We start from the raw sequence: 143,093 nt of genomic DNA on the forward strand, positions 1-143,093 counted from the left end.
TGAGTCTTTTAAAGATTCTTTAGAATGTGTTTAGGATACAGATTCCTCAAAGGAAAAAAAACCATAAATTTCCTGGGGTTGTGTTCGTTTCCTTCAAAGAAATAAGGAGTGCTTAGAAGAAAAGCAAGGCAGGTTGCAGAGTGGTGTCGGGTTTGCGCGCCAGAGGGAGCTGCATCCACACGGAATGGCAAGTCACGGTGTGTGCTAGGAATGTAGAGCAGGGATCTTGTACTTGGTAATGGGATGTTTATAAATAAAGAGGATTTGAGCCTGGAAGTGATTTTATTTTCTGCATGGTTTCCTCCCCCCCCCCTTAATTTCTTCTTACCATTTAAAAGTGTACATTTTGTTTTGTTTTGTTTTGTTTTGCAAGAATGATAAAATAATTTCAAAGGTAGAGATCAAGCACACTGATTGAATAATCTGGTTTATTGTGTTCATACAATGTAGTAGAATTAGCTGTGACTACTCTGTTGTTATTGTCCTGGGAAAGATATTTTGACTGTGCTACTTAGACTTCTCGTAACTATGAAAAACACTCACATTTTAGGTTGAAATGTGCCTTGCCTTGTCCCTAAAGAAAACTGGAATTTGAGGGAATGTTTGAAAGGAAAGAATATGCCTAAGAACAAGAGAAATGTTAAAATCATATTCTTCACATTAAAAACCATCCACTTAACAGTTTTTTTATGAGCTGTCGTTTTATTTCTTTATTTTTTACAAATAGTGGGGGTCTATTATCATAATAACACTTTCTTTTTTTTTTAAAAAAAAGCCATTGATTTATAGTTCCAGTCCTTCAGTAGAATTCAAGAACAAACTCACTGACTCTAACTAAGGTAGATTTACCTGGGTGATGGGGCTCCATAAATCCACCTGCAGGACTTTACATAAAAGTGAAATGGGTGTCCATGACAAGATATAGGTAGCAGTGCACTGTAGGGAACCCCTGTGGCAGGAGGTAAGGACTGGATACAGACAGCTCCACAACAGACACAGGACACAGGTAAGCCCATCAGCCAAGCTAGTGAGAAACAGCCTTGTGAACACCAAGGTCAGAGAAGAATAAGAAGGAGGAGGTGTTCCAGGCACCAGAGCAGAGATTCCAAGATTCCCCTGCAGTATGTGGAGAGGACCATGCTGGAGCAGGTATTTCCATTCTATCTGTGAAGAGGCCCACAGTGGAGCAGATATTTTACTGCAGCCCATCCACCCCTTGCCAGAGAAGGTGAATATTTCCTGAAGGACCTGTAGTTCGTGGAGAGGAGCTATGCAGGAACAAGTTCTCCTGACAGGAAACATGGCATATGGAGGACTCCCACTGGAACAGTTCATGAAGGACTGCAGCCTGTGGAAGGACTCATACTGGAGCTGGAGAAAAATGTGAGGAGCAAGGAGAGGCAGAAAGGAACTGTTAAGAACTCACCACAACCCACCATTTCCATCCTCCTGGCTCTGCTTATGGGTGATGGAGAAGAGATGAGTTGCAAATGAAGGAATGAATTTGAGCCTGGAAACAAGGTGGTGAGAGGAAGGTGGTGTTTTAATTTTTGTCCTTGTTTCTCACCATCCAAATCTATTTTAATTGGCATTGAACTAAATTAATTTTCCCCAAGTTGAGTCTGTTTTTCCCAAGACAGTAAGGGGTAAGGTATCACCCTATTTTTATCTTATCTGTGAGCTTTTTAGCTTGTTCTCTATTCCCATTCTGTTGAGAGGTGATAATGTGAGAGTGGATGGGTAGAGGTCTGACGACCAGCCGAGGTCAACCCATACAAAAAGATATAATTTTTAACTGGGTGATCTAGGAACTTTTTAAATTCAAAGGATGAACTATTTGGTTCCAAGGATGATATATCAAGAAAAATTGGAGGTTTTAATCTCTGGCATTTATAGTCTCCTGTATTCCAAATGGAAAGGAATGGTGTAGCTTTTCATGGTATAATTCAGAGGAGAAACTTCATCAGAATAAGAGAAGACATCCTGCATCTTCTTTTTTGACATAAAAATTTACTAGAACTCAGGAGGAGTCCTAAAGGGACTTCTTCAGTTAATCCTGTTCTGGAAGACACTATGTAGTAAACCTAAGCCATGACGAGTCTTAAAGAAGTGAAATTTTCAGCAAGACTGTTGTATACTTAAAAATATTTGATACATTTGCATGGGGAAAAAGAGACAAACTCAAGACCCCGTCAAGAGTAAACACAGAGAACAACTAACTGAATACGCAGGCGTCCCATATTTTTCGGTGTCATTAACTTTTGGATACAGCAGCCTTTAGGCTCATGAATGTTTTATTCGTTCTTTCATAGATCTTCCTGAGAGATAACCAACTGGATACTGGACAAACAAACAAAAGGAGTAATCAGACTCCACTGACCTGTTTACCTTGATTGTGAAGGATGAAAAACAGCAGCTGCTTTCTGTGGAACCAGGCTTCTGGTGGCACTTGCTTCTTTCCTTTTGGATGATATTGGCATAAAGATATCAAGATATCGAACTGATAATGTTGTGAGTTTATACATGCCAGACTGTGTTCCACCACTTTTGAAGCAGGTATGTTATTTGAATAACTTTGCCTTATTTTTCAGCACAAATCCAAATGGACTATGGGTATTGTAAGAAAAAAAAGTCATATTATTACAACCCCTGTGTAAGATATTTAATCCTGGATAATATAAAATTTACGCAAAACCAGCTGAAGTTAACTGGGGTCCCATCCTCTTAGGAGATGTGGAATTATTACCAGAATTTGGATTGTCTTTTAATATGTTTCATTGTCGTTCAAGGAAGGAAACAACATTTTCTTGACTTTGTTCTACTGGAACAAAAATACATAGCTTGAAAACAGGATTCTGACGTAATTTCAGCCATCAGGACTGTATCTAGCAGTAAAATTGTGATTGTTGCATCCTCTTTAATAAGGAGAGTATAACTTTTTCTAGGATAGTATTATCTCATTGCAGTTTTAGTATTTTATAGGACTGCTTTAAATGAATAAGAAATAATTTTGAGTAGCTAGACCTTAAAGGTGATTAATCACTAGAAAACTGAACAGGCTAGTGAGTTTAAAGTTCCATAGCTGATTAGGTTATTAAAATTATTTTATGACAAAGTACAAATTACATAACATTTTAGTTCTTCAGAATTAAATCCATTGTAACTTTAATTTTGGTTTATGCTTCAGAGTTGCCATGTAGCTGATCAACACTATGTAACAGATTTTTAACTAATGCTGTCTATCTGTGACTTCACATGGTTGCCCATCATTATCTGGTGCATTAACAGGGTTGATGTGCTTTGCTTGATTCCAGTGTGATCAAGATAGATCCCAGGATTATGTTAAATATGCTCAAAGCATACCATTATTAACAAATAACATGGTAACTACTGCAGGTGGTAAAGTAATATCTAGACGCTCATATGCAATTTCATTCTTAATTATTAACATAAAAACTGAAGTTCAGTCCATTTAGTTGATGGATTGTGTACAACACTTAAAAGTAGAGAGGAATTTTTTTTCAGCAGATCACAGGATCCTAAATTGTGTGCTAGATGATCAGAAAAAAAAATCAAAGTAAATATGCATAAATTTAGGTCTTTTAGTAAATCAATTACTATGTGCCAGAATTACTCAGTAGATTATATTTCTCTGTGTACTTACATGGTATTTGATTTTCTTTTCCATATTGAACAAAGCTGAAGAACTTAAAAGTGTTACATGGCTGGTTCTGAACCAAAATGTGGCGTAGTAAATAATATATGAATAATGGCATGATAGTGTTTCTTGGTCAGCATTGAGAAGAGTGTAATAGCAGAGAGGGTAGTCTTATCTAACAAAACCGGTTCTCAAAATTTTTTCTTATGGCTGGGGTTACAACTCACTTTTAGGCTTTTTCTGTGATCACTTTTCAACATTTGGAGATGGGTGCAATGTTCAAAGAAATAAAGTTGTGATGAGGGTTTTGTTGTGGCAAGTCTACCATTAAAGATTTGCAGCTTTCTCTCATGAATCGTAGGTATCTTCATCTTGTGTTTTAAATTATGGTTTATATAGAATCATTTGGGTTGGAAGAGTCCTTCAAGATTATCTGGTTACAAATCCCCTGCCATGGGCAGGGGCACCTTCCATAGACCAGGTTGCTCAGAGCCTCATCCAGTCTGGCTTTGAACACTTCCAGGGATGGGGTATCCACAGCTTCTCTGGGCAACCTGTTCCAGTGACTCACCACCCTCACAGTTAAGAATTTCTTCTTAATATCTTAACTTAGCCTCTTTCTGTTTATAGCCATTCCCCCTTTGACCTTGTCAAAGGTCCCTGTTCAGCTCTCTTGTAGGCCCTCTAGGTACTGGAAGGCTGCTAGAAGGAGTTTCTGCTGCATGAGTTTCTTTGTGTCACCGCCTAGCAATAGCTAGGCCTGGGTTAAAAGTATTTGGTTCTTCAAATACAAGAGAATGAACTGTGAACTGCAGGAAGGTAGTCGAATCCACTCAGTGGAGAATCGCTGGTTTGTCTGCTTCTCTTCTGTGCTGAAAGAAGGAACAAAAGATAGACCTGAAGTGGACTAAACCTGTCGGTCTGTGCGTAGCCTTTGCTTGAACTATACTGTAAAGGTACCTTGTTAAATCTGTCACAAGCTCATGAATTCAGCCCAAAATCTTGTATCTCAAATAAGATAGGACCCTGATTGATGTCAGTATTTCACATGCAGAATGTTGTGATAAAGTTACTTTTATAATGCGAAGGTCAATTCTTGGTATCTAGTCTCATTACCCAGGTCCAGATTCATTCCACCTGTCCTCAGACTTGTGAGTTAGGAATGCAGTCATAGTGAGCACACTATAGAGTTAATAGAGAGAGACATAAACAATCACAGATAAAACTAGGTGGGAATATAATGTTCGGTTATTAATGCTGAAGCAAATTTAGGCAATCAATTCAGTGACAGCAACATCAAACCTTTAGTATGAACAGTGGTACTAAAACAAAAGCTTCTGTTCTTTGGCTTTTCCATTTTCTCATATTTTTCTAATTGTAAAATATCTTGAAGGACAGAGGATAATTAAGAGGAGATTTTAATCTAGATTCATTTTCATGTATTTTTAGCCGGTTACTGCTTCATAAAAAGCTATTAAAATGAATGATAAGAAATACTATCCATATATACTTGCAGTCCCTGGTGTTTTAAATTATATTTTACATTGGCAGCTTTGGTAATGCACTGCCAACATGGCTGAACAAAGGCAACGTGCTTTGTCAACATCAGGTGAAGCATTATATGAAATCCTGGCACTAGAAAAAGGAGCAACACATGATGAGATTAAGAAGTCCTACAGGTATGTAAAGTGTGCTTTGCAACAGGTCTAAAAATGCTTATGTGTCTGGCATGATTATACCAGGTAACTTTTTGAATTACCTGTGCTGTAGACATTCATTGCAACAATCTTTTCTTTCTTTTTTACCTGTGAGCCTGAAAAGAATCCATGATGATGCAATGTGAATCTATTGATTTCATCCCACAAACAATCTGTGCTTTATCTGAAATGTTTTAATCTAACTGCATGAGAGGTCAGACTGTTAGGATAAACTAACACAGGCTGTGCTTGTGAAGCACAGTCTTCGAATATTGCACCCAGTTCTTGTTTTATAACAGCTTTTTCCTGAAGTATGTTGAAACGTAAAGCCAATGCAAAAAAGTGCTATAATGATAATTTGAGAAGTAGAGTCAGAGATATAAAGAGTTCGATTCATTTATCTTGTCAGAAAAAAAAAAGAAGACCAACAGATTATTTGATTATAGCGTGCAATATCCTTGAAAGGGAAAATTGCTAAGTGTAAGAGGGTTCTTCACTTTATGAAGGCAGGCATAACCAAAACCAATGCTTGGAATTTGAAAATTATTTGAGCTGAAAAAGGTACATGGTTTTAATTGTGAGTGTAACCAACTACTGAAAAATATGGCACAGAAAACAGTAGTTTCTCTATTGAAAAAGAAGAGAGGACATGAAGACAAATTTTACCCAAAGACAAGTTACCAAAATGGTGAAAAATATTTTAGTGGTGAAATGTAACAAGACCTAGAAGTAAGACCAGAAGATTTTATGGGTCATTTTGCTCCTAAATCTGTTTGGCTGCTGTTGAAAGAGAAAGAACTTTAAATGTCATGAGTGAAATAAATTGTATTGGCAGTGAAATATATCAGACATGTACTTTCAGGTTTAAGAAATATTGTAAAGCTTTTATTACAGCATCATTCTGGGTGTTGTTGGTTGCACTGTATTGCCAGTTAAACTTTAATGTGGCTTGCTTTTCCTATGAAATGTAAGAATATATTTGAACTCAGAAAGGGGTTATGAAATAGGTCTACTTGTGTCATTGCTTAGCTTGAATTTTGCCAGAACTCTGTCCTCCATGTTTTTGAACAAATTCATTTCTCCCCTTTCTGTTCCTTTCTGCCCGTGGAGGCAGAAGTAGTGACTGTCCAAACTTTTCACACAATGGAAGGAAAACTGTTGACATCCCATTGTTCTGTTCTCTTGCTTAATCATACCACTGGGGAAAAAGCTTACTACATTATCAAATTCACTCATGACTTGCACCTTCTGTGTCCTTGTAGTATAGCCTGGCTGCAGAAACTATACTTTGTAACAAACCTCATGTCTTCCTGTTGCTTTTACATCTAATTTTCTGTAAAGTAGGCCTTCTTTGATCCCCAATGGAGAGAGTTGTCATGGAAGAAAGTAGAAAGAAATTAACTTTATTTAGTGCTGAACATGAATACAGATGATTTACATAGTGATCTGTGGCAAAACTGACAGTGGTGCTTTCTCCATCTCTATTAGTAATTAGAGAAAAAAAAAGGCTGCTTCTGACTAAAGTGGAAATGTCAGAGGGATTCACTTTTAATGGAGTAGCTGTAAATATTTGCAAGATAAAATGATGAGTCAGTCTCATAGATTTGCTTTAATTATCTTTTAATTTATGCTAATCCAAAAATCTGCTACTGAACTGGTATTCTTTAGTACAAGGTATAAAACCAGCAATACCTGATTCTGAGTTTCCTGCCATTATTAATTAAGTCACTATTAATCATACTACTACAGCCCGGGGCAAAATTTACTTTTTAATAAACATGACAGATGTACCTCTCTGTGCTTTTATTTGGAGTTTGACACAATCTAATTTATCAAAGAGTAAAGCTAATAGGTTTCTAATCAGCAGAATTTCAAAGGAGGTCTGTTTATCTTCAATACCATACAAAAATAATCTTTAGAATCTTTTTTTGGCATAATAACCTGAACTGTACTTTGACTTCTGCTTTCCAGTCTGACAGTGAAGTAATATGCATAAAGATACTGGATTTCTTTTCTTCAGAAGTTTCAAAAGATCCTGTTTTATAGACTATTTGCAAAAAAAATCATAGAGTGATTTGGGTTGGAAGGGACCTTAAATATCATCTAGTTCCATTCCTCTGTCCTGGGCAGGGACACCTTTCACTATACCAGGTTGCTCAGAGCCTCATCCAGTCTGGCTTTGAACACTTCCAGGGACGGGGCATCCACAGCTTCTCTGGGCAACCTGTTCCAGTGTCTCACCACCCTCACAGTTAAGAATTTCTTCCTAATATCTAATCTAAACTTAGCCTCTTTCAGTCTATAGCCATTCCCCCTTGTCCTATCACTGCATACCCTTGTCAAAGGTCCCTCTTCAGCTCTCTTGTAGGCCCTCTAGGTACTGGAAGATCCCAGTTAGGTCACCCTGAAAGCTTCTCTTTTACAGGCTGAATAATACTGCTTCTCTTAGCCTTTCCTCATAGGAGAGGAGCTCCATTCCTCTAATTAACTTGGTGTCCCTCCTCTGGACTTGCTCCAACAGGTTGATACCTCTGTGACAGAGTATAATGGTGATTAAGAAATTTATTAGGAAATATGTGAAGTACTCTGAATGGCATTTAATTACTGCCAAACAAGGAGGGATAATGTTTTGCCTATGCCAATGACCTATGCTACTCCTGATGCAGTCTTTGGGTACAACAGAGGCTCCCCACAGACCCAAGAGGACAAAGGACACCTATGAGTCCAGGTAATGGGAATTAAAAACTTTGGAGAATGCGGGCATCGATCCCGCTGCCTCTCACATGCTAAGCGAGTGCTCTACCACTTGAGCTAATTCCCCATCCTTCAGCTCTGCCTGAGGGCCTCTCCCCTCCCATGCAGCTACCCCTGATTAAGGATGCCCTGCACCCAAAGCCTGGGCCTCCCACTGGCGTTGCTCTCACACCACCCCACCCCCCTCACTTTCCCGCAGGAGGTGCAGACAACTCTGGTGGTCAGGACCAACATCTCCAGCCCAGGGTTCACTCCAAACTGCTTGTCCAGTTGTATTCCTAAACTGAGGCAAGAGCTCAAGGCTGGGCAACCATTGAAGAGGAGCCACCTGGGCAGGGCCAAAAACACAGCAGTGCCACAGGATCTGGGCCAGAGCTAAAAGGACACTCCTTCGAGCCGGAGTTGAACCAGCGACCTAAGGATGGCCGTGGAAGGGAGCCTACAGTCCTCCGCTCTACCAGCTGAGCTATCGAAGGAAGCACAGGGCCATGACCACTGCCTCACCCATCACACACTCATCCAGCACTTCCACAGCCATGGCACAGCATCATGCCTCTCTTACAACATCCTGCTTCAAACTGCCACACCTCCAACATCACAACACCTTGATCAATCCCTTTAGCCCATCAATCATGCAAGCCACAAACAGAACCACTCCCTGGTTCCTTGGACATCAGCGATAGCTGGACTCTCCTCACTACCACGCAGAGCTTACCCATATCCTTCTGCAACTTCTCTTCATTCCCTTTCACTCTGCTGTCTTCTGCCCTCTGCTCAAGCATCAAACTAAGCAAAACTGTTCCATAACCTACACCTAAGCAATAGAAGGTCATGTGCAAGTCCTCTGAATCTCTCTTTCTCCAAGCTGAATATGCTCACTCTCCTCAGCCCATCCTTAAAGAGAAATCTCCATTCTTTGGGATCCTTGGTGGCCCTCCACTGAGGTTGCTCCATTTCATGGATTTGTTTTCTGTACTGGGTTTGATATTTGAGAACTGTCAAGCAAAGACAGAGAAAATCAGTTCTTCTGTCAAACTGCCCGTAGTGCTTTTGATACAGCCCCGGATGTTCTTGTCTTTTGTAAATCTGGGCACACCATAAATCTCCCCACAGCCCCCAGTGGACAGAGGGATCCCACCAAAGGGTCCTGTGTCCAGGCCATGGGAATGAAAAGCATTGGAGAATGCGGGCATCGATCCCGCTGCCTCTCACATGCTAAGCGAGCGCTCTACCACTTGAGCTAATTCCCCACCCTGCAGCTCTACCTGAGAGCCTCACCCCTCAGAGACACTCACCACTGATTCAGGAGGCCCTGCACCCACATTGGCATTGCTCTCAGACCACCACCAGCTCATCCACTCACTTTTCTGTTTGAGGTGCCCCTTACAACCTTAGTGCTCAGAAGCACCATCCCCATCTTACAGTTCACCCCAAAATTTCCTTGGTTGGTCATCTTCCTAAACTCAGGCAAGAGCTCACAGCTGAGTAGCCTTTGAAGGTAATTCACCTGGAAAGAGCCAAAAAGGCAGCAGCACAGCAGGATCTGGGCCAAAAGGACCCTCCAAAAGGACACTCCTTCAAGCCAGAGTTGAACCAGCAACCTAAGGATGGCTGTGCAAGGGAGCCTACAGTCCTCCACTGTACCAGCTGAGCTATCAAAGGAAACACAGGGCCATGCTCACTAACTCACCCATCACACACTCATCCAGCACTTCCCTCGCCACTGCACACCATCTTGCTTCTATTCTAACATCCTGCTTCAAACTTCAAGCAGCCCCAGCTCCAAAATCACAACACCTTACTCAATCCCTTTTGCATGTCAAATCATACAAACCACAAACAGAAAGCTCCACAAGCTCCTTGGATATCATCTACAGCTGAACTCTCCTCACAGCCAAATAGAGCTTATCTATATCCTGCTACAACTTCCCTCCATTCCCTTTCACTGTGCAGTCTTTTGCCCTCTGGTCAAGTACCACATGAAAGGAGAGTCATTGCTTTATTCCTACAAACTGGAAGGTCATGTGTAAGCCCTCCAAACCTCTCTTTCCCCAGGGTGAACATTCCCATTGTCCTTGACCCATCCACCTAGAGGAATCCCTCCATTCCTTGAGATTTTTGGTGGTCCTCTTCTGAAGTTGCTCCATTTCATTAATGTCTTTCCAGTACACAGGATCTCAAAACTGGACACATTAATTGAGATGACATTTTCCATCTATCAAGGAAAGTGGGAAAAAACAAGGTTCCCTGTTAGATTGGCCATGCTGCTATTAATGCAGAATTGGATGTTCTCCTACTCTTTGTACTGTGGGTAGGCTGCAAGCACTCAAGGCCCCAAGAGGACACAGGACCCCTGGAAAAGGACCTTGTGTCTAGGCAATGGGACACATGAAAATGGAGCACTGGAGAATGCGGGCATCAATCCCACTCCCTCTTGCATGCTAAGCGAGCACTCTACCACTTGAGCTAATTCCCCATCCCACAACTCTGCCTGAGGGTCCTCTCCCCTCCCAGACACCTACCCCTGATTCGGGATGCCCTGCACCCAAAGCCTGGGCATTCCATCATCCTACTCTCATACCACAAACAACATTCCTTCTATATGTGACCCCAAATAAAATCAGTGGTCAAGACCACAACTCCCTGACCAGAGTTCTCCCCCAAAATATCTTGTCTGGTTGTCTTCACGACTAAAGATCAGAGCTCAGCAGTGGAGAGCTCTTGAAAAGAGGCCACTTTGGCAGGGCCAGAAGTCAGCGGTGCCGCAGGACCTAGGCCAGAGCCAAAAGGACATTCCTTCGAGCCGGAATTGAACTAGCAATCTAAGGATGGCCTACAGTCCTCCGCTCTACCAGGTGAGCTATCGAAGGAAGCACAGGGCCATGACCACTACCTCACCCATCACACACTCATCCAGCACTTCCACAGCCACAGCATGGCTTTAGGCACAGCATCATGCCTCTGTTACAACATCCTGCTTCAAACAGACTCAGCTCCAACATCACAACACCTTGCTCAATCCCTTTAGCCCATCAAATCATGCAAAACCCACAAAAAAGAAACACTCCACAAGCTTCTTGGACATCATCTTCTACAGCTAGACTCTCCTCACGGCCGAACAGATCTTACCCATATCCTGCTGCGACTTTCCTTTATTCCCTTTCACTGTGCTGTCTTTAGCTCTCCAGTCAAGAACCAGACAAATATACAGACACTCCTCTACTCGTGTATGCTGGAGGGTGGTGAACAAGACCTCTGATTCTCTCTTTCTCCAAGTTGAACTTTCTCACTCTCCTCAGCCCATCCTCAAAGAGGAATCTCTCCATTCCTTGAGATACTTGGTGGCCCTCCACTGAAGTTCCTCCACTTCATTGGTGTCTTTTACAGTACTGGGGATGCAATTTGGAAAAGGCCACAAGTTGCACCAGAAGAGGTTTAGATTAGGAAAAAATTTTCATGGAAACAGTTGTAAAGTATTGCAACAGTCTGCCCAGGGAATTGGTGGAGTCACCGTCCCTGCAAGTGTTAAAAAATATGTCACTATGGCACTTGAAGACATGATTTAATGATGAATCAGGTGGTAGTGCTGGGTTGATGGTAGGACTTGATTATCTTAAAGGTCATTTTCAACCTTAGCTATTCTATGATTCTGTGATCTGTCAAGCAAAGAGAGAGAAAGTCAGTTCCATTGTTGAACTGCTGTAGTGCTCTTGACACAGCCCTGGGTGTCCTTGCCCTCTGTAAATCCAGGGCACATCATAAATCTCCCACATCTCTTAGGGGACATGGGACTCCCACCAAAGGGCCCTGTGTCCAGGCAAGAGGAAGGAAAAGTTTTGGAGAATGTAGGCACCGATCCCACTGCCTCTCTCATGCTAAGCGAGCGCTCTACCACTTGAGCTAATTCCCCATCCCTCAGCTCTGCCTGAGGGCCTCTCCCTTCACAGGCACCCACCCTGATTCAGGATGCCCTGCACCCAAAGCCTAGGCCTCCCATTTGCATTGCTCTCACACCATCACCTCCCCACTCACTTTCCTGCTGGAGGTGGCCATGAAAAACACTAGTGATCAGGACCACCATCGTCCAGCCCAGGGTTCAACCAAGTCTGCCTTGACTGTTTCTCTTCCCAAAGTCAGGCAAGAGCTCAAGGCTGGGCAGCCCTTTGAAAGAGAGCCACTGGGGCAGGGCCAAAAACTCAACAGTGCCACAGGATCTGGGCCAGAGCCAAAAGGACACTCCTTCGAGCCGGAGTTGAACCAGCGACCTAAGGATGGCCGTGGAAGGGAGCCTACAGTCCTCCGCTCTACCAGCTGAGCTATCGAAGGAAGCACAGGGCCATGACCACTGCCTCACCCATCACACACTCATCCAGCACTTCCACAGCCATGGCACAGCATCATGCCTCTCTTACAACATCCTGCTTCAGACAGACTCAACTCCAACATCACAACACCTTGATCAATCCCTTTAGCCCATCAATCATGCAAGCCACAAACAGAACCACTCCCTGGTTCCTTGGACATCAGCGATAGCTGGACTCTCCTCACTACCACACAGAGCTTACCCATATCCTTCTGCAACTTCCCTTCATTCCCTTTCACTCTGCTGTCTTCTGCCCTCTGCTCAAGCATCAGACAAAGGATAGCATTTCCTTTACTCTGTAATCTCCTACAAGCATGAAGAACATGTGTAAGCCTTCAGATTACTTCTATAGTCTGAACATTCTTACTGTTCTTGGCTCTTCCACAAAGACAAATTCCTCTATTCCTTGAGATTCTTTGTAGCCCTTCACTAACATTTTTCCATTCACTAATGTTTTTCCTGTACATGCGATCACTTGCTCTCAAGTGTCCTGGTGGCCTGGTCACTGCACTTGGTTCATGTGTGCCTTCTACGCAGAGGCACAAAGTTGGGCACTGTCATGTCTTTACTTCACAGGTAGTTAAACATCACATAGTTGCTCCCTCCCTACCTCCCCTGCAGTGGGATGAGGAAGAAAACTGGGGAAAAATAAAAGAGGTAAAATTCATGGATTGAGTAACCACCTCATTTGTGAGTTCTTCCTTTTCCTCCTCCACTTTCAGCAGCTTCCTCTCTTCCTCCTTTTGTTCTTGTAATGGCCCTGCTTTGGAGTACTCTGCATTGTCCACTTCTTCCTCCTGTTCACTCCTAGAAGAAGCTCCTTCATCCCTTATTAAAAGACTTGACTTCTACTTCCAATACTTCTTCTTGTGTGTAGGGGCAACTGTTATTAGTACAGGTTGGTTCTTCGGTTCACATGCAGTGTCTGTCACTGGGACTGGGATAGCCAAAGTGCCTGTCATTTTGTTGTCAGATACAAAGACCTTCTCTTCTCCTTGACGTTACTGAATAGTGCTGAACAGGGCTTGCTAGGCCTGAGCCAGGCCCCAGCACATTGCAGCCATTTGTTTCTCTCTGGAATTACCAGGGCAATAGCATCCTTTTCCCAAATATTTTACTAGTTTTTCAGGATTCTGCACTTGTTCAGGAGTGAAATTCCAAAATGTTAGAGATGCCCTCTGTCTTAGGCACTTGTCCACACACATCCTGCCACTCAGAACTGTTCAGCCTCAGGGCAGATATCTGACTGGTATTCTTAAATAGTTGTTTGAGCCTAAACAAGGCCTGAAATACAATCAGGAGATCTAACAACAGGAACATACCGGTTTGAACATCCTGACAATATTCAGTTCTCAAGAGCTATTGTAATTAGCCTGAAGGATAAGGGGAAGATGGAGGAAGGTGTCTGCCCCATAGGTTGGCTCTCCGGGGCGGAAAGGTAAAGGATGTAATTAGGAATAGTTTCCAATAGATGGCTCTAGAAGTACAGAGAAAACAGCAATACTTGATTACAAATACCAGATTAGTTTCACAACTATTGATTTTATCATATCATAAGCCAGTGTTACAAAGTACGACATGATAACCTTAACCCAGTCCCCAGAGGTGATAAACAGCAAAACAGGGAACATATACGGCAAGTAAGATGAACATATAAGGCAACTCTGAGAACAGACTTAACACCTCTGAAAGCAAATAAATCAACATTGGGACCAACTACTATTAAACTAAATGATGAATGCTTACAACAAATTTGTTTTAACATACTCTGGTCAGATTTGTCATTATCTAAACCCTTTGAGCCCCATGCTGGGCACCAAAAAGAGCTGTCATGGTTTAACCCAGCAGGCCGTTGAACACCACACAGTCAGTCAAACGCTCCATCCTGCATGAGAGATGGAGAGAACTGGAAGCAAAAGGAAAATTTGTGGGTTGAGAAAAACAGGACAGAAAAGGAAGGGGAAATGTCAATAATAATAACAGAATTAGAACATACAAAACAAGTGATGTACAACATAATCTTTCTACATTTGCTGAATGATGCCTAGACAGCCATTTTCCAAGCAGTGGCCCCCAGCCATCTTTCCCTCGAGTTTATATGTTGAACATGATATGACATGGTATGGAATGTTCACCTGTCTCAGCTGTGCCTCCTAGCTTCTTGTGCCCCCAGTCTCCTCACTGGTGATGTGGTGTCAGAAGCTGAAAAGTCCTTGACTTAGCGTAAACTTTGCTTAGCAACAACTATAACATCAGTGTGTTTTCAATATTATTCACACTCTAAATCCAAAACATAGGTATTAGGAAGAAAATTAACTCTCTCCCAGACAAAATGTATTTATAACAGGTATACTACTCTAAATGCCATCTATCAGATAATGAGGAAAGTCACAGAATACTTTCCCTCAATCCAGAGGCCTTGATGCTGTCAGAGAAGCCTGGGATGCTGTCATCTACTATGCTGCCTAGGTTTGATGCAAGCTTCCCACAGCCTCCAGAGGACAAGGAAACCTCACCGAAGGACCCTGTGTCTAGGCAAGGGGAAGGAAAAGTGTTGGAGAATGCGGGCATCGATCCCGCTGCCTCTCACATGCTAAGCGAGCGCTCTACCATTTGAGCTAATTCCCCACCCTGCAGCTCTACCTCAGGTTATCTCCTCTCCCAGGTACCCACCTTTGATTTGGGATGCCCTGCACCCAAAGCCTGGGCCTGCTATTGGCATTGCTCTCACACTACCACCCACTTGCCCTTGACTTTCTTGCTGAAGATGCCCCCTTACAAGACAAATCTTAGGACCACTATCCCCTGCCCAGGGCTCACCCTGGGCAGCCTTTGCTGGTTGTTTTCTCTTGCAAAAGGAATGTCCCAAAGCTTGGACAGACATTTGAAGGGGATGCACTGGATAGGGCCAAAAGTCAGCGGTGCAGCAGTGTCTGGGGCCAGAGCCAAAAGACACTCCTTCGAGCCGGAGTTGAACCAGCGACCTAAGGATGGCCGTGGAAGGGAGCCTACAGTCCTCCGCTCTACCAGGTGAGCTATCGAAGGAAGCACAGGGCTATACCCACTGCCTCGCCCATCACACACTCATCCAGCACTTCCACAGCCATGGCACAGCATCATGCCTCTGTTACAACATCCTGCTTCAAACAGACTCAACTCCAACATCACAACACCTTGCTCAATCCCTTTAGCCCATCCTATCATGCAAACCACAAACAGAACCATTCCAGAAGTTCCTTGGATTTCATCTTCTACAGCTGGACTCTCCTCAAACAGAGCTTACCTATATCTGGTTGCATCTTCCCTTCATTCCCTTTCACTCTGCTGTCTTTTGCCCTCTGGTCAAGCATCAAACAAATATATAGCCTTTCCTCTATTCCATAACCTTCTGCAAGCCTGAAGGTCATACAGAATGTCATACAGTCATACTTTGAATCTCCTTTTCTCCAGCCTGATCATACCCACTTTCCTCAGTCCATCCACACAGAGAAATCATCCATGCCTTGAGATTCTTGGTGGCCCTCCACTGAGATTGCTGAATTTCATTGATCTTCCCTCTACAGAAAATTCCTGGTGGCCCTCTAGAGGGCCATTTCTAGAGGGCCACATCTATTTCATTGATGTCTTTTCTGCATAAGGGATCTCAAAATTGGACACAGTACTTGAGATGACATTTGATGCCTTCAAGCAAAGAGGGAGAAACCTCTGTTAAACTGCCTATGAAACTCTTACTGCAGACCTGGATGGTCTCCTACTCTTTGTATTCTGCGTATACTGCGAGCATCCACAGCCCCTGGCAAAAGGCCTTGTATGCAGGCAAGGGGAATTAAAAGCGTAGGAGAATGCAGGCATTGATCCTGCTGCCTCTCACATGCTGAGCAAGCGCTCTACCACTTGACCTAATTACCCACTCTGCAAGGCTCTGCCTGAAGTCCTCTCCCCTCACAGACACCCACTCTGACTCAAGACACCTTGCACCCAAAGCTGGGCCCCCAAATGACCTCACTCTCACACCACCAATTCACCCACTCACTTTATTGCTGGAGGTGATCCCTTAAAGTCCCAGTGCTCAGGTTCTACCATCCCCTGCCCAGTGTTAACCGAAAACTGCTTCATCTCCCCCATCAAGTGAAACAGTTCAATGCTGGGCTAACCTTGAACAGGAGCAACCTGGGCAGGGCCAACAGGCAGCCGTGCCACAGGATCTGGGCCAGAGCCAAAAGGACACTCCTTCGAGCCGGAGTTGAACCAGCGACCTAAGGATGGCCGTGGAAGGGAGCCTACAGTCCTCCGCTCTACCAGCTGAGCTATCGAAGGAAACATGTGACCTGGACACCTCAAACACTCATCACACACTCATCCAACCATTCAGCTCTCACACCACTCCCACGTGTCTTCATGACTCTCTTTTGCAGGAAATAAGAAAGACTTGCCTTGGATCACATCGTCTGTCAGGCCTACAGCTCCTCACCAGGACAGGCCCAGCCATGGAGGCTCTCTCCAAGTGAGCATCCAGAACAGATGGCGTTATCATCACGGCAAGACAGGGACAGCTGCAAGCAAGGAAGTCACTGCACAGGTCAGAGTGATGATCATGTCCAGTGACTGACAGTCAGGTCCAGATTGACAAGCCAGGGCTTAGGTCAATGTAGGAGATTCATCTGCACATCAGATCTGGATCCAAGGTCTCTCTGGCTTGATATTGCTATGGCTGTGGCCATAACTGAGCTAGAAAGAGCACGGAAAGAGAGTGAAGGCCCAGAGGTGAACATAAAGAGAGCTCCTCTGATAATGGGTGGAGGTGAAGACCCCATGTGAGGCAGGTCAGGGCCATTCAGACCTATTCAGGTACTTGATGCCTGGATGAGATATAATGGTTACCATGCAAGAGAACTGGCAGTCCTCCACTCCACCAGCAGAGATTATTGGTGGACCATCAGGGTCCACTCCCTGCTCTCCATCCGTGATTGTGTTCTCAAAGCATTCAGCTTGAGTGAGTCCTCAGGGCATCTCGATGTATACCTTCTCCTCCAAGCAGCCCCAGATTAGGGGTCTCAGTGTCTTGCTCAAGACTTCAACCACTCAGATCATGCCAACCTCCAAGCATGGAGACTGCACAGGACTCCTGGACAATCTTCTTCTCCTACCTGGCTGACCTGAGGTCAGCTACTGAGAGGGTCATCCTGGACCACTTGTTCTGGGATAGCCATAAAATGTCAGGTCCCTAGAGAGCAGTCCTGGACTGCTCACTCTGACACAATCAGTGTTCAGGATACCCTTGGGCTAAATTAAGGCAAAACAACTCCAAATGATCAATTACAAAGTTTCATTTATGGCAGCATCAATTTAAACTTTTCTAAACAGCCCATGGCAGAACAGTGTTTTAAACTTTTCTGAATTGAACTTCTCTGAACAGCACCTGGCAGCAGCAATTTAAACTAGTAAGGAGAGGAAGAGAAGAAGAAGGAAAGATAGGAAGATAGAGATAGAGGAAAAGGTCCGGACCACCACCCAGACTTCCAGCGCTGTCTCTGGTTTGGTTCCTTTGGATGGTGGGTGCACACCCTGCCCCTCTCAGTTGCACTATTATTGACTGGTCCTCTCTCATACACATTTTGTTATTCTCAAGCTTTTCAGAAGGGGGTTAGGGGAGTCTCATGGTTTTGATCCCCCTCCCCCCTGCCAGAGAGACAAGTGAAATATTGTCTAAAACTTGGTTTTGGAGATAGTTATCCAAGATAAGGAAGCTGGTCCCAGAAAAGTGCTATCCTGCATCACAAGATGCTAACTACACCTTATCTTGTTAGCATGGAAACACTCCTTTTCTCTTCTGCCAAGTGTCTGAGATATTAGCTTTTTTAGTTTTTCAGTTTCTCACAGGAGAGAAAAAAAATGGGACCTGTCCTGCTTCAACTGTGGCCTGTTGTGTTTTATTCCTCCACCAATAACCACAGTAAAAGGCCTAATTCTTGAATCAATAACTTCTTGATAGGCATTCTGATAAGTGCTTGCTTATCTCCCCCACAGTCCTTTCTTATTCAGGATCTGCACAAGGCCACATTCAATGGCCTCTCCTCAAAGGGCAGGTGCTAACAAGTGTCCTGGTGGTCTTATTCTAAGGCTGTTGCACTTGGTCAATGTCTTATTCATGGGGGCCCAAAGATGGGCACAATGTTCTGGATCCCATTGATCATACTCAGAAGAAAGTGGGAGAATCTGTTCCTTCCAGTCACAGCCCATGGTGCCATGACCATAGTCCTGGATGCTGTTCTCCTCTTTGCAGTGCATGACAAGGTCTCACTGCCTCCATATGACATGGGCCCCTGCCAAAAATCCCTGTGTCCAGGCAAGCGGACTGAAAAGCACTGGAGAATGCGGGCATCGATCCCGCTGCCTCTCGCATGCTAAGCGAGCGCTCTACCACTTGAGCTAATTCCCCACCCTGTAGATTCTCTCTGAGGGCCTCTCCCCTCTCAGACATCCGTCTCTGACTCAGGCTGCCCTACTCCTGAGGCCTGGATGTTCTGTTGACCTCACTCTTACACCACCATCGACTCACTCATTTTCCTGCTGGATGTGACCCCAGACAATTCCAGGACTCAGAACCACCATCTCTCACCAAGGGCTCAACCAAAAATGCCATGGTTGGTCAACTTCCCAAACTGAGGCAAGAGATCAAGGCTGGACTGCCCTCTGAACAGGGCCAAAAACACAGCGGTGCCGCAGGATCTGGGCCAGAGCCAAAAGGACACTCCTTCAAGCCGGAGTTGAACCAGCGACCTAAGGATGGCCGTGGAAGGGAGCCTACAGTCCTCCGCTCTACCAGCTGAGCTATCGAAGGAAGCACAGGGCCATGACCACTGCCTCACCCATCACACACTCACCCAACCATTCAGCTCTCATACCACTTCACACATACCTGCATGACACTGCCCAGAAGGAAAAAAAGAAAGACTTGCCTTAGACCCATGCTGCCCAGAACATCTGAGGTGCACAACACCAAATCAAGACAGACCCAGCCATGGTGGCTCACTCCAGATGAGAGGTCAGAGAAGGCAGCACTGTCACAGCCAGGAAGGGACAACTGCAAACAAGGAAGTCACTGTAGAGGTCAGCGTGATGGTCAAGTCCAGTGAGTGCCAGGCAGGTCCAGACTGACAAGCGAGGGCTGAGGTCAAGCCACAACATCCATCTGCACATCCACATATGCATCAAGGGTCTTTGTGACTGAATATATTCAAAGCTATGGCCACAACTCAGCTAGAGACCAAGACTCCTGTGGTGTAGCATGGAAAAAGAGCTGAATGTAAGTAGAGCTCCTAGATTAGGGCACAAAGCCACAGATATATGTGAGAGTAGCCATGGCAGGGATGGGGTGTCTACAAGTTCTCTGGGAAATCTGTTCCAGTATCTTACTACCCTCATCATAAATAATTTCTTTTTATGTAATCTAAATCTACCCTCTTTTGTTTAAAACCTTTTCCTCTTGTTCCCTCACTACAAGGCCTGCTAAAAAGCCTCTCCGTCTTTCTCATAAGCCCTTTTTATCAATTGAAAGGCTGCTATAAGGTGTCCCTGAAGAGAAGGTCTCTCTTCTCTTCTCCAGACTGAACAACCCCATCTCTCTCAGCCTATCTTCACAGGGCAATGTTCCATCCCCTCAGTCAATCTCGTGGCCCTGTTCTGGACCAGCTCTAATAGGTCCACATCTTTCCCCATGTGCTGGGGAACCAACCCATGGCTGGACACAGAATTCCAGGTGTGGTCTTACAAGAGTGGAATACAGGAGCAGAATCACCTTCCTCAGCCTGCTGGCCATGCTTCTTTTGATGCAGCCCAGGATATGGTTTACTTTCTGGACTGCAAGGGTACAATGTCAGCTCATGTCCAGTTTTTCATTCACCAGCACCCGCTACTTCTCCACAGAGCTGCTCTCAATCCATTTCTCCCCCAATGTGTATTGATTCTGCCCTCACCCAGGTGCAGGACCTTGCACTTGGCCTTGTTTAACTTAATGAAGTTCACATGGACCCACTCCTCAACTCTTTTAAGGTCCCTCTGGATGGAACCTCTGCCTTCAAGCATATGAACTCTATCACTCCCCTTGTCATCTGTAAACTTGCTGAGAATGCACTCAATCCTGCTCTCTATATCCTTGACAAAGATATTAAATAGTATTGGTCCCAATACAGACCCTCAAGGGACAACACTTGATACTGGTTTCACCTGGACATTGAGCAGTTGACTACAGCTGGATGTGGCCATCCAGCCCATTCCTTATTCATTGAACAGTCCATTCATCAAAACCTTATGTCCCCAATTTAGTGACAAGGATGTTGTGTAGAATAACATCAAAGGCCTTACAGAAGGTAGACGACATCCGTAGCTCATCCCTTGGCCACTGATGCAATCGGTCCATTGTAGAAGGCCTAGACTAGATTAGGACTGACTACATTAGTCAGTCATAATTTGCCCTTGATGAAGGCATGTTGGTTGTCTCTAAACACCTCCCTGTCTTCACATGTCTTGACATATCTTCCAGAAGGATCTGTTCTGTGACCTGAGCAAGGTGAATCTCACTGCTTGGTGGTTCCCAGAGTCACCTTTTTTACCATATTTAAAAATTAGGTTTATATTTTGCTTTTCTCAATCATTGAGGACTTCACTTGAGGATGCATAAAGATGAGCATGGATATTGATCAAATCCCAAGTAAAGAAGAAGATTAAAGTACCCAAAACCACAGCCCTTTCTGCTCCTGATACAGCCCTGGGTGCTGTTGTTTTCTGTGCAGCCCAGGTGCAAATAGCTCCCAACAGCACCAGAGGGACCCCTGCCAAAGGGCCCTGTGTCCAGGCAAGGGGAAGGAAAAGCATTGGAGAATGTGGACATTGATCCCGCTGCCTCTCACATGCTAAGCGAGCGCTCTACCACTTGAGCTAATTCCCCACCCTGCAGCTCTGCCTGAGGGCCTCTCCCCTTGCAGGCACCCACCCCTGACTCAAGATGTCTTGCATCCAAAGCCTGGGCTTCTCTTAGCCTCATTCTCACACCACCACCAACTCAACCAATAAGGTTCCTACTGGTAGTGATCCCAGACAACACCAGTGCTCAAACCCACAATTTACTGGGTTCTGGTTCATCCAGAAATGTCTTGTCTGATCATCTTCCCAAACTGAGGTAAGAGCTCATGTTGGACAGCCCTTTGAAGGGAAGGCATCTGGATAGGGCCGAAAACACAGCAGTGCCACAGGATCTGGGCCAGAGCCAAAAGGACACTCCTTCGAGCCGGAGTTGAACCAGCGACCTAAGGATGGCCGTGTAAGGGAGCCTACAGTCCTCCGCTCTACCAGCTGAGCTATCGAAGGAAGCACAGGGCCATGACCACTGCCTCACCCATCACACACTCATCCAGCACTTGCACAGCCATGGCACAGCATCATGCCTCTCTTACAACATCCTGCTTCAGACAGACTCAACTCCAACATCACAACACCTTGCTCAATCCCTTTAGCCCATCAATCATGCAAGCCACAAACAGAACCACTCCCTGGTTCCTTGGACATCAGCGATAGCTGGACTCTCCTCACTACCACACAGAGCTTACCCATATCCTTCTGCAACTTCCCTTCATTCCCTTTCACTCTGCTGTCTTCTGCCCTCTGCTCAAGCATCAAACTAAGCAAAACTGTTCCATAACCTACACCTAAGCAATAGAAGGTCATGTGCAAGTCCTCTGAATCTCTCTTTCTCCAAGCTGAATATGCTCACTCTCCTCAGCCCATCCTTAAAGAGAAATCTCCATTCTTTGGGATCCTTGGTGGCCCTCCACTGAGGTTGCTCCATTTCATGGATTTGTTTTCTGTACTGGGCTTGATATTTGAGAACTGTCAAGCAAAGACATTTCTTCTGTCAAACTGCCCGTAGTGCTTTTGATACAGCCCCGGATGTTCTTGTCTTTTGTAAATCTGGGCACACCATAAATCTCCCCACAGCCCCCAGTGGACAGAGGGATCCCACCAAAGGGCCCTGTGTCCAGGCCATGGGAATGAAAAGCATTGGAGAATGCGGGCATCGATCCCGCTGCCTCTCACATGCTAAGCGAGCGCTCTACCACTTGAGCTAATTCCCCACCCTGCAGCTCTGCCTGAGAGCCCCACCCCTCAGAGACACTCACCACTGATTCAGGATGCCCCAAAAGCACTGCAGTGTCTGTGCCAGAGCCAAAAGGACACTCCTTTGAGCTAAACTAGGAACCTAATGATGGCAATGTCAAGGAACCTGAAGTCACCCACTCTACCAGCTGAGCTGGTGAAGGAAGCATGGAACCTGTTGCTGACATTCTCTTATACTCCATAACATTGAAACATTTTACCTTATACAACATACTTTCCTGTCTTCAAAATATTGCTACCTCCACCCAGATGTACCCTCATCAGACCTACCCCTTTATCAGAGTCTGGTCTGATATCACCAGGCTGATCTCTCAGCCTAAGTGTCCCTCTGACAGAGATCTTAAGCTTATTTCACTGACTTCATTTCCATGAGTGCCCTATCCATCTTGTCCAATAGCTGTTTTTCTGCTTGTTGTCATTTTTATCTCCCAAACACATCACATTGCTTGCTGCTGTGGAGGGCTGCAGCGGGCAGTGATCCTAAGGTGGTGAAGGAGAATGCCATTCACCATGAGAAAAATATGAATGGACATAAATCCATGGTTTTGGCGTAGGAAGTAGCCAGCAAACTCCTGTGTTCATTTACTTTCCATTATTTTGTATTCTTCTATTTTTTTCATAATGAATGCTGCTTATCACGTAACTAGGAATATAATTTTTCCAGGGACCCACAGGGAAATTTCTTTAGCTGATACTCTATGTCACATAGTTCTTGTCCTTACTTTTATTGTTTCTTCAGTTGTACCTAACAGAATCGTTTTTCTCACTCATACGAATTGCAGTACCAGTATCTAGATCTCTTTCCTGTTACTAAATCATCACCAGTTAGTATATGTTATCTCAGTGTGCAGAGAGTTGGTTTGGTAATGTACTATTTGTAGTCAAGACAGTTTTCCCAAATCAACATAAGAACGTATGACATCTTTTGTTAATTTTTGAAAGTAATCCTGTTAGTAGTCTGAAAACATTCTAAGCAAAGTGAGTGTGCAACTTAGGTTTTTCATCTTTTCAAAGCTACGTTCTGTTCAAATTCTTATTTTTTATGAGATTGTTTGAGACATGGGGAGGACAGATGTCTTTGGGTCTGTGGAAAAAGAAAGAAAGGCTGGCAATTGCTTATCAAATGCCTGCAACACACATGGGTTTTGAAAGTAATATCTCTTCCTTCCTTTTTTTGGTCCTAATTCTAATTGCTGGGGTTTGTTTTCAGCTAAGAAAAACAGGGTAAATTGCATAATTTGCTTAAATACTTGGATGGCACATAATGTCATTAGTTATGCATGATTTAGCTTGCTTTTCCAGTTCTTATGTTTCATGTTTTATTATGTTTAGGGCACATGTTAAACATGACCAAAAATTTAAGTTTAAGGTACAATATGAATGGTATATTAAATATGATTGAATGTGATCCCCTTCATGCTATTAGAGACATGTTTAAGGAGTTATTTATAACCTATGGTTCTATGACTTGAGTTCAGCAGAACTGAAGAGATTGTTGGCAGAGGCTGTTCCCAGGCTCTTATCAGTCTTGATATCGGCAGAATGTCTTCCAGGTGGGAACTGTCATCAGGAGCAAAGCAGTTACATTTTACTGAAGGAATATCCTGTACTGGGAGTTCAGAGGAAAATCAAGTAGGACGCCACTCTGAGGTTAAATTTGTTAGAGGAAGTGTAAGCACACTCCCTTCGCACCACAAGTATTTTTGCTCGTAGCAGTCGTGGCTGGCTCCTGAAACACTCAGAGATAATATTTACAAAATGCATCATAGCTTGACTTGTGATTGAATCAGTTTAAAATACTACTAAATGACTTTTGAGGCCACTAGAGGTCAGCACTAGTCATTAAATTAATGTCACGGAAAAATCTTATTTCCGATTCTTCAAAGTGAGTGGTGATTTCTGAAAAGAAACACTTCTGTTTATGCTTGTTTTGCAAGTGTGCGTCAGCTCACACTGCCAGCGCTTCAATATGGCTGGAAGCAAACTCTTCCTCCTCTATGCTGTGCTTCCTCAGCACTGTGAGCCAACAGTCACACACGGTACCTTTCAAACTATACCTGTCTTTGGATGCCATAGCGCTGAGTACAGTCAGGGGAAAAAGGCAGTATCCAGCCCTGTCCTAGCAAAGGCTTCCCACCAGCATGAACAGCCCAAACTAGTTGACACTATACTCTCATGAGACCTCACATGGAATCGTAGAATCATAGAATCAACCAGGTTGGAAAAGAGCTCCGAGACCAACAAGTCCAGCCCTTGATCCAACACCACTGTGGTTACTAGATCATGGCACTAAGCGCCACATCCAGTTTCATCTTTAAAAACCTTCAGGGACGGTGAATCCACCACCTCCCTGGAGTACTGCATTTTGCTCTGGGGACCCCAACATAAGAACATGAACCTGCTGGAGCAAGTCCAGAGGAAGGACATGAAGATGACCAGAGGGCTGGAGTACCTCTCCTATGGAGACAGAGTGAGAGAGTCAGCCTGAAGAAGAGAAGGCTCTGGGGAGACCTTAGAGCACCTTTCAGTACCTAAAGCAAGACAGCTGGAAAGGGACTTTTCACAAGGGCATGTAGTGATAGGACAAGGGCTAATGGCTTTAAATTAAAAGAGAGTATGTTCAGATTAGATATTAGGAAGACATTCTATACTGTGAGGGTGGTGAGGAACTGAAACAGGTTCCCCAGAGAATTTGTGGATGCTCCATCTCTGGAAGTGTTCAAAGCCAGGCTGGATGGGGCTTTAAGCAACATGATCTAGTGGAAGATGTCCCTGCTCATCATGGGGGGTCTGGAACTAGGTGATATTTAAGGTCCCTTCCAACCCTGACCATTCTATGATCCTATGACAGTCATCTTCCACTGCTTTAAGGACCGACTCAGAAGTGCAGCAGTGGGAAATTAGGCCTGAAGACAGGCACTAGAAACCAGGGTTAACTCATTATGCTTTTCCACCTTGTGCTTCAGAAAGATGCTTTCCTTCTATTGCAACTCCTAACTGTGTTTTCCATCATCACCGTCTGGGCTTCTACAAACACAGACACTGTTTACAAAATTTTAATATAGTTATTATAAATGGGCAATTTAATACAGAATTTTCTTTGCCATAAAGAAAATAATGTTGCCTGGATAAACAGTGTAATCATCATGTTTTTAAACAACCTTTAAAAAATCTTTATCTTTGTTGAAACCTGCTAAATTATGCAAATGAGTTGGCAATCATAATGCAACAAATGCCTGTGAATTATTATCATGCTGCAATCTGTGCTTTCAGCATGTATCACCATCTCCTTTAACACAGTAGCTGACTAGGTATCAATACACAAAGTTCATTCTCAGTGTAATAGAAACACCTCTTTTATCAAAACTTTCATGTTCAACCCCTTTGTGTCACTTTTCTTCCACTGAGTACATCAGAGCTGGAAAAAAGAAGCCTGAACACACTGTTCAGAATTGTTATATCTATATTAAAATATTTTTGATAGGGTTTTGTGTCTGTATATATGCACATATACAGAAGACTTATTTTCCCTCTGTTTTTTTGTTTATTTGTTTTTCATGTTTAAGAAAACTGGCTCTGAAATACCATCCTGACAAGAATCCAGACAATCCAGAGGCTGCAGAAAAATTTAAAGAGATCAACAATGCTCACGCAACCCTGACTGATCTGTCCAAGAGAAATATATATGACAAATATGGATCGTTAGGGCTCTATGTGGCGGAACAGTTTGGTGAGGAAAATGTCAACACCTACTTCATGCTCTCAAGCTGGTGGGCAAAGGTAATCTGTTATTTTCTGTTGGAAATCAAATGTTACAATGCACATGGACAATTACATACACAAGGACCCATTGAAAAACATGGTTTCTCTACAGGCTTAACAAATAATAGGATCAGACTCTAAACTGCTACTAAAAATTTAAAAAAGCAACATTATCTGGAAAATCGACAGAGGCAGAATGTAATGTAAGCTTAGACTAGTGCTAATATAGAAAGTCGTTTTTTACTTGGTGAATAGTTACAGTACATGTTTTGTAACACTTTTAAACATTCATTAGATTTGAATCTAGTGCTCCAGGATAATTTTGACTTTCTTTTCAGTAATGACTAAAAAAAAATGACTCATTATCCAAAAACAAGAAGTCTCACTTATGTGATAACCAGTTAATAAATTATTACCCTACAAATTTAACTGTTTTATTTGCTATATACAGCACACAACATAAGTAAGCAATAATAACACTGTGTTTATGGTATCATGTATGTGTCCTGGTGAGAGAAAGGAACTGGAAGAAAAGCTTGGAAGAATGGAATGGAGGAAGAGAGTAGGAAAGGAAGAGAATGATATATCAAAACCTTGCATATTGCTCAAGGTAAAACAAGGCTGTTCTAGTTATAAAGGAGTTGGGTTCACACGGTCTCTTATCTTACTGGTGTCCTCTGATGTTTGTATATGTCAAATTCAAGTGCTTCTGCAAATATTGAAATATTACAGATATGGAACAAACAGAATTGCAAATGTGCAAAATCCATGCTGTCCCCACCTGTTTGCAGCAGCAGAAGCATAGGAAACAAAAGACTGTAATGGAATACATAGGAAAATGATCTGTACTGTTTGAAGCAAGCACACTATGAGACCTTTTATCTGCAAACTGTGGAACACGGATTCTTGTGTTCAGCACGGATCAGGCCAATGCTGCACTGCTCTGCAGTCCCCTTTCAAACTGGGAAGTCACCTGGGCACTTTGTGGGCCCGAGAAGCCATAATTTGTCTGCTGAATCAGTATGAGATGGACACTGCTCAAATGCAGTGAATGAAACCTTTAAATTAAACTTGCAAAGGCTCAGTTGCCCCCTCAGAGACAGGCTGGAGGCTGCCTGCTTGCAGCTGTTGTAGCTGACCCCTGCTGCAGGCTGGACATCCCACTATAGATGCTGAATGGATCATTCCCTCTTTTTTGCTGTCCACCATCTCTTGCAGCCCTTTTGTCATGTTTTAGGTGCCAGGAAGCAGTGCCTTAGTGCTGAGAGAGCAGCAGCGTTGAGTCCTTTAACAGTCTTTGTAAACAAGATTTTCTTCACTGTTTGCTGCTCTTTTTTTAGCTTTTATTTGCTCTTCTACTTACTGATCTTTAATGGAGATGTTATGAAGGATAAAATCCTCTGGGGTTAGAGAATCAGAAACAGAAATAACAACTGTGACTTTGACTTATATGGAGAGCAGTGGAGAGTACAGAGAGAAGTTAATAAGTCCCTAACAGCTAAAGGAGGAATGTGAGTATTGCTTCAAGCAAGCTGTATCCCAGAAGTGAGACAAGATGTGCTGAATAGCAAAAGTAATCAGTGCTTCCCGGGTTTTATGAATTTTGTACAAAAAATCCAAAATATGTATATAGACTCATTTGAGGATTTGAGGATTGTCACTCTCTCTCAACCCAAAATCTTGCCACTTTCAAAGCAACCAAATCGCGCTTTTTTTGAATTATAATACTATTTGAGTCTGATGCATCATCTACAGATAACCGCTGAACCCCTAATTTTCTCCATTCTGGTAGTAGACAATAGGGACCACAGCCTTCACTTGTTATCTCCCTCTTCAACTGCAAACATTCCCCTTCCCCAGAGTGCTCATACTCATAAAATCTGACAATTGTGAAGGGGTTTATCATTAGCAGTTAGGAAACCCAATGGAAAGGAGAAATGCAAAATGAAGATTAGTTTTTTTCAGAGTGCCAGACTTCTTAGCAGGCATATTAAACTGGAAACATACAGACATGGGTAAGGGGAAATTGAACTACTTCTTCACTGGCAGGCACAGGGCTTGTTCATTTAACTATTTTAGCAAAAACCAATTCTCCCTCTACCATGAAGACAGTTTATTAATCACATCAATGAAATGATTCTTGATTTACCACCTGTGATAATATAGGCACAAGAAATCTTGAAACACTAAAGTTATCATTAATAAATTCAAGGGGTTTTCCCCCTCTGTATACTTTTTTATGCCTTTTTTTTATTCTATACATAGTGGTGATTTATTCTCCATTATGGCATAAATGATAAGCAGTCAGACAACTTATTTTAGGGATTATGGCATTTAGAACGGTTTTAGGTGTCTATTGGAAGGAAAATATTTTAAAACAGAAAGTCAGTATCCTTTTCATTTAAAACCACTCTAGATACATGCCTATAAATATTAGGCATATAAATAGTCTTATTACCTTCAAAGATGCTCCAGTCGGCCCCCACTAATGTTGCCTGAGACATGCATACATAACAATGTTATTTACATAGCTCCACTGTCAAAGTTTGACAATATCCTGACATCTGTGCTTATTTTCTCCCTGAGCAGCATGTTGTCTTATGAATATAATGAATAGTCATTAAAGAGCAGACTGTATAACCATAATGCTAAAGCCTGGCTATACCTTCAACCCATATATACCTGGTGGCCACAAAGCTCTGTTGCTTTTACATACACATTTACAGAATCATAGAATGGTTTGGTTTGGAAGAGACCTTAAAGATCAAGCAGTTCCAAGCCCCTGCCATGGGTGGGGACACCTTCCACTAGAGCAGATTGCTCAGAGCCCCATCCAACCTGGCCTTGAACACTTCCAGGGATGGGGTACTCACAATTTCTCTGGGCAATTGTTCTGGTATCTCACCATCCTCACAGTAAAGAATTTCTTCCTAATATCTAATCTAAGCATATTCTCCTTCTGTTTATTTCTATACATTAGCTTTGATTCGCTTTTCAGAAATGTCACTGGATTTCCTTTGGTCTTATACCACTATGTCCAAGAAGAGATGTGGAGTTTTCTCCTGTGTCACAGACATCTCATTGCAGGCCTGGATCCATCCCAGGTCAGGAGCCAGGCTGCTGTCATGTCCTCATGGAGCACAGAGTGGCAATGCCAGCCTAAAGGCTCCTCTCCTGAAGGTCCCCCATCCTATTGCTGTGATGCAGCACACACACAAGCAACTTGCGAGCTGTGCTGTGAACCTGGGCAGTGACCTGGTCTGGAGGAAGAAAAGCTCTGTAAATTATTTTTTTCTGGCTCTTGACTCTGAGTGAGATCTCTGGTCTTGGCCCCAGGCCATTGTGTTGGCTCTGCTGAAGCCTCTTGCTTTGTGCCACAGGGAAAAGAGTGAGTAAAGGGCCAAGTGGGTGGGAACTTCTTGCTGCCTGAGTCCGCAGATCGAGAAACCATAGACCGAGGAGTATAATTTAGGAGATATCACCTGTGTGGTCCTGTACAGGCTAATGTGGAGAAAGAGAGACACCCCCAATGGGCAATTCAAATCCTCATGTGGCTGAATTACCCTCTGGAGGAGTTTTCAACTTCCCTTTGACTATGTGGGGAGCCCACAGGGGCTAATTTGAATGCCTTAGTTCAGTGCCTGAAGTTATGTGGGATGCATCTGGGTCTTTCCTTCTTTTTCTCTCAGCTTTGTTATTGACAAGAATCTGACAGTAAATAAGTGTTTGCAAAAATGATCTTGGGCAAATGAGTCATTTTAAAGATGGAAATGAGTCATTTTAAGGTGGGTGGGGTTTTGCATACTGCCTGGAGGGCTTTTCTGAGGGCCATCAGCTGAAGACAGATTTTCAAAAGCTGAGCATGTGGGGGGCCTGTTGGTTGGTGTCTTCTTTGTGGATGTGGTCCTGAGTGACAAGTAGGAGCTTGGTGGTGAGGAGGGCTTTGGGATATCTGGCCCTTGCTCAGGCACTGGGCCAGCAGCTGGACTCCTGAGTGCCAAGTACTTGGGAACCAAAGTTCCTCTGATGATCTGCCTTTATTTGTAAGAGGCTGCCACAATTTTGAGCAAGGTCACTCCTAACAGGTTTTTCATCCCACTGTGTTTAACCCAGGGCCTGTTTGCAGTCTGTGGCTTGCTGACGGGCTGCTACCTCTGCTGCTGTCTCTGCTGCTGCTTCAATTGCTGCTGTGGAAAGTGTAAACCCAAGGCACCCGAGGGGGAACAGCAGGAGTTTTGTGTGTCTCCAGAAGATTTGGAAGAGCAAATTAAGAACGACATGGAAAGAGGTGTGTATTGTAGGGGCTTACTGTGTGGCAAGGCTGTTCAAAACAATCTTTAAAGCCTGCAGTCCAGATGTTCTGCTCGCAGTGCTGAGGCTGCTTCCAGACTTCAGTGGAGATGTGCCAATTCACTCTAGCTAAGACCATGACCCAGTGAACTTCCCAAGTTACATATTAATGCAAAAATAAAATTATGGCACTAACAGCTAAATATCTCCTGTATCTCTTATGAGACGCTTAAACATTAAAAGTCTCAGGACTTATCATAAGAGGTGATGTTCACCCTGTAGCCCCCATGCCCACATTGCTTCATATCCTAGATCCTGTACTCACACATTAGGCTCTGCTGGAGTGCTGCTTGTCATATCTGATTGGCCTGAATAAGCTGTTGTTTGGGTTCTATTTATGTAAAATTTATCCCTGCCTATGATGGACTAACTGTACCCATTCAAGAAGAACCTTCAAGAAAAAATGCAATGTTTCCAGCAGTGTAGTTGCACAGTAACCCAAAAGTTTGCATAGAAGCTGCTGTGGTCCTGCCCCTCTCCCATCCAGCCCTCAAGCTGCTCATTCTCTTCTGCACCGGCAGTAGCAATTCTGCTACTTCACCAGGCCCCAGATCTCAGATAAAATCCAGGTGAGAACTAATCCTCTCAAAAATGTATGTAGTTCCTGGCCCATTTAATTCCCAGCTGTGCTCCACGGTGGGACAGGTCAAGCACCAACTCAGGAGCAAGAGTACCCAGACAGGAACATGGGCCTGGGGAAGAGGGAAGATCTTCACAGTAGGTTACCCTCTTTTCTTGATTTTGCTGCATTCCCTCAGCTATATGTTCAGGTTTTGGCTATACCAAGGAATGATGGTGATTTTCTGATTGGCACTAGTGTGGGTTGCATACTTTGAAAAAACAGCCCTGTCCTAATCTGCTGGAGAGAGGCAGAGTTTTGCCTTCATCTTTAGGGGTAGCAGAAACATCTCGAACTGGTTAGCTGTGCACAGGGTGAGACATACAATGATTCTTGCTCCAGCAATATGAAGCCAAGGTACCAGGGGAGGACCTAGGACACTTTTCAGTTGCAAATTTTTATAAACTTAGGATATCAGGATTATGCTTTTTTATGAGGAAGGACCTAAGCAGTCAGCTCACTCTTTCTCTCTTCCATTGTTTTAGAAGATCTTCTACAGTTATATTCTTACATTTATTATGCTTAAATTAGCACTGCCAGATTGCAAATGTCATGTTCCCTTAGCAGGAAAACATTTTTCCCCCCCAACTTTTCACACAAATTTACCCTTCCATAAATATGTAACAAAACACTTGTAGTAGTTGAAACAAATGCTATTTTTATAACTGTTATGCCAATGCGTGGTGGTGTTTTTAAGTTGCTTTTGCCTAGAGGCATATCAAGGTAAATACAGGCAGCTTAAAAATTGATCATACTTGATCAGTCTCTGGAAAGGCAATAAAAACTATTAGTGAAAACTTTATAATCACAATGCATTATTTGAAACAAATCTAATAAACTCTATGTCTTGCAGCACCTGAAAAGTACAAATCTAAAACTGGTCTTCCTCTTCATGAGCCTGTGATACCAAAGTCAACTTTGAAGTATGAAGATGGAAGATGTTTAAATTCTGCCTTTCTTTTTGTTTCTAATTTGGCAGGTATTTTACTCTCTCAAAATCCAGCACAAAATTCCTCCGTGGCAGAAAAAAAATTGCTGCCTCCTTCTGGCACAAGTACCAGGAGGTATTGGTATTCTTTAACTTTAGGCCACCTTGACATCCCTTTACTTCCACCGTCTCACTGAGATACCAACTTAAAAAATAATTTAAAATGTTTAGTGAAGTATCAGTCTGAAAAATTAACACAATGAGGAATTATGGTTTTTAAAGTATTTAAAAACAATATTAAATATATATGTATATATATTTAATATTATATATTTCTTCAGAAAGAACAAAACTAGGTCTTTTCTTTTTCTCTTGACTTCTCTTCTCTTCTCTTCTCTTCTCTTCTCTTCTCTTCTTTTCTCTTCTCTTCTCTTCTCTTCTCTTCTCTTCTCTTCTCTTCTCTCTTCTCTTCTCTTCTCTTCTCTTCTCTTCTCTTCTCTTCTCTTCTCTTCTCTTCTCTTCTCTTCTCTTCTCTTCTCTTCTCTTCTTTTCTCTTCTCTTCTCTTCTCTTTTCTCTTCTCTTCTCTTCTCTTCTCTTCTTTTTCTCTTCTCTTCTCTTCTCTTCTCTTCTCTTCTCTTCTCTTCTCTCTTCTCTTCTCTTCTCTTCTCTTCTCTTCTCTTCTCTTCTCTTCTCTTCTCTTCTCTTCTCTTCTCTTCTCTTCTCTTCTCTTCTCTTCTCTCTTGCTACATTTTCCTCCCAATCAAAATCAGCGTTCCTCAGTAAAGTAGAATTCTCTTTATTTCAAAATTATTAGAAGAGAGCAATGTATCAGTAATAAAAATGAAAACTTTATGACAAGGGTAAGATGAGCATCTTTTCTACAGCTGAAGGGAAAACAGATACTGCATTTAGAAAAAACTGAATGACAACCAGATCAAACTGTACTTCCTCCCTTCCTTCTCCCCCAGCTTTAGGGATGCTGGCCAGAAAGATGCACCTGATTTTTAGAATGGAAAGGATTATGCTTTTTCACCAGATATTTTCAAATGCTGGTCCATAGAAATTAATACTCATGCCTTCCTTTAGGTAAATAATAGAAATACTCCTGCATGTAATTCAGAGACAAACTGTAATCACTCCTGCAGCAGATTTCATTTTGGAAGAGGAGATCCTATTAGGATCCAAATTCTTTGCATGCCCTCTGCCCACAGACTGAGCATTCTTGCCAGTAATTAATTTCCTTGCTTCCTGCTGTCCCCAGCATCTATATTATTGCTAACCAGAACTTTTTTGCTAAGGTCAAAATGCTCCAGCTAAGATTTTCAAGCTACGCTTCTCAAGCTAAGGCCACACTTAAAGTTATCCACATATTTTGCAGTCACTCATTGCTTTTCCGAGGACAAAACATCACCATTTCTGATGCTAAAACCCTCAGAGAGCGAGTCCCCAGCAGCTGTTGCTGTGGGAGTCGAGATTTAGACTTCATCTATTGAATCGACGCAACGATAATAATTTTCAGTCCCTCACATTTGTCATTAACAAAATTGAGGTTTTTAACAGTTGACTTCATTCCTCAAATTAACATACCATAAAACATAATTATTAGTGGAAAAAAAAAAAAAAGATGTGTGGCCAAAAATCAGTGATCCATTCCCTAAAATGTAAAAGCAAAGTGAGTTGTCACTGAAATCAACACAATCATGTCAAAGGCATCAGTTCTATTGAAATGCTATTTGTCTAGAGAGAATTTCTAGGGGAATTCATACTCCTCTAGATGAAGGTTTTAGTCAAATATTTTAATCAAATACATATATAGTTTTAGTGCTCAGCTAGTACAATATTTCCCTTGAGAGATTCATTTTAGAGCATACATTTCCATAGGTAGCATGACCATCAGAACTAAAGAAAATTAGGGGTTTGCAAGCCCTGGCACATACTTAGCTTGCAATGATTTCTTCTCCCAACTATTGATTTGTACTAGAAAACTGTGGCCTAATGTACAATGGAAGACCAACAATTAAATGTTATATTTGTATTATTATATTTTAAACATGAAATTTTTTAGGGTTTCAAATCAAACATGACATTAGAAAGGTACAAGGTAGGGTAATCTGTGGTGTCATGCCATGATGTTAAGGATGGCCTGTGAAAATACACTGGCAGAGGGAAGTACCACTTGCTCATCTGCTGCACGGACACATGCAATAGTTCATCACTCTCCCACACACACGGGGCAGGTTGACAGATTTTGCTTCCACTGAAGTTGATGGCAAAATTTTTGTTAACTTTTTGTGGTCCCAGAGGAGGTGGCATTGGAATTTGAATTGCCTTTGTACTTCAGACTGTAATGAGGCACTCAAAGCAGTTTGGCAGGTTTGTTCTCTCCTTTTTGGTTATCCTTGTAAGAACAATGCAAGGCATTTTACAGAAGATGAATTCTGGGAGAGAGAAAAAAAAGAAAAAGAATAAAAGAACCTGAATAACAAAATACTTTCCCAACTCAGAAGCAGTAAGTTTTTATCACCTCATTGTCTCCTCCGCACTCCATATGATACAAATGTAGGCGAACAGTGAGCAGAAGCTATCTATAGAAAGCAGTTTAAACTGTGAATTCTTCCTCACCTCCATTCTGCAGCTTGCCATTAGCAGACTATATCTGTACAGTTTATTACCCCTGTTCTGATTAAAAAAACCCATCATAAATCTTAGAAAGGTGTAAGCAACAAAATGCTTGGTGAGAGTGTCAGCTCAGAATTGTCTGCAGATCAGCGGGAGGCAACACGACAAATTTGCACTGGGTCCTGTTCTCCTGTTGCACACCTGGGTATCACAGCAAAATGTACTGCTAGTCTTTGCCCTCCATCAGTGATCTTCCAGCAAATGAACAACTTGGAGGCAGCAGAGGGTGGGAGGGAGTGCTGCTTAGAAAACCAGAAAATACACAGCAACTTAAAAATGGATTGGAACTGCCAAACTAATACGAGCCTGAGCTGAGCTCGAAGCATTAATTACTCATATACTTTTAGAAGTTATGAAACACGTCTGTCTTTGACCTTGTGTCTAAATATGGAATTGCCCATACAGAGAAGCTGCCTGGCATTTAATCATTCTTGCCTTTCACCTTGACAGAGTCAAAGTTGTTCTACCCCCACTGAGGGGAAGCCGTATGGCATGCAATTAGATTCCTACTCTGGGTTTAAGTTACTCCTGTACGTTACATCTTTTGCCCATGATTCATCCCGTCAACTGTCATGTAAACAGGAGGAAATGTCAGATGAGGGTTTTTTCTGAACATTCGGTCATTTGGAAAAAAAAGTTATAATTTTTATTCAATTACTGTGAAGGCTCTGTTAGTATCAAGATATAGATAGTCTAGAATTTTTCATGTGAAACACTTCACTAAGATGGCTGAACCTTTAAAAGTCAGTCTCTGAGACCTGAGCCCCTTCCTCCCTACCAAAAAAATGTGGGTTGGAAAGGAGCCCAGGAGAAGGGCAACCAAACCTTGTTTATTATCAGAGGGAACACAACAGCCATCAAGGAACTACGTAAAGACTTCACTTCCCTCCACTCAACTTTCTCCACTCTACAACAAATGCATTTTTATAGATATATTGGAAAAGCAAACACAAAACTGTACAGAATGAGAAAGTACACAGTAGTAAGGATTTAGATAGTGATAATATGAGATTTTGGTAGTTCCAAACTCATTAAAATAGTAATTCCCAGAGTCCTGTTGTATATCTATTATATAAGACTTCAAATTCAATTTAACATTTTTATTTAACTAGCTGGCTTTCAGGATATATGTGATTTCTTCCCTCTCAAGTGTATTACTGCTCATGCATTTTTTCCCTTTTAACTCTCTTCTTTCTTTACTGTTAACTTCAAGACTCATTTCTGTCCCATTCTCACAAGCACTGCCAAGGTTAGTGTTTGCTGACTCACAACAGTGCTCATTATATTCAGACATTTGCAGGAACAAGCACTTGCTATTGGAACAGGCAGGAACCTTGAGCCTGCAATGTCTGCAAAGCACCAGGTACGGCAAATGTCCAGTTTAACAGCAGCAGCAATAGTCACCCAGAAACCTGCCGTTATATGAGGACAAGGAGTTAGAGCATCTGTAGACTCGGTGTGGGCATTGCCACCTCTTCAGTACCCACCCAGCTGTCCATGAAACCAAGACTAAGCTGTAACCAGAACCGCGGATGAAATGCTGCAGTGCTAACAAGAAATCTGACTTTGTAGCAAGTGGAGGGTTCTTACATTTTTATTTGTCCTCCTCCCCAATTTAGATGGAGAAACTCCTATCGTGCTTCAGCCAACTAACGTAACGGAGAAGACGCAACTAATTGGGGACAGCCATCGGAGCTATCGCACAGACTCCTAGAGCAGGAGAGCATGACCTGTTGGTGCTGCTCACTGAGTCTCACAGCAAGAAAAAACACGCGATAAGTTCTGCAGCCTGTGTTTGTAGTTGTCTTTAAGCTAATCAAGAGTAAACTGAGAGTTATTTCCTATCAAGGCAGAATCTTCCTCTAGGCCACTTCCAATAGGCTGATAACCTGCACTGTGCATGGAGATATCTATGGCCAGTACAGAGCTCTACAGACCAGCATGCTGGTCTCTCATGGCATCAAACTGCCAGGCTTAACATGGTCTTTCCCTCTAGTAATATTCCCTTTGGTATAGTTGCTCTTCTCCCTGCCCTTAGCTATAGTTTCACCTCCCAGACACAGTATCTTTCCAGACACACTGGCTCCACCTCTCCCTGTTCCAGGAACTTTCCTTGCATGCAGCAGTTTTGCTGGATGTGAAACATTCCTGTGAGGGAGCCCAGGAAGTGCTCTTTAGCAGACCTCAGGGGGAAAGTTGGTGGCAAGACAGACAGGACTCTCCTTCCCAGAGGGAAAGTGCTCTTTGGAAAGCAGCTACTGGCTTGCTGGGACCCAGCTCTGGTAATTATAAACCTGAGCCAGGACAAAGTGCTTGGGAACTCTTCTGCTGGTGGTAACTGTTCAGGTCACTCCAAATCCAGGAGCTTCATTGAGAAGCACACACTGGCTCTGTGTCTTCCCCTGCACAAGCTGAAAACCCATGAGACAGTGGGCAAATGCCACACGGAGAGGAAGGCTGGTCCTGGGCTGCCCCAGACCTTCTCTCCTCTTCTCACAGTCCTGTGGCAAAGGTCCCCCATTTGCTTCCCAGCCAACAGCTTTCTGCCAGCTGGCTTATTCCCCATACCTGAGCCCCAGTGTTTTCTGGCCCCACTGCCCTGCTGGCACTAGGCTGGGAGCCATCACACCAGTGCAGGCACTGGGGCTGTGGGGAGCAGTGAGGACTTGGCAGGGAAGGCAAGCAGCAAAGGAGTGAGTGTTCTCCTCACTAGCTCATCGGGGCAAGACTGAATCCTCTCCTCTCCCCTAGGCCCAGGGGCTTTAAGAGCACATGACATGATTTTAAATTAAGAGTTAGAGATGAGGTGTACGTTCAAGTGTACCACTCCACAAGTCAGTGGAGATATATGTGGGTATAGCTAAATCAAGCACAAAGAAATTAGGCCACTGATTTGTAAGAGCTAAAGGAATATCTCTTAGATCTTAAATTTAGCACTTCACTGATTTGACATAGTAGTTTAAGTCCAAGATTTCTCCTTATTGATCATGTTACATCAGTCATTGTCAGTTCTGTGCATATATTATTTTTGTGTGCTGTGGTCTAAAGGGGGCCGCATGTTCCACTAAATTATACAAACCAAGGAATATATAACTAGTCAAAAGTGTTATTCCCGTGCTTAGAATTGGATCCCACAGTTGTGAAACATTATTATCTTCCTTCTATTCTCACCTTCCACAGCAAATGTCATCCAGCTGCAGCTAAACATATGGGAAAAGAGTGTTTTTTGTAGCACCAGTTGTAATTCCAAAGTCAAGAAATACTACTTTCAACATTTCTTTAAATGTCCCATAACACATGGACATTTTAAAGGCCATTACTTCCAGTTCAGGTTATATATCTGTTCTCTGAGTGCATGCACTGGGGCCAGCCAATGCTCACATTCCCCTCAGAAATGGCCCCGGTTTTCTTCTTCACAAAAGAGGGAAGGTCTTGGCATGGCTGAGGCTGCGCACAGGCCCTCGCTTCCCTCCTACCCATGGGCTACTCTTGGTCCTCACTTGCACATTGCAAATGATTTTGGGGACCACTCATTGGTACATAAATCCAGATCACGCTCCTGCAACCTGCACCCACTCGGCACAAACACATCTTTTGGCTTTCTTCACTATTACCCTTTGCAGGGTGTTTGCTCTGGTATAAGACCTTATCCCTGAATGAAGGAGTAGGGAGACCATGTAGTATATAACAAATCTGCAAGCAAAGACATTTCCTAAGTTTCACTGTCTGGGAAAGAAATTCACCATGAAAATGTCCAAATGTTACATAGTGACTGTTTCCAGCAGAGAGTTAAAAGAGGCATTGGGAGAAAAATCTGGTGTAAAGCTACATCAAACTATATGTGGAATCCTTTCCAATGTGAAATCTGTCCTCCTGCTCCCATGAAAGTAATTGGAAATTGCACCTTTGATTTCAACAACAGCTACAGAGCAGGCATAAAGCCAAGGAGGAAAGAGTAAATCCCGTAATAACAAAAGCAACTGGAGAATTTTTTCACATGCAATATCTTCAATGTCCCTCAGGAGCCCACTCTATGGGCCAGAGCCAAAGTTCACTGAAATCAAGGAAATGATCTCCATGGGCTTGAGATGTACCACAAGTCATGTGGTTCTTATTTACACTTTTTAAATGAGAGATTTTTCTTGGGAAAGATTTATGATTTGATCTCACAGTGCGATGCAAAGGTGGACAAGCTGCTGCATGTTTGCAAATCCTTTTTACAGACATAGAGATTTGTACAGAAGAGCCACAATGCATTATCTCAGCTAGCAAAAAAACTCAGAATTAATCAGTGACCAAACCTCTGAGTGGGTTGTCCAGGACCTGCAGCTTAAAGATCTGAGCATCTGAACCCATGGCTTAATATCAAACAGCAAACTTAGTTTTTAGAGGGCCTTTGCCTCTCTCATTGATGTGAAGATCAGCTGTTCTGAGGACATGTAGAGAAAGGGTAAATCAGAATTTCAGGACTTAGCTTTTCAGTGAGATTTTGTTTGCTTTTCAGAAAAATTCCTAACATGAATATATGCTTACATGATCTGTTTCTGCGTACAGTTCAACTGCACACCCAATAATCTTCTCGAAATGTACAGATCCTCAAATTTTTGCTCTGTTTTGCTACATTTATTTATATGTAAAGAACCATGTATTCAAATCTACCTTGGCTGTCAACCACTCTGACTAATAAAGGTTGTATGTATGAATTTATGTAGCACTCCCTTTACCTTTCCACATTAACAACTTCATTCCGGTAACAGCAAGAGAAGCTGTTGAGACAGCTGTCCAAAATTATGGCTTTGCAAGTGGCAACTCAGGGTTTCCCCGAAGAGGAACTAAGTCCTGGATTGCAGCAGATGTGCCTACCTATGCAAAGCAGCCAGAGCTATACCTGCACATTACAAGTCCTTTATCCAATGCAGAAAACTTGACTACATAAAAAAAAAAATCATCAGTGTGACAAAGTGATGTAATACAGCAGTTTTACAGGTATCAGAGCCTCTATGAAATAATTTCCCCAGTGAAGGGTGTGTGCAGAGAGTGAAACCATGATGCTGCTGAGGACAACAGCAGAAGTCCAGAGACATCCAGCATGTCACTCAGGGGTTTTGCACCAGTCCAAGAGCCAGCACAGAGTGCTAGATAAGTGCTACAAGGCAGGAGTATTTCTCACTAGGATGGTATCCAGCCTCTGTGACCACAGAAGCCCAAGCATTCGAAAAATGGACAAGGGGCAACTGTTTTGGCTGGATGTATTCTCAAATATCCATCCCTTTTTGTGTTTAGATATTAACACATACCCAGATTCACTCAAAATACCAAACAGAAGAGGCATGATAGAAGATTTAGGCATACTACCATGTAACCAGTTATTTATGTAGTTTGTGCATTTTTCTCCCCACAAGTTTGTGAGATAAGGCACTCTGTTTAATCTGAAAAGCTTCAAATATAATTGTATGTATTTAATTTCATTACCTACCTTCCATTAGAATGAATACTGGTATTATTTCAGTCAAAAAGAGTTACATCTCTGCCTCTTTTTAGAATAAAATCTAAAAGAAATCTAAAGAAAAATTAAGAAGTATACAAAACTGAGTACAGTTAAAATTATTGATTTATTTTTCTGTGTTATCATTCCTGTAGAAAAGATGATGTTCATTGTGCTGTTACAAAGCAGGGTGAAAGACCATAGCAACCCCCTTCCTTCCCTCCACAAACTAAAGTCAGCTCAGTCATCACATCCGGCTTCTCCTTTTGCTTTGAGAGATGAACAGGTACAGAGTTTCTTACAAGAGGACTCGGTCCTTTGTGCCAGTGTCACCTGTCTCAGGGTTGGGAAGGCAGTAATAATGGTAGCAGACACCTACAAGATAATAGAAAGACACTAGTAAAGACACACAATTTCCCACTAAGTGGGAGAGTTAATACATGCTAATCGTAGAATGGTTTGGGTTGGAAAGGACCTTAAAGATCATCTAGTTCCAACCCCACTTCCATGGGCAGGGATGCACCCACCAGGTTGCTCAGAGCCCCGTCCAGCCCAGCCCTGAACACTTCACTGGGCTGAATCTGGAAACGTTGTGGCAGTATGCAAATATATAGATACAGCCCTATTCTGTAAAAGTGGAGTCTAAACATTCGGAGGAGAGGAGGCTTGGAAAAATGACCCTCAGCATTTCAACATCCTAATTAACTGTGATGAGATAAAGGGATCTCAACAGGTATCCTCCTGCACGGGCTTGCTTTGTCGTTAAGTTGAAGTATGAACAACGTACACCCTGTTTTCCTTTAGAAATTCACGGGGTGTTGGCAGTCCCACATCAGGCGCGGCACTCGCAGTTCCCGCAGGAACAGCCGCTCCTGAGAGTCAGCGAGAGGCTCGGTTTGCAATGAGGCCGGATCCCTTCGAGAGAAACAGCCGTATCTGCAAAACGTCAAAGAGATGTGTAAACGCACTTCGAAAAACAGGGGGGGGGAAGGGGAAAAAAAAAAAAACAACGTCTCCTTCGAGCCGGAATCGAACCAGCGACCTAAGGATTCCCGCGGGGCGAACACCTCTACAGTCCTCCGCTCTACCAGCTGAGCTATCGAAGGGACCTGCCACTCACCCCGCCGCCACACTCTAAGAGCGTAGCCCGGATCGCTCCGCGCATGCGCGGGCTGCACGGCTCTCAGGCGGGCCTTAGCCGGGCCGGACCTGGGTGGGAGCGGCCCCTGTTTCAGGCCGGGCCTATGCCAGGCGGGGCCTGTGTCGGGCCTGGGGCGCTGCAGGGGCGCTGCAGGAGCGCCCTGGGGCCCGGCTGGGGGGTCCCTCCGGTATTGAGCTATAGAGGTCTGTGGAGAAAACCCTACTCCTGTGCGGGGCCAGTGGCGCAATGGATAACGCGTCTGACTACGGATCAGAAGATTGTAGGTTCGACTCCTGCCTGGCTCGCAGTTGTTTTTTTCTACTCTCCGGTCACCGCCCCAAGTACCACGCAGGGGGGGGAAGCTTTTTCATCTGATCTCAGCATGCTGACCATTTTTATCTTTCACTCTCTCAATCTTCTTTTCTCTTCTCCTCATCTCATCTCACCATCCTGACTTCATCAGGAATTGTAGTGGTAGGACAAAGAGTAATGGGTATCAATTGAAAGAGGGGAAATTTAGGTTAGATATTGGGAGAAAATTCTTCACTTTGAGGCTGGTAAGGCACTGGTACAGGTTGCCCAGAGAGGTTGTGGATGTCTCGACCCTACCAGTGTTCAAGGCCAGGTTGGATAAGGCCTTGAGCAACTTCATCTAGTCCCAGCCTGGCATGGGGGTTGGGACCGGATGATCTTTAGGGTCCCTTCCAACCCCTTAACATTCTATGATTCTCTGATTTAACCCCATCTGTCCACCCAGCATGTCATTGGAGCGTTGCATCTCCCAAAGCAAAACACCATTGTAGGCTTAAACTTTTCAAACCATTCAAAGATACAGCTTGTCAAATGCTTTAACTGTGCCAGCAACTCAACTTGATTAACACACCAACACATTACATGGGGGAAAATCATTTGGGCCCAAACAGAGGAGCAGTGTGCTCGGCATTGGCCCGACACGCTATGGTCAGTCTTACAAACCACAGCCAAGAAAACAAACAGTCTCTGAAGGCAGCTGCAATGCTGCTGTGATGAAGACTAATGGATAATGGTGATTATCCACTAGCCTTGAGAAGGGCAAGAGCACTCTCGTTGTGCAGTTGAATGAAAAGTGTATGATTTTTGCAACAAAACAAACATTTTTGGTGTCTATAAAGACTATGCACGGTATAAAGAACAGCTTGCATTGTATAAAGCATTGTATGAAGAGCAGAAAGGAGAAGCGAGGAAGGCATCCGCCATGTTTAGATTTGAGAGTAGCCATAGTCATTGACTCATAGAATGGTTTGGCTGAAGGGACCTTTAAAGGCCATCAAGTCCAAACCCCTGCAATGAGCAGGGACTCTTCAACTCAATCAGGTTGCCCAACCCGACCCTGAATGTTTTCAGGGATGGGGCATCTACAACCTCTCTGGGCAACCTGTTCCAGTATTTCACCAATCCCATTGTAAAAAACTGCTTCCCTATATCCAACCTAAGCCTACCTCTTCCAGTTTAAAGCCATTGCTCTTTGTCCTATTACTGCACGGCCTTGTAAAAAGTCCCTCTCCAGCTCTTTTTGCAGGCCCCCTTTAGGTACTGGAAGGTGCTCTAAGGTCTCCCTGGAGCCTTGTTTTCTCCAGGCTGAACAATTCCAACTCTCTCACCCTGTCTTCATAGGAGAGATGCTCCAGCCTTCTCATCATCTTCATGTCCCTCCTCTGGACTCTCTCCAATAGGCCCACGTCTTTCCTGTGCTGATAACCCCAGAGCTGGACACATCAGTCTGTGGATTGAGCACTAGTTTCCTATAAAAAGTGAATGAATAAATAACTGAGTTACAAATAAGTAACTGAGGCAGCTCAATAGTGATCTTAGCATTTGGAATCGGTGTGCCGTACACTGCCGCGAAGGGCGCTGGTGACGGTCACGATGTAAGGGGGCACCAAAAGGGATGCGAGCCAGGCAGGAGTCGAACCTACAATCTTCTGATCCGTAGTCAGACGCGTTATCCATTGCGCCACTGGCCCCCGCACGTGGCAGTGGCCCCGGCTGTCGCCCCCTCATGGAGCCCCCGTCCCGCCGCTCGGCCCCTGCTCGACGGCGGAGCAGGGCGCATGCGCGGGGCTCCGGGCGGGGCGGGGCGGGGCGGCTCCTTGTGCGGCCGCTGGGGGGCGGGCAGCAGGTCCCTTCGATAGCTCAGCTGGTAGAGCGGAGGACTGTAGAGGTTCGCCCCGCGGGAATCCTTAGGTCGCTGGTTCGATTCCGGCTCGAAGGAGACGCCAAACTTTTTCCTTCCCCACTTGGGAATTTTTTGGTCCCTCGGTAAGGAACAGGAGGGCGGCTACGCTACCTCTCAGGCGGACGCTCCTAGAGCCGTTTCGACCATGTATGGTACGAAAGCAAGTCACATCTTTTTTTTTTCTTGGAGGGGGAAACAAACAAAAAAAAATTACTGCAGAGGTGGCAGCCCCGCGGTAAACATTGAAATCCTTGTTGCAGCAATGCTTTGGGAAGTGCTTAGTTTTTTCTCATCATAATATTCATTATTATCATTATTGTTATTATTATTATATTTAATTATACTAAAAGATATTATAATTTAATAAGATTTAATTCATTATATTTTATAATAACCACAGCATTTTTAAGGGAAGGGACCTCTGGAGATCATCTAGTCCAACCTCCCTGCCAAGGCAGGGGTACCTAGAGCAGGTTACACAAGAACGCATCCAGGTGGGTTTTGAATATCTCCAGAGAGGGAGACTCCACCACCTCCCTGGGCAGCCTGTTCCAGAGCTCCGCCACCCTCAATGTAGAGAATTTCTTCCTTGTGTTGAGCTGGAACTTCTTATGTTTTAGTTTATGTTCATTGCTCCTTGTCCTGTCAGTGGGCACCACTGAAAAGGGTCTTGCACCATCGTCATGGCACCCGCCTTTGAGATATTTATATGCATTAATGAGAACCCCTCTCAATCTAATAATGTATACTTGACATCCTCCTATGTGAAGCCAAAAAAATTAAGCATTTTTATCTCAATCTTAGCTATTTTTGTTAGATCATCTTTTCCAAGGTAGTCCTTAGTATGCTAGTTCAGCTCTGGACAGTCTCTCCGCATTTCGCATGTTGCTTTCCATGCTGCCAAATAATCCTTACTGATTGTGCTTTCTATGATGCCAGACAATCGTTACGAATGAGGGCTGTGAACATTCTGGCTGATAGGAGTGGAAGAAAGTGCTCCACAGTCTCTTGACTTAGCGCAACAGACACGATGTTTGGTCCTTTGGTTGTGCCATAAAGGAAGTTGTTCTAGGAGAACATGGAGCAGAGGGAGAGGGGCCATAGAGGTCCTTTATACAGAAGGGGGTTAGTGCAGACAGGAGTGGGCTTGCTTAGGATATAGTTAATAAGAAAGCCAGCGCTCATACTCTGCTTTCCCCCCCTGTTTTCTATTGTTTCCTTTTTCCTTCAAGTCTTCTTTTCCATTACAGGCACTACATAGGGTGCAGAAAAACATGCTTGGCAACAGCTCCTTGCTTGGAGAAAGTAAACATGTCTGAAAGCATCCAAATCTGTCTGCATAGCAGGGGAAGAATGGAAGTGAAGTTTTCTCCTTCAACAGAACGATGACTGAGTCTTGTCTCCTTGTGAGAGCGTTTCTCTGGGGTAGATTTCATATATGAGAGCAAAGAAGACCCACTCCCTGTGGGAATATAATGCAAGTAAGATTATCAGCAGGGAAACAGATTTATGAAACTCAGCAGGAGTCAGACCTGCAAGCTGCTCATCTGTAGTTACATGCTTTGTCCCTAGCTCCAGACACCTCTATATTAATTAGTATGGTTTTGTGTGTGTGTATGGACACACACATAGACACCAACAACAATCTTTTCTCCTTTCTCTTCCAGCACGGTGCAGTGCATCCCTCTCAGAAACTGGTTCAGGAGAAATCCAGGCATGAAAAACCTGCCCATCAGAGAATAGAGGCACCAAGGTGAGCAAACATTAAGGAAAGACATTTTCTTAGGTGTCTGTTGTCCATACATATTTGCGCTCACCAGCCATCAAACCTAAATCGAAAATCTAGAAGTACATCCCTGTGCCACTCCCCAGTGTGGGTCAGGGCACAGACTCCATTCAGGGCCAAAGATTTACTTTTTTCATAAAATTCTCCCCTTCCTATATAAACATCTCTGAACTCCTTTGTTCCTTTTCACTGATTCAGTGGAAACTCTTCTCCTAAATGATAGCTCACAAAATAAAAACATGCTCAGGGTTTCTTCTGGAGAACGGACCATCTCCTTTCCCCCTCCAGCTCCATCTCTAGGACATTTTTTTCCCCTACCCACCCAGAAAGTATTGACACACATGCATTTCTGTGTAGCAGTGTATGTCCCATAAGGGAGAATGAAATCCAGGAAAGAAAAATAACAAAAACAAAAATGAAAACCCTCACAAAATGTAGACACTGATCTCAGGACTTACTTTATGCTAAGCAACTACTGTGCCTCTTGAGGAACAGCCTGTTACATTCATGTGACCGCTTAGTTCAGCTTCCCACTCTTCTAGAACATGCTCATGGATCTAAAAGTACTAAACACTTTTTACTCCAGTAACATCCTATTCAGTGCTTAGATGATTGTGTAGCTTGCGAAATATGTCATTTATGAGCAAGTTATTAGTGACGGTGACCTGCAAGTACTTAATTATTTTCATATCTGGTCTCCAGTGAGGGCAAATAATGAACTGTGTGTGTACACCCTATTCAATCATTTGTATCACTTAATAATGAATTATGCCAGAGATTACAAAAACCCCATTCATATGCTGAGCAGGATATGGAGGTACCAATACAACTTCTTCATTTTAAACCAAGCTTTCCTACTTTTTTCCTCCATCCATGCACAGTGGAGTGGGACTCTCAGGGCAAACCAGCATTAGGAGATGGGGTGGGACTCTCAGGACAAACCAGGATTAGGAATACGAGGTTTGGACAGCTGACAGCAGGCAAGGAGTGAAAAACTAGCAGCAGCGAGCCAGGCAGGAGTCGAACCTACAATCTTCTGATCCGTAGTCAGACGCGTTATCCATTGCGCCACTGGCCCCCAGATGTTGAAATTTCTCAATGAGAGTGGTCCTTGGTCTCTAGCCCAGGGCTCCTGCCTGGCCCCAAAGGGAAGACCCTGATTTCCAGCATCACCAAAATGCAGAGGTTGCACAGTGAAAATCCCAATTTCTGTGTCCAAGCTCCATATCTGATGTCGCTCCACTGCGATTAAGACTTTTGCAAGTGCAAGCTGAGAACAAGTCACATTGTGTCACCTGCTGCAATATCTGTGCTGAAAGGAAAAAAAGAAAAACATCGTATCATCCAGTTCCCAAATTCTGGCAGTTGTCTCATGCCAGACACAATACAGACACAGACAGTTGCTCATGGACTCTGTCATGCCCCTGCCTCTAGCAGCCATTTGGGCCAGCAGAGCCTGCCGATTCCCATGGTGTCTGGAGGAGGAATCCCACCTGGTGGGAGGAGATGGGATCTGCCACTTCTATGGTCCTGTGGCAATGAGCCTTGTAGCCTTCATCCCATGCTTGGTCCTGCCTCCTTGGAAGGATCCCAGAGCAGACAGACAGGGCCTGCAGGGCTGGAACAGGCTGTGTGGTGCAGTGCAGAGCTGATCTGTTCAGAGGGAAAAGGGCAACTCTGAAGGCAGCAAGATAGCATCAGCACCTCGTCTTCCAGGGAACCCCCACGCCACTGTCACACCAATACCTCTCCCATTACAACGTGCCTGACTCAGTCTGCACGTTGGTTCCTGCCCCAGACTCCGAATTACTCTTGGTCTAGGCCCCATAATTTTTTCCTGCAGCTCAGCTGCCAGAGACAATGCTCTTTTGGACTGCCAGAACAGTCTTTGTCTTTGAATTCATACAAAGCATCACACTGGTACTTCACAAAGGAGACCAGTGTCCCCATGACTGTGGTCTTGGTCACTTGATAGGCTCCCCAAAGGCCACAAGATCCCAGAGCTTGTTTTACAGTTTTTACTCATCAATCACATGCAAACTAAGTTTTGCTTTTCCAGGAACAGCCAGGGATTTATAACATTCTTGATGCAATCTCAGGATTTCTTGGTGACGCTTGCTGCCTGCTTTTCTGAGCCCTTTGATTACCTTACAGCAGTCAAATATGTTGACCCAACATTGATAATAACTTGTGTGTCAGTGAGCTGCAAGCTTCTTTCCAGTGGTATCCTTTGATTGCTGTTTGATTTCTGGTATGACACTTGTCTATTCAGGCTTTCATAAGCAGGTCTGTACCAGAGAGAGACAGGACACTGGAAACAAACTCTGCATATTTAGCCCTAGTTTCATTAGGCAAATGAAAACCAAAACAAAGCAGTTAAGCAGTGCTGAACATTAGGTAGCATGGAAAAACATGAATAGCTCTTTTTTCATTCCTTAGAAGCAGGATGGGATTCATGCAACCTGCTGCCAGGGAAAATGCCGGGAGCTGTTGGAGACAGACATTAATCACTGTAACCCTATTTGAACATGCATTGCTACTGTGCTTCCCTCAGCAGTGGTGATTTTGCCTGACTATACGTGATAAGTGATGGCTTTTGGCTTGATTTGCTTGTGAGTGCTTCTTCCAGTCATGGACTATCCTGTGGGGTACTGAAGATATTATGTTTTGGATAACAATCAAGATGTTGAGGATGAAGTTTGAAAGGAGGATGAGCCAGTTTAGCATCTCCTTGCTACAAAGTAAAGAGGTCCCACTTCTCCTCCCCTCTTCTCCACTGCCCTCAACTACACAACTTGCCTCGTCCTTGCTCTGGCAGTCGATGGTCACTGCAGGCACCTGAGTTAACTTGATAATCCAGTAAAAAAGCGGGTAATTTTCCAAGGGTCAACCAGGTGAATCAGCTCAGGTGGTGTGCAAATGAGGGGACCAGACTTTGCAGCCAGGGCCAACACAAGGGGAGGTGAGAGGCCCAGGCTGCCCCATCCTGCTGGCCAGGCCAGCTCAGCCTCCTACAGGTGCTTGCCCAGCTGCAGCCTGGAGGAGGAGTGTTGTGCTGAGATGATGAAGCAGAAGACATGGAGTGGGAGCCAGGTGTGAGAAGCGGGGAAGGTATCCAGTAGATGTGAGGTAGAGCCACTGTCTGCCTCCAGACAGCTCACTTCAGACCTGTTATTTCCATCATGTCTTCATTCTCATTCTTGCTCGCTTTAGTTTTTGCAGGTGCAAGTAGGGTGGGTAGTGAATATGAGGCCAAATTCCTCCTGATTGCCTCAGGCTGGTGCAGAGGGGTAAGCACTGAGGGAAGCAGCTCCTTCATAAGCAGCGACTTACAAATAGTTCTTCTTTTGCAGATGGGTTCTGGGTTTTTTTCCCTGAGTTAGTAATGAAAAACCACAAAGTGAATGAAAGGAGGTAAGCATGTCCATGTTGTATGCTGGTGGGCATACAACAACAGGAAGAATGTAATTGCAAACAGGAGTTCACAGGGGTGGAGGTGGTGCCTTTTTCTAGTTGGGCATCTTGGACTTGCACCTATTCCTCCTGTTGGCAGCCAGAGAGATGATCAGGCAGGACAGAGGGCTGCCATGTATTAGCTTAGAGGTCCCAGGGATGTTACCCCTACTGCAATGATGGGATGTTGTTAGAAAAGAGTAGTCTCAGATTTCCATGCACTTCTAACAGAATGCTCTGAGCAAACAAGGCCACTCTGTTTTGCCTAATGGAGCACGTACAGCATTCAAACATAGCTGTGCTGTGGTGCCTGGCAATTTGGAAAGTAGAACCCAGTGAGATGGGTCCTGCTTGAACCAAGGAGAGATCTGCAGCCAAGACTAATAATTTGAGACAAAGCCTTGGTCAAACATCAAACCATCCTAATGCCTGGAGGAAGCTGGAACCAGAGCTGGAAAATCAGGCTAGTGGCCCAGGGAGGGAATGAATACAGTTCAAAGCTAGAAATGAGAAGGGGTAATACATCTCTAAGAGATGCTTTTTCCTTCTCCTGATTATTGGCTGTCCAGGAGGGGGCGGGGGGCTTTAGCTGAAGGAAGGCATATTGCTTTGCATATTTGCACACAATTCTTTGGACGTTATGGAGAACAAGCTGGCAATCCAGAGTGCTTCTAAGGTGCCCCAAGCTCTACGTGGAGTTTTACCACATCCTTTGGCAAGTAACAAGTCATTAGTATCCAATTACACTGAAATCATACTTAATAGAAGACAGGTTAAGACAAAAAGCAAATAAAAACATATACTCACAGTTGCCAAGACAGATAAACATATAAAAGAGGTAGGTGGGGAAATGAGAGAAAACCAGGCTTCAGTTACTGGCTTTGAAGATTAAATCAGCAAGGCTATTCCCTCATATCCAGGCATTTTGCCACAGGCTCTCCTGACACAGTGAGGAGCAAAGAGCCTATCTTACTCCACACCTTACACCTCAGGCTGTGTTGACCAAGAAGTTTTTCCTTGTGGGGGAACAAAGGACCTCTCATGTCCTCCTAAAATTTTTCTCCTAAAGCTTCAAATTCTTCCAATCATAGGAGGTTCACCACCTTAGTATGGAGCTCCTCCTACTTCTTCCTTATTCAGGAGACAGGATGGCCTTTCCTCTTGGCAAAAATAAGAATGATTTCATTCCTTTAGCATTACCTGGCCAGCTAACAATACCTTGGCTCAAGTGCTAAGCCAGAGTGCTGTCGTGGGAAAGGCGCTGGTTCCGTTTGTGATGTCTCAATGCCATCATTTTCTTTTTCTCTTTTTTTTAATTTTTTTTTTCTGTAAAAATGTAAACATCTCTTCTTTGCCCTCCCTGCTATCATTATTCTGCTGGGCATACAAAAAAGTGTGTGTTCCTAGTCAGGTTTGGTTTGGAGGGGATATGTTGTTTCAAGCTAGTGCTGGGAATAGAATGAAGGGGAGCCAGTTCCTGCCTGCTCAAGCAGAGGCTGCTCCTTCCTTGGTTAATGGGACTTGTCTTTTCAGGGGGAGGGTAAGACAGTCTACTCCATTCATGAAAGAGGATAAAGGAGATGAAGGTTGTGGGAAGGAGGAGAAGCAGGTTTCTGCGGTGCAGTGAAGTAGCAGAGGAGGTGGAGGTATTGTGCTGAGCTCAAGAAATCACTTTTAAAGGACTTGTTCAATGCAGAGGACATCCTGAGACTTACCGCCGTACATGCACACGCAGCCTCCTTTTTTACCCTGTTGTGTCTTTTTTGCTTTGCATCTTCCTGTTACCTCTGCAAATGTCCTCCTGCCAGTTTTACAAAGTGGCCTCACGTAGGGACCTCACAGAGATGCCCATTATCTGGCTGGCAGCACAGTTTCCTGCCTAAGCTGGGAGGAAATGGTCCAGTGTCCTTCTTCCCTCCTGCGTGGCTTCTACAGCATTTAGGACTGAGGGAGGAGTGGGGTCAACACCAGGCCAGGGCTGGAGAGCAGAGGCACTGATCCCACTGCCTCCCACATGCTGGAGAGTCATGCTTCCCTCAGAAAACTGTAAACCATTGAATCACATGGAATCAATTAGGTTGGAAAAGACCTCTGAGATCATCAAGTCCAGCCTATGACTGAACACCACCATGTCAACTAAACCATGGCACTAAGTGCCACATCCAGTCTTGCCTTAAACACCTCCAGGGAAGGTGACTTCACCACCTCCCTGGACAGTCCATTCCAATGTCTAGTCACCCTTTCTGTGAAAAAATTCTTTCTAATATCCAACCTAAACCTCCCCTGGTGCACCTTAAGACTATGTCCTCCTGTATTGTCACTAGCTGACTGGGAGAAGAGACCACCCCCACCTGGCTACAACCTCCTTTCAGACAATTGTAGAGAGTGGTAAGGTCATTCCTGAACCTCCTCTTCTCCAGGCTAAACAACTCCAGCTCCCTCAGCTACCCTTCACAAGATATGCTCCAGACCTTTCAACAGCTTCGTTGCCCTTCTCTGGACAACATGAGGGACAGGATGAAAATGAGAACACCAAGATGAAAAAGGTGGAGCTTCCTGCTCTACACATGGGCCTCTTCAGATTCTCTATTTTTAAATTTCCAGCTTGGTGTAACTTGTGAGGTCAGGTATAAAGAGCATTTCACCTGGGAACACATTAAGAAGTCACCAGAGGAAGGATGAGAGAGTTGTCACCTTCTTCCTGCCTGACTAGGTGACACCTGGTTCATTAAAGAAACATACTTCTCTGAAAGTGAAGGATAGGTGACTTCAGTTCTGGGAATGAGCACCCCTTTTGAACACATTCCAGGAACCCAAGGAATTGGCTATGAGACCTGACATATCAGGAGCACCCTAATGAATGCAACATGAGATATGACATGCAGAGGAAGCGTCTAAGGAAGCATTGCACCTTCTCAGGGTGATCACCTCCACACCTGGTGATGTGTGAGAGATCTTGCCAGTTCAGATGAGCAAAGATAGAAGCCTGTGTAGTTTTTGTAAGTGTTCTGTAAATATGATCTATTTTGGATGGATATTAATGGATTTTTCATGGCTAAATTATTTTATTTGAATTTTTTACTTCATGTCTTCTGGTTTAAGTGGGATTTCAGTGCTACTGATTGCCCACTTACATTGCTTGCTGAAGTTCACAATGAACTATTGTGGCCACCTAGCTCATGTCAGGCTCCTTGGCATGTTTTCTCTGGAGTACTAAAATTAGTGATAACCATGCCTGTCCCATTTTGGCTGCAGGAATGTGGTCCCTGGTGAGTACCTCTGGTGGAGGTCAGGGATAGGAGAGGCATCCTCTGCTGGCAGAAGTTACTGTGGGCACTGGTGTGGAATAAAAGATTGGCTCCGGGCTTGACTCTGGAGGTTCCTCAATGTGTCTGTCAGGGGTCCAATAAGAAGTTCAGTGATGAGCAGGAATCTTCCTCCCCACACCAAAATCCCCTATTATTTGAACTGGAATTACAACCAGTGACTAAGGACTACTCTGAAAGCACCACAGCCCTCCACTCTGAGCTATCAAAAGATGGGAGATATGGTCCTGAGAGAAACTCCCGTCAGGATCCCACAGCAGTCCCAGACCTGGCAGCATAATGGCAAGTAGCAAATACATCACTCTCAGATATAGGGAACCAAAGCCTAAAAGGCATCTTGCATACAGATTTCTGCACAAAACAATGCTGCTGCTAAGCTGTTAGCTCGCTGTGAAGTGCTTCATAGCAATGATTATGGATGGAAATAGCAACAAGGCCATACTAGGTGGGTAACTGGAAGAGATGTGATTTCTAGTCTGCTCTTAAATAAATCTATTATCACCCCTCTCATGTTTGCATTACAATCTTTTAGATTATCAGAAGCAGCAGAAACATGCTGTGTACTGCTCCAGCTTGTCACCTCTCAAGGATTCCCTGAAGTAGTATTGTCTGCACACCTGCAACAGGATAGAGGTGAGGGGGAGCTGACCCCATGACATCATAAAAAGAGCAGCACAAGTGACTCAAGGAAAAAAAATTTGCAATAAGTACATCAAACAGAGGCTCTGTCCTTACACCACCTCTCCTTGTTTGTAGGCTTCATTATCAGTGCTGTGATAGTGGAAATGCACATCAGCTCTGGCACTGATCCAGTGCTCCGCTTTACCACCATATCCTAGCCCTCCCTGTGCCCTGCACATGCCCATCTTCTCCCCTAGTTGCCTTCTCCTGATCCAAAGGGTGGCAGTGGCAGGGGATATGGGGTCAGCAGTGCTCTGTTTTCACAGCTTCTTGAACATAGTGGTGGGACAAGGGAGTGGGGTCAGCAATGCTCTGTTTTCACAGCTTCTTGAACATAGTGGTGGGACAAGGGAGTGTGTTCAGCTCACAGCAGCACACCTTCCTTTGCATACAATCCTGGAGCAGCCTCCTTCAATGCTAATGATTCGGGTCACAAGAGTCACCCTCCGGGCTGAAGACAGGCTGTGCTTGGCTGGGTGAGGAGGAGGTAAGGGGAGAATTTGGGGTGGGGAGGAAGACAGCCAGCCCAAAACTCTTTGTCTTCTCCCTAGATCATAGTATCAGACTATTATGATGCAGCTTATTCCCCAACCCTGACTGCAGAGGGTAAAACTGCATAGTGAGGGATCTCCATGCTCAGGCAAAACACAAATCTTACTGCAAAGCTGCCCTCTCCATGGCGAGGTCAAAGCCTTTGAAAAGACACACACAATCTGAGTTATTCTATGGCCAAAGGACTTGCTGTGCACCCTTTCTTCCCTTGTGTTCCCTAAACTCTGCCAGAATCAGAAAAGCTAACTCCTAGGGAACAGCCTGATGGGAGAGGGTGGCAGAACGCCACACATGCAGACATGGGCCGACGTGCATGAGATGCTTCATGAAGTGATAATTCAAAAGGATGTTGATCTAACAGGCTGCTGCTTGGTACAATGAGCACGGTGTCACAGTGTCACAGTGGATGGCATTCCTGATCACAGCTAAAAATGCCTTCATTCAACTCCTGCCTGGCTTGAAGGCATTTCCAGCTGTTGTTGTCCTTGCAAATGCCTGCATCTCTCTCCTAAACATTGTGCTCCCCTGTGCTCACATGAATCTCACATGAAGGAGTGGGGAAAAGAACTTGGCTGGAAAATGGCCAAAAAGGAAACTTGCTCTTCTTATCTGACTTTCAAAAGGAAAAAAACATTGGTACTCAGAAATGAATAGTCATGCTGGTTTTTCCTATATGCCTTAAGAGAATTTTCAGGGCAAAGGAACACATGAAAGGAAAACAAAGGAGTTTAAAAAAACAAAACCAAGGAACCCCTGTCGCCTCTGTCACCTTTGTCACCAGTCACATGTTAAACAGGCACTTGAATAGTTCTGGTAGCAGCTTACTGTGTGAAAAACTTCCTGCCCCCATACAGAGTATTTTTGTTTAGCTGTAATACCAAAATATTTGATCCTTTTTCTTTGAGCACTGTATCTGTATTCTATCCTGAAGGAATGACCCTCAAGATGGGGATGGATGAAAACATAACCTAGACCACGCTGGGGGGCTGGGATCGAGTCTCAGCACGTCTATGGTGTGGTACAAAGTCATGTACTGAGTATACAATTAAAATCAATCTCCCCTTTGAATTATAGACCTCAGCATTGTCCTGGAAAAAAAAAATACCTTGCTCTGCCAGCTGAGCGATGGAGAGAATACTGAAATAGCATCGAGAGTGGCTTATGTCAAGCAGACCAAGGCTGGGGAGAAACCTGACACTGGGACAGGGCTGTATCTCTGCGAAGTGATGAGCTGATGCCAGCTGGGAAGTCTGAGATGGATCTGTGATTTGAAACACAAGTCCATTCTCACTGAACATCACTCTCCTTTCCTACTGGCAGAGCTGGGGTTGCAGCAGCAGGGTTTGAAGCGGAGTGCTATGGCCTGTTAAGTCCAGAGCAGAAATCAAATCTGTCCCCTAGTCGAAATTCCTGCTCTTAGAGCTCTGCAATCCTCTTTTCCTTAAGTTCTGGTATGCTCAGGAGGCCCCCTAGCACCGCCCCTGCTGAATCACCTCTGCCCGTCCTCACTGTCACAGCACCAATTCCTCCGCTGCTAACCCGGCACCAAATACCCCTGTTATTCCACAAAATGCAGGTACTAGGGGAGGAGCTGCCATTCCTTCCTCTCTGCTAGTAGGGGAGACGTCTACTCATGATTTACAAGCAGGCTCCTATGGGGTGCTGTGATAGCAAAGTAGAGGGCAAAGGGTCAGGGGTGCATTTGAAAAGTGGGGGATTGTGTTAAAATGGTAAAGCATTTGATTGCTTAATCTCCAAAATGAGAGGGGTATTCTCTCATTTTTCTAACTGGTGTGTTCTCCCATTTTTCTAACTGCTTTTGTTATATTTATATCCTTTCTTCCTTCATGTCTCATTTTCACTGCAGGGCATATTTGGGGGTGTGGAAAAGCAAGCCTGTGCCTGTTATCTGTGAAACTTGTCCCTAGCCCTAGAAAGGACCTATTTTTAGGTAGGCAGTAATGCAGTCCTATTTCTTTCCCACATGCAGTCCTTCCTCCACGAAGTGCTTTGGACACACTTTTATGCCTTGCCTGTGAAATGTGGATCTCTTTCTAGCAGTAATGTGTGGAGGAGATGAGGGTTTGGGAATCTCTGGGCTTGTAAAGTTGTGTGTGGCTCAGGGAGATGCTGTACTGCTCATCTCATGTTTGTTATCCCACAGCCTGTCTTTTCAGGTTCATTGATTTTGAGACTTTAGAGAATACAGATAATTGCAGGGAAGATGATAAACACCTCATGTTAATCATCTTTCGGGGTCACCCAGAAGGGTACAGACTGACCACCATTTCTCGTCCTGATCTTGAGCACTGTGAGGAAACCAGAATTTTCTTTTGGGAGGGCTTTGTTTCCCTGTGTCCTCTAAAGCTGGGTGACAGGTTCACTCCGGCTTGCTGGCACTGCTGGAGGAGAGAAGGAAGCTAAAGGATCCTCCTTCTCCCAGGCAGACAGCTGGGGCAACGACCCATGTCTTGGTGTTCCACTGATGGCAGAACCACAGCATACAGTAGTGAGTTTGTCCACAGATTCTCCCAGTCTCAGGGTCTTTTAATCCAAATCCCTGAGGTTTACTTGATATAATTTTTGTTGTTACCACTGATGAATCTGGAACGGAAGTTATTATCTAGTTCATCTACCCTTTCATCCCTTTTTCTGTCTGTTTGCTGAAAACTGTGGAAGTTCCTTGAGCAGGGATAAGCCCAGAGAAGGCTGCTTGTGAGCACGATTAAGCTCAGGTCAGTGTCCATCCCCTGTTCAAAAGAAAAGGGCAGACATCATCCCTCTGGCTGGTCTTTGTAGCTTGTCCCTGAAACCTTTGTCTTGCACATTTGATGTGCTCCCAGTGACTCACCCTTGGAAAAGCTTTGAGCTTGCCCCTGCTGCTGTGATTTCATATGTGCAAAAGGAAATTTCGAAAGATGTCATTATCTCCTGTGCCGGTCCTTGTTTTTCTGGAGATCTGAAACCATCTCTCAGATTGTTTTTAGAAGGTCTCCAAATACTGACCGCATATGGCCTGTCATCACATATGAGGTACACAAAGACAAATATATATATGTGTTGAGTGGAAAAAATGTCAGTCTCAAACGGCAACTGTTTTTGAAAGCACTTGTCTCTGTTGCAAAGGCTCTCTGCATAAATTGAGTCATGTACAGGGGTAGTTTCGGTTTTTATCATGGGTTGTATATTGATCACAATAAAATCATGAAATGCAAAATACCTTTTGCAGTTTGCACTTGTATAGGTAGGAGGGCTTCATCTTATAGCTGGCTCAGTGGTTTAGTAAGTCGTTGCCAATGTAAGCGAAATTTGAGTCTCTGCAACATACTGGCTGTAGGTGGGAATGCCAGTGCTCACTGTCTGCTCCTGAGGGACTGTTCATGGGCACATACAGAAGGTGAGATGGATGGAGAGCCTCCCATAACCTCCCCAAGGGATGCTTGCCTAAAAATGTAAATCTTTTCAGCCAGAACAACAAGCAGAGTTAGCAGTATGGGAAGAGGGGAAACTTGCATTTTCATTCTGCTCAGTTTTGCATTCCGGTGGACAGAACTGGAGGCAGCAACCTGTTAAGATGTTGTATTGATTGGGCAGCCAGGACTTCTCACTGGAGGTGAACAAGGCAGGGCAAAGCAGGGGGATATGGACAGATGGGTCTGGTGGTCCACCCTTGCAGCGGCAGTAGCTGCTTCCCTCTGGCCCCACAAGGGCACCCACTAGACCTGTCCTCTTCCAGCAGCTGAGCTGTTGTTGAAAGCCTGCATGTGAACCCCACCAGGCTCAGGAGCACAGGAAGCTGCTGGAGGCAGCAGGGTGGGGGCAGGTATCGCTCTCTGCAGGGGGATGATGGGCAGTTGCTGTCTGCTTTAGGCAGCTGCCAGTGTAGAATTCCCCACCCTCAGGCTGGGTGGTAGGGATGGCAGGGTGTTCACTCATCCCCCAGGACAGGTGGGAGGTGAGGTGGCAGCAAGGCAGGGCACCATCACCCCATGGACCGGGATGCTTCTCAGCACCCACTGTGTCCAGGATAGGATGCCGGGGCAAGGAGCCTGCTGCTTGCAGAGTGGCTTTGTCTCTAGCAGGCTCTCAGGGGAAGCAAGTCACGTGGGAGTATTTTTTTGCCAGTATCCTCTGGCAAAAATACACTTTTTCTCTTTGTTTTCCAGTCATGCAAGAGAGCCACAGGGATGATTTTCTGAATGAGACACGAGAGCTTAACAGCTCTGGTACAAGATAAGAGGTTACAGAGGTGAATTCTGTGAACGCAAAACCCAGAGATATCATTATGGCATTGAAACCTGAACCTGGACATCATTTGAGCTCTCCTCTCTCCTCCAAATCCCACTCCTAAAGCCAGTGCTTTGCAGTCAGTCTTCCAGGTTCTCCAAGCCAGCAGTCTACAGGCTTCAAGCTATTATTTGGAGCAAAACAGGAGTTAGAAGCAATATCTGTAAAAGCAAGCATAGGAGTTAGTGCTCTGGTGGTGTCAACAAAACCAGGTAACACTCCTGGGCAAGCAATACTGCAAGGAAAAAAAAAGAGATGATTTTCTTCTTGGTTATGGATAGCAGAAATCCAGAGTTTCTGTCCAGGAGCGGGGTTAGAGCAGGTCCTCTTGTGCATGGCTTGGCTTGGCAACTCTTTGGAGGTGGACTGCTGGTGGTCTTCCCTTGTGGGTGTGGAAGGGGAGGGGGACAGGGCTGCCAGGGAGAGACAGGAGGGTGCCAAGCTCTTTCTCGGTGCAAGTCCTTCAAAGTCCACCCTAAGTAATCCCTGCTGAAAACCAGCTGCAGGGCCTTTCCATGTCTCCACAGGCTCTTGGACTTTGCTCTTCTCTTCCTCCTTGTTGCAGAGTGGTCAGACAGTGTGTGGCTTTCTTGGCACTTCTCGTCCAGCCTTTGCAAGTGTGGTCAAGCCTCCACATTTCTTTACCTAGCATTCACTGCTGCGGCTCATAATACGTTGACAGAAAAACCTATTCTAACTGTTCATGTGTCTGAACTCCATATTCCTGCCATAAAATATTTCATCTCAGGCCTCGTTGCAGAAGGTGGGTTTCTCTTTGTTTTGTTGACTCCTTTTTTTGGTTATGCTGTTCATTACCTGTTCCATGTTAGCATGCTTTGGCACACTGTGGTGGTTTGAAAAAAACCTTTTCCCCTGGGGCTGGTGATAGTCTGCCCCAGAGGTGGTGGTTTTGATACTGGATCAATTAAAAATTTTGTGCGGAAATTACATACAGAATCAGAAGAGAAGAGGTTAATTTTAACTGCGTAGCTGAAGGAGAGGCAGCCATGAGTTGAAACGCCACATGTGGCGTGGGCCCGGGGGGTGTTTGCCCCTGGCTGCTGGCCGGGGGGGCCAGGAGCAGCACAGCGACTGAGTGAAACACCCCCCCCGAAGCTGGTGACCGAGGGGGACCCCAAAAAATCGGGAAGACCCCCTGGGTTGCATCTTCTTTTCCCCCCTCGCAGTGGGGGGAGGAGAGGAAAGCAGAGACAAAAGCAAATATGGCATGGACCAGACCAAGAGATGCAGGGTCATCAGATGGAAAGAGAGAGAGAGAGAGAGTCGGTTGGAATCAGTTCTAGGGTAAGGACTAAACTAAAAGCCCTTAGAACTCTTTGACCCCAGGGAGGAGGGGTGGAAATCCCCCAAGAAGTCTCCCAAGAGCTCAGCCTGGGGACCGGAACCTTTATGGAGCAAGAGCAGGGGATAAAGACTAAACTTTAACCCCTTGCACTTTGTGCTGCAGACGTGGTGACACGGGTGTTCCTCCAAAACGCACGGTAATACCCTCGGACGAGGTGGCCAAGGAGCGAGAAGTGGGGGCAGACTCCCCAAACCCCTTAGAAGAAAGAAGAATTCCAGCTACGACAAATCAAAACTGCTGCCTTAAAGATAAGAGACACTTCTAAGTGCTGCAGAAATTAATTTGGAAGAGCTGTTGCCTGAAAGTGAAAAGAAGACTTCTTCTTCTTTCTTTCTGGACTTTTTTTTAAGGAAAGGAGAGACAGTCTATGTCTATATATTGTTTCACCATAGAAGAGATAGTTAAAATTGTTATATATATGTATTTATATGTATTATAGTATTTATTGTGTAAGTAATAAATTGTAATATAATTCCCCTCCCCCATACTGAGTTGTGAGTGTCTGAAAACTTCTCTATACACATTAGAACAAATTATAGAAAAACTTTTAAAATTAGCTTTTTGACAATTTTTTCCAAACCACCACACATGCAGAAAGGGGAAAACCAGCAGCAGACCAGACTGTCCCTCACCTCTTTGCCATCAGATGTCCTCTGCATCAAGTGTCCTGCTCAGCTTGATAACAGAAGGCTTTTGTGGGTTACCACAAGTAACTATAAATTCACCAGAATCACATCCCAGAGGCACATTACACCCTGAGGGGTGCTTCGGTTCATTGTCCAAAGGGCCAACACAGCAGCATGATCCCACTGCTTCTTTCCATGCCGTGAACACCCCATTCCCTACATCACCATATGCCAGTGTTTCTGTGTGCTGACATTTCTAGTCTTCAGCTTTTCCTCCCAGAATTTCTCTGCTTCTGCCTGTGCAGCGAGGTGGAAGTGCCTGCCCTGCCAGGTGAGGACTGCTTTCCTCATCTAATTCAAAGCTCCTTACTGAAGCAGGTTTTGATGCGCAAGGGGCAGCTGACTCAGAGTTAGGAGGACAAGAATGAGGCGTTGAAATTCCTCCAGATGCAGAAGTCACCTCTGACCCAGCCATGGAGGGGAGGAAGAGAAATATCTACTTGCTACTGCCAGGGGAGGCTCCCTGCCAGCCCTACCAAAGCCCCAGCTGTCCGTGGCTCAGCTGCCAGAGCAGCTTCTCCCACTCAACTCCGGGCTCTTGTCTGCACCAGGCAGTCAAAGCAAAAGTGTGATTTCAAATGGGTTTAACTAAGCTATCACTAATTTCCCACGAATGCAAGACTTCAGAGAAATCTATTTGTTTTTATGGGACTGCTGACAGACATACAAGTTTACAAAGTGGAATTTCCAGCTCAGGGAGCTGCAAATGAGAACAGGAGTTCACCCAAACACTTTAAAAGCAGGCAAGGTATTGAGAATAAAATAATCAATAATACATTTAATTTGATTCATTATCGTTGCATGCAGAGAACAGTATTAATTTTCATGCAGAAATCCATTAAAACCTTCACTTTTATATATTCCTGAAGTGCATAGTTTCCGGACTGGTATTGCATTCAGACAAAGGTCCTTCCTTTGGAATTAGGGTCTGCCCCTGGATTCATAGAGGACTCATTCAGCTGCTCTACTGCATATTTCAGATGTAAGCCCTGTACAGGCATGAGGCGGAATAAACTTTAGAAGTTTCTACAAGACACTTAACAAAGAAAGTATTGTAGTTATTGATTAAAATAGAAGACAATATTCTGATTACATGTACAGTACAGTGGCAAAGTGATTTTATACAGTAATGCAGGGACTTTGGCTTAAATTTGAGGATGAGATATTTATTGCTTGTACAGTTGTGTGATAAATTATTGGCAAGTAGAAGCACAGATGGCTTTCCCTTAAGATCAGGCATCACATGTCACAAATTATCTGGGAAATTGTCATTTTAAAAATAACTCTGGAATAGGTGCCAAGCTGAGAGGGATATCAGTGTCTAATAAACAGATATAAACACAGCAGTGCCCAAAACTAAAATATATTTGAATTAAACTATGCGGAGAGAACATAGGTGCAACTAGTACCTACTCTCTAGCAGCACAAATTAAAGCTTTTCACACTGTATTTCTTTTGTTTCTTTCTCATCAGGAAATTCAAATAATGTTTTCCATGCATATTTAAGCTGCCGTGGAGTTAATGGCATGAATAGTCATTTTAGATTCTTATGTTACAGTTCCTAAAATGAAAACCTTACCAGAAGAAACAGGCACAGTTATAGGCAGGCAATTTTTTTTATCTAGTTTTCAAGGTGGTAACATGTTTACCCCCTGAAGTGTCCAAGCTCCAGAGCGGCCATTGCTCTTATTGTCTTTTCCAGTAACCATATGTACTTCACACCCTGGAAAGGTAGGATCCTGGAGCCCACCAAAACACAAGGGCAAAATTACATCCTGCATCTCATGGCCATGGCTGCTTGCTCAAAATAGAGAATTTGTTAGGCTTCAGCATGTGGCTGGGGCAGCCCTTCACCCTCCGTTGCCCTGCAAAGATAAGGGAAGGGAGTGGATGGCCTCTGCTCATCGCTCCCCCTCCTCCTCAAGGGGTGAAGGCTGCCATGTGTGAGTGAGGAGAGCCAGGGCCTCTCTGGCCTCCCCCCCTTCCCCCAGCAGCCGTCACCTGTCCCAGCCTATCCTTCTCTCACGCGCATATATGGGCACGGCAGGACGGCATCTTGTGACGCAGTGCTACTAAAAACAGCCCCAACTCCCTCCAGCCCTCGCTTGAACAATGTCCTCCAGCCAGAGCAACCCGGAGAGCCTCTGATCTCAGCACAGCCTTGGACTTATTTCAAGGGAAATTAACCTGGAAACCTCTCCACAAGGCCGTGGTCCTGAGCATATGCCCCTGGAAAAGCTAGGGATGAGCACCTCCCTGAGCTATAAGTCCTTCTCCAAAGAGCAACAAACTATGGACAACCTGGAGAAACAGCTGATCTGCCCCATCTGCTTGGAGATGTTCACCAAGCCCGTAGTCATCCTGCCCTGCCAGCACAACCTCTGTCGGAAATGCGCCAGTGACATCTTCCAGGTAGGTTTCTTCCCACAGAGAGCTCTGCTTCCCAAGCAGCACAGGCTGGAATGAATGGGAAAGCAGGTTTTTTACATGTTTTGGTTGACTGATTTTAACAGTTGGTGATACGGGAGGGGGAGAGTGATTTAAAGCCAAAGGTGATGTCCCCGGGGACCAGGGATGAGCTAACAGCAGGTGAAAGTGTCACCTGTTCACTGCGGAGACATGGCCAAGTTGTGAGCTGAGGGACTGGCCTCTCACCAGTAGTCACCAGATGCTTTTCCAGGGGTGGTGTGTTGGAGCTACCCTCTTATTTGGCATAGTGACAAATGGTTTCCTACCATTTGGTGCTTTTGGAAGAGATTTTCATGATTTTTCATGGCCTTACCCTCCTCTCCTTGTGCTACTTGGCAAGAACAGGCCTCCAACCCCTACCTGCCGACCAGGGGAGGTACAACTGTGGCGTCGGGAGGCCGTTTCCGCTGTCCCTCCTGCAGGCACGAGGTGGTCCTGGACCGACATGGTGTCTATGGGCTGCAGAGGAACCTGCTGGTGGAGAACATCATCGACATCTACAAGCAGGAGTCCACAAGGTAACAAGGGAACATGTGTCCTTCAGAGGGGGTTTGACACAAAAGCAGACATGGCTTAGGGGGCTGACCCTTTGGTCTTTCCATTTGGCATGCATGAGGTTGATCTAGTTGTTTTCTCTCTTGGAAGAGTGGAAAAAGATCATGCTGCCATGCCTGCCTGTCTGTTTGCTGTGCAATGAAGTCAGCTCTCACTGAGCACAGAAAACTTATCCAAATAGGTGCTGAGCTTCCCTGAGCTTCCCTTGCAGCAGAACATCGGGCTTATTCACACAGGCAACACTTGCCAGTGCAAGCAAAGTCCTTGAGGTCAGCACAGCTACTCATGTGAATAAGGGAAAAGTAGCTCATATTATTTATTGCAAAAACAGTTCAGACAATTCTTATTTGTCTTTAACTCGTGTGTTCTCATGCTAAAAAAGGGAAAGAATTTCAAATCTCGTTAGAAAATCCTGAGGGACAGACAGTGCAAACAAAGAGAAAACTGAAATTCACACAGAAGGTCGGCTGCATCATAATGTCAAATCAAAACTCAGTAATAAAAAGTCCACATTCCCATCAGCTTAGGATGTGAACTCATGAAATCAAGTCTTATTTAGGAGTCCACAAAAGAAAAGGAATAACCAAAAATAATATGTAGCAGAGCTGCATGGCTATGCACATGGATCAAGACCTCAGGGCAGAGGAATGGGTTAACCCTAAAAAGTAAGGTTACTCCTGAGTGGTAATTTCCTGCATTTGATGTGTAATGAATCCAGCAACAGAAAAATATTTTCTCATCTCTCTTTCCCTCAGATGGGTTGGATGCATGATACCACTGTGGAGAACTTAGTAGGGGGGAAGGTAGGAGGGAGATGATTCTGTCTCTCTACTCTGCTCTTATGAGACCCCACCTGGAGTAGTGCATCCAGGACTGTGATCCTCAGCACAAGAAAGGCATGGACCTGCTGGAGTGAGTCCAGATGAGGGACCCAAAGACGATCAGAGGGCTAGAGCACCTCTCCTCTGAAGATAGGTTGAGAGAGTTGAAGTTGTACAACCTGGAAAAGAGAAGGCTCTGGGAAGACTTTAGAGCAGCCTTCCAGTACCTAAAGGGGGCAGAGGAGGACAGTCACCAGCAGAGAGAATGTTTTGGAGTCTGACGGTGGCTTTGGCTATTCTCAGCTGTTTGAATCCCTCCAAGGACTGTTGTAGCTGGGCACGGGTTGAAGCTTCAAAGCGTTAGAGAGCACGAAGCTGGCTTAAAACTGTTCTTTCTGCTGCCCTTTGCGCTCAGTGCCAAGTGAAGGTCATCTACCCCCGTGTGTGTCATTGATACCCAAATATTATTTTAGTCAGGAAAATCTCAGAGGAAATTAATCAGCAAAGCTACGATGATGGACTTGGCTTTTGACGAAATAAGCTGGACATGTGTGGCCTCATGTCTTCCTTGGTTTTGCTTTATTTTTCAGCTCACAGTTGTATTTAGCTTAAAAAAAAAATAAAGAAATACAGCTCCTTTTCCCCATGTAATTCATGAGCAATTGGGACAAAATTCAATTAAACAGAAATGTAAGAATAGATTTAGTAAATTTGTTTAAAATTCCACAGAAATAAAACACGTGATGAATAAAAAGGGAGAATAGAAAAAAAATATAAACACATATTTTATTATATATTTGTCCAAATGGTTCATTTACTTAATCCATTAAGGTGCTTATTTAACCTTCATGTATGTCCTTAGAATGAAAGTTACTGTTAGGATTATGTAGCAGCAGCAATGCATAGCAGCATTATCTAAAGTATTTGGCCCTCTACAGGCCTCAGCTGCTTATCTCCCTCTGCCTAAGATTCCTAGGGCTCCCCTGAGGGTGTGAGTAAGATGGCTTTACCCTGTGCTGTCCCACTGAAACCAAAAAGTCCAGGGAAATCAAGTCTTCTCCACTTCCCCCTTTTGTACCTGTCTCTTCTATACTGATGACTGGGGTCTGGCAGAGGTACATAGGAAGAAGGATGAGATGTGATCTTTGCCTCCTTGTTTATTCCTAAGACAACCCTTCCTCCTTCATGGGAGGGAGCACCCATGATTTTCAGATAAGAACCCCTTCCCCTTGAGTCCTTCTGTGGGTATAATTCACTACAGCTACACGTACCAGCTGCATCAACTTAGGAGAGTGAGGGGAATTCATTCGGGTAACAAGCCTTTTCTCCTGCTTAGACAAAAATAGCTTATTTCAAAAGTTTTTTGGTGTTTGGAGTTTTTTGTTGGTTTGTTTGGAATTGGAATTTATATTTGAATTAGGGAATTTGGTTTTTTCTAAATAAAAGCTGGGGCAGGCACTGGGCTATGGGGTTGGGAGGGTCTGCCTGAGCCATCACATGCAGATCTACTGAGTATCACATCATATGGTCCTTTATCCCATTGCTCATCAAATTCCAGCTGATGGCAGCATAGCCTGTCGCCCAATTTAGAATGTATTAGCAACACAAGGGAAGAAATCTTCAAGCAGGTGGTGGCTCTTAGAAAGCTTTAAAGGATGGCAAAGGACTGAACGCCATGGAAATTGGGTTGGCTAAAAATTAAACCAATCTTTGAAAGTCTGTAGGCCACTGATCACCTGAACTATCTGAGGAACGTCAGGATGCCTGCTGGTACCAGAAAAGGGTAGCAACAGGAGGCTGTGGCTTTTTGTAAAACCTGGCAGCCTCTAATGAGCTCGGCTGGCTGTTCCACATCAAAAGCTGCTGTGGGCTTTTTTACCAGTTGAATCCTGATCAGGAAGGGTCAAGCACTCTCTCTGCCTTGCACCTAAGAGGGAGAACCCAAGGTACAGGCTGTCCCTTCAGCCCCATAGTGTGCAGCAGGGACCAGGCAGTGTGCTGAGAGTCAGCCTGTGTGGGCTCTGCGAAGGCAGTGATGGATGGGCTGTGGGGCTGGGCAGACAGAACTGCCAGAAGCAGCTCTCCCTGACCCCTCCGAGGTCTTAGTCTGAACTCCCAAGGAAAGATGTGGCTCTCCAAGGCAGACTGTAGAGGTGTCTGGAGATCTCAGACAGGCTGGGCCAGGGAAATGAGCTCTCTGACCACAGGTCACCAAGAAAGGGAGCTGCAGGAGGAGCCCCACAGGCTGTGCAGTGAAAGAGATGAGGAGCGAGATGACCTGGATCTTCTCCTACTCCCCATGGACACAAAGCCCCAAACTCAGCTGCACCAATTGTTTTCTTGGGTCAGGCATTCATGATACTACTGTAACAGAGCTATAGGAATCCTTATGTCCACATGAACTTCTATAGTCTTCTCATTTTTCAAGTCCCATTTCTACCCTGGCTATTGGTGGGCTTTTCACTGCTTTTGAGAGAGTCCATTGGTGTGATTGATTTTCAAGGACCACCTCCTCCAAGGTCAAAAATGGTCTATCCCCATATACAGGAACTCAAGCAATTGAGGTATCTGCATTGATTAGCTGGGAGCTCCTGATAAAAATAGAACTTTGAAAAAGAAGCATAAAGAAGGTGGACAGGTGATTCAGGAAGATTTTGAGACACTGTCCAATTATGTACAGATGAAGTTAAAAAAACCAAAGCCTATTTGGAACTGAATCTGACAAGGGACATGAAGGCTAAAAAGAGCTTAATGAGGTACATCAGCAGCAGAAGGAAGAATGGGAAAAGTGTGAGTTCACTGCTAAATGGAGGAGGGTCTCATGTAACAAAAGAAATGGGAAATGCCAAGGTGCTCAATGCCACCTTCACCTCAAACTTTACTAACAAGTTCAGTCTTCAGGAATCCCAGGACCCTGAGACCAGTGGGAAAGTCTAGAGCAAGGAAGATTTACCTTTGGTGGAGGGGGATCAGGTTAGAGGCTATTAAAAAAAAATTGTACATCTACAAGTAGTGAGGGAGCTGACTGATGTCACTGCCAGGTCACTCTCAATAATCTTTGAAAGGTTGTGATTATTGGGATAGTTTTCTGGGGTTGGACAGGACTGGAAGAAAACAAATGTTCCTCCAATCTTCAAGGAGTGCAAGTACTAGAATCTGGGGAACTACAGGCTGATCATCTTCACACTTGTCCCTAGAAAGTATTTCAAGCAAATCCTCCTGGAAACTCTGTTCAAATATATAAAAGACAAGAAGGTGATTAGAAATAGTCGATATGGATTTATGAAGAAGAAATCAGCCCAACCAATCTTATAGCCTTTTATGGTGAGATGACTAACTCCGTGCATGAGAGGATGTTGTTTATCTAGACTTTAGGCACTGTCTCCTGTGACATCTTTATTGGCAAACTGTTGAAATAAGATCTAGACTGGACAGTGGAAAGTGAACTGGACAGTGGAAAGTGAACTGGACTGAAAACTGCCTGTACTACCAGACTCAAAGGGTCATGGTGAGCAGTATGAAGTCAGGTGGAGACCAGTCATTAGTGCTGTATGCCCAAGATTGATACCGAGTTTAATAACTAATGACTTTACATAATGTGTCTCATACAGTCATGCAGATTCTCTTCATCCCCTGACCAGCTGCAGACACTAGGTGATGTGATGGTACAGGAGGGGTTACAGCTATCTTAGGATCCTCAGTAAAAACACTATCAAAGTTGCATTCAGGACTACAGCAGGGACCTTTTTGGATTTGAAAAAATCCTGAGGAAAGCACGCCTTCTAACTAAACAGCAGTTATGTTCTTAATTAAAGTGTGCTTCTTTATGTGCTCAGCAATTGTGCATTTCCTCACCAAATCACAGAGTCACAGAATGACTGAGACTGGAAGGGACCTCTCTCTGGAGGTCATCTGGTCCAAACAACCCCTGCTCAAGCAGGACCACCCAGCGCCGGTTGCCCAGGACCATATCCAGATGGCTTATGAGTATCTCCAAGGATGGAAACTCCACAACCTCCCTGAGAAATCTGTCTCAGTGCTCAGTCACTCTCACAGTAAAAAAGTGTTTCCTGATGTTCAGAAGGAACAGATTCAGTCTGTGTTTTAGTTTGTGCTCGTTTCCTCTGGTTCTGGCACCGGGCACTATCAGAAAGAGCCTGACTCCATCCTCCTTACACCCTCTGTTCAGGTATTTAGACACTCAAATGTGTTGGTAAGATCAAGGTCATTATTAAGATTCCTCTTAACCTTCTCTTATCCAGGCTGAAAGTTTCAGCTCTCTCAGCCTTTCCTCACAGGAACGCTGCTGTAGACCCCTAATCATCTTCAGGGCCCTTTGCTGGACTCTCTCCAGTATGTCAATATCTCTCATGTACTGGGGAGTCCAGAACTGGACACAGCCAGTACTCCAGGTGTGGCCTTACCAGTCATTACTTACCTGAGAATCCTCCTCTCCATAAAACACACACAACACTGCACATTAATGTCCAAACCAAGTTTTAATGCAAAAGAATAAGCCTGTAGCAGTCAAACACAGGCTTTGCATCTCAAAGAGCAGAGTCTGAGAATGAGACCATAAAGCTATCAGGACATTTCAGCAACCTGCCATTTCTTTGGTCACAATCACAGCTGTGGTGAAGCTTTTCTCTTACTAAAGCCATGCTGTAATTTTCCTATCAGCTACCCTTTAATCTCCTCTTTCAGAAGCCATCTCCATTTTAAATTTAGAGATTGTGTTTTGGCCTTTGCTACACCAACATAGACCTAGAGGATCCCCTCTGAAGTCACTGAAGAATGTTGTGCTAAAAATCTCTCCTTTTGCACAGCCTAAAGGAGACTAAATCTGCTTATTTCTAGTCTTCTGACACTGTCTTCAGGGCCCCACTAGTTCAGGGAGTTCTGCCAGGTTTCTTCCAGCTCTCTGCGGCACCTTTGAAGGTTGTCTGCTCCTGGCCGAACTTGCCTGACACCGTCACCTTTTTGCTCTGTGCAATGTGTCTTTCATGCAACTGGCACCACTCCAGTGTCCAATAAAATTCTAGTAGCTTCTGGCTCTGGTCTTGTAAATATTTGCAGGGAGAGACACTATTTCAGGCTTAATTAATCACTTTGAAATTCATTATATTGCCCTCACACATGGGCACTCCCACTGTGCACTATAATGTGAATATATTAGGGGCTGTTTGCAGTCATCTGCAAACAATGTAAAGCATTTTTTATGGAGGAGACCAAATAATATAGGCGTCCTTCAGAAGTGTTCAACTTGTTTTATTCTGGTATATGGTGTTATATTTCAGATTACAGATATTCCTTATGATCCCTTTAAATCCCAGGGCCCTCTTGAATTACAAAAAAAAAAAAAAGAATGTGTGAGACGTTTTCTTTCTTGCTTTTTTTTAAAATGCATCTAACTGATCACATTCCATTCCATTCAGAAGAGAAAAATCTGTACTTTATCATTAAAAAATAAATACCATATCGACTTTACCAAGCTTTATGGAAAAACTCTACTGTAATATACTATAAAATAATGCTTTTTCCATACATTTTTAAGCTTTAATAGAGTGACTGGTTGCCTCCGTGCTACAGAGCCCTATAGAATGGCTTTAAAAAATGTTCCCATGTAATTCCACTAAATTCTATAGTTTAGGAAAATATTTTCTATCTAATGATGGAAAGATACATTTATATGTTTATTGTTCCATTGTTCCATTGTTATATTTATTGTTCCACTTGCTACATCTAAGTCATAGTTCCCCTTCTAAACAGTAGCAGAAGGGGATAATGGTTTATGCTGGAAATATTTAACATTGCCACAGTAGAAGTGTCAGCTTTTGGAAGCTTAAACACCCAGACACACTCTCTCTATCAATCTACTGACTCTGTCTTCTGGTGCCACATCATCATACACTCATGTGCTTGACACAGATGTGCTCAGGGTGTTAAGCCTGAAGCATGGCTCAGAAAAGCACCACCCTGCCCACGTGCACCAAACCAGAGGTCTCACTTGCACTGGGAACATCAGCCAAGTGGCTCATTTGAAGGAACCTGCAACTAAATTAGTTCCCAAAATAGCAGACTTGTGTAGACTTGTGTGTATACAGCTAAATCGTTTTGGGGAAGGGAAGATCAGGACGGAGCTATAATGTGGTGACAGTTCCTGGCTTAGCATTCGTGTGTAAGCCAAGCTCTTTGTGATGGGTACAATTGACTATCCTACTATTAAATCGTTTGACACTGTATAAGCTAAACATGGGCCACAAAATCAATTTTTGTGACACCTTTTTTTGGTTGCTGGCCTATATTAAAGGCTTAAGGACCTAGTCCTGTCTGGTATTGACAATCCTGACCAATGTCTCACAAAGTTCATCAGCAGAGATACAGAGTTGAGGGCCTAAAGGTTCATCAGTATCTACAACTCTTGCTTCAAACAAGTCCCCTTCATAAGAGCTTTGCTGCATTAAGGCCAAGTGCCCAACATTTTGATGAACCAGAAAGAAATTAGGTATGTTTCATATTTCAGACAGTTGTTAAATAACATGCTAATTAAAATACATGAGTAGTCTGAAATCAGGCTTAGTGAGGTTGTTTAAATTTTTAAATATGAGCAAGAGTTTTGTCACACTCCGAGTCTCATTCCTCATCCATATGGGAATCCCCATATGAAGTCATGTTACTATATTGTCATCACATCCTACTGGGTCAGGACTTAAGCTGTACCACTGTCTATTTAGTCGTACCACAGAGCAGGTTTAAGTCTGTGCTGTGTATTCAAGTCAGCTTTGGATGCTGCTATTCAAATGTACGGTATTTCATGCTAATACCATAAGTGTTGTCATCAGAAACCCATGAGCACAAAGTTTGTTTTAAACTTGTTTTCTTTTGCAGACCTGAAAGGAAATGTGACCAGCCAATGTGTGAAGAGCACGAAGATGAGAGAATTAATATCTATTGTTTGAACTGTGAAATGCCCACCTGCTCCTTGTGCAAAGTCTTTGGTGCCCACAAAGACTGTCAAGTTGCTCCTCTCACAAATGTTTACCAGCAGCAGAAGGTAAATATCTTCGAGTATCTCATAGTCCTCCCAGCAACCATCGACAGGAGATTATTCCCATGGGCTTCCTGCGAATTTACAAAAGGGTTTGGAGCTGCCTTTGCCACTCCTGTATGTGAGTGAAAGGCTCTTGTAAACCTGCAGGAACTGTTTGGAAACACAGAAAAATAAATTTAGGAGAGATCACACAGAAAGGTATTACATTGTCCCAATTTTTTTTATTATAGTGACTAAACATTTTAGAGAGCAATTTGATGTGAAGCTGAGGATCTCTCTTTTGATGTTCCTAACACTTTGTTTTCAGTGCTTTTAGATCAGACAAGTGAGTGGTATGTCCAACACATGAACTGGAAAGAGAACAGACCATTTCAAATCAAGTAGTTATCTATCAGGCACTTTTACATTTAAGCATTCCATTTTTAAGAAAAGTTAAGTGAAAAACCTCTTCCTGCAAGTGAATGCAGGAATATTCAATAGTTGGCAGCACAGGATGTACCTAACATCTTCTGCCCTTGCTGTCACCAGTAAAAGACTTGTTTATTTTTAATACAGTATTAATTTAAAACCTGACTCACTGGGTTATCCTCCTGAGATAAACAGCTCATTTTTCTGGAGGGCCCCAGTGGGGCAAGCAATCAGACAGGCCAAGTTTGCAATCCCAGCCTCCAACTTTGTCACACAGATGCGTGTGTGTAGAAACTACAAATGAGAAGTCACTTCAGGAAAGTAGTTACAAACATCCTTTTCAATCAAAATAGGTGGGAGAAGGAGGAGAAGTTTCTTGGACTGAATCCATGCCCCCAGTCACTCCTTTTGCATGGAGATTTGCAAGCTGTAGTTTTGATACCAGAGTGCCTGTGAGAAGAGGCTGTCATGCCCAAGACTGGAGGGGTAACCTGGAGGCTGCAGGATGTGTGCTCCAAAGGATCCTTTACAAAGCTGTGGAGGCCACGTACACAGTTGTCTCTGTTACTACAGTGGTGTGCCAAGGGCCCTTTGTCCTCTCCAGCACTTTCCCCAAGTTCCCTAGGGACTAGCATCTCTGTCTCTCCTAAGGATACCTCACAGTCTTCTTCATACCCACAGTCATGTCATTTCCTTCCTCCACTCATTTCCCTTGCACCAGTGGCTCAGCCTCCACCTTCTTCTCCTCCTTTTCTCCTTCCCCTCTCACCACAGCCCTAACTCCGCTGCTCACATGCCAAAGACTCAGTAACAGCCTGGTCCCTCCAGGTCCATGGACTAGCTCTTCTCCTCTCCAACGCCAAGTGCTAGAATCCTCATGGAAATACCATTGTGGTGTGACTAGACCCAGACACTGAAAAAAACAACCCCTTAAGAGACAAAGTCTTTCCTCTCTACAAACCCAATGAAATATTTTGGGTCTGTTGAAACAAGGCTTCAGGCAAAAGTATCTAGAAGATTTTCTTAAAACAAAGTGCTTCCTTCTCTCCAGTTTCTTCTGAAATAAAAGTTCCAAAACCCACAGTTTCTTCTCAATTAAAAGTTTTAAAATGTTAATTTTTTCATAGTGTGTTGGGAGAGGAAACAAATGTCAAAGTACTAGCAGGTATCTTGTGAGCACATAAAGCTCCAATTTTCCTCAGTTTTGGTGGAAAGACAAGCTGATACCCTGGTATGGCTTATTTGTCTCCTGCTCGCCAGTGTTACATGTGCCACCATTAAGTGGGACAGTATCTAACACCCTCCTGCTTGCTCTCCCCTTACTGCCTAGTCTGAGCTGAGTGATGGCATTGCAGTCCTGGTGGGGAGCAACGACAGAGTGCAAGGAATAGTCACACAGCTGGAGGAGACCTGCAAGACAGTTGAGGTAGGTACCACCTCTTTAAATGCAGCTATTTCAGTGTGAAGTCCCACCTTTTAAACTTCTGGTAATGACCATGCTTTAACAGACCTCACTTTACCCAAATACATTCCCCCATTGTGTCACTAAACCATTACTTGTGGCTTTGTACATTATCACGATGTACTACCTCAGCCAAAGGATACATCCTGCTCAGCACCTCTGACACTGGCCATTAGTGGAGGATAAAGAGTAAGGCTGGATCATATCAGCACGTCTTGCTCAACGTTCTTAGTGGAATAGGATATCACTGAAGTTAAAAGCAGATCCAGTAAAATGCCATCAACTCCCAGCTCATTTAACAGTTCTAGAGCCATAAACGACCAGCATTAGCCTGAAGCCTGACTGGCCCTGTGAACAGAGCCTTATTCTATGCCAGAGAGTAGGCACAGCATGGCTCACAGGTATGTCTGAGCTCTGTATTGCTTTGCCTTCTGCACAGAAGTAGTGTTTTAATATACTTACATTGTCCTTTAAGGAGTCTTGTTTTATTGCTTATGGGAGGGAACAGTTTGGATTCTTACTGGATTTTCTGATAGAGTCCTCATTCTGAAAGAGCTAGAATTAGTTTTGTGTCATTCAAGAGCAGAAGTGGCTTTCATTTCCTCCGAGAGCTTTGCATCAGCAAAGCAAACATAAATATCAGCTTTAACCAATTTGAGCATCACAGAGCAATAGGCTGAAAGGAGCTCGTATGAATTGATTTTGTGGTCAGTTTGATGAAGCATCTAGTGAAGGAACCACATCCCTCTCAGCCCAATTAGAATTATATTGACCCTTCAGAGCTGGAGCAGAAAAGGGAAATGGTAGAGAAAAAGAAGTTAATCCAAAATGTATAGATTATAATTGGTAAGAAAAATTGATTACACAACCTATGTACACAGTCACCCAAGGCTCCTGTTTCCTCAGAGTAAGGAAGAACAAAAATTGTCCAAGTTTGGTTTAAAGAACATAAAACCATTAGCCCAAGTAAATGATAGAGCATGTTAGTGGCAGTCAAAACTTTGTAATCAGGAAGGATTCACATTGCAAGGATGAAACTGGCTGCTATCAGGACTTTGCAGACAGAAACAAGCCTTTCAAGTAGGTTAACTGCAGAAATTTGAATGATACAAAAGTAAAAGCTTGCACTCATTTAAGCTGAACTAGCTGAACCAGAAACGAAGCTTCAAACATCTAGTATGAAGTATGGAGAAAATATTGTGCTAAAAATACCTTGAGAAACACAACAGTGTCTGGAACTAGCTTCCTCAGAGTCATCCACTAGTTTAAAGTCTAACCTTTAAAGGGAAACCCCAAAGAAAATGCAGCCATTTTACCTTCAGATGCTTTAGCAGGTTTTTCACCTTCAAAGCCAAAGATTGCACAAAATAGGTCTCAGGGTTTACCTTGGTACTTCCATGTTATATTTCAAGCAAATCACATTTCCTGCCATACAAGAGCTTTGTCTGAATTGACATCAGTTTGTCCTTGAAGATAAAAAGCTACAGCTGGAACTGAGAAATGTTCACACACGGAAATAATGCTTACAATCCAGGATTGTCTCTTCTCTCTGCTTAACACTTGGCAGAGAGCAATAAATATCTGCTTTAGCAGAAAATACATGATCATTTTCTTTTTAGATGGAGTAAGTAATAGCCTATAGTTCTATATTTAGCTATTGCTCTTATCCAAACCTAAAAAAAACAGAAAAACAAGCAAACCAAAAAGTTGATCAATACTTGTATAGCTTTTAACTGATTGAAAGGTAGACCAAATCCATATATTATGCTGAAAATTGAGAAAGGAATATAAAATGCTAAAAGCTGGAAAACTGTAATAAATAATTAAGTACTGTTTAGCTCTGTAAATGATATGAGTAAAATAAAGAAGGAAAAAATTACAGTGTTTCTTTCAAATGCTAATAGCATAGGCCAGTCAGCAGAGATCCTTTGGAACAAGCAGTGAGACTCATGCTCAGTAGCAAGGACTCCTTTCTTTTTGCTGTAGCTGTGCTTTAAAAAAACATAAAGGCTGGGAACTTTTTAGAATGTAAAGTCATGTATTTGTTAACCTTCTTCATTACACAGAATCTGATTAGGGTAATTCCGTCATGCAGAGACTTTGTATGGGAACATTTTATGCAGAAAGATAATATTTCAGAAATATTTCAGCATTTGCAGTTAAGAATCCGCTTTGCACTCTCACTCTGGAGATTCACAACTCTGTAATATCTGCTGGCAGTAAATATTATATATTAGAGCTTAGAGATAGGGAAGGATCTCTCAGAGCACCCTGCTATCACTTGCTTGCTCTTCTTCCTCTAACACTTGTCCTGTGTCAAATGACAAAGATAGCATACACCTGTCTTGAAATCAAGGTTGTTTTACAAGTGATCTGAATGACATTTCACAGGGAGAAAGCTAGGAGAGAGTGAAAGAAGAGAAGAAAATTATTTGAGGTCAAAACAATAGAATGACACCTAGGAACAATGACTCACTTGGCTTGAAAACTTCCTTAACCCCACCCTATAATTACATTAATCAGGAATTTCTGGAAAGTGGCAAGAACCTCCAGAAGGGCAGGAAAAGCCTGCACCCCCTGCAAGGAATTTTAAATTGGGACTACCTGTTTAGCCTAGCCTTTCTCATTGGGAAGCAGAGGTGGATACTTGGTTCAATGCAACAAGATGTTTATTCACTCCCTAAGCCCCTAACCTAGACAGTGATTTTTGGCCAAATGTACATCCTCAAAAGTCTTTCTTCTTTGAACAATACCAAGCAGATTGTCACCACTCATAGGAATGAGCTCTGACTGAAAGGTAAGAACAAAATGGGATTCTATCTGGCTAAGTGCTATGAATAATCAGTATTATCACTTCCAAAAGTACTGTGAGTGTTAATAATCCTGTGCTGCCAGGATCTCAGCATTATGCCCCAAGGGACAAAGATGAGGAATTGATTCAGCCTCAGTTCCTAGAAAAGAGATTTGAATAATCACCACCATTCACAACCAGGTATAACCACAATAAGGGTATGCCCTGGGGCACAGAGGTTTCTCAAGTACTTGGGTTTGGTAGACTTCAGACGTTATACATAACCTGCCTCCCATTTCCTCCCTATAAATCCTCCCTTACAAGTGCAGTTTGTGCTCTTTAGAGAGTGCTCAATGCAGCAGTCATCAAACCCATCCTCCTTACTGGTGAAATATGCTGTTGTCTGGTTGGAAGGACAATAAAAATGTCTCAAAAAAAAGATGTGAAAATCGGTGCCTGAACTTAGGGTTGGAACCTGATTCCTCTTTCTTTTCTTTGTGTTTCTGTCACACACCATTTTCTTCACAGAACTTCTACTTCTTTCAGTGCACAGTAAATGGAATATAACGGGCTCCTATTGTCCAAATAGAGTCTTAGAGAGCATATGTGAGAATCAAGCCCACCCACGATTGTTCCAGGCACTCGGAAGAAAAATAAAATTCTCCAGAGCTGATTTGAGCTGACCACTCCTTTTAAAACCATTCTGTTCACGCAAAGGAACCCACTTCTAATACGGTGGGGGCTTTTACTTTTTCTGCAGACTTTGATGTATCACTGCAGACATCACAAATACCTTTTACACTTTTTAGCAGACTGACAAGTTATACAATAACCTGTTTGGGGGCTTTCAGTGGCTTGAAATTCAGAGTTTGAGAACAGTTTTTGAACTTTTGTTCCAATAGCTTGGACTTTGAAAATTATAAAAGTCTCTGGGGTCATTCAGAATCCTTTGCACTGTTCAGAAAGAGGAATTTCTTTGATGAAAATGCTTCCAAGTAACTATAAAAATAGAAACTCTTTTAAGAACATAACATGTTTAACATAAACCAAATGATTCACAGGAATGCTGCAGACGACAAAAAGAACAGTTGTGTGAAAAATTTGATTATCTCTACTCTGTATTGGAAGAAAGGAAAAATGAGATGACACAAATAATCACTAGAACCCAAGAGGAGAAACTGGAACACGTCCGCTCCCTGATGAAGAAGTATGCGGATCATTTGGAAGCTGTGTCAAAACTGGTTGAATCAGGAATCCAGTTCATGGAAGAACCAGAAATGGCCGTGTTTTTGCAGGTATAAAGTCTATAAATAGAGATACAACAAGAATGATAGGTTTATTGATACACTATTTAAGCATTTCTCAATTTTAGGCCCATCCAGAGTTTGGTTTTCTTTAAGTGAACATTTATACAAACTCATTTTGTAAACATTTGAATCAGCTCAGACAAACGTCTAGTCTTCTTGTGAAAAGTATCCAAATCTAGAACATGAGTATTTGCTATTTGCACCAAAATATACTGTCGCATGAATGAATTTCTGATCCCAAAGAAGAAACAGGAATTTAAACATTTTCCAACAAATCTTTATTGTCCCATGGTGGGACAATATGTTCATTTGCACATGAATTTCTGTGAATTATAGGTTTCATTTGCATATTGACAAAGTGATTAATGTTTCAAGAACTAAATATTTATGGTTTAAGTTACATTTTTATACCTTCGTTTAACTTTTTTCTTCTGTTTTCTTACTATAAACTTAGGAGAGATGAGTAGGAAACCGCTAGCAACCTGTCCACTAAATTCATTGGTGTAGAATTTCTGTCTTGCAAGTTTAGAATTCCTCTATATTAGAAGCTGGAAGGGTGTCTTCTACAAAACAAAACAAAAACTCCAAACAAACAAAAAAAACCAAACCCCAAAACAAACCAGCCCAAGCTCCGCTTCTTTTTGTCAAAGAATTGCCTTTGAAGAGTACAATAATCTTTCAAGACAAACAGAATTTTGTCTCTCCAGAAGTGTGTCCTTATGGATAGTCAAAGATATAGTTACTATGACTAAAGACGGTAATGGAACAATTGCTTTTCACCACAAGCACACCAAAAAAGAGGAAAAGTATTTCCATTTTGTTTCTTTTTAACAATTGTACGTATTTCCATGATATTCAGATTTTAAGTAAAAAGTCTTCAACTAACTAAAAGGTTTACTCAGCTGTATACTAACTACCATCCAAATTTGATCTCATTCATAGACGTCATGGCTGTCATTAATGAGATCTGTATTAGTGCATTTAGAAGCAGCCAGTGTAAGAATTAGATCTCAATGCATAAAGTCTCTGAAAAAATGGAACCATTTAAGAAGTCAGTTATTTCCTTTTTTTTTTTCACAGAATGCCAAAACATTGCTGCAAAAGTAAGTATTTAAACTTTAGACTCTTATTCTTTATAATCAATTACAAATTATAAATTTATCTGCAAATCCAAATGGCAATAACCAATTTCTCTGTTTTAGAATTACTGAAGCTTCTAAAGGATTTCAAATGGAAAAAATAGAGGATGGGTATGAAATTATGAACCAATTCACAGTGAACCTCAGTAGAGAAGAAAAGATAATACGAGAAATTGATTTTGACAGAGGTATGTCATTTATTTCACCGAAATTGCTTTCTTAAATTGCAGCTGTGTGTGATTACACAATGATACAGAGTAGGAAACCTTGAATTGGATATTTCTCTCCATCCTGAAATGTAACCAGAGCATTTTGTATCAATTGTAATCAGGAGCAAAAATCCATCACGGTTAAAAAAACCCCAAAACATAACCTGTTGGCACCATTAATGTTATTTTGGCACAAAGGCAATGGTATGACCAAGTTTGACATCCCCTGGCTTTAGGGATGTTGGTATCCCAAACCTCCAGTCATGTGTTGCAAAGCACTGGCCTGGTAAATGTTTATGATGACAGGTTCAATGGTGTTTAAAACAAACATATACCTAGAATTGGAAGAGGGGCTTTTTTCCTGGCAGATTGTGCCACATCCTGCGTATCCTCTCCCCAGAAAGTGTAGGGCCATGCTGCACATCCCTCATGAGGATAACTGCATTGGCAGGAGTTTCTGTACTCCTTCACATGGAAAGGGTCAGCTTTAGGTTTTAACCAACAGGTGTGTTCAGTTTCTTCCCTTCCACAAAGCACCTGCTGGCAGCCTTATGGCAGTGCCCAGTCCAGGCTGCTGGAAGCAGGCTCCTCACCAATACCTTCTCTACCAGGCAGCAGATTATCAGTGGTTTTGCAATGCAATTGCAAGTGGCTTTTTAATTACAAAGAAACTGTAGCCATCTTCACATGGTGCTCAACCCTGTCTTTTTACACGTCCTATCAGAGGAGGAGAGAGAAGAAGAGGAGGGCACAGAGGATGGTGAAGGTTTGGATGAAGTCCACACAGAGTCATCTGGAGAGGAGGGAGAGGAGGAAGAGGTAGAGGAGGAAGAGGCTGAGAGAGCATCACAGCCACCTCAGCAAGACCCTAAACTGCAGAGTGCAACAGGAGAGCCCCTGTCTGAACCCACTCCAGTGTCACTACCTGCTGCCCCAGCTGGTCAGGTGAGTGGCTTTGCTTCCCTGCCAGCAATGCTGAGTGTGCATGGCAGAGCAAGAAAATGCTCCCCTGTGGCCTCTAGGCACTATAGGTCAGGAGCAGGCTAAGGGAATCAATGCACTGGAGAGCAAAATTGTTTATTGCCCTTTTACACATATATGCAGCTTTACCCTGTCCTCTCGACCTGCATATATATATATATCACTTGATAGGCAAAAAATTAGCTGCTAGATAAATTAAGATATATATGGGATACATAAGTTATAAATAAAAGTGATTCCATTTGGGAGTTAAGTGTGTTACAATGGACATTCTGCTGTGGTTTAACTCAGACTAACTGTTGTAAATGGGACAGTTGTTAAAATATTTATACTAAGAGAAGTTGGCATTCCCCCTGGATTTAGTGAGCTTTCCACCATCAATTTTTAGATGGTGGAAATCTAAATCTCTAATCTGTTTTCTGTGAACGATGTTTGCTGTCTTCTGCTCTGGACATCTTAGGTATATGTCTAGGTGGATGCAGGAATATCATACACCAAAGAGGAGAGGTAACTGCCTTTTACAATCTAGCAGCAAACAGGCTCAGGGTGTGAATATTTTAGGCCAGCACTTTTTCTTAGGGAATGTGATTAGAATAAGAGCATAATTGCCACATATTCTAAAATACCTACATTTTAAATATACTTAATGTGCTACTTTAGCTTGCCTTGCGTACAATTAATTGGCAAATTCTCCTCTTATGCAATTCACCCAGTGAAGTTGCTGAGTGATAAAGGCTACTGTGAAGATATTTGAGGAGGCCAATATGAAATCAAGAAAACACATAAAGGATCTTTGATTGTAGCAAACCTCCCACATAAAATATGGGAAAACAAATATTATAGATTCATTCTTGCTTTGATCTAAAAACATGTGTGTGTTTTCACCAGTTGTGTGAAGATGCTCTTAAATGAGGTTTTATTGATTTAACCAAAATTTATCTTTTCAGGATTTGCACTGACTTAACTAAACTTATGTTCCTAAACTGATGTAGGGTTTTAGGCAAACAAGAACAAGACATAAGAAATTCTGCCCAGTAACATGAATTCTCTCACTTCTAAATGCTAAAGGCTAAAATGAGAAAGGTACAGCATGCTGCTCTAGCAATTGTAAAGTGCCATTAGGAGATGGTCAGGTGTGGAATCAGACATGGCATGTAGGTGTTATAGTGTGAGAGATATCTGTATTTCAGCTTTTGCCTTCTGGTGTAAGAAAAGCAGAAATGCTGTGGGGACAGCAGGTAGCACGTGTGGGAACCCCAAGAACTTGATGCATGTAGAGAGGTGCAGTTCAGATGGCTGTTCCTCTTCCTGGCGGAGCAACTGTGCTCGGCTTATAGCATTGATGGCAAGGCTGGTGGGCAAATGTTTCTCTCCAGTGTCTTTGTATTCACCTTGTTCTGACTGCTCCTATCACACTCATTGGTAAAGGTGTTGTTCTTGACACAAAACCCAACAAGCCATTTGAAAGTACCTACACCAGCCATGAATGGCTGGTATGGGTTTATGAGGTTCTTATGCAGAATTTCCTGTGTTTTTAGAGTTGAATTGGGCATTTATCTTAATTAAAGAACCTCTTTTTCACTCTATTCTCAGTCAGCACTCCCCTCCCAGCTAGTTCTACCCTCCTGTTCTATTTTCCTAATTTATTTTTTCCCTTATCTATGTTATTCAAGTGATAGTTGCTTTTGCTTTGCATTTCGGTTGCAATTCTTTCAGACCATATATTAGGACAAATCTATGCCTTGCAGTGGTACGTAACAAACACAACACACAGAACAATTTGACTGCAGCTGGAAAGGTAACGTGGTGCACTCTGCTTGTTCTTCTCTTTATCTGTCCTGATTAAGGATGTGGTTGTGACACCAGGTGGTTCTCAGCAGACCCCAGAATCTGACACTCAAATGCCAGCCACAGCAGAAACCACGGATCCCTTGTTTTACCCTAGCTGGTATAAGTCTCAGTCACGGCAACCAAGCAGTCCAAGCTCAACCCCAGTGAGTGGGCTGGGGAAAGTAGGGAGTCCTGTTTCTCTGGAAACAAGTGCAAAGAAGTCAGAAGCCCCAACAGCAGCAACAGAAGAGGAGAGTGCACCAGGGAGTAGTAAGGAAAGTAATACCACTGCAGCAACATCCAAGGTCAGTGCTTCCAATGTCACCCCAGAGGGCTGTGACACGCAGCAAGGTGGGAACAGCAATTGTTAAGGAAAATGTGGCTTCATTTTCCTCCGCATGCTAAAGAATGAGAATAATTTAAAAAACACGTGAACAGTATAAACTGTCATTCCGGCAAGTCTGCTGGATTTGTAGATGGTTTCAATATGCGACAGGCTGACTCCTGAGCTTCAGAGCAGCATGGTGATGGTTGCTTGTGCTTAACTGCCGGTGCACCTCGCTCGTGAGAGCTGTTATCCAAGCTGCTCACACACAGTGACTCAGGAGCTGTTGGAGAGGCTGACAAAGCCTCTGTGCATCAGATATTTGCATGTGTTGGTAACCAAGAAATCCTGTGCATGAGATTACTCTCGTCACCTGTTGAAAGCCCGTGCACAGCGGCTGGTTGAGCAGCTATGGCCTGGCTTTGCCTTCCGCAGCTCCGTGGCTGCACCTGAAGTGCACGGCTTCCCCATGTGAACACGAAGCTATGCAGACACTCAGAACCTCCCTGTGTGTTTGACTGCCTCTCAATAAGCAGTGTGATTTCCTGGGTTCAGACGTGTGTCTCCAAGGATTTTTGAGACCTGAATAAGGGAGATCATGAAGATAATACATCCCAGTTCAATGTTAGACTGCCAGAAGCAAGATGGGATAACAGAGACTGATGTGTGGAGTACAGCAGGAGGTTTCCCTTAAAATGACAATGTTAGAGTTGCTATGACCTGAATTTGAATATTCCTCCTTCTGCACCTGTATACAAATTCCACATGGGCCAAAGATACAGGCAATGGAGCTAAGGGAGCTGTGCAAGAATTTGCGGATTTGCACAGTACACCAGCTCCTGCTCCAGTGCCTGGTTACCAGCCCATGAGCAGCACTCTCTAAATCAAACCATCCCCATTTACAGGCTCATGCTGCACATTTTAACAAAGCAGCTACCTATATGTGTGCAACAAGAGATTATGTATGTGTGTGAGAAAGCACAAGTGAGTAGTATTTCATGCTGTTTCCTTTAAAGTTGGAGTTGCATACATAAGCAGGCCTGCCATATTAAACAATCATGTGCAAGGCAAAAAGTTAGGAGAAGGAGTTCACAGAGATCTGATAAAAGAGGCTGGATACCTCTAATTTGCTTGCTATCGCTGGACATCTTCTAGCTAGAGGTTTCAGTCAGTGACACTTGAATTTAGAGGCTGAAGGATTCTCACTGACTTCACTCACTTTCTTAACAAAAGCACCATTTGGCCACCAAATTTCAGTAGCTATTTTTCAAGTCAGGGTTTGATTTGAGAATATTTGAGTGGAATTTGTACGGAAAAGAAACCACTTTAAAATTCTCAAATCTGCTATGACCTTATCTTCTTAAGTATATTCCAAATGAACTAGCAAAAGCAGGTAAATCTGCAGTGAAATTTACTGCTGCTGTTCCTTCCTATCAGTTCCACTGATGACCAGGCAGCCAATCCTCACCATGGGCAGGTGAAATCTGTACTAGAATAATTTCCTGGAAGTTTGCTTGACTGTGATCTGCTTCCCTCGGTCCTAACTTACATCAAGCAAAGGAACAACACTTGCATTTGGTGTGGGCAACTGTCTGGAAAACAGCAGTAGTCTGGTACCTGGTTCTCTTCATTGTTGTATACCAAGAGTGAAAACAGGCACACGGGAAAGATATCAGTTCCCATTGGCATGTGAGTTTGGGGGTGCTGCGTTTTGATATCTTCCCAGACCACACGTGATCCTGACATTTTGGGAGGAGGAGGATGTTGAGAAGAGTAGTGCATGGTTCTGGTGATGTGAGGAGGAAGGACACAGGGGAAAGAGCTGAGAATGGGTTTACCCCTGGGCTGGAGACAGAAGGAGGGATAGGAAAGCTCAGGAAGCAGAAAGGTGCAAAGTGTGGTCTAGAATAGAAAAACCAGAGTGATGGTTTTTGTGATGGTGATGCCATGAAATGATGCTGTGGTCAGATTTATGGATCTGAGCTGAGAAGTGTCTATGTCATGAAGAAAATGGCTGCTGTTTTGTAGCAATGATAATTTTTAAGTATGTGAACTTCATATTTTTCCTGCATGTGATTTTACACAACCCACTTGAAATGCTGTATTCTTTTATTTTTCTTAACCCCCCAGATGATGTTCTCCACTGTTTTTACTCCTTTCCTCCAATTGGGTATATAATGGAAAAGTGCTGTGGAAACAGAGCTTTTTCACTGAACGTAGTGATAATGACTAGTTTGTGTCATGACAACACTGGTGAAGCACTCTTCTTATTTTCTCACAGGAGTTAGCATTCTGCATAACACTTTTGGCATTTCTTATCATACTACATCATCTTTGGAATCTGATTCAATACATTTGTACTTTCATGGGTAGGAAATATTTCATTTTACCATTAACTAACAGTTCAAATAGTGTATCTGATGATGTTCTTACATGGCTTTAAAGGATTTTTCCCTTTCTTACCATCCAAAAAACATCATGCTAGTTCACAATACAAACTGCCTAAAACATTTCTTCCTCGCTCCTTTAAAATGCCACCCTTCAGCTTACTCCTGCATGGTTAAACACTGCATCTCCCTGATTCAAAATAAGAAAAGAGACGTTTACACCCTCGGATATATGGGCTTATATTTCAGTTGCTGTTCAGGTGACCAGCAGGATGGAGAAACTGTTGGTTGACAGATGTGAAGAGCACCAACCTTGTTCGGTCCAATAGGGGAGGAAGAGCTAAAGATTAATGGTTGTCATCAGAGAGGTAAAGGTCAGGAAAAACAAATCCAGTGAATAATCCTGCTGCCAGGATTCCCACTGCAAGTAAATCACCGATGCTATGTCAGGGGGTGGCTCAAGCCCTGGTCTCCAGACATTCCCATGGAGAGAGTGGAGAGTGTCCCCTCAAACCCCATCTCACACAGCACACCCCACATTCTCTTCAGGTCCCTTTTTCAGCAAAGGCTTTCAAAGCTCTCTCTGCATGGAGTACCAATCACAGCCCTGAAATGGAGGCCCATGTATTTGCAAGGATCCCAACCCATTTAGACAAAGGCTTTTTTTTTCCTTAGGTTACATTACACAAAGAGCTGAAATAACTGCAAGATCAAGGACTAAGAATTTCACTACCAAGTGAAGTTGTCCCAAAGGCAAATTTGAATTACATTTAAATGTAATTTAAACCTTAATTATTCCATAACATTTCTTCCGGAGTAGCCCCTTTTTCTGGTAGATGCTGTCCGTCCAAATTCACACCCCTCTTAGGTAAGGCATATGAATGCATTCAATTTCCAAAGTGATATGAATGATGTGCAGAGAATTCTGTGTTACCTTTGAGGCATTTAATCTTATTTACTGAAGACCAAAGACCTCTGACAGAAACAAGAGTAGTTACCTGTGAGTATTTGCTCTAATGACAGACAGATTCAATTATTATCTATTCTTCAAAACAAAAATGCTTGGTGTTCCCTGCTTACTTTCTGCACTGTGTTCTAAGCACTGAACATGATATGGTTTATCTATGAAAATTGATTATTATTCAGCTTTTATGTGCAGAATTTCCAGCACTATGACTGAAAAATGTATCTCTCCATAAAAAAACAAAAAGGGGAGAGTGGAGAAACTATCACCTACACTTTAGTTGCATAAGTTATGCAAAAAGATGCACTGTCTGGCAGTAATTTGAATTTGAGAAGCATCAAACACTGTGAATCTCAATTAAATTTATGGATCATAGTTTAATTTTCATTTATTTGTGTTTGGTTTTGAAAATTTGTTGTAATATTACAAGAGAACATAGAGCTTGTTTGTACTCCTGGGAAATCAGGCATGCGAATAGCATCATGCTCTTTCTTCCCCCTCTTTCTTTTTTTAATTCAAAATACCTTTTGAAATTAAAAATAGACAAATGCGGAAAGCTCTCACTTCTACCATTGAGACCTCTTCCTATGTGGTCTCCAGTGGCATCTTTATGATTTATATAACAATGAAATAGAAAGGAGGTGAAGGAAAAAGGCATTTTGGTCTCAGATTCTATTTGCATAAAAATTATTTTCTTGTCCATGTATGGTGAGGTGGCTGTTTAGACAGTTTATGTGTCTTTATCTTTCATGTGAGAGATCAGGTCACAGCCCTTGTTCCTTTGTGTAATAAGCCCCTGAAAGTCAAACGACAAAATTACTTTGAATAGCTGTAATAATAATTTATAGTTATAATATAAATCTGCATGATTGTCATCATAAGACCAGCATATAATTTATTTTCAACCTATTTTAGTAGAATACACGGGAGGGATTTCCTTTTTTTTCAGCAGCAAAGAGAGATCAGCCCCCCTATTAAATTCCCAACATTCACTTTATTTATCAGTTGTTTATCTGAGAAATTGTATTGATACATCTATAAATTCCCCCCAGGGTACAGGAGGCTATATCAGCAGGGATAAGGCAACAAGAGTTGCAGCTCACAGGTGTACAGATTGTTTGGTCTAAGAAGGGACAGAAGGAGATGATTCAGCATAAACAAAATAGATAGCTCCGCACTAGAGAGCCACATCCTGCTTCAGGGAGTGCCTAAGTCAGAAGTGTAGTCACCACGGGCTGCTCCTGCCTCTGACAGAGAGTGAGAGGCATCTCCAGTAAGGAAGAGTTCACCGACTGCTGCTGGCTCACACTTGGCACCTCTTCAATCTGCCTGCTGAGTGTGAGGTGACATTGTTCCTAATCAGGTGCCTCTGCTCAGTGTCTGAAGTTGAGGGGGGTCTGAGCCCCTGCAAGTGACAACCAGGAGCAAATGATTAAAACACAGGGAGCAGGAATAGCGTCAATGAACTGCCTTGCCACTACGGGGTGTAATGTATTAGTGGAGGGTGATATAGAGATTATGAAGCAGCCCTTTCCAGTGCACGAGAAACAGGTCTTGGAGTCCTGCAGTTTTTTCTAATCATAATTTGTAGGCAACATCTCTCATGTAGTAATGCCATATAAATTTGTAAATTTGTGAGAGCTCATGAAAAATTTGTGTTCACCTGGGTCTGTAGTCACCCAGTTAATTTCACCTAAGATGAAGTACTGGATGCTGTATTCTGTTGCTCAAACTCCCCATAAGAAAAGTGGCTGCATGTGGCTCCAAAGGACCCCAGAGCACACATTTAGTTTGAAAGGAAATACAAGTTAATCATCCACAAACAGTAGTCAGACCTAATTTCCCTTTGCAGCCAGTAAGTACAGTGCTTTAATTCCATGAGGATATAAAATATAATCAGGACTGAACTGTTTGGGAGGAGAAGTACTAATGTAGTGGCCTGTGTTAATCTTGTTTCATTAGTTTTAAAATTTCCTATTACTTGCTTGCAACCTTATGCCATCTGCCAGAATTACCATAAGGACAGTCCACTCAGTATTCATGTACTGTAGTTCTCTCTGTCCCGCTGCTGAATACTTCAATTTCAGCTGGTGATCCTTCAAATTTTTTTCCATGAGACAGCTTTAAATCACATGTCAGAGAGGTCAGTATTTAGCTAAGTTTTAGCCGATTGGTTGTCACGTCAGTATGCAGTCAATACAGACAAGATGATTTAAAACCAAAATAAGGCCAAGAGGTCACACTGTGCTCTTTGCCTATGTACCACTGCTTTTCCATCACAATATAAAAGATATGGTCCCACATTTTAGCACAGCGGTGCACTGGAATGGTTGCACAAGCATGGCAGCAGTACACAAATAATAATTTCCTTTCTCTTCACCAAATTGGAAACTCAGTCTTTCCAATCTGCTCAGGTAAGGAAGCTAGGTCCCCACTTCAAGAGAGATGCTCCAAGAGAGGAGATTTCTTGCTCAAAAGAAGGCAGTCTTGCAAGGCTGGATCTTGCAGGATTGATGCTGAGGGAGAGTGTCCCTTCCCTCTGGCCCATCCAACACAGCCTTCCTGCAATTTCCCCCAGAGCAGGATGAGCTGTATGTTACCATCAGCAGCAGGCACAGTCCAGGCAGCTCTCTCCCAGGACACCAGCTGCTGCTCTGAAAGCTCTCTGATCCCTGCAACAACTGTGTTTAGTGCTAATGAAGGATCTGAGAATGCACAGAGCAAAGGTCAACTTGATATTTGCCATCTAGGTCTTCATATACCTGTATTTTACCTTTTCTTAGGTAGAAAATTGGGTGGGTTTATTTCTATACCATTAAAAAATCTGCAAGGTTTGACTGAATGAAATTGGGTCACCTATTCTCTGTGAAGCCAAGCCTTTTGTAAGAGACCTATGCATCCACTGGTATACAAGCCCAAATTAAACTCTGAAGATTCTTCCTAAACATCTCTTAAAATTCATTTGGAAAAAGAAGCACTCAGGCTGTAGCTGAAGTACAGGGCAAATACTAGATGCAAGAACTCAGTTAGCAGTCAAAAAATTCTGCCTTTTGCTTCTCTGTAGTTTGACTTAGCGAATTGGGCCTTAGTGACAGGGTGATAGTGGCCGAGTCTGAGGCCACTCAGGCTGACGTTCAGTTGGTGGCAAATTCTGCCTGTAAATTTCCACTTTGTATCTTGACTTTGTGTTCAGATGAGATTTTTTTTCCCCTCAGTTTGGCAATACATGCCAAGAAAATCAGGAAAGTCTTGATTGTTCCTCTTTTAACATCTCACTCTCCCTTACTTCTGAGAATTACCTGGGTGATTCAGAGACAACAGTGATGAGTCGTGAGGGCAATATGTTAAGATCAGCTTTCAGACAACAGTTTCCCATAATTAATATGAGTGGCAAATACTTCACTTAAGTTTTACCTCGAATAGAGTGTTCTGTGATTTGTCTGGTGAGTCATAGATACAATTTGATTTATGTATATTTCATCTTTTTCAGTCCATTACTAGCAAAAGGTTTTCCACAATGGCAGCTTGGATAAAATGATTTCTCCTGATGAAATTAATACAAAGCCGGGCTCACTTAGACATTGTCTTTTTGTGACTATCTCATTTAAATATTGAATTCTACCTCTACTTGACCTCATCCTCCAAGGATCACTCGTTCTGCTCATTGTTAAGGTGTTTGGAAAGGAAAATAGAATGTAAACAAAAAATATTTCTTAATCTTGGGTGAACTGTTGCTGGTTTACATCACATCATGATAGATCTAGGTCACAACAAAAACACAAACCATCTGTTTGTAGAATATTTGGCTAGTTATTCTACTGCCTTGAGACAGTTCAGGCTTTCAGTGTAGCCATACACTCACCTATGGAAAGCAGTGGTTGTAGTCCTGTAACCATTAGAGACGGATCAATATTTAAATGCCGGCCTATCTGATTGAAAACCCCAGTGGTGATAATTAGTAAACTGGGCCTGAGTCTCTATGTTTGGATAGCGTATCATGTCACTTCCAGGCTTTCTGCAGTTCTGACCAGGCAAGGGGCTAGATCAGAGCACTCTGGAGGATGCAGTGCCCATCTACTAGGTGTTTGAAATGGAGATAAAGATTGAAAGGCTGCATGTGCAGCCAAAATTAAACAGAAGAAAGGGAGAGGAACATATCAAACAGTCTGTTTTCAGGTGAAATATATTCCTGGCATCTTTACAGTAATCTTCAGGTCATTAAGTAAGAGACCAATGACTAATTAAAAAACCCTGTTATCCCTGGCTACCAGCCAATAGGAGCTGCAATGTTCAAACCATGCTACAGACACCTGACAGAGACATCACGCCTTTCACTGAGCAGAGGATGAGGATCTCACAATCCCCAAGTACAAGTGATCTGAATTTCTCATTGCTCTTTTCAATTTAGAGAGCACCCTATAAAATCTGCCTGAGTCTATCTCAACCACTGAAGGCGATGATCAAAATACTAATCAGTCACTCAGAGCACTCCTGGCTCAGCACTTCTGCACACAGAAGTGGCTTTCATTCATGATGAAACACTTGCTGTATGACTTGCTATATTACAAAATGCCTTACTGAGGAAAGGTAGTTGTCATTTCGCCGATCGGTGCTGGTGAGACTCTTCAACATCTGGCATGAGATTTATTTTATAAAATATACTCATTTTTATATTTATGCACAATTTCAAAATTTAATTTTATAAAATAAATAAATTTCTTTTTTAAAAAATTGAGCTGGTGCCTGCTCAGATGCAGATCAGTTCCAAAGCTTGTCTCTGGTGACAGTGACTGTGATCTGTGCTCTATATCCTGTAATAGCCTGGTTAATAACTGTGATTGAATCTGAAGCTCTAAGAGCAGCACTTATCACAGCTTCCTTGGACTTCACCTGGGACAGAAGAAAACTTGATTTAATATCTTGCTCATTACTTGGCTGAGTGCTGTGCAAGCAAGCCAGCATTGCTAATGGGCAAGCAGAGATTATAATGTGTGATGTGACAGACATCTATCTGGGAACTCACAGTGCTACTCACTGAGCAATGTATTGTTGGACTAGAGTCATATCTTGGCTAACAACTTCAGCTGCTGCAGTTGTAGTAAAGAGTCAGGCAAGTGCAGACATGGAAAAATGAGCACACAAGGGAAAAATGGTAGGAGCAACAGCCAATGAGGGAAAAAATATTTTAACTGCTACCAAGACTTTCTTCTTCTCTTATGTGGTGGCTTTGAGGAAGGAGAACAGGGTGCTTTAACTGACATTCCAGCTTTTCTTCCTGCGTCTCCATTGGTGTGGTTTTGTCTCCCATTGAAGATGTGCTGTGTCCACAATTCACATGTATCACCCTTGCCCCCTGCATACTTACAACAGCCCAAGTCAGTCAGTCACTCAGGATATGAGCAGTGCTCCAACCCTGAATCATGAGATGCTGTGTCTTCCATAGCACATGGAAGCTATGCTGCCTCTGTTATCTGATCCCATGAACGGAGCTCCAGGGTGAGTCACAGTCTGAACTGGCACCCTGTTTAATTCATGGGATTTACAGAAGTGCCATTTGCAGAGAAAGAAAAAGCTTTGATTTACAGCAGTCTATGTTACTCAATGGAGAGACTACTGACAGAGACAGACAGGATGTGAAACCCTTACTAGGTTTGTTACTTCTCCCTGAAAGCTAACAGCAAAGTTTCTATGGCATGGATTAGATCAGTTACTGCCATGGAGAAGTTATTGGAAGGTCTTAACTTCACATTTAACTTGTTGATCTAAAGTAATATATACTTGTCTGACAAGGTAGCAGTAGGAGGAAGAGGGGAGAACTGGTAGCCATGAGTAACTCTCTGGCACTGATGGCCAGCATGTACCACTTACTCATGCAGCCTCTCATGCCTCTCATATCATCCTTCCCTTTATAGACAGTTCTCCAGCAAGGCTGGAAGGAGCAGAAAACATAGAAGGGTAACTGATCAGGAGGTTCTCAAAAACTTCAAGAGGAACAAAGAATGATGTAGATAGATGCATGACAGATTTTTCTAGTCATGCAGTCTTAATATTCATGTATTTTTAAGACTCTCCTCTTGGGTTTCCTTTGTTTTCCTGTATAGTGGCAGGACTAGGTTTTATACAAATCTGTAGTTAAATCAGTCTCAACAAAAAGTTAGAGCAATGAGATGCAGCAATGGGTGAAATATTGCACATATACGTTATTTCTGCCTTTATTTTGTTTGAGTGGTGAAAAAAATAGGTGACTTAAATAAGGGAACTGTATTTCCTTTTGTCCCAAGTAATGGTTAGAAGAAAGCTTCTCTCCCACATCATTCTCTAAAACTGTTTCCACCACAGGTTCAAGCATCTGGACCTCCATGTCCCACGGGAGATGTGTGGAACCTATACCAAAATAAACTAGCCAGATTGTTTTCCTCTGAAACATATTTGGTCTCTTTAAGGTCATTATGTAAGAGACTCTGCATTAGACATTATCCACATGATGTTAATTGTAATATAATCAAAATCTATTGAAAAAAGACATTTCCTCCCTATGGACTTTTAAAATTCATTACTGACCACTATTAAGAGAGTGATATGTCTAATTCTGTGACTGATGGAGCATATTATTTTGCCTGCTACCTTATATATTTCTGTGGCAAGTAATCATAGCAATTATTTTAGAGAATACTCTGTTGGTTCCTGCTAATAAAAAAGAAAATATCCTTGCAAAATAAGCAGCCTCTTAGCTTTGAAACAATGTTGTTGTGATTTATGTGACAGCTGCCAGGTGTTGTGCTGAAGGAGCTAGACTGAATAAAAATATAAAAACAAAATGCTTGAACTAAAGTTTAAACTATTTAAAAATAACCTGTTGTGCTCCCTTTGTTTCCACTGCCTGGAAGTGTTAAGTGCCAGAAGTGTAACACTTGACATTTGAGGCAGACAAACATAGCCTACAGATTTTGTGATTGCTTTGCAACCAGCTAGCATTTTTTAATCATGCCTGTTCTTGTCAACACTGGGGGTTGTTTCTAAACAAGCCAGCTAAAAATGGGAATTAAATTTGTTTTCTTGCTCATTTTCCGAGGCTACAGAAACCCTAGAAACAAGAAACCTCTATTTTCACTGCTTCTCTCTCCAAGACCCACACTTTCTAACAAATTCACACTCTTGTTCTCCTGTTGGGTCAAGAGGAGGCAGTGAAGGCACTGTGACTCTAAGAGTGTAGATTCATTTTTTCCTCTGGCAGCAAAGGTGATTTAGGAGTTTCTTGCCAAATGGCTCTGCTTCTTATTGCTGCCCAGATGCCACCACTCACAGGGCAATTGTGCTGAGGCAGCTGTTTGTTGAGCTGTGCTGGAATCAAATCATTCAAATGGTCCAGGTTTAAAAATATCTTCCTTCACCTCAAAAAAAACAACAAAAAAATTGATGTCATTCCAGTGACATTCCCATTCTTAGCACATCCCTGCAAAGAGCTGCAGCAGTGCAAATGGGAAGTGAACCACGGAAACAAAGCAGGAAGAGGTGGATGGGGACCCAAGGTGCAGAACCTGCTTTGGTTAGCATTGTTGCTTCAGAAAACATTCATATAGGTTGTAGCCAACCATCTCTCCATCTGCATTAAAGAGATTATGAAGACCCTTCACCTTTCCTCCCCACTTCCTAAATTTAAGAGTTAGTGATCTTGTAAAAATAAAAATGCAGTCAAAATTCTCAATTCCTATCAAGCAGTTTTCTGATATTCTGAAATACTTGGCTGGGATCTCCCTTGTGTATTTACTTAAAAGACAGACCTAGTCTAACTTAGTCACTCAGAGCATCTCTAGAGTCAGTAGAAAGAAACAAGTACCTCCAGAGGGCAATCCACTTCTTTGAGGATGGGACAAATCACCCTTTGGTTGTGCCTTTCTCTCATCACTCCCGTTGAAGGAGATGAATCCAGTTTGCTTGAATGGATATCTCATTTCTGGATGACTCAAGTTTGGCAATATGGTTCCCAGTGTCTGTACCTAAAGGCTACAGAGATTCATGGTGGTAGAGCAGAAAATGATGTGTTGACTTCAATATCTAGAAGGCCTAGACTTCATATTTTTTCCCCAGCACAAATAGGACAAATGCTGGGACCTAATAAATGAAAATATTATGACAAAGCCATCCCACTCACCTCTTTCCTCCTCTCCACAGTCTTTTACAAGAACCTTATACAGATTTAAGTAGACCCCTGTTTAAGGAAGCAAATACTGACAGATGCTGAATAACTACAACTTTGAAAGTACTCATCAGGCTCAACTCTGAGATCCTTATACTGTTTATTCATACAAATTCTAGTATGCCAGATGCTGAAGAGTGCTGAATGGCTGCTCAGTGGGAATTGTGGTTGCTCAGCACCTCCAAAGAACTGGCATGTAAACTCCAGCCTGGACTTTGCTTTTATGGGAAAAACAAAACCGACCATCAGTCATGCATGTTGTACTTCCCTCCCCACTTCATGAGCTGGCCTGGGGAAAATTCCTGGTGCTTACTGAAAGCATCATCTGATGTCACTCAACACCACAGGGGAGAATATAAATCAAAGTGTAAGTATTCAGCACTCTCTCAGCATTGGCCTAATGTGATTAATGTAATCTGAGGTAAACACTTTAGTTATTTCTTATTACTGTTAGGGACCCAAATCAAGGGTTGGGACTTGTTAATCTAGGTAATGTGAAAAACAAGCCCTACCCATGAGATCTCCAAGGCTAAGATAAAGCTCAGGTAGAAGCTTGACAAAAGTTACTTAATAGCAATGGACAGATATGATGAAGTGTTGAATCTGAACTGTCTTAAAGGCATGTGGCAAGGGCTATGCCATGCTCAGCACAAAGCTTTCCTCTCTCAGCAGAGTAGAGTTGTGGTAACAGGGAGAGTAAGGTAGTCCGTGACAAGATTCCAACGAACTAGAGAGCTGTCAGATGCCTGAATCCCAGTGACACTGAGTAGACCTGCTTCTGCATTCTGCCTTTCAGAATCACATCCTGGTTCCAAAAAAAGTTGTTTTCTGTAAAATCTACAGTGGAAACCTTTGTCTCAGACAATCCCCAGCACACTGTATAACTCTGAATTGTGCAGGCTGCTGGTGGAAGGGGGAAACAGACTTAATAACATGGACGGAGTTGCTTCTGGCACCTTTTGGTGGTTTCTTGTCTTACATGAAGAGAGTGTACCTCAGTCACTGGACAACTCAGAGCACAAACTCTGAAGTGTCACAGGTGTGAAAACACAAGTCTAAAAGCCAGGGAATGTCCATATTATCAGTTTTGTGCTTGCTTCTCTCCTGGCTGGGTGTGATGGAAAACAATAGCTCTTGGAAAGGCACATCGAGGTATTGCAGACCGGCAGCCTGCTGAGTCCAGAGAGCTGCAGGGAGCAAATGCTTCATCCAGCCAAACCCAGTGGGAATCTGTTGGAGCTCCAACATTGTTTTGCTGACACAGGAAGATGTCATCACAGCAAAATATGAAGGAGTTAACACATTATGAAATACAGTTTTGGCAGTGATGCAGACAAAGATTGTTTTGTTTGAAATGCAGTACCAGCAGTGTTGGTTAACAAGGTAATGCAGTCACCTTGCCAGTCTAAGTCATTACATTGTGCCTTTTTTTTCTAACATGTTAGGTTCAAATCCTATGAAACAAGCTGCATAATTTTAAGCCCATAGATAGTACTTTTCTACAAAGTTAATCTTGATTTAATGTAAATTTCTGTATAGTAGCTGGTTAGAATAGCAAGTGGAAGTGCTAAAGGAAGCCTGTATTGCACAGGAAGAGAAATGACAAGGTATCAGTGTGGGTTTAAGTAAAAAAAAAAAGGAATAAAAATGCAGGAATTTTGTTTTAAACTTCTTGCCAGTCCTATCCATTTACAGAGTGAGAAGTGAGGAGGGCTGTCCCATGCCTGCTTACACACACTGCTGAGGGCTCGGTGCACAAAATTGCACAACCAGTTTCAAAATTACTCTTGGCTGGTGCAGGCACTCTGACTGCCCTTCCAAAAATAAAGGCAAAATTTTCAGCATCACGGAAGACTCATAAACCACCTACACTCCTACATCTACCAAGATCAAGAGAGCCCTGAATCCCATATAACTCAGAAAGTCTAGCCATGTATTTAATGCTGAAACCTGACTTTTATAATCAGGTTGAAAGGTTTGCAATCAGCACTTTGCAGATGTGACATGAAGATCTTCTATATTCAGGACTCAATTAGCTACCTGCCTTTCAGCTGAAGATCTGGTCCCCCGGGCCAAATTCTTTACCATACTTTTCCATAAGTCTGGGAAACAACCCTTCTCATTGGCATTGCTGAAAATGAACTTCCACACTCAAGTAGGCAGCTATTTCTCCCACATTTTTCACCATGCTTGTGCTCTCATTAAAGTACATTATAAAGTTAGCAAGCAAAAACTATATTCTTCTGCAAGATCCTTGCCCAAAAATGTCCTTTGAGTCCTGTATATTGTAGCGAGTAGCAATGAGTACCATGCTTTGAAAATACGAATCTAAGTCAAAGATTAGCCCACATTTCAAATATTAAGGCAGTTTTTCAGATAATGTTTCATAAATAGGGCTATTCCAGTTTAGGATCTGGGTCTAAAAATGGCATGGTGAACTCTAATTAGATATGAATAAAGAAATAGGGAGCTACTTTTTTCATGTCTTCATACTGTCTTGTTTGTTGGTGTCATGACAGTTAAATAGGTAGTGACCAGAATGAAGCCCAATAGCCAATTTACACTTAACTAGTGTAAAATAGTTCTTACTAATTCTTGTGGCAAACTTTAATAGTAAGTACTTACAAAAATGCTTAGGAAAATAATTCATCTCATGCTTCAGTTCCTCATAAGCATCCCTGCTTCCATGTTTTTTGCTGGATATGTCTGTTAGCATCACTGTTTTGGTAACTTTCTGTTTTAGGACAATTTCAGGACATGTTAAAATTCAGAGGATACTATTTTGTCATTTTCCCTCTATTGAGTAGTATGTTTACATCAAATAGTTCACCTGAGATCGTGCTGCAGTTCCCAAAGTAAGGTGAAACTGCACAAAGAAGGCTGGTAGTATAGCTGTTTTAATTTTAAGAATGTACAATGATGTATGGGCATATCTAGAAATATAGAGGGAAAAAATCCTGTATATTGCAAGTTAGACTACGGTCTTAATGATGAAGACATAAGGTATTCCTTAGCTAACAAATCACCAATTTTTATGTATTTTATTTTTAATAGGATTTTTGATACTATCACAAAGATGTCTTCATTCTCTGCCAAAGGGATCTGAAAACACTGGAACTAGTAAAATATTTCCACCTATTACACTGGTTTGTTAAATATTCAACTAATTTTAGAAATTCCTTTAATTAACAACTACAGTATATCATGTCCAGATTCATTTTTCTACTGTACGTGTAGGATACCTATGCAAACAAAAACGGGAAATAAACAGAAGCTTTTATCTCTGTATTATTTATTTCCTGTTCTTGATCTGAGTGAAACTGAAGTGAAATAAATATTAAAATTCTTTAAAGGAAAAAAAAACCAGAAAACACATCCAAGGCAGATTTCATAACAGCAGAACAAGAATCATTTTGAGTGGCAATGCACTGGCAATAACTTTTGGCTTTGGTTCACATCAATCTGGAGGCCCAGCTACACAAGCCAAGCTGGCTCAGAATCTCTTCTGAACAGGCATTAATCACCTTCAGTGCTGTAATATTCCAGAGGTCCTAATCGGGACAGCTCTTTGCACAGATGTAACATACTCACCTGGCACAATCCTTCCTCTGCCAGTGGTCATGGCAAAAGTCCCTCTGACTTCTCTGGTGTTAGAAGTCTGGCTGGCCTCCCCAAATTTCCATGCTCCCTGCCTTTTCCCCTCTTTCCCACTTCATTCTCTTTTCCTGCATGTTGTGAAATCTTAAGGATTTTAGTGCAATTCATATTTTCCTCTTCCCTTTGTCAACCTTTTCTTCCTTTGCAGACTGGTTCTGAACCATACGCTCAAGGACGAGTGGAGGAAGCGCCTGTGAGCAGTGAGAGGGGTGACGAGCCGGCTCGTCATGTTTTCTCCTTCTCCTGGTTGAACTCACTGCATGAATGATGACTCACTCTGGCTGGCTTCTGGTGTGCTTCTCCTGGGAGGGACCGTGAGCACAGGCAGCCTGGCTGCAGTCAGCAAAGAAACTGGCCTGGAAAGGGGCATCCGAGCAGGTTTCATTCCCAGGAACTCAGTTGGCCTCCACATCATACCCTTGAGATGATAGATCTGAGAGGGATGGGAGCATGGGGACAAATTACTATACTATATTGTAGTCAAAGTGATTTCCAATAATTTTTTACTTGCAAGGGGAAAGTAGCATCACTACAGCTTTACGCTGAGCACTGCTAGTGTTTTGTTACTCACCTTTTGGCGCATCCCCTCGTAGGGGTAAGCGCTTCATCAATGTTGTTAGCTAAAATGCTGGTATGATATTCACTAATAGCACCCTTTGCCAAACCAATGTTTCTTCTGAATATCCTCCTGTATCTCCACTTGTTGGTGCTGAGGACTTCAGTGACACTATCACATCCTTGGCACCCCAAATCAGGGTTGTGTCTGACAGTACCGGTGCCTCCACAGCTGCGGAACACGGGAGGAAAGAAGGAAGCTGCCATTTCTGCCTTTGGACTTGCTCTTCCTGCTAAGCCACAACAGATGACGCTCACATAAACACTTTATTTGTAAGGAAGATTCCCGGTGGCAGGAATGAGGAAGATGCATGCACCAAAAGCACTGGCCAAGACCCCAGGCATGGATGCAGGACACAGCTCTGAATATGTGGGGCAAATGCTGTAGTGCTGCCCAGCCTGTCCAACCATAATCTGTGTTTATGTCTTCTCAGTCATCAGTGTGTGTAGAAAAGGGGGCATGTTCTTACACGAAATCAGAATGCAGTGAGGTGGTCACAGGTACTCAGTCAAGGTTTAATTTGAAATCCCAATGGTGCGCTGTAGAAAAGGCAGATGCTGACTGTCCTGTTCCATGTGCCTTGCAGATATTTATCGATCTAATGAAATCAAATTTGTGTCTTAAAAGAAGTTCTAGAAGTTCTATGTAAGGTGGCATTCTGCAATTTTTGTCACTGGGAGCAGGGTGTCAACTCTCAGTAGTGTTTAAGAGAGATTGGAAGGCTGCCGGGAGTGCTTGGTGCCATAGGGGACCAGGTGTCAAGCTCTGCACTAGGGTTACATGTGGATCTTTCCCAGATCCCTGAGCCAGACCCTCAATGCAGTTTTGTGTGAGGTCATAGGGCTGTGCTGTGTCCCAGCAGGACTGGTGAGCTGGCAGTGCAGACCAGTTAGCAGGCTGTGTGGGGTTAGCCCCCGTCCTGGACATCTGCCGCTACTGGCCTGAGTGACATCAGCCCTCGTTGGTATCTGTTTTCCCCGGAGAACGCTCCTGAGAGAGTTTGTCGGGCTGCACAGGCGAGCTCCACGTAAATATTTGGAACTCTCACAGCCCAGAGAGAGCGCCGCCCAGCACCGCCACCGCATCGCCTCCGGCTGCTGGAGCAGCTTTTCTCTGGGATTCGGTTCGGGGTGAGGGATTTCCTATATACTCCCAGTCGTCCTGGGAGATTTCCCCTAGCTCCTCTGGCAGTTTTTCCACACATACTCAGAGCCCCTGGGAAGGAGCCCTCTTGGGCACCTCCACCGGGACGGGGGAAGCCAAAGCGCGGAGGAATCCGCCCTTTTAGGGTGCGGGGAGGATGTGCAGAGCCAGAATGAAAACGCAAAAGGGATGCGGGAGCGCCTCACCACTTTCCCATCGCTGCACTCTGGCGGGAGGAGGCTGCCCGGCCCCAGCCACAGCGGTAGGAGCCAGTGAGCCCCCTCGGGGGGCTGCCGAGATGGGATTCGGCAGTGCTGGGAGGCATCGATTTGCCCTCGACACCCCGTTCCCGGGAGTAGCCTGTGCCGAGGGCGGCGGCGTGGGGCAGCCCCCATCGGGGCGCACCTCTGGGAGAGCCGGCGGGGACGGGGGCTTCCCGGGGCGGGGAGGGGAAAAACATCCCCCGGGGGCTATATAGGACTCCCCGGGTGCCCGCGGACGCGGGTGCCCCCCTACGCCCCGGTAAGCACTGAAGGAGGCGGAGCAACCCTTAGGCGTCTAGGCAAGAAAGTCTATCAAGGCGTCTTTACTTTGCAGCTTTTATTAAAAATATAAATATTAAACATTCTCTTACACAACCAAATCGACCGAGCGCTGAAAAGATGTTTTATTGTGAAAATGTTTACAGGAAAAAAAGTGAATTGAAAGTAGCTTACAGAGATTCCCCCTCCCACCTCCCTGCCCCTAGCAGAAAAGTTTTCTGTCTTCTTGGCACCATTTCTTCCAATGCTCACACATCCCTACGTAGCGATGGCACTAGAATAACTGGGAAATGGAGAAATAAATAAAGGTAGGGGAGGTTACGAACGACACTCGAGTTTCTGCACTTGGTACACGGTTGTGCATGCTAGTCAAGGGACAGAGGCTGTTCGGAGCACACCCTTCTAGGTTTAAAGCTATATAAAAATAAAGAGATGACATCAGAGCAGCACTATGGTACATCGGACGGTGTAATTATTCTTGTGCTAACTGCGGAATCTCTTTGGCAAGGTGGGGCGGGGCCGTTTCACTTCCCGATTATCTCCATCAGTTTCCTGTTGCTGTGAGCTTGCTGGGCTAACTGCTCGGCTCGGGCCATCTCCAAGACTTCTCGCAGGAGGTGGAAAGTCAGATCCAGAGAAATAGGGGGCTCCTCGGATCGCTTTTCCCTCTCCACGGCCTCACCCTCGGCTTCGCCGTTCTCGGGGCTCCCCGGCGAGCGCTTGGGCAGCTGCTGCAGCTGTTGCACCGCCGCCCGGAAAAAGTTGCTGGCGGAGGCTTCGGGCTGTAGGTGGCTGGTGCTGCTGGAGGAGGCGGAGAAAGAGCCAAGGGGTCTCTTGTGGAGGTTGCCCAGGCGCAGGAAATACTCTTCTCCCATGCGGAGCAGGACAGGCAGAGTTTGCTGCTGCTGCTGTTGCTGCTGCTGCTGTTGCTGGAAGAAATCTGGCTGGTGAAGAGCCCCGGGGGCGGCTGCCGGACTCTTGCTGAGAGCTCTGCACTCCTGGCAGGGCAGGAGGGCGACCAGCAGAATTCCCGTGGAGACCAGCAGCGGGATCTTCATGGTCGGGGCCCAAATCTGCGGAGGCAGACGAGGAACGGGGGTTGGGTTACACAGCCGAGCCGCAGCGGCGGGGAGGGTAGCGCGGGGACGGGGACGGGACGCCCCCGCCGCCGCTGTCCCGGTGCTGAAACGCGCCGCTCCGCGCCCCTCCGCGCCCCGCACACCGCACACAGCATACCGCACACCGCCGCACGACCGCGCTCATCCCGGCCCGTCCACCCGCGCCGTCGAGGCGACTGCTCCTCGCAGAACAGCCCCGCGGGGCAGCTCCGGACAGATCCCGGGGACCAAGCTGGGTTGAACCCCTGCAGAGAGTCCCCGCGTGTGCGCGGACCCGCGCCCCTTCACCCACTCCGGGCGAGGGGGAGAGTGGAGCGTCTGCGGAGGGGTAGCTCTCCCCAAGAGCTGCGGGGTGCTAGCGTCCGCTCCCCCGAGTCTCCCCGCACCATGGCCGGCCGGGGCAGCTACCCGCGTTCTGGGGGACTCCGCGCTCAGCCCCGCTCAGCGCAGGGCAGCGCATCCCTCTCCGCGCCAGGCGCGGCCCCGCACTTACCTGGGGCGGCGGTGGCGGCGGCAGGGCAGGGCAGGGCGGGTGGTGGGACTTTGCAGTGCCCGGCGTCCCTTCCTCTCGCTGTCCCTCGGAGTCGGCTCCTGGCGAACTTGGGATCAGATTTGGTCCTAATCAGAGCCGGGGCGCGGGATTTTTATAGCTTAGACCCTCTCCTGGAATCACGCAGAACTTGCCTAATAAGCTGACGCTCTCCTGACAGCCCGATTGCGTGCCCCGATCTACTGCTGAATAAATCATGGGGGCCCGTCGGAGCGGCGATGGGCAGAGTTTCGCTATCGCAACCCCAAATCTCACGTCCAATTATATCAACAGATATTTATCGCCTCTGCAGTGACGTCAGCCGGGCCGGGGGCCGGGGAGCAGGATGCCCCCCCCACCCCATTGACAAAAATACTTGAATGAGATTTCCTAGCGAGCGCGTACTATGAGAGGTCACTCCGGGGAAACTTTCCACTCACGGGCCAGCCCTGCGGGGCCGGGGCTGCTATCCCGGGTGGACTCCCTCCCCTATCCCAGGTCCTGCTCGGCCCCCACCGCCTCCGATCCCGCCCGCAAGGGGCGACTGTGGCGGGTCAGCACAGGAGGCTCCGAGAGGCGCGCGTTTTGCGGGAATCCCGCTTTGCTCCTCGCCCCGGGCAGGCCGATGCAGCGCTTGCCCTGCAGAGCGGGCAGAGGCGCAGCCGAGCCCGCAGGGAAGAGGCAGAGCAGATGCCAGTGCTGGTGCCGGTGCCGGGAGGGACCCACGGCATCGCTGGCACCGGGGCTGCCCGGGGACCCGCCAGCGGTAGAGGGGGCGGAAAGCCCCCGGGGGTGGCTGGGACGTCCGGGGCCGCCGCCGCCGGGGCCGCCGGGAGCATCTACCGGGGAAGGGAGCGCAGCCCGGGCCGCGCTCCTCTCGCTCCTCCTCCCCTGCCACCGCCTGCGCCGCCGCCTGCTCGTCCCGGCCCTGGCTCCGCGCTGCCGGCTCGCGCTCCCCCGGTCTGGCCCGTGCTCCTCTCCATTGTCTTCCCACGTCTTGTGTGGAGGTAACAACTGCTCTTTTCCCCACTCCTCGACTCCACTAGCTGATCTTCCCCACCTCTTCAACCCCATGGCCATATACCTCCCTGTTTGCCCTCCTCAGCTAAGGCACCCTCCCTCCGGGGTATCCTAATCCCACGTGGAGCTCTCTTTGAAGTGCTCTCCCATGTCCATTAGGCTCCAGACCATATTATACCAACCTCTCCAGCTGGATTTCATGCCCTCTGGTCTCTTCAGGAAGTAGTGCTGCCTATAGAAATGACTTCTGCCCAACACCCCTTCTGTGTGTAATGTGTGTTCTTCCGTTTTTGCATCCCATCATCCTCGCCAGTGCATCTCAGCCGTGCTTCTTCACTGCCTCAGTTGCAGCACCAATCATGTCCTCCCCTTTAAATTGGAAAATTTTACAGAAAACCTACTGGTTTTATCTTGCCTAGCCTGTAAATGCCTGGGGTCACGCACTTGCGTGTCTCCCATCATAGTGAGGTGTTGCAACAGAACAGGTGGTCTTATGCTATCAATGCTAAATAAGTGATAAATCTGCAATCCATTTCCTTAATAAAATAACAAAGTTCAAACAACTTAATGCATTAGGTTGGCCGCAGCCCAATTCTGAGCATCTCCTTAGGCATGTAATACACTTCAATTTTAGTTTTACCTACCTCCAGCCTCAGATGCTTTTGGTGAAGTGCCAAAGAATCAGATCTTGTGCATCATGAAGAAAAAAATGGAAAAACAAGTAGTAATATCAGAGATTTAGCTCTTCATTACCTCTGTTAGCTCAGGCATTCATGAACTGAAATGCGTATTACAGAACATAATACATTGTGTAGCTAGTCACAGCAGAAGCTATTTGTATGCTTTTAAAGCGTGTCAGGACGGCTTTCAGTGAGAACAAGAGGTTCAAAGAAACAGGAGCTAAGTTCAATCAGTTGATGGAAAATGTAAGAGGTACTTACTAAACTCAAACCCTTCAGATGTGCTCTGGGGTGGGTTTTATCACCATGTCTCCATTTTTAGGTTAATATAATCTTTAAAACACAAAACCTCTTAAAATAATGTGATCATAGATGTAAAGAAGGAAGAATTCTGATCTGAATACATTTTTTTAATGTTGTGGATAAAATCTGGATAATACAGAGCTGCATCCCTACGAAAGATTGATGCCAATGAGAACTAGCTCAGGTTATGTTTCATTTTTAATCAATTACAATATTATTTAGGTCCCTTTAGGCAAACTGTTTTGGCCTGTTTTATCCCTTAAAGAAATCCAGGTATAGCAAAAGCAACATAGGAGTGGGCTAGGTTTCTCAAATTTTCACAAGAGCTGTACAACCCGCCAGTTTCTTCTCCCCTTTTTACTGACCCCTAACATCTGCAGTGTCTCATGCGAGCTTGTTTCTAATCCTATATGGTCTTATTACCCCACTTCCCTCATAGATCCTGAGCGATGTGTGAAAGGGTTTGCAACAATTTAAATGTAGGGAAGACTGTGAGACATTTGGATACCCTGATAATGAGGAATATAAAATATCACAGATACACAAACCAAAAAGTACTTCCCCCAGCACTTCAAATGCAGAACTGACTGCCTAGGAGTACAGAATTCCACTCTCCAGAGTCACTAGTTTCTAAGTGAAATCTCACTACTGAAGGAGATTACAACAGAAGAAATCATGGGTTCTCATCAGAGAGGTGAAAAAGAAAGACAAGGAGGATATCAGGTACATCTGGATTAGAGTTTTATGTTTAGTGATGTAATTTGAGATTAGCATACCCTTCATAAGAAAAGTATTCATATTTGACTCATTCCACAAGCGTCAGGAGCAAACAGAATTTTTACAGTGAATCATAAAATAACATTGTCTAGAAATAAAAAGCACTGACAAGGCCCATTTCCTCTCCACCGACTTGGGCTGAGTGCAGGCACCCTTTAGCCTTAGTGATCTCAAACTCAAGCACCTACTGAAAAACAATTATAGCTAGTCTGAGGTAGCTAAGGGAAAGCAAAAGCATGCCCAGAGCATGATACATCCCATTGCAATATAGTACTTTCAGGTTTCTGGAGAAGCTCACCTCATTCTCTTGCCTATAAAGGGAGTGCAGACAACTACCTTAGCTAGTCACTGAATTTTTAGATAGCTAATGTGAGGTGTGAAGAATCCCCTCCTCACTGACGGACCATAGCAGAGAGATCACACAGTTTTAAATATAGTAATACAGAGGGGATGATGTTAAACTGAGGGCATGGCTCTTACCCCATGTGTTTTTTAAGATGTCCAACTACAAACATGGAAGGACACACGCTCAGTGTAGATCAGCTTTCTACCACAGTGCAATGTTTCATTACCCCTCCAGCCTTTGTCAAAAGGCAATAAGGATTTTTCTTATTGTTGCATTCAGCAGACATTTCCACATCATCACACGGAACCCCTTCATGTAATCACCACCATTCTTGATCCCTGTGATCAGCTCTCTAACATGCACTCTTACCATCTACCATTATTTCAGGTAAACTCAGTTCATCTCACCCACTCTGAGGTGCCAGTAATCATACACTGGCACGTGTATGTATCACATTTCCATTTCACCTTTTGGTAGTCCTGATACAAAGAAAATAAATCTGATTGTCATAAATATTGTGGATTCTAGGACAACTGGGAGGAAAGGAAAGGAAAGGAAAGGAAAGGAAAGGAAAGGAAAGGAAAGGAAAGGAAAGGAAAGGAAAGGAAAGGAAAGGAAAGGAAAGGAAAGGAAAAGGAAAGGAAAGGAAAGGAAAGGAAAGGAAAGGAAAGGAAAGGAAAAAGGAAAGGAAAGGAAAGGAAAGGAAAGGAAAGGAAAGGAAAGGAAAGGAAAGGAAAAAGGAAAGGAAGGAAAGGAAAGGAAAGGAAAGGAAAGGAAAGGAAAGGAAAGGAAAGGAAAGGAAAGGAAAGGAAAGGAAAGGAAAGGAAAAGGAAAGGAAAAGGAAAGGAAAAGGAAAAGGAAAGGAAAGGAAAGGAAAGGAAGGAAAGGAAAGGAAAGGAAAGGAAAGGAAAGGAAAGGAAAGGAAAGGAAAGGAAAGGAAAGGAAAGGAAAGGAAAGGAAAGGAAAGGAAAGGAAAAAGGAAAGGAAAGGAAAGGAAAGGAAAGGAAAGGAAAGGAAAGGAAAGGAAAGGAAAGGAAAGGAAAGGAAAGGAAAGGAAAGGAAAGGAAAGGTCATTTTAAGAACAAAATACATTTGCTTATTATTCCTCAGCAGACTGAGTTTACTAGAATAATCATAGGGAACCTCACTTAAAGTGAGTTATAAAAATCAATAAAAATAAATCAATTAAATACAAAGGAGTATGTTGTAGGTCGGGATGAAGAACGAAACTGATAAGGAGCTGAGCTATCTGCCCTTTCTTCTGACCCCAGATGTCTTCAAAATTCTCTCATTCACTTTTAATTTCTCTTTCCATTTTTCAATCACCTTCCTTCAGGAAGGAAGTCACATGCTCCTGCCACAAGGATTTTCTGTGGTATGCTCACCCTTACAGCAGAGCTCCATCTATAACTTGTGACAGGTTTTCCTATAGTTTTGTGAAAGAGAGGAAAGCACCTTAATTTCCCAAACTTAGCAGTGGGGCAAAACAGCATGAGAGGGTGAAGACATTTATCCAATATCCCTCCAGGATTTGTGCATGAAGCAGGAGTGAATCTTGCAATATCTGAGACCAAGTTCATTAGCTCAACCAGAGGACTATTTTCACTCATGACTTAATATTCATACTCTTGATCCCAGACGGCTGCCCACAAGACATAATTTTATGGGCTTGGGGGTCCCAGCAGAAGGAAAAATTCCTCAGGAATATCCTCGTGGTTCCACCATGTCTGGGAAGAACACAGCCGTTCACAGTGCCTCACACACGTGTGGATTTGCAGGGACAGTTTTCCTCCCAAAGCCTGACCTCCAGCTGAGCAGGGGCCAGAGTGTGCTGCTCAGGAATCTCAAGCATGGATCTGCTGGCCCAGCCACAGCTTTCCCTTTGCCCAAAGACCTTTATACCCAGGGGGATATTGCCAACAACACATGTAACATGGAGTGGAGCTGCGCCCACGCGGTCTTAGACATCACCAAAAAGCCCTTAGGGAGGCCTCACAGCATCGCTCTCTTCTTCTGAGCAGAGAAGGGAAGTTGCAGACAGAGGCTGGGAGAAGTGTTCTGGCAGCAAGGGCTGCGCCTCTCTCCTCCTGACAGTCCTCATCCAGGGAGGCAACAGCTGACCTTTATATTTACCTCACAAGACTTGTCAGTTGCTATTCTTGCTCTTGAATAAGGGTTAGAGAAGGCTGCACAGGCACGTGTGTGAGCCCTCTATGCTGTTAATGATAATGTTGCAGGAACTAATCTCACAGTTATTGGTAGCAACAAGGAAATCCATCAAACAAGCACTCCCTGGGAGTGCCGAGCAATTGGTATTTCTGGTTGTCTTGGCATCTGGGTACATTTGGCCACGAGAGAAATGTTGATGGTTAGCTGAGCGTGCAATTTGTTTGTCTGTCTTTGGCACAGACTGGGGCAAGGACAAGGGTTAGTGTTTGCATCTTGCACACATCTGGAACAACCCACTGAAAAAGCCAGGTTCACCCTAGTTCACAGCAGCAGAGACAAGGACACACACAGCCAGTATGGAAAGCAGAGTCTGGGCTCCAGTGAGTAAAATGGGGGATGCTGAACCAAGGCAGGGCAAGTGCCAGGCATACAGGCCAAGCCTCTGGCCAAGGGGAGACCAGGGTGGACCTTCAGAGAAGGGCAGGTGAGAATAACACAGTGCTTCTCTCCGTCCTGGGAGGTTAAATCCCAACACCGTCCCTTTACTTGGCACTAGGAGAGGGGCACAGAGAGGAATCCCACAATGCTGTAACTGAATTGCGGACAGCTGTTGACGAGCTTGCTCCAGGGAGTCTGTGAGGAACTGTCCACAAAAGGCCAGGAGCAGACAAGAGCCTGTCTGCCCAGCTAGCATATCCCTATGGGAAAGACCACTAGGCCAGGGATGGCTTCAGCCCTCAAACACACCACTGACACCAGGGACCCTGTCTTGCTCTTATCATGTGCAGCATCAGGCCTGCCATAGCCATTAATGTCAGCAGTAATGTTAGTTCATTCAGGTTTGAAGCTGCAGCAATGTCACAAGCATGAGGGAAACAGGTTGCCAGGCCAATGGATCTGAGCACCACTAGGAAAATCAAGAGAAACATTTGGGCACAACTGGGCTGGTGTGGCATTTTCCAGCACCCAGGCAGAAGAAATTTGAGCAAACTTCTGAATCTATGTTTCTTCAATGGACAACCAATTGAGAGTTGTTGGAAAAGAAAGTAATGGGATTAACACTGCAGTTTGAATTTGCAGGAAGTACAACCCTCACTTGATTGCAAAACATCCACCGTGTATGCTCATTGTGACCCAGGATTTCCTTCATAGTCATAGAATCACAGAATAGTTAGGGTTGGAAGGGACCTTTAAAGGTCACCTAGTCCAACCCCTTTGCAAGGAAGAGGGGCAGCTTCAACTCAGCCAGAACCCTGTCCAACCCAGCCTTGAATGTTCCTCGGGATGCGACGTCTCTGAGCAACCTGTTCCAGCCTCATCGTAAAAAAAAAATCTTCCTTATATCTAGTCTAAATCAACCTTCTTTTAGTTTAAAACCATTACCCTTTGTCCTATCAAAACCTGCCCTGCTAAAAACTTTGTCCCCATCTTTCTCATAAGTCCCCTTTAGGTACTGGAAGGCTTCTCTAAGGTCTCCCCAGAGCATTCTCTTTACCAGGCTGAACAGCCCCAGCATTCTCAGCCGTTCCTCACAGGAGAGGTGTCCCAGCTCTCTGACCATTTTTGTGACCCTCCTCTGGACTTGTTCCAACATGTCCATATCTTTCCTGTGCTGAGGACCCCAGAGCCAGATGCAGTAATGTAAGGCACATGATATATTCACATGTAAGAGCACATACAACATGAGAACAAGACTGAGAAATTAAAACTGAGTAGAGGGGGAAAATGACCAGTGCAATTTAAAGGAGATTTGGTATACTAAGGGCAACTCCTGCTCCTGGAATCTTGTTACAACTTCAACTGTTGTTAGAAATTAAAAAAAGAAAATTTAGCTTTCAAGCTTAAAGGCATCATCCGGCTATACCATCAAGGCTGAGAACTCCCAGATAAACACCAGAAGAACTGAGAATTAAATCTTCTTTAAAAATCTTATGATTCTGAAAACAATCTCAATATCTAGGGGAAAAGGAGATGAGGGCAGAACAATTTTGGAATACTTGAGATGTTACAACTGCCTTCTCACTCCTTTCAAGTGAGGAAATATGGGAAGAAATACAAACACTATCTATCTTGAATGGCTGGGCAATGAGCTATATATAGAATCTGCTCTGTCCTACTTAAGTTATGACTAATGCTAAACAATTAGAAATTCAGATGTCTGCATATTTGAAGGAGCACACATCTCTAATGCACCATTTGTTGTTCATTAAAAAATGGAAGAATCAAAGCTCTGAATAGGCTGCACTTAACAGGTGCGCGTTGCTGGAAGTGGAGCCCCATGAGACTAATTGCAAGGGATAATCAACGAGATGAGGCGTTTCTTGGAAAAAAAGATTGTTATCTTTGTAATGACCATAGTCATGCCAAAGACTGAAAATTCTTTAGGGAAGGGACTTTCTTTCTTGTTTCATGCCTATCTGGTGTCTAGCATAGCAATGCCCTAGTCTGTGAACAGGAATCCTAAGTGCTCCTGCAATTCAAGCAGTGTGTTATAGTAAATGGTAGTGTTAAATTAGCTGGGAACATGAAGTTGGTTTTCATCGTCATCTCTGATGTGCAGGATCAACAAACATTTCTCTAAGCCAGAGGCCAATGGAGTTTTATTTGAAAAGACTTGACTTTATGAAGAGAAGACAATGCTAATACAAAACTGCAGTTTACTCTTGATATTTTGGCAGGACTTTTTGTCTGGTTCCTCTAATTCAGGGCTGCATTGTCTGGAATAGGTTTTGATATAGCCAAGATGAAAGACTGGGTGAAGGAATCAAAGTACACAATAGAAATACAAATTATGCCAGCCAATAAATGAAAGAAATTATTAGTCTCCACCAGGCAAAATATCCAGATTTCTCAACCGTTCCCAATCTCACTGTGGGTTACTGTTATTGGAAATCATGTGCTTAATGAATTTACTCACTGGTTGGTTTCCTTCATCTCTCTTCTGCTTTGTCATTATTATGGATGTCATGACAGGGGCTATGAATGGCACTGCCACACACACACATCACCATATATTATTTTGTCAGTATCATAGGAAGATTTTAGTCTGAAAGAAAGCACTGGCTTTATTCTTAACTCCTGACGCCGGAGGAGAGAAGGGGAGTAGCAATGAGGTATTGTACTTGCTTCTTTATGACTAGGACTTTACAGTAAACTTAGAAGGAGGTATCTCTTTGGCCTGAGGATGTCATTAAAAACCCAGCGGTTTAAAAGCCTATCAAATATGAAAATCGAGTAAGATGGATTATGAATATTCCTAAACACTAAGCTTATAATTTCTCCTTCACTAGAATACAGTGATGCCAGTGGCTTGACAACAGGCCACTTGACAAGAAGCAGATCACAAATTGCTTCGCAAATACCACCCCTGAAGTTACTGAATATCCATATATAACTAATTTTGTTTAGCACTGAAGTGCATTCTGTACTGAGATAGTCCAACACTTCCCAGAATCAAGGCCTACAGTCTGGACTAAAACTAGCACCAGGACACATGTATGAATATCACATCCAAGCAAGGCTGCAGGATGGGAGTGTTACAGGCAAGCCTACTTCATGCCATGGGTGCAGAGATGTTTGGACTACTCAAGCTTGTTCCACACTGCTCTGGCAATGCAATCGTGTATCTCATGTAAGACTCTTGCTGAAGGCTGGTGGCTCCTTGCTTTTCCTTGCAAGAGCAAGCACATGGGTTTGAAATAGCAGTGGCTCAGCACTTTCTCAATGTGTGCTGCTGTACGTGCCCTGGTATCACCAGTTAAACTGAAACTGGGCTAAAACTGTCGGAGTAAATGCCAACAGCTCTTCAGCACCCATCTCCAATGTAACCCAGCTCATACCAAAGGACAGAGAAAGGATGAAATCTTAGGAGTTAGTTACTACAGTAGAGAGCCATAGGTTGGCCTCAAAGACATTAGGAGCTACAAGTTCACAGATCCTCCTAGGATGCTTTCAAATGGGAGCAGATATCTGCCAGCAGAGGGGCCAAAGAATTTTTTGAACATAAAAAATAGCATCAGAACTGTAATCAGTAAATAAAGTCTAATTTTAGGCAATACTTGAATTGATAATGTCTCTTTTGAGTCAGCCACATATATGGGCATACAAAGGTTGGGAATGTCCCTATAAGGCTTTTTCAATTCTCTTAGTGAAAGCTGTGTGAAAAATAATTTTAGAGCAGCCAAATTTAAGGTGTTAACAGTGAGTGCCATTGACCTTTGAGTGTTACTGTTAAGACGGCAGCGTGAATAATAATAAACTCCCTGAGGTTGTCTCTCATCAGTTTTCTATGAGTATCATGTCCCCAAAGAAGATTTTAAAAATTCTTGGCTCAACCAGACAGCTCATCTGAACCTCCAAGGGATGCCACCCCAGGAAGCGGGTTCAGCAATGCCTCTGTCATGAGAGACAGATTCAAAGGAACCTGGAAACACATCTAGTAAAAGATGGTTTTGGTTGACACAAAAGCACTTAGAATGTAGTCAGGATTCCTCTTAGGCTTGAGAGTGAGAAGGGTCTCTCTCTTTGCTAGTAGGAGAAGGAAGAGGAACCCTGGGTATAGTGTGGGAAGTACATCTCAGTCCCTTGCTTGTCCTACCTGTATGAATGATCCTGAAGGGGAAAAGGTACTGGTTTTGACTTAGAGGGAATGAAATTGTGCATCTTGAAATCTAGGGTTTTGACACTGACTGTAATTAAACTTTTTTTGGCCCCAAAGCAAAAAGCACACACTTTCCTCCTATTTGTCTTGGCAGAGCTTTTGGCAGAGCTGTGTGATGGAGGCTGGCTGCGTGCTATGGAACAGGAATGGGAAGGAGATGCCAATAACAAGAAACTGGTGAACTGGAAAATAAGGGCAATGGTAAATGAACTGGCTTCTAAATGGCAACAGGTGATTGAACTGCCTCATCATGTCTTCATCATGTCAGCAAGAACAATGCAGTAGGCACATATGTGTGACTCAAGACACCCTCCAATTTCACCACTAGAGTGGCTGTGCATATGAGGCAGGATTTGTCTCTGGGTGCATTTGCTATTTCTTTTAACGAATAAATCTCAAATTAAAGAAATGAGCAAGAAGGAATATTGTGCATATCACAACCAACCAACATTTCCAGCATAGTTTTATCTAGATCCAGGAAACACTTGAGTGGATCCTTCAGGGAGCAAGAAAAGGAGGTATTTATCCACTCTGAGATAAAAGGAATTGTGCCACTTGTTTGGGTTTTTTTTTGTTGTAGCTAGGTACTACGTCTCTTGCCACAGGCACAGGACTGTCCTCTCTCCTTCAGCTGCTTAGAGACATGTGAGGCAAAACTTCCAATAAACATGTCCTATATACCTAACTAAGGGGTAAATATCCCAGTTTTGGGCCCTCACAACAGGTCCTCATTTCAAAAAATGAGCTATGTGATAATACCTTAAAAAATCCACTACAGTCAACATCAAATAGAGTCAAATCTGCTGATGGAAAACAAGGTGTTATTTGACCCTTTCTTTGTAGAGAATGAAAACAAAGTCCCAGTTTAGGATCAAGGCCAGATTTTAAATCTTGAACACCACCCTGAAGTGCAACCCTGTCTCTCTGCATGAGTCTACTTGAGATAACACACAGAGTTTGAGGCAGAGCTGCCTCATGCTCCAAAAAATGAATGCCATAGCTTAAATATCTTTACACACTATCTGTCATTATGACTGGAGCTACAAAGAATAAGTTTTCCGTCTGCATGTGTTTCCACCACAGCATCTCAGAGGTCCTGTTCAGCTTGATTTCAATTTTGTAAGATTTGGACATGAATGATGCCAATTGCAGAGGAGTTGCAGACAACAGTCTGGTTAATCTCTTCACACCCATTGACACCTACCGATAACCTGTCTCTGTTCAATAACAAAACCAACTTGTCTACTTACCCTTCAGCCTTCAGTTATGGCTAGGGTGTAGCTTGAGACAGACTAAGATGTTTTCAAAAATCTAAGCTGAAATAAATCTTCCAGTGGCTTCTCACTTCTGACAGAGAATGCTTTGAACTCATGGTATGTATAATTCCTAGTGGTTTTGGAGAAATAAAGAAATACTTTGATAGCACAGTTTCAGATGGGGCATATACAGATTATATGCCCCAATAATAACCTGGCCTTCTCCAGTTTGCCAAACACAGCATCAGCATTATGCCAGCCGGTCTCAGACTGTATCTCCCAACTGCATTTTCCCTCAGGAACTAACAGATGCTTCGTTTACTATCCATAAACCGGATGTGTCTTCAACTGTACTATCCTTCTAAGTGCTGAGGAAGTAGCAAGTATTACAGTGCTTACAATACTTCACAAATATAGCACAGGTCTGTCATTCTCTTGCCAGAGACTTCAGTCAAACATTGCTCTCTGCCTCCTACTCCACGTCCAAGGGCCTGATCATGCAGCTTGTGCTTAGGGGTTCTGATGGGGAGCAGTTTGCAGCTTAGGGACTTGGTGATCCAGCGACAGGCTTTGTGTTTAATCAAATGGAATTTTAATAGGATAGTACAGAATTTTATTTCATTAATCTGTCTGAACAAAGATTGATTGAGGAGTGCTCTGTGAATGATATCTGCATTAAAAATAAGCAAGCCTCATAACAGGTACTAACATGTACATGACTGTGATAGGAAAAAGAGAACTGCAGCTATACAGCGCATCTGTAAAACTGGCAAGATCCTTCTTTTCCTAGGGGAGATATCTTTGCATCTGGCATCACTGCCTTTGCACTGAAAAAGGAAGTAATTGATTATATGATTGATTGTAGAAGTTCTGATTCTTCCACAATATAAACAACATAGACCATCACCCGGAGCTCAGATTTCTAGTGGAAATACCAGAAATCCGGCAGTCCTTTGTAAGGCTGGTAGGTTACTTGCTTTGTGCTTCTAGCTATGGAAATAATATCTCTCTGAGAAGAAGAGAAGAGTGGAATTATCTTTATCCAAAAAGGTTAAGCTTCCTGATTACCCATTATTCATTTATTTATCTGGAATCATCCCATACCTACAGGTGGGAGCCAAGAGGTGGTGCTAGAACTCAGCTATCTTGTACCCAGCAAACATCTATTCCATCTGATTTTCAGATGGAAAGACTATAAAAGATGGCTGGACTCTCTGTGCTTTATAATATTTCCAGGCTATGTTGTTTCCCCCAGCTGTCTATGCTGTTAGGAAGAGCATAACCTGTTTTGTAGTTTTAGGGGCTAGCTGTTCTGGAAAGCAATCATGCTCAATTCTTCCTGCTCATTTCCTGGAGTTATTGAAACTGTACACACAAAAGCACTCATTAGTAAAATGAGAACAACTACCTCAAATGCAAATATTCATGAGTTAATCTCATCTCATTGTCTCTAAGCTGAGCACTAGAGCCACACACTACCAAAGATGTGTGAGTTAAATAACGCTTAAAACTAACACCAGGCCTTTCATCAGTGACAAATATCCTACTTTAGGGATGAATTACCAGAAGCTCTTTTAGTGACAGTGAATTGCACTATATTTCAGGTTAAGGACCTGGAGTAAGACAGCAAAAACAACACTGGAGTTACTTACAGCAGTACTGACAGGAGCATCTGCAATAGCTGAGGCTTTTCTTGCCCTGCTGGTGAATGGCTGAACTGAGAAATCAATCCCCAGGGAATTGTTCCCTCCATGCAGCCATCCTCAAAAGGAAATTTTTGTGCTGCAGTGGAAATTTGAGCAACATTAGGAAGAGCAGGTACATTTCTGCTGAGACGATCACATGGTGAGGTTTCAGTGACAGTTTTGCAGCACAGTGTGCACAGACAAATCAAATCAAGACCACAAGAGCAGTGGATAACCATTTTTATTATCAGCTAACTACTTATCACTCGTTACCTGCACCACTCTTTAGCAACTGATTTTAAAAGGCTCCCAAAAGAACCCTCCTCTTACAGCTCCCAGTGTTTTCTATATTTGTCTCCATTAAAATCTGGGCAATTATGTCTCCTTCATCAACTTTAATCTGTGAAAATAGACCACTGAAGGCTGTTACTTCTGAATCAACAAGAAGTAGCTAACAAAATGTAGCTTCATGGACAATGGTTAGGGAATTTCTTGAAGAGCTCCTAAACAATTAGCTGATAGAACACTTGAAGTGAAATTTTTCTAAGCTGCTCATGAATAAACCTGGTTTTATTTCATCATAAAAAGAGCCTGAGATAAAAAATTCAAATGCTAGGACATTACATAATTTATCTTTATTATATTCTTATATATTTTGTATTACCCTGCGTTGTTATGCACTAGATCAATTTTCTTTGGAACAAATGAATGTAACGGCCACCTTCCATTTTGGGATAAATGTAAGCATCAATTATAGTACTCTAGGGAATCAGACAATAAGCAATACTATTCTCTGTCCCCAAAATGCGTGCACATCACCAATAAAGCCATACATCAGTATAACAAGCAGGGACGTTGTTTTTGGAAGGCTACTCATCTGAAAGAGGGCGGAGAAGACTAAAGCTGCTCAGAAAGAAAAGCAGAAAAGCCCATGCCATGATCAGAGCAAGCTCTGGGCACACAGCTCCAAGTACTGAGTATTGCAAATCTGACCTGGCGCCTGCTAGTATTGGATCAAAAGTGCTGCGGCCACCTGGTGCAAAGTGCTGCTGGATCAAAATTCTTCAAAAGCAAGTTAATTTTGTACCAGCAAATTTTGTGCTGCTCTGGGTATCATCTGTTCCCCCAAAAACTGGCACAGAAGATGGAGGCAGTATAAATACCGCAGCACGTGATGTGAGTAATTTGACAGAAATGGGAGCGTATATTCATGCTCCAGCTGGATCAGTGGGTGATCTGGTGGTGAGCAGTTCTACCAGCAATGAATGTGGCACCACCACCAAAAAAAGAGAGGGGACTTTCATGCTGACAACTGATTGAAAAAGGAATCCAAAGTACAAACAATTATCCTTTGTTGCTTTATTCTTTCACCAAGGTTTTGACAAAAAACACCATTTTGTCAGCTTTTATGTTTCATTGGCTATGGACTTATGTCCAAATGGGGAACAATAGTACATTTAGACTACAACTGAATATTTTACTTAAAATAGCCCATTTGGCAACATATACCCACGTTTCATAATAAAACAGCAATAGCAGAGTTATTTAGTATTTTTAATTAACTGGGAAGACCAATGCATTTCAAATAAGACACAAACCAGCAGATGAAATGTTTTGAGCTCTCATGGTCCCTCTCTCTGCCAAAGAACACATGAATAAAACTCAGTCACAAGATTGGACATTACTTCTTTCCTTTTTTTTCCCTAGATCAATTTTTTTACCAAGCTATGTCCTAAAGGCCTTATACAGATATTATTTCAGTAGAATGCCCTTCACCTTAGGGTTTGCCCATGACTCAGTGGAGACAACTGGTGGATGTGTTTATCCTATCAGAAATATCTGGAGCTGGTATTTCTAGGTGGGTTCTTTCATTAGCAGTTGAAGCATTCTTGCTAATGCAGGATTACAAGAACCACCAGCATCAGAAAGAGCACTTGGGGTGATCTACAGGTAATTTGGTAGTTCCTGGGCTTTCTATAATTGCATGTTCACCGTTGTCTTTTTTGAGAAGTTTTATTTCCCACCTTTTTGTGAACATCCACTTCCACAAGGATGGAATGATGGAAGGAATAAGAACTAGATTTTGGGGTAAGACCTAGAAGACCGATACTCATTTCCTTTCTCTGGTACTGTCATCCCAGGTGACTGTGAGCAAGCCAGGTACTGTTTCGGGGCCTGACTTCCTTACACCTGAAATTATATTTCTGAAGATGCTTACAGGGAAGAATACAGGATACGTAGATGTCACTGTCCAGAAGCCCTACGTGAGATATGCATGATCCAGTCTCCTCCTAGGTCTTCTCAACTGTGCTATTCCCTCAGTGCTGTGATCTCTCCTCTCTTTCTACCAGGTTTTTCTGAGCTCACAGATGGATGTCTCAGTAGAATGCCTCTAATCAGGCACAATATTTTGCATGTAGTTAATCATTCATATGGGACTCTACATTTCAAACAGTTCAGATTTTCCTAATTAATGTTTTGCATCGTGATCGTATTTACAGTAATTGGGACTGATATTTGAAGTACAGTAAAAGCTGTCATCTCATTCCCTCCTAAAGAGCCCAATTACCTTCATTTGTTAGCAAATTCATACTAACATTTGCGTTTATTACACTTGACAACATAAAGCCAGCTCCTTCCCTGACACGGCTCAGCAGCACAACATTAGCCCAGACCTAAAAGATGCTGCAGAGCTAGTTTTGAAGGTTACAGTTGGGAATGCCTTCCTGACTTACATCCTGACAGCAAAATCAATCAAAAAGTTCTTGTCCAGGACAAGAACTTCCCTTGTGCCCATGCTAGATGTTAGCCAATCACTACTGAGGAAGATGACAGCTTTTGTAATTAGACATTTCTCTGACGTTCACATGCTACAGGAGACAGCCTGTGCACAGGTTCGCTCAGCCCAACTTCCACCTAATTCCTCCTGCCTGGTGTTTTCAATTATCACCTCTGAAGGTCTACAACCAGCCAAGAGGAAATATTAGGCTCATAAACTGGGTCAAAAGTCAGGCCATGTGAAACAAGGCATTAGTCTTTTTGGGTTTTCACATCTCTGGATTACAGTCCTGAAGGATGGCTGTAGAGTGGCATATGCAACTCATGTTGGGAGTTGCATAGCTGCCGTTGCATCCAAAAGTAAATTTTGCAATTGGGTATTAAAATGCACCTGTGAATTTGGCTATGTCATATAGCCTTATATATGTGGCCATATACACTCCAACAAGGTGTTTACAAGTATGCTGTACAGGTGCTTCAGAGCAGGTCAGTCATTCCACAGACAGCAAAGAGGATGGAAGAGTGCCATGCTTGCTTCTCATTCTGGGAAGTCTTATTTCAGCTGCTGATTGTTACCTAATAACCTAATCAGCAGTAACAGCAATATTTGGCACTTAAAAACACTTTATATTCAAAAAGCTACACAAGCAGATTAGGTGGGAAATTAATCCCTAACTAATTAGCAAAGAAAGCAAGCAATAACAATATTTTAGGATCAGAAAAGAGAACTACAGTATCAAGGTCAGATCATTAGAGCACAGCCATTCATTTGTTGTGGTGTTCTGTAGGGAAACAGGTGTTTTTCAGCAGGGAAATAAGGTAAACTATGATTTTAACAGATGTTAATGGGTCAAGGTTGGACCTAGTGGGATGCTTTGAGTTGCCTAATTAATAAACATTTAAACAATAAGGAAAAAAATCTGTAGATCATACTCATCCCAGCTACAGCAGAGGTTTAAAAAGGTCTCATTACAGTGTGTTAGTGAGCACCAAAGACACCTCCCTGCTTGGGGTAAACAAGATGTGAATGAGAAGCAGAGATCAGAAGATCTCACCCTTCTCACTTACCTACTGAGAAAACCAAATTTGTCTCTGCGTGAAATTTCAGCACAAAGTTTTCCAACTGAAATCAGTTTCATGATTCAACAGTTCAATAAGCAGAAACCTCTCTCTCTCTCTTCTTGGTAATTTTCCCAAGAGTTTCCTCCAACTGTTTTAGCTCTTAATTTATCTCTCTCTCTCTTTTTTTTTTCCTACAAGCAACTTCTTCCCCAAGCACCTATCTACAATTGAATCCTACTCTAAATTCATGTCAAGATCAGCTTATGTATTCACTGCTGAATGAATTTCAAATATGTGCTCCTTGTGTTCTTTTCCTAACAGGATAGAGAGGCCTCTTGAGTTGCTTTAAATGTCTCATTACAAATGCTTCATTAGAAACTACGTCACAGATTGTGTCAATCTGGTCCACACTTTCATGCCAAAAAGTAAAGACTTTCAAGCTGTGCCTTTCTTACCATTAAGTTTCCAATCTGTTTTTAGAATCTCAATCAGTTCTTTAAGGAATGCAAATGTTACTTCTCCCTTTAGTGCTGAAACTAGCCACTGGGAAATGCACATGCATAATGCTTTCCTGTTCCTGCATGTATTGAAACAATAATCGATGCTGGAAGGGTAGGCTATTTCTATATATTTTCCAAAGGACACACAAACCTTCTACACTCATAGGGACAGATCACCTCCTTCACATTGTCTGAACAGAAATAATTCAGTTGAAATCAATATTTCATGTGACAAGAGTTTAATCAATATCAATGTGAGAAGCTTCATTGGGGCTGAAGCTGATCTTACGGTAGTGTAACATGAGTCAAGTTTCTTGAAGCCTGTTTTTCCCCTCAGCCGGACCTGGCTTACAACACCACAAATGTACTTGCTTCAGGAGACTACTCTTAACTACTACTTTCTAAGTAGTGCAACTTGGCTCCATTATTGTTTCCTACAAACTCAGAACCTCTGCCTGCTTTACAGACACTGTGCACTTTAGTTTTGTCAGTAACCCTTACTATGCTGTCTAATATCTGAATGGTAGAGGTCTTCTCCTTCTGTGGTTTCTGAACCATGTGGTAAAATATAGATTATTATTTTGCTGCTGCTGCTAACTCAGTCTCAGAAGCTGAGTTAAAAACTCCTAGTTGGTAGGAAACCATAAAGAACTTGTACAGAAAAATGTTCTCAAGCAGATTATTGGCAGTAAAAATAGGGGCAACCAGTGAAAGTGTGAAATGGAAAACCCAGCACCTTGGATATGGGAAGCTCAAATCAGATGAAAACAGAGGGTAGAATATAAGAAATAAAATACACCACAGATTATTCCTTGTTGACTGTGGTGGAGAAGAAGGTGCACAGAACACCTGTGCTGCTGTGCAGCTTCATCTGTCTGATGGTCCTGGCTGAGAAACACCAGACCATCCTCTTGCATCAAGGTAGGATCTCAGAGACTTCACAGCCTCTACATCAACCTTTCCTTACCATCATCAAGGTTTCCTAAGACTTAACCGCAATATCAACACAGCCCATGTGTTTCCATCCTATCAAAACATTGTTTGCAGACTGTGGCTGTGTTTCATTCAGTCTTCTTTGTATCAACCCCTCATCTGCTTTTCTCTACCCACATACACTTTGTTTCCTAGGACTGCATCACCCATGCTATTCTCCTCTAGACTCTACGTCTATGTCACAGGGTGGTGGACATGAGACTGGACACAAGACTGGGCACAAGACTGGACAGAAGACTAAAGTGACGCTTTATTGGGAGTAAGTAAAACAGTTCTTGCCACACATCACGGTGTGATACGTGCTTTTTTATCCAAACAAAGTCACAAAGTTTGGTTGGGATCTGCTGTAATTCCTAGACTTCTTTCAGTAGATCTAAGTCTACTGAAGACTCTTATTTTTGGTTTGTGCCTTTTGCTTCCTAATACTAAAATTTTGCTTATTGGGCTGCAGCTTTTTAGCCCAGTGGGTGTTTTTTTCATTAAGAAACACTTAAGTCCTTTGTCGTTCATGCTGCCCCTCCCAGATGGGAGTCATATGCAGGTTTAACAGGTATATTCTCTATTCCATCATCCAAACCACTAATGAAGCATTTAATATCAAGCCCAGGTTATAAGTCCTTGGATGCATCTCCTCAGTTGGAAAGGTAATCATAACTAGTCTCTGAACAAGATTTTCAAAACCAGATGTGCGCTGTCCATGTTGCATTTTCATCTACAGCAATCTTCTTCAACCTTATTCACAAAGAACCAGTCAACACTTTTGAAAAAAAAAAAAAAATCCATGGACCATCTTGTGCAATGATACCACATGAGATTTAGGTGTGGTGAAAACTAGGTGAAAGCTCTTTTGTCCTCCCTCCTTGCATTGCATTACCAACATGTGCACGTATTTCTTTTTAACTGTTGTTAGTATCCATTTTGCAACTCACCTCTGATATATTACAAAAGACTAGAGATCAGTCCATAAACTACCAGAAAGAAACTTGAACTATACCAGGTTCCTCTATGCTGATTAAGACAAACACCTCTAAGACAGTATTAAAATCTGTTGGAGCCAAGTTTTATCTATTGCTTCTTCATTGACCCCCTCTCCAGGTTCTGGAGAAAAGGGAGATTTCATACATTTTTATGGCCCAATGTTGCAATACTTTGACTAAAAGGCAGTAAGATCCTGACAACTATATGCTTTCTTAATCTGGATGATTTCAGAGATTTTTAGGAATAAACCACAGTAGGTCAAAGAATGGTGTTAGATATTGCTTAGTGCTGGAAACCGTAAGAAGGTGTTTCCAAAGATGGGCACACTGTCCTGCATTGCTTTCAAGACCAATTTCCTACAACATCCAAAGCTGAGACATGCCTTCCATTACTATGGCAATGGTTGTGCACGTCCACCTCCCTCTCAGAGATTAAGTTTATCACAGATGCTCAGAGCCTCAGGCCTTCAGCAAACATATTGCCTTCTTTGTCTGGAAGAGTTAACCCCAATCTTGTGACCACAGATTACATATTATGTTATGCACCACACTGTCACAGATGTTTTAACACTTCTACATGTCTGACAGGAGTAGGAGGATCCTCAAGGGAAGCTGTAACTACAAATATATTACATTTAATCTTGAAGGAGAGGCCATGCAATGTCTAATTAGATTTTCCTCACTTCTTCCTCACATTTGGCCAGTTGGAACGTTATGAAATTTCATAACAACTGAAGGGAAGGACTCTTTTCTGCTGGTGTTGTTTGCTTCCCAGCTGACTAAATTTCAATTAAGTAGTGGAAGAAATTTAATTGACCTGTGCTGAGTTCTCCAATGACTAACAGGTCTGCTCCTGAGGTCTGGAAGAAAACATTATATCACCTGCGATGTGTGTCATCTCAAGGATGAGGCAGCAGAGCTGAAGGAGCACTGGAACATGTACAGCTGGATTTCTTCTTTTCCAAATGAGGCCCAAGCAGTATAGTCCATGTATACAGTATCTTAAAGAGAACAGGGTAATAAAAGTCTCCAAAATCAACCCATCCATACCTCATGACAGAAACTACTAACTACTAACATTTACAAGACCAAAAGCTTGAGCACAGGGTTTTGAACATACTGATTTAAATGCTTCTTTGAGGATATGTAGATCACTGTGATGGTGTTTACTGAGCTCATTCAGAAGTCAGCAGCACTCTGCGCTGGCTACACACTATACCCACATCTGCTAACCTTGCTGAGAGGTGTCACTTCTTAGCTCCTGCAGAGGACACAAGCTACTACTGTCTCACAGGACTGTCCTGTACGTTGTGTAGGTACTAGTCGGTCAGGGAACTTGACCCACGAATTTCTGCATTTTTCTTGTTGCCTGTGTATTTTGGTGCTGAAAAAAATCTCCGGAGCAGTTAATTAGGGGTGAGATAAGAAAGGGTTTATTTGCCAAGGCAATAGGTGATATAGACGCGCGCGCGGCCGTGCCCGAGAGGTTACATTTTATAGCATTATCCATCCAATCCCAGATGTGTCCACCCTTTGGCCCTTCCTCTGGTCCGCCCCGGGCCCTCCCCCTGAGAATTGGGTCTGGGGTCTTTTTGGGACCACTTACTTCATCATCTTCAACTTCATCAGAGTACAAAGGGTACATTGTTACCTAGTTTTTGACCGTACTCTGTGGTTTAGGCCCTGATATGCTGTTCTCCAAACAGTCTAGGCCTTTGCCTTGACAAAAGACTAAACACTGCTACTGAATTCAGGGGTAAGTTTGATATAGAAGGCATAGAATGGGGTAAAAGGGTTAGGGAATGTGTAAACAAGGGAAAGGAACAAGGGGACAAAGGGGTTTCTGCTTTTTAAAACCTACAATTCTTACCAGTCTTACAAATATTAGAAAAATAAAAAAACCATTAGGGGCTTAAGGCATCAGTTCCCCCCTTTAGAGATTAAACAAGACTCAAAGATCTTGTTCAATCTCTACATAGCACTAACTATATAACAAGCTATGCAGTTTTTATACTAGCATGAATGGCTGCTCTATTCAGATCCAGCCTGGTAACCATGAAGTAAGTTTGTGAAATTAGACTTAATGAAACATCTTTAAGAATTACCAATGTGCAATTTAAACTTGTTGCCAAATTTCAGCCAAATCCATAGTGCAAATTCAGCACTCACTTATAAAGAATGTTTGGTGCATTTTGCTAAAGCCAAATGTAAATCTGGGTTTTAAACTTAATTCATAGTTCCTGACTATACTAGGCAATACAAACAAGAGAAGCAAACTTCAACACTATTTTAACAGTTCTTGTAACAGTCCTTGCTGTTCTACTTGTCTCAGGAACAGAGGTTTTTCTTCTTCCTGGGTGAAATTCAGGGTCTTTGATGATAACTGTCCACATTGGAGATGGTCTGCTGGACTTCAAAACAGTTCTTTCCATTTGGCTTGCAGGAGTTTCAGTCTTAGTGCAACATAAACTCAGTCCTTGGGCTAGAACAGATGAGCAGGAGTGTCCAGCTTCACAGGCTTAGGTGACATGATAAATCTCTGCAGTTCCTGCAAAGCAGATCTTAAAACATTAAACAATTCTACAGACAAACCTCTTTATGCAACTAGGGAGTCGATGAAGTGTGACTCTCTGTTTGATGACAATTTCACAGGAATTTTGGATCTTGGAATTCCTGCATTTCAGTCTTCTGAGAGGAGCTTGTGCTTTTATCACATAAAGCGATTAACTGCCAGTCACAGATATAATAGGCCAGTCAAGAGCTTACCTGAAGCAGACTGCATCTGAATGCAAACAGCACCCTGGCATTGCCAGTAGCCCACCACAGAGAGCTTATACTCTCTGGACAAATTCTAGGCCTTACCGGGGGCAGGTTGTCCTGTTCCAACCTGTCCCAGACTGCAGTCAATCATCTTTACCTCATGGAGTAGTCTTACAGGGACTCCTTGCCTCCATGGATAAAAGCTGCCTCACCTGTTAAAATAGGTACATTTATAGATATATGAATATCAACAAGGCAATAAAGCTAAGAAGCATTTTTAGCAAAGTATTTAAGCAACTTAAACCTATTATTCCAATAACGATGTTACTGGATTGTCTCAAGGATTGTATGCAATGGTGCAAGCCAGATTTTTAGGGCCTTATTGGGGAGTTCACAAAACCAGTGCTGTAATTCCTGGTTAGCAGTCAGAAGCAGGATTCCCATGATGCAGTGTTGAGCCTGCTAGAGCAGTACTGCTGCTTTACAGAAGCTGTGATGGCATCCAGGCAAAGAGTCACTCTGTGGTTTCTCGGCTCTGCTGCCTTTCACTACAGCATTGATGCCACTTTCTTATCCGTCCTCTGTTTCAGTGTAGGACTTCCTTTGCAAATTCAGGTATACACACACACTCCTAGATGACACTAGATAAAAAGCATCTTAAAACATAAACAGATTCCATAATCACATGCAAATTTTACTGACTCTTCATCAAACTGCTTCAGGAGAAATTCTTCCACAGGCTGCAGAGAGACATAGATGTTTACAAATTGTCGTTGGAACGAGATAAGTGCAAGTACAAACATTGCAGGCTTCGAAGCAATTCATGTAACGAAAGCAAAAGTAATATAAGCTTTCAATTCTTAGCAATTAAGCTAACAATAAGCGAAGCTTAAAACAATATAAAATAGAAAGTAACAAAAGAACACAATAATTATAACATATGTATACGTTTCTGTACCACCTTTTAGTGCAAATTGATTTCAATTGTGTCAGAAGGCCTTTATCTACTCACTCCTGGTCTGGTGTATTGCGTTTGCAGTTGAGACATGTGTCTACTCTTGCATAAAAGTTGTTCTCATGGCTTCTCAGTTTGAATTTTAGTGGTACAGCTTCCAGGGTTGTTTGCTGGAACGAACTGCCTGTGAACATTTAACTTCTGACACATTGTTAGTTTTCATTCAAAATAGAACAGTATTTCAAAGCATCACTTTATTACTTTATAACATATTTTGCACCGGCGGGTTTTAGTTTTTGGGTTCGCCGGGAATTTACACTGCTTTTGTCCTCCCCTCCCCCCTTTCGGTCTGATGGGAGGATGCGGATTGTGCAGGTTTGGGAGGGCTGGAGTGGAAGCAACAGCTCCATCTCCGCTCCCAATGGCGGAGCCAGAGGATCCTGTGTTAAATTGGGCTGGGACTCCAGCCACAGACACCATTCTAGGTTCTTTTGCAGTCTCTGCACTCTAGTTGATTTTTTGTTCGCAGCCGCTAAGGTGTTATGAGTTGCTCCACTCGTGTTGGCCACAGCCAGGAAATAATTTGCCTTTGCCCCTGTTACGGCCTCCACTCTGTCTGCGGAGGCGGCAGCAGCTCCTGTACCAAATCTAGATTTTAACTGTCCCGCAATTGGATTCATCCTTTCTGTGCGCGTGGTTAACGCTGCCCCGGCACTCGCATCTGCTGTCTCTGCCTGGACCACACTAGCAGGAACTAAAACTTCTTCACTAGTTAGAGCAACAACTAGGACTAGCTTTTCTTGTCTTCGCTTTATTGTGCTCGCCACAGTTTTAAACTTCGGGATCGCTCCCTGCTCTAATTTCGCTTTCTCTGTCCCCAGATCTTTTCCTGTCACACGCACTCCCACTGTATCACACTCAAGTAACACTTTTTTCTTCACCGCGCCAATCAGCTCCGTCGCCATGGTAACGGCCATTCCCGAAGCCTCCCCTGCTCTCTGAGCCGGGAGTTCTGTTGCCGCGGCAATGGCTGTTCTTATAATCGCCTCACCGCCCACTGTACTAACTTTCTGCTTTCTGTTCTGATATACTGCCCAAGCTATCTCTAATAATTTCTTCTTTATATCATTTGTGGGCTGTCTCACAAACAGGTATACCAGCTGTTTCTTTCCCAAGTCTGATTCTAAGTCAATATCAATATGTTTTCTAACCACATCTTTCCATCTGTTCAAAAAGTCTGTGGGTGACTCATTTGCCTTTTGCTTGGTCTCATACCTTTTTACCCAACTCATATCTCTTGCACCTGGGGCATGCAACTCCGCTCTTACAGTTCTTATATCGCTATCACCACCGATAAAACTAGCTGCCTGAGCACCCATCCCTGGTGCTGGGCTACTTGTTCTCAGAAACGCCTCTACATTTGTGGCCGTCGCCCCCCCTTCACTCCTACCGATACAGCTATCAACTTCAGTTGTTACTAGTTTCTCTGCTTTCAAGTTCACTTCTGCCGTTGTTATGGCGACTTTATCTACTCCAGCAAAGCTGCCAGCTGCTGCAGAGCTACAAACTGCTTCCCTGCTCGCTGGAACAGACAGGGCAGATCCCGCAGCCATGGCCCCTGTGGGGCCAGGAGTCTCTCCTGTTGTTATCCCTGGGCTAGCCAGCCCCGCAGCGTCTGCGTAACTCTCGCTCAGCTCTGCCGCGCTGCCAGCAGCTCCAACAAAGGTCGATCTCATTTGCACCTCTGTGAACATTCCAACTAAATCGACAGGACTCACTCCCGCTGGACTCGAGCTAACCTCTCCAGAGACTTTAATTTGCCTAATCCCTCCCGGTGCACCCAGATCCGCACCAGGGGGCCCGCCAATGGCTCCTGCCTGCTCAGCAGGGGCTGGTCTCCGGGCCGCTCCCGCCGCTCCCGGGCTGTTTTCTCTCTCATCGGATGATATTGACGCATTTAAATCACCATTCCCCGTGTTCTTAAATAAAACTCGTGAGACGGGGGTAGTTTTAACTTGATCTTTTCCTTCTTTTTCTAACTCTATTTCCGATTTTTCTGCCCTTTCTGAGCTTTTGTTTCTCTTATCTTCTACCCCCAATCCAGGGCGTGTTAATAGGAACAAAAACAACTCTGCGTATCGAATTTCCCGCCACCTCTGTTCTACATGTAAAAGCGAGATTAATTGAAACACTGTGTTCAGTTCAAACGGACCAAATTTCGGCCATGCTACCCCTCTCATTTGTCCAAACAACGGCCAGGCATTCACGGACAGCCTACACAGCTCTTCCTTCTTTAAAGATGTCTCAGAACTAATTAATGTTTTCCAATGTTTTAGAACCAAACTCAGGGGGGATTCTTCAGGGATCTTAAATTTTGAATCCACACAACCCATGCTTGCAAAACAAAAGCAAACCAGTCACTCACACTGAGTCTCGAACTGACAACCTTTAGGTCACGAGGCTGTTAACCTCTCAACGTAACCTCTCAGTTATTTACCAAGCTACAAGCTATAGAGCCCCACCGGCTCTCCCACAGCGTCAGAGCACCGGAGGGCGTCCCCTCCAAAACCAGAACAGCCCCTAGGCTGAACACCCGCCCTGACCTGGGTAATTGGCGAACTAACCCGTTCGCCTCCCCCTGAAAATTGACTCTCTAGACTGTTCCGAGGGCCCAAGTCAAAATTTTCAGGAATCCGTGCCCCCTATCCCGGGACACAAAACTTTCCCGCAGCTGCTAACTAACCAGATAGGTACCGTTTCCTTATTCGCTCTTTTCTTATCTCACCTCTATGCTCCGTGCTTGTTTTCGAGGGTTCCGTGGAGCTGGGCTTCTCAGACCGGCGGGAATTTCTCTCAGATAAAAGCCGGCTCACTGAGGAATATTCCTGCTGATGAAAATTTCCAGTCTGAAGAAGTCCCCGGTCCAGTTCTCCTCGTGCGGGTTCCACCACTGTTGCCTGTGTATTTTGGTGCTGAAAAAAATCTCCGGAGCAGTTAATTAGGGGTGAGATAAGAAAGGGTTTATTTGCCAAGGCAATAGGTGATATAGACGCGCGCGCGGCCGTGCCCGAGAGGTTACATTTTATAGCATTATCCATCCAATCCCAGATGTGTCCACCCTTTGGCCCTTCCTCTGGTCCGCCCCGGGCCCTCCCCCTGAGAATTGGGTCTGGGGTCTTTTTGGGACCACTTACTTCATCATCTTCAACTTCATCAGAGTACAAAGGGTACATTGTTACCTAGTTTTTGACCGTACTCTGTGGTTTAGGCCCTGATATGCTGTTCTCCAAACAGTCTAGGCCTTTGCCTTGACAAAAGACTAAACACTGCTACTGAATTCAGGGGTAAGTTTGATATAGAAGGCATAGAATGGGGTAAAAGGGTTAGGGAATGTGTAAACAAGGGAAAGGAACAAGGGGACAAAGGGGTTTCTGCTTTTTAAAACCTACAATTCTTACCAGTCTTACAAATATTAGAAAAATAAAAAAACCATTAGGGGCTTAAGGCATCATTCTCCTTTTCATAGCTTAGATGTATCCTCCAAAAGTGTCAGCTTGCATTTCAGTTATCGCCTCCTTTTGCTACTTTGACAATGGAAATATCCATTTAAGTGAATGCGAAATAAAGTGTTACTCACTGTAAGGTATCTCTGCATTGCCACAGCAGCACTGAAGAACCTTTATGCTACTAAAAAGAGACAGTTTGACTGTACATTCTGAACCTACACTCGTTTTACAGTTGCCATTAAGTTGTGGCTGAACCCTGGCCCTAGTCACTGGGCAGTGAGGGTGGAGAGCAGTCTGTAGCCCATGGAAGAATGTGGGCAGGATAGAGACTGCTCTCTTTGAGATACTAGATGCTAAAAAGCTGAATCACCTTTGCATAATTTGGTTTTACAGCTGCGGAGGGTTATGCAGCCTCCCAAGGAACAGCTGAGCAGTCCTAGCCTATGGCACAGCCCTTGGTGCTCCAGCAAAGCTCCTCTCCTGGATCACCTTTGGGCTGGCTTTTTAATTAAGATGTCTGTTCCACTGAAAAGTGGTGTCTACCTCTCTGATACACTGAGTTCTCTAACCCAGTGGGGAAACACACCAGAAGATGTAGGCACTGTTGGTAAACACAGGCCACACAAGTCCAAGTCAGAGCAGAGACACACTGCTTTTATTGTGAAACAGGGTATCCATTTTCCCAGACTGACTAATCAAGAGAAAGGCTCTCCAGTTCTCAAGTGTTTTCAGAACTGGATTCAGTGTATTTCTGGGAGGTCTTTCATCAAACATGCTGAATTCAACTTAGAGATGACAACAACTTGCATGTCATGCACCTGCATGTGATGACTAAGGATTTCAGGCTAAATGATCTGAAGATGATTTCTGGCTTTTCTGGCTTTAAATCTTCATACATATTTTAATGCCATCTTCATTAACCCATCTTTATTCTCCATTTTCATACCTGTCTTCATACTTTTTTTGTGCTTGATGGTACAGAACCAGCAGCAGGGACCAGTCTGGAGAAATACATCTACTCTCTCTCTTCTAATGTTGGCCTTTTTGGAAACCATTTGATTTTTTTAAACTGACATCCTTTTCACCATAAATGTTTTCTACCAAAGGCTCACAGCAAGTATGTCCCCATTCACAGTCTTTTCGAACTGACTGCCATTGTTAATTCAGATTTTGTTTGTGTTTAAAAACTAATGTATTGATGCACTGAATTTTTGAATGACTCATCTAATTCTTTAAGTAGGTGGATTGTATGCCTTCATGAAGTAAAAGTATACTTTAATCTCAGCCGCCCATTTCTTTTAATCTTTGAAGGCAGAATGAAACAATCCGGCAGTGCAGTTGACTGCTGTTTGAGGAATATTTCTAGTCCTGCACTTATGTCATAAAACAGACCTTCAATTACCCTAGAGCTTGCTAGCATGTCTTCACACTACTTCAGTTCTCCTCTGGCTCCAAGAAACTGGTTTAGACCATGGCATATTTCAGGCCAGTCTTGAATTCTGCTGGGCTCCATATCTGTCTAGGCCTACTGGAGCTGGTGAAGCCAATGGCTGTAGCATCATCTGTCCATTCTCCTCTTTTCCCCAGTTCAGGCTCTTGGCTTCCCAGCCTCGACCAGTCTGAATCTGACTCTTAGTAGCACCAACTCAGAACAAGAGCTCGAGATGCATGCATACATGTAGCTGTTTCTGTCTTTGGACCATAAAGTTGGAGGCTGACATGCAGAAGAAGTTTATGGGCAGCCAAGAGACTTAGAAGAAATCAAATGCAAGGTTTCCTGCTTCCTACGTATGGCCATCAGACGGTAAAAACCTACCAGTAAAGAAGTCAATTAGGTCTCATATCTTTATTTAGAAAGGCAGAATATGGAGGTGGATATTTCCTCCTCAATACCAGTGCACAATGGTAGCCTCTGCTATGTACTAACTTTCATTTGAGCTGCCTTGACCAGCTAATCCATCAGCTGCTCCTTGTGTCAATGTACATGCCTGATTAAAAAAACCAAAAGTCTTCCATTAAACTTGCAGACAAAACACAGTAGATGTAATAGTTCCACTTTCCCAGCCTGTGTTCCATATTTGGCTGTGTCAAACTGTCTATGCACATTTCTTAAAGCAAGAATGAAGGTGTTGTCTGCATCAGATTTGCTGGAGAGAGTTTTTATTAATTGTCCTTCATCCAGGATAAATTACATACATTCAGCAACCTCAGCTTCAGAAAATAAATCAGAAAGAGTAAGAAAGTGGTATTATATCAGTTAAATCAACTCAGCACAGGTACTTACAAGTCCTACATGCAGCTTTTGACTGATTTATAATTACTTAATTCCCTGAAATTAAAGAAAAATGAGCTGCCTGATTGATCTTGTAATCCAGGGGCCACAAACTGCCCTTGTTAATAGAAGACCTGCTGGTTTGGATAATAGAGAGAATTGCTAATTTACTTGCTATTCACTATGCTATAATTTTTCCTCTGAACTGAATTGTTAAAAATAAACAATTTCTTTTCCTTCCCAAATAGGAAAAAAGAGAGAATTTATTACCAAAAGTGTTTTGTGGCTTTAGGGGGAAAGTTAAATTTAGAACTTAGACTAGTTGCACAAAGTGCATTATAAATATTTTAAAGAGCTAGCTTCCACTTTCTTCTGAATATAGATAGGAGTAGGGAACAGACTGAAATAAGAGTTTGGGAGGGAGTCCTGTCCACGAAGCCTGATGTACTTCTGAAAATGAGTGAATGTATTTCACTTGGGATTTAACCTTTCTTGACTCTGTAACTTGGCTTTATAAAACTGCAAAGCCCATGATAGCTAGACTGGTCAGACGGGAACCTGTTGGTGACTCAGTCTGTAGCCCAAGAACTCCCTGCCTCCTGCCCAGATGTGCCTGCACTGGTGCTTCCTCATCTATAAACTGGGGTACAGCTCTGGCTGGTGCTTCCTGGGCATGGGCCCAGGTGCTTTCTCACGAACACTGTGCTGTATGAACATGTCTGTTTGTTAGCACATATTTAGTTTTAATGCAGCATGCCATGCTTGATTTGCGATGCCCACTAAGCAGAGACCAGCCCCCACTTCCATTCTGAGCCTCGCCTACCAGCTGCGCTGTGCTCTGCCAGCCCCTGTGCCTCTGCAGAGCCTGGCTTTCCCTTTCCATACCTTTTCTGATTTCTGGATGTCCTTACAGTGAAACAGAACCAGAATGCCCCCTCCTCACCCCCTTGTCTTGGCAAGCAGGAGACAACTGGGAGCTAAGGCCAGTCGCCTCCCATGGAAAATGCACGCCTGCCCAAGTTCAGCCTGGAGCGCAGCAGAGGCAGGCTCAGGGTGAGGTGGCTGCTGGGCAGATCGGTTCTCCCAGGAGCTAGTCCTTCAAGTGGCTCTATTAAAGGTGTTGTTCAGGACTCTGGGACGTGTTCCTATAACTCCTTTGCACCAAACTCTCTCCGAACCGATGCACCAGAATAGAAGCAAAGAACGTGTGGAGATTGTGTGCAATAAACCCCAAAAACTTGGCCAGACCAGAGGTTTGGATAAAAGCCTGGATCTGGGATCTGGGCACACTGTGCAGTGTATATACAATACATGTCAAGAGTGACATTTTAGAAGAGCTTAGGAGAAGGAGAAATGATGACTTGCATCTCCCTGAACATAACTCCAATTGCAGAACTAGAAAAGAGCAATCAGCCCATTTTAACCACACTTGTTCTCACAGAAGAGTCAGGAAATTAAAGAGTTTTTTTTTAGGCAAAGAGATCAAATTAATTTAGGTCCCACACTTCAAAAAACCTGGCACTCTTACCAAACAATGAAGAGTTTCAATAGGAAAGGACAATTAATTACTCCAAAGAGTCTGCTAAATGTTAATAAGCACAGAACTTGGAGATAATAATTTTCATCTGACAACTATTCTCATTAACAGTTGCTCTGTTAAGTAACATTTAGAAATCCCAACTGAAACTTTTAAATATAAATACAATAATGTTGTATTGTTTGATAGACTCACAGCCTGGGTGCATTACATAATTTTTTTGGAATAGTGCAGGTAAAGAGGAAAAAGTATTGCAGCAATGCAACAAGGGGAAAAAAAAGTGGTTTGCAGCTGAGTAATTAGAAACAGTTAATTGCCACATACAGAAACCAGCATTCATGTGACAGGGCAGGCCTGGACTAAAGCAAAGACAAATGTTGTCCACACTTTTGAGCAGATCTGGTCAAAGATTTATCAGAATACGATATTGTAAAATGGATTCCTCTTTTTGGTAAGAAATTTTGGGATTAAATACTAACCATAAAGTCTCACTGAAATGATGACAGTGATCACTTTCATAAAACATATTATTGGGAAATATGTGTCTATGTTCAGAAGAATAAAAGTAAATTTTTTATTAATTAATTAAATGCATGTATATACATGTGCTCATAGTTTCAGAGGGAGAATAATTTAAATATGGTAATTGTCAGTCTATTTTAACTAAAACCTCTTTCTTGTCATTCGTGCTACTCTGTAGAAAAATCAACCTGCAAGCAGACGAATGCATTATTCAAAGCACTTGGGAAGCCACAGTAACAGGTATTTAACTGACCCAAGTATTCACAAGGCTGGTGGTCATCAAAGAGAGTCTAAACCTGAAAAAAAAAATTAGAAGTGCCTTTAGTTGTGATGAAACCACAACTAAACGTTTGTAGCTGTGTGTCAAAGTACTGTTGCTGATTCCACAGAAGTACAGAAGGGACCTTTGGAAGGCATCCAGTTCAACCCCCCTGCTCAGGGAGGGCCACCTAGAGTCTGTTGCCCAGTGATACGTCTGAACAGCTTTTGAGCCTCTTCAAGGAGAGAGATTCGTAGATGGTACCTTCCTTTTCATGTTATTACTGAAGCAAAACCAGGCCCACCATTACCACATCAAGTGAAATCAAAATCATAAACTTGAGGGCCTCATAAATTCACAAGCTTTCATGTTTTAGACTAAATCTGGGTAGGTCACTAAAATAGAGATTTGATTTCCTTCATTATTTCTTAAGGAAAAAAAATTCCTGTAAAACCATACTTAAAATAGAAAATCATTTCTTTGTTCCAGAGATGGTCACATTACAGGATTGAAGGGGTTATAGAAAAGCCTAAGAGTTAATACTGTTAACATCATGAGACAGCTTTGTCTAGCACTTTGCTGTTTGTCCCTAGATTTTAAGTGAATTTGAGAACTACTTCTGTCACCTTTCAGGCATGGCCTCTCATGTGCTCTGACACATCACACTGGGCTGTGCATGTGACATCATGTTTTCCTTAAAGAAAGTCTGATGTGACCTATACAACTTCAGGCTGTGAGTCACAGCATGATGAATTGGGCAGGAAATATAAAAAGAGGCTTTTGCAAAATCCACTATTAAGAGTTAATTTTTCATCTTGGAAACTACAAATGTTAAAAAATAAAAAAATACTTCTAAAAATGCCAAATTCCTCTGTATCCATTGTTTAGGCCTAGATTGGTGGTTGTAATATATGATTTTCTTTTAAAGACTTAAATTAACAGATAGATTAGATAGATAGATAGATAGATAGCAATAGAAATGTTCTTTTCAAGTTGTTTTTCTTCTTGCTAAAAGACGTTTTTATTTTCTAGGTAAGATAAAGATGAAATGAGCAAGCTGTGCAATATGCAATGAGACAAATGAATGCTTCTCCTTATCCTGAAATTGCAAAGAGAATAGCTCTTTCCTGGGTCTTTTAAGATGTATTGTAATTACTTTCATTATGATAGCTGGTTGAATTTCAAATTTATGTCACCTATTGAACTGTTCACTTCATAGCAGGATTTTATCTTCTCTCTGAACTCTCACAGCAGAGCCTGAGCAGCATTGAGTACACAGCTGTTTTATCTAGCAGTTGGATGTTGTGAAGCATCTTAGCATCTTTGAATCCCAAGTAGGTGAACTTTGTTTCCAGCTCAATGTCCACTGAAGTCAGACACATATGAAAGATGCCTCATACTCTTACAAATGAGACCGTGAACCCTTCCAGCCTACCATGAAGAACCTTTAGAGAGCTGCAGCCCCTCTCTGACAGAAAGCAGAAGAACCTGTGGGGGCAGAATGCTGGAGCCACAGACACAGACCTCCTTGCAGCCCACTACTGTGGCTACAGCTCACCACTTTCCATGACTGCCCAGCTTAGAGAGGCTGGGCAGTCATGAAAATGGCTTCTCTAGTGCTGCCCGCTGAGCTGCCTGTGTTAGCCAAGTCAGTTAAAAAAGACTAGTTTAAACATCAGATTCAGATTTATTTTGCTTGTTTTCACTGAGGTGGGAGCACTTGCACAGGTAGTTGAGTGAGTAGATCAGAGTAGCCATAGCCCCTAAGAGTGACTAGCACTGAAAAGCTGGTGCAATACATCTTCTGCTGGCAGAGCCACATCCAGGACAGATTGTCTACAGCCTGTTTTACTCTGAGTGTCATACTGCTGTACCTAAGCTCTTCTGGGAATAGAACTAGTTCATTTAAAACTTTCTCAGGTCTCTCCAGGGTACATGGCACCTGTGAAGAGCAGACATCTCCACAAAGAAAATCCTCCACATCCAGGAAGGTCATGGCTGCATTAACCTCTGGATTGCCTTTGTCTTTGCCTTCCCAGCAGTGCAAGATAGTTTGATGCAGGAAAAAAAAGGAAAAAAAAAATTAACACCAATCTGTGATGTTCATACATTGTGAATAACCCCCCATGGAGCAAGGTTGCATGACTGAGGGCCAAAAAGGCCAGTTGAAAAACCTTGGAGTAAATTCAGGATGTAGCAGACTGTCCATTGCCAGTCAGGGTCCAGTACAATAAAAGTGCTTTAGGGTGAGCCTGGATTGAATAACCTTATCAACTCAAGTTGGGCATGTAAAATTAAATGTCGCAAATATCAAACCGTCTCCATTGTTTCGTCCTCCTAATTTTTGCTGGCGTGATGGAATATTGTCCTGTATATTTATTTCCCTGGCTTCCTTCCTCCTCTGCTCTGGTCAGTGACAAACAAGGAAGAGTGTCTCTCCTCCACAAAGCTCTCACCCTGCTCTACCTCCCTGAGAGCTCAGTGGCAGCTAAAGATTATCCTTTGATTAGAGACTCTCCTCTGATTCTCTGGGGAATCGGCCCTGCTAATTCACTTTTTCCTTGCTGCTGCCTGCAACAGTCCTCTCAGATCAGCCTACTCCAGAAGGAACATGGCCAACTGAACTGGATATCAGCAGCAATTAAATTTTTGATGGTCTCTAAGCAAATATCCTCGCTCAATAATTTTGGTTTGCTTGTTTTGCTCAGACAGCATCTGCAGTCAACTTTTGATGAAGTTTTTTGACTCAAATGAGCCAGAGCCATGAAAATAATATATTCACTTAAGCATATTCAAATTCCAGTTATAAAAATACAACTGTTGCGGGGTGGGCAACTAAATTTAATGCATACATGTTTGTGCACAATGAAATCTACATATGTATCTGTAATGCTGCCTCCATCAGCTTTACACCTTACTTTTACACTGGCAGTGATTTTCTGAAAAGGAGTAAAATAAATCTGTCTGCTAACTAAAATTTCAGCATAAGAAAGCTTTTAGACATACTATCAAAATAAAGTGATTTGGTTTGCTCACAGTTCTGTACATTCTGATTCAAGTTCAAAGTACAAAATTTTCTTCTAGCGTGGAATTACACATCTGCACATAAAACAGTGTGCCCTTCATTCAACCACCTCCTTGTATTCACGAAATGTTAGTCATATCTTGTCATAAGTTGTACCTTTCCATAAGGAATAAATAAGGTAGTAGTAGAATAGCATTCCCATTCATATTACCTATTCTAAATCTGCATTAAGCAAGTATTTCCTTGAATACTAATTTTAAAATCGGTTTTGGATGTTATGTTTGGAAATGTCATTGCATAATATAGATGACTGGAGTCATTAACTTGTGCATAACATTAATGTAAATTCATCTGGAATCTTCTGCTTGAGGGGAAGGCGAAAAGCAATTTGTTTACAGCAATAATGGTGGAAGACAGTCTCAAGATACTCATAGGAAGCGTATATAATTTGAAGAAGGGAATTTGAGTTTGTCCAAAAGCAAGCACACTGGATGGGAAAAAATTAAGCCAAGGCATTGTTTTCTGAGGCAACAAGGGACAAAAGTGGACAAAAGAGCCAACTTTCACACCTTTGGTTTCAGGACTGGATATGTGCCCTCTGTAATGACAGCAGGGAATGAAACATTCAGGTGACAGCTTAGTGATTTATATCTCATGGTGTCCAGAAAGACTGATTCAAACTTTGAAGATAAATGGTGTAACTCCCAGATCTACATCAACTTAAAGCAGAATTTGCTTGTGGGTAGTAGAGGAAATAGAGGGCTTGTAACTAAGGTACAAAAGTCCTTTGTAAGGTAGACTTGATGCAATTTTTTTTCAATAGGTATAATGTAAGTACTTAGCAGAGTGTCTTTCTCTGGCCCCTTGACATTTAAACAGGAATCTATTAGTCAACTGATGTCATTAGCTAAAGTACATTCTTTCTAAGGATGACACTGATGATCTAATCGATCATCATTATTAAGCTAACATCAATCAACTGCAGGTAGACTACAGCAGCTGCCTGATAGATCAAGTTCCTCTCCTAAAGTTGGAGACAACAGACTTCTTTTCAATTCCTTGCTTTTTAAAACTCACGAAATGTTGACAGGCCAAATTCTGCTGCTGATTTCAGTGGTGGTGTTATTTTAGATTTATGCATGTAAAAAATAAGAGGAATCTGTGTTTGCTTGTTTCAGCAATGGGAAGACCATAAAACTGTCATGGTTGTGACATAACAGTTTGGAAGAATAAGTAAGACACTTCCCTGTTAAGTATCAAAGACAAATTTATTGACAAGTCTCAGCTTTAGACATCAGCCTAATACAGTGAAATCAGCTGTTAGAAACTCCTAGTCCTTTTCACAGCAAATTTTAGCAAAAAATGAAGAGACATCCTAGAAATAAGATGAATGTTGACCTGAACATTCATTCATTTACTCCTGACTGCATTCACTACTGACTGCATTCACTGTGCTCCCTTGGTTTGTTGAAGCTATTTTATAAACAATTTTATATGTATGTTGAGCAAAGTTAGCAACCATTAGAATGATAATAATTTTGTTTGGGGAACAGGTTACTACCAGCTTCTGGGCTGATTCTCTTCTCCATTTGCTTATGGGAAGGGCATGAATCACAGCAGAGTGGGTGTGGATCAACAGTGACCTCCACCAAAGTGATACTTCGAGCAGTAAACAAGTGTGAAGAAAGAGGTGAACTTTGACAGGAAAAGAGCAGACAAACAAGGAATGAAAAAAGAAGTAGAGTTTAAAACTATTCTTTAGTCATTATTTGGTTATTCTTCTTCTACAATAACGTAAGGACAGATTTTTGTAGCGCTAACCAGCTCATAAACTGCATGTTCCTTATAGCAGAGGTCTGGCACCCAGCTTGGTCTGGAAGGATCATCGCAGTCTGGAGCTGGTAAATAGGCATGGCTGAAGCAATCCACATTACCAAGCCCATGTTCAGGAAGGACCCACTACCACTGAGTTTTTAAAGGGTACACAGATGGAGAAATTCCTGACCATGAGTAAACGGAATGTGGAAATGTCTGAAATGGGCTTCTGCTCTCTGAGAAATTACTTGCCCATTTCAAAGAGCCATGCCTTGGTGTCTGCCCTCAGGACAGCAGCAAGATCATCAAGTCATCCCATAAAGGCATGTTTCCCTCCAGTAGCAGTGAGACCAGGGCAGGCAGAGCCTGTGCCGTAGGGAGGAGATGTCGTACCAGCCTCTGAAAGACAGGAATGAAAGGGAGAGGAGCAGCAAGCCAAGATGGGGGTGCCTGTCAGGTCTGCCTCATCCCTGTCAGATGTCAGCTGCCTCCACTGCTTCTAACTATAAATGTGACAGATAGGTGCCTCATGCCAGTGAGTGCTTATAATCATGCACGATGAAAGGATCTGAGATTATGGTGCTGTCAGTGGATTCTGTGTCAAACTGGAAATTTATATTTAGTATTTACTTCGCTTGAAGTCACTTAAGTTATTACTGCAGTTCTTAGCCAATTCTGGGCTCTGCTCCCTCCATCCTTACATCTGACTGAGAAGTTATGGAAGTGATATTCAAAAGAGCCTGTGGGAAGCAGACGCACAAACTCCAAAGAAATTCAGTAGGATTTGGGTATCTCAGAGCTCTTTCAGAACATGTGCCCGCTGATTGCCAAGTAAATGGAAAGTGCTTTATCTTAACCCAATCTCTCAGCACAGTTTTAAGTGATGGCCCAAGGTGCCAAAGACCTGGAGAGGTAAAAGAGGTCAGCAGCAAATTCTGGGACATCCATTAAGTGATGCAAATTACTGGATACAGTTTGGCCTTACTCAAGATACCTGGTCCAAGCACCACCTACTTCTGTTTCAGATTCAGAACAAGCCCTCCAGTTATTTGCACTTCTCCATCAGCTCAACTGTAATTATGCCAGGATCATCTTGTCACTGTAACTCTACTGGGATGGCTCAAGAGCTATGGTCTTCTAAGGTGGATGAGTTCTCACCAGAATGAATCTTGCATGAGAACAACTGCCTTTGGGTAGACTCTGATAGCACCTCTGGACATCATGCATTTGGAGAATTTATTAGTCTGAGGCAAAAAGAATGATGGGACAAAGATGCAGTTCAGCTTTAGTAAAATCAACTCCACTGAGACAAGGGGCAGATCATCAAACAGACAAATAGGCTTGCATGGATTTCTTGCTCTTCTTCCAGTTAAGAGTCATAACCAGTCTAGTTCTCGGTCAGCCTTAGTGTAACCTGATCATCAGCAAACCATGGAGTCTCTATGGTACATACTGCCAGAAATGTTGTGTTTGAACTCAAAGAAAACAGAAAAAAAGCTGTATTCTCTGTCTCAACAATCCTGCCAGTGATAACGGTGTGCAATTTTACTCAATGGTGGACTAAAACAGGAGACTATAGGGCCAGAATTACACATATATATTCTGGCTAATGTCAATATCTGCACAAGTGAAAGTCAGTTGGAATCTTTCACCCTATTCCTGAAATTATTCTTGGATTTGCAATAGACTCCACAGTTACCCAGCAAATGAGGTCTCCTGCACTCACAACCTACTGGGGTATGGCTATAAATTATATCCCAGACAGATTTTAGAACTGACCTTAAATACCATAGGTATTTAGCATAGACATCTAGTTAACAGCAACCAGCTCACAACACTCAGTTCTGTATGATATGTACAAAATTTCTTAATCTATATATGAAAAAGCACTGATTATAGGTTGCCAGATATGCTTCTCTTGAACTGATTTTTCTGCTGCTGAATCACATTCTCATAGTTTTTTTTATCTGCTTATAGCAAATTGTGGCCACATTTCCAGTTTATCATTTTAATATCACTCACTATTTTTAATGTTACAAAATAGTAGTACTGGAATTATGGCTTTAAATAGACAGAGTAACCATTGACATACAAAGTACTCCATACGTCATTAATTGTGCTAATAAATATTTATTTGGTCAACAGCATGTGGTAGTTTGAGCCACCACAAAAAACCAAAATCCAATTTCCAGGCTTCCCCCACCCCTTCCCACAATTTTATCTCAACATTGAAGAGAAACTTTCAGGCCAGAGACTTCTATAGGGGAAAGGGGAAGTATATACATTTTATTACTATACAAATAAATACTATACAAGCTTAAAGCAACTATATATATAATATTACACACTTCTACCAGTCTGTTTAAGCTTCTCCCTCAATCAGTCCAGGAAAAAACTCTTCAGGCTGATAGGTAACCAGTCTCTCTCTTCCCCCCCCCCCCACCTCCAGCTCTTTGCTGAAGTCCTTTCTTCCTCACGAAGTCCAAGAAGATAGCTCTGAGTCCTTTCTCCTTGGTTCCATGTCAATCTCTGCTGTGTGGTTCTCTCTCTCTCTTTCTCATACCTCGGTTCCATGGTGCTGTAGTTCATCTTATCACAGTATGCATTTTGGAATCTTCATTCCTCCTTCATGTCTTCAGATGCCCCCGGTCAAACCCTGGCAGGGCACCCCCCGAGCCTCTCTCTGGCCCGTCTCCTGGGTTTTTTCTCCCTGGCACCGAGCCTCCTCCTCCTCAGCTTCAAAATACAAAGCCTCGCATCCACTCCCACCTACAGTGAGAGGAAAAGCCCCCGCTCAGCTTTTGCTACAGGTGTTTGGTCCAGTTATGAACTGTCCTGAGCTCTGCAGTCTGGCTGGAAGGGGGGGCAAAAAGAGGGCCTGGCCTCCTCGCAAGGAGCTTGCCTCTCTCTCTCCCTCTTACCTTCAGGTGTTGTGAATCCCTTCCTTCACAACACACACTCACTCCAATGCTGCCTCCAACCCTGGCTTAGGCAGAGTTGTGGGGCCGCAGGGCTCCCCTTTCCCCCCCCCAGAGGGAGAAGAAGGAGGCCCTGCCACCCCTTGGCCTTCTACACCCGCTCACACAGCAGACACAGACCGATTGCCAACAACTTCCGCTGGTTGCGTATATATTTTTTTTCAGCAGGAGCGAACAAGATGAGCAGTGATTGGCCCTCAGGGAAAACTGCCCTGGCACCCAGTCACCTCTAAGCCCCCAACTTCCAGGGGGGCAATCTCAAACCATGACACAGCAGAAGTAAAAAATTTCTCCCAGCCACATCAACTTCACAATACCCTGTTAATTCTTAATTTTCATAGCTTTATCTGAATAAAAAAAAAAAATTAAGAAGTTCCATGTTCATTTCTGGTGGAAAAATAAATGTAATCTTAGTAAGTAATACTGTTTTGTTCTCAATTTAAAATGGTTTAGTGCTGGTTTATCACTAGACAGCTTTTGTCTAACAGACTGGCTCAACATAAGACCTTAAAACAACTAAAGAATTTTCCTGTAAGGAAAACTTTCTGTTTACATCTGAAAATACTCTGCTCAAATTCTAGGCATAACTTTGTAGAACAAGTCTTAATAGAAACCTATTTGTTTCTTGGTACCTTTCAAGAAGAGGAGCTGTTGCTTGCTCTGACCTTTCTCAGAATGATGCACCATACCTATCCCTGAAAGGCTCCCGCTGACTTTTGCAATACCTACCTCTGGAAGAGAGGGTGCTCAGTATCCAACAGAAATAAATCAAATCAGTGATCTTTACTTTAAATACATCTGTAACTTCTGCTAGTTTTCTCTTTCCCATCTAAGGTTGGAGAGGTGAAGAACTTACCTGTCTGTTACAGTCTGTGCAAACCCTTACTGTTTTTCTCCCAACCCAAACATAAAGTTTCCCACATTCTTTGGGCACATTCAGCACTGATCTGCCTTTTAAGATACAGGGAAGACTTTGTTCTAACTTATACCCACAGAAATCAAGCAGGTGACTCAGCATGTCCTGAAGTTAGTACACCCTCTAGGACTCCCTCCGAAGTTGACTCCTTACTCAGATCCAGTTTCCCAATTCTCACACATTATCATGATGTTCAGGAATGCTTCCTGATATTTGAGCAAAATATTTAATTTACAAACTTCTAACACAGAGAACTCTACAAAAAAATAAGTCTGCAACTTTTTCAGATTATTTTCTTGCTCCCTGGTCAGTGTTGAGAATGTTTAGGAAAGGCCTCACCAGCTTTTTCAAAGTATATGAAGAAAAAGGCAAATCTTTCAAAAAAATTTGCCTCTTTGAACATCAGAACCAAAAGCCTTTGCTCACAGGGGCTAGTTTCTGCTCATGTGTGAAATGTTATTAGAATGCTGAATTACAATTACTCCAAACGCCAGGATTTGTCAAAGCTTGCCAAGGAAATGACCAGAAATTGGGTTTTGCAAAGAAAGCCAGGAGCATACTTTGGTTGCCATTTAGAAACTGCAAGTCAATGTATGGCTCTTAAGATCACATTTCTTGACCTCTCATCAGGATTCCTCACTTACCTTGTGAGGATTTCTGGGTCACACCCAGTTGAAACTTCCTAAAATCTTCTTGCCCAGATCTTTTAGCAACCCTATTAACTCCTCACTACTCCCTTCCTTATGTTTGGCTTTACAGATTATTACTCCCCTAATGCCTACAAAATACAATAAAGTCATGAAAAGTAGACTTAGGCCAGCAACACCAATACTGTTTTACAAGCATTTCACTACTTTGCCCCTTAAAAAATGAACTTCTACATCTGTGTTTGATAAGATACTGAAATTTACTGGTAAATATTTATAATTTCTTTTTTATTTAAGTAAATATAAGTAAAACATTATAGTTTATGCCTTGTATGTTCTGATTCTCCTGAATACATAGTAGAAATAAAAAAGAAAGATAACCTGAAAAAGGCTAGGAGATGACGAAAAAGAAAGTTAAATGGGTTTATCCTTAAAAGATAACAACAAACTGGTTTTTATTTTTTAAAAAATTATACTATCACTCTGTGTATTAAATGCTAATTGCCAAAAGAGTTTATATCACAAAATTTTTATGCATCTAAGACATAGAAACAACAAAAGATTTCTTCAAATTTTCCTCTGGGGGTTATTCCGGTGAATGTTTGAAGGCAAGTGACTCAATAATTAAAGAAGGGGAACTTCTGTGCCACTGTTAAAATAAAGCATGCCAGTTTTGTCCTCAGCTAATATAAATGAGTCCATAAGTCTCATTCTCCATTCTTTTGCATCAGTGAGATGTGTGTATAGTACCACTGATATCACTAAGCTTATAACCAGCAAGAATTTATGCTAAGAGAGAAGAAAATCAATGTAGTATACTTTTCGTGCTGTGTAACAATCGGGGTTTAAGCATATTTCTTTCAGGAGTAAAGTAAGTGGTAAAATGTTCATAAATACAATTAATAAACATTATCATGAAGCTTTGTACCACGTCCATCAAAATAGATGAAAATACATTCTTGATCTCTAGGTCAGTTGGATTTCTTCCCTTTCATACTATGGCGTGGTGCTCTCTTTGGGCAGAAGTCTGTAAGACCTCTCAGACAGCAGGCAATACAGTGAGGACTGGCATTTCTGGGAAGGGAAAGGTCAATGATCTCAACATTTTTTACATTAAAATTATTAATAGTGCTTGCACACTAGTGTTGAATCAATTAGACTGGCATCTCTAAAGCAGATTCTCCTTTCTCTGGATATGGAACACCTGACTGCAGTTATCTTCTTTGTCTGACAGGAGGTGAATCCAGAGACTGTCCTAAATATGATGCTTACCCTGGAAGGAAGAGAGGATGGGGAAGGCAAGAAAAGTCCTAATGACTTAATTGCTTAGTATTACCTTTTTTTGAGGGGGCTAAAGAATCCTACAATTTTCACCTTTCTAATGAGCCTAAACATGAAGCACATTATTCACTTTCTACATATGTTTACTCAGCATCCTGCACAGCTCCCAGTTGGGAGAACAGTCTACTGGAGGTAGCTGCAGTGCCCACTGGGGGATAGAGGAGCTTTGCTTGAAATCCCCACCCACAATAAGGCCACCAGTGGACGTGAACGTCCTTCAGCTGCACTCTGAAGTCCTAAAAAGTAGGCAAGGGACATCCATGCAGCTTTTACTTTTCAGGCTGATCTATATTTCAGTAAGGGATTTAAGAGACAGAGGCTGCATAGCAGCCTGATTGCCAAGAAACAGCCACAATGGGCAGCCAAGTGACAGGTTGTCCCAACAGGGTTACAGGTCCTGCTTGAGTGAGTATTTCATTATTTGTACACAGGGGGACAACAGGGACAGGAATGATTGAGAATCTTTTCCCAGCATCTCCTGACTGCCCCATCACCTTAAAAAAATCTACACATTAAAACAATCTCTGAGACACTTAGAGATGTAGACTTTAAAACTGCTTTTCAGGGGTTAAAGCTGATCCAGCATCTTCCATAATGTGGTAGGGAGTGCTTTGCCCTTGAGTTACTGATCTAAACAGGAGACACTGTCTCCAAGTTGTTTAGGATTTACAGTTCTGTGAAAAGAAAAGGAGGGCAATTACATGTGGTTCAACCTGAACACAATTTGTTCCCCATTTTGCCAGCTATCAATTAGTCATGCAGCCCTAATTTTACACCTCTATTTTTAGAGTATCCTTATTCAAGAACCTTGAGTCCACAGAAGATTACAAATACATTTAGAAGCAAGAAAAGAAGAAAAATATTCATCTAGTGTCACCTTTGATCTTTCTA

General features: G+C 43.2%; 3 protein-coding genes, 1 long non-coding RNA gene and 14 other non-coding genes across 20 annotated transcripts; 4 read left to right on the plus strand and 14 right to left on the minus strand.

Moving 5' to 3' along the window:
- Positions 1 to 5,230: 5,230 nt before the first annotated feature.
- DNAJC5B (DnaJ heat shock protein family (Hsp40) member C5 beta) lies at positions 5,231 to 36,698 on the plus strand. The gene is made up of 4 exons (XM_027748215.1): positions 5,231 to 5,337; positions 26,212 to 26,425; positions 30,521 to 30,695; positions 36,604 to 36,698. The coding sequence occupies exons 1-4, from the start codon at positions 5,231 to 5,233 to the stop codon at positions 36,696 to 36,698; spliced, it is 591 nt and encodes a 196-aa protein (XP_027604016.1).
- On the minus strand, positions 8,497 to 8,585 carry TRNAY-GUA. Its single transcript is given in 2 exon segments — positions 8,497 to 8,532; positions 8,549 to 8,585. It is a non-coding gene; the product is annotated as a tRNA-Tyr (tRNA).
- On the minus strand, positions 9,287 to 9,359 carry TRNAA-AGC. Its single transcript has one exon. It is a non-coding gene; the product is annotated as a tRNA-Ala (tRNA).
- TRNAY-GUA lies at positions 12,347 to 12,435 on the minus strand. Its single transcript is given in 2 exon segments — positions 12,347 to 12,382; positions 12,399 to 12,435. It is a non-coding gene; the product is annotated as a tRNA-Tyr (tRNA).
- Positions 15,429 to 15,517, minus strand: TRNAY-GUA. The gene is given in 2 exon segments: positions 15,429 to 15,464; positions 15,481 to 15,517. It is a non-coding gene; the product is annotated as a tRNA-Tyr (tRNA).
- TRNAY-GUA lies at positions 16,701 to 16,789 on the minus strand. Its single transcript is given in 2 exon segments — positions 16,701 to 16,736; positions 16,753 to 16,789. It is a non-coding gene; the product is annotated as a tRNA-Tyr (tRNA).
- Positions 18,839 to 18,911, minus strand: TRNAA-AGC. The gene has a single exon. It is a non-coding gene; the product is annotated as a tRNA-Ala (tRNA).
- On the minus strand, positions 19,225 to 19,313 carry TRNAY-GUA. Its single transcript is given in 2 exon segments — positions 19,225 to 19,260; positions 19,277 to 19,313. It is a non-coding gene; the product is annotated as a tRNA-Tyr (tRNA).
- Positions 21,750 to 21,838, minus strand: TRNAY-GUA. Its single transcript is given in 2 exon segments — positions 21,750 to 21,785; positions 21,802 to 21,838. It is a non-coding gene; the product is annotated as a tRNA-Tyr (tRNA).
- TRNAA-AGC lies at positions 22,530 to 22,602 on the minus strand. Its single transcript has one exon. It is a non-coding gene; the product is annotated as a tRNA-Ala (tRNA).
- Positions 36,699 to 40,577: 3,879 nt separating the features above from the next.
- Positions 40,578 to 41,658, minus strand: LOC114002288. The gene is made up of 3 exons (XR_005562438.1): positions 41,590 to 41,658; positions 41,257 to 41,405; positions 40,578 to 40,844 (listed from the first exon to the last, which is right to left on the minus strand). It is a non-coding gene; the product is annotated as an uncharacterized LOC114002288 (long non-coding RNA).
- TRNAY-GUA lies at positions 41,484 to 41,575 on the minus strand. Its single transcript is given in 2 exon segments — positions 41,484 to 41,519; positions 41,539 to 41,575. It is a non-coding gene; the product is annotated as a tRNA-Tyr (tRNA).
- A 184-nt stretch (positions 41,659 to 41,842) lies between the features above and the next one.
- Positions 41,843 to 41,915, plus strand: TRNAR-ACG. Its single transcript has one exon. It is a non-coding gene; the product is annotated as a tRNA-Arg (tRNA).
- Positions 41,916 to 43,540: 1,625 nt separating this feature from the next.
- TRNAR-ACG lies at positions 43,541 to 43,613 on the minus strand. The gene has a single exon. It is a non-coding gene; the product is annotated as a tRNA-Arg (tRNA).
- Positions 43,614 to 43,771: 158 nt separating this feature from the next.
- TRNAY-GUA lies at positions 43,772 to 43,861 on the plus strand. Its single transcript is given in 2 exon segments — positions 43,772 to 43,808; positions 43,826 to 43,861. It is a non-coding gene; the product is annotated as a tRNA-Tyr (tRNA).
- Positions 43,862 to 46,616: 2,755 nt separating this feature from the next.
- TRNAR-ACG lies at positions 46,617 to 46,689 on the minus strand. The gene has a single exon. It is a non-coding gene; the product is annotated as a tRNA-Arg (tRNA).
- A 15,398-nt stretch (positions 46,690 to 62,087) lies between these two features.
- Positions 62,088 to 96,783, plus strand: TRIM55 (tripartite motif containing 55). 3 transcript variants are annotated; one of them, XM_027748172.2, is made up of 10 exons: positions 62,088 to 62,374; positions 62,777 to 62,949; positions 70,696 to 70,861; positions 72,597 to 72,692; positions 76,581 to 76,814; positions 77,907 to 77,929; positions 78,029 to 78,153; positions 78,899 to 79,119; positions 81,003 to 81,290; positions 96,664 to 96,783. In XM_027748172.2, exons 1-10 carry the CDS (start codon positions 62,186 to 62,188, stop codon positions 96,781 to 96,783), a joined length of 1,635 nt encoding a protein of 544 aa, XP_027603973.1. In that variant the 5' UTR covers positions 62,088 to 62,185. The 3 variants fall into 3 exon arrangements, with proteins under 3 accessions (XP_027603973.1, XP_027603974.1, XP_039234376.1); XM_039378442.1 differs by having other exon boundaries at positions 62,096 to 62,374; positions 78,017 to 78,153; XM_027748173.2 differs by lacking the exon at positions 81,003 to 81,290.
- A 2,076-nt stretch (positions 96,784 to 98,859) lies between these two features.
- CRH (corticotropin releasing hormone) lies at positions 98,860 to 100,732 on the minus strand. Its single transcript, XM_027748175.2, has 2 exons — positions 100,428 to 100,732; positions 98,860 to 99,889 (listed from the first exon to the last, which is right to left on the minus strand). Exon 2 carries the CDS (start codon positions 99,872 to 99,874, stop codon positions 99,341 to 99,343), a length of 534 nt encoding a protein of 177 aa, XP_027603976.1. The 5' UTR covers positions 99,875 to 99,889; positions 100,428 to 100,732; the 3' UTR covers positions 98,860 to 99,340.
- Between the last annotated feature and the right edge of the window lie 42,361 nt (positions 100,733 to 143,093).

Source organism: Pipra filicauda, unplaced genomic scaffold (genome assembly GCF_003945595.2).
Source record: "Pipra filicauda isolate LSUMZ 115617 unplaced genomic scaffold, ASM394559v2 scaffold138_size1969278_pilon, whole genome shotgun sequence".
Lineage (NCBI taxonomy): Eukaryota > Metazoa > Chordata > Aves > Passeriformes > Pipridae > Pipra > Pipra filicauda.

Coding starts and splice junctions, on each gene's coding strand:
- DNAJC5B (XM_027748215.1), top strand. CDS start 5,231: ATGGCTGAACAAAGGCAACGTGCTTTGTCAACATCAGGTGAAGCATTA. Junction 26,426..30,520: donor TCTCAAGCTGGTGGGCAAAG/GTAATCTGTTAT, acceptor TGTTTAACCCAG/GGCCTGTTTGCAGTCTGTGG. Junction 30,696..36,603: donor TAAGAACGACATGGAAAGAG/GTGTGTATTGTA, acceptor TCCCCAATTTAG/ATGGAGAAACTCCTATCGTG.
- TRIM55 (XM_039378442.1), top strand. CDS start 62,186: ATGCCCCTGGAAAAGCTAGGGATGAGCACCTCCCTGAGCTATAAGTCC. Junction 72,693..76,580: donor AGACCTGCAAGACAGTTGAG/GTAGGTACCACC, acceptor AATGATTCACAG/GAATGCTGCAGACGACAAAA. Junction 81,291..96,663: donor CCACTGCAGCAACATCCAAG/GTCAGTGCTTCC, acceptor CTTCCTTTGCAG/ACTGGTTCTGAACCATACGC.
- CRH (XM_027748175.2), bottom strand. CDS start 99,874: ATGAAGATCCCGCTGCTGGTCTCCACGGGAATTCTGCTGGTCGCCCTC.